General features: G+C 39.9%; 12 protein-coding genes and 1 long non-coding RNA gene across 14 annotated transcripts in view; 5 read left to right on the top strand and 8 right to left on the bottom strand.

Annotated features, from left to right (window-relative positions):
• Window positions 1-4,255: 4,255 nt before the first annotated feature.
• LOC307022304 (E3 SUMO-protein ligase ZBED1-like) lies at window positions 4,256-6,888 on the bottom strand. The gene is made up of 2 exons (XM_079655036.1): window positions 5,465-6,888; window positions 4,256-5,271 (listed from the first exon to the last, which is right to left on the bottom strand). The coding sequence occupies exons 1-2, from the start codon at window positions 6,698-6,700 to the stop codon at window positions 4,741-4,743; spliced, it is 1,767 nt and encodes a 588-aa protein (XP_079511162.1). The 5' UTR covers window positions 6,701-6,888; the 3' UTR covers window positions 4,256-4,740.
• A 15,869-nt stretch (window positions 6,889-22,757) lies between these two features.
• Window positions 22,758-23,946, top strand: LOC307020377. Its single transcript, XR_013802856.1, has 2 exons — window positions 22,758-23,481; window positions 23,559-23,946. It is a non-coding gene; the product is annotated as an uncharacterized lncRNA (long non-coding RNA).
• Window positions 23,947-29,639: 5,693 nt separating this feature from the next.
• LOC307015099 (vitellogenin-2-like) lies at window positions 29,640-38,103 on the bottom strand. Its single transcript, XM_079643492.1, has 34 exons — window positions 38,070-38,103; window positions 37,793-37,813; window positions 37,523-37,674; window positions 37,154-37,405; window positions 36,909-37,070; window positions 36,671-36,819; window positions 36,411-36,561; window positions 36,163-36,320; window positions 35,916-36,081; window positions 35,701-35,826; window positions 35,394-35,612; window positions 35,086-35,303; window positions 34,905-35,002; window positions 34,696-34,820; window positions 34,490-34,591; window positions 34,255-34,374; window positions 33,976-34,162; window positions 33,798-33,891; window positions 33,494-33,679; window positions 33,257-33,407; window positions 32,966-33,179; window positions 32,521-32,879; window positions 32,390-32,434; window positions 32,248-32,316; window positions 31,951-32,157; window positions 31,735-31,877; window positions 31,444-31,582; window positions 31,207-31,336; window positions 30,929-31,112; window positions 30,728-30,822; window positions 30,532-30,626; window positions 30,285-30,450; window positions 29,949-30,110; window positions 29,640-29,861 (listed from the first exon to the last, which is right to left on the bottom strand). Exons 3-34 carry the CDS (start codon window positions 37,619-37,621, stop codon window positions 29,749-29,751), a joined length of 4,884 nt encoding a protein of 1,627 aa, XP_079499618.1. The 5' UTR covers window positions 37,622-37,674; window positions 37,793-37,813; window positions 38,070-38,103; the 3' UTR covers window positions 29,640-29,748.
• Window positions 38,104-43,418: 5,315 nt separating this feature from the next.
• Window positions 43,419-50,119, top strand: ctbs (chitobiase, di-N-acetyl). The gene is made up of 8 exons (XM_079688952.1): window positions 43,419-43,629; window positions 43,777-43,940; window positions 46,157-46,295; window positions 46,532-46,740; window positions 46,857-47,028; window positions 47,128-47,225; window positions 48,489-48,650; window positions 49,563-50,119. The coding sequence occupies exons 1-8, from the start codon at window positions 43,617-43,619 to the stop codon at window positions 49,749-49,751; spliced, it is 1,146 nt and encodes a 381-aa protein (XP_079545078.1). The 5' UTR covers window positions 43,419-43,616; the 3' UTR covers window positions 49,752-50,119.
• Window positions 50,120-50,151: 32 nt separating this feature from the next.
• Window positions 50,152-57,083, bottom strand: spata1 (spermatogenesis associated 1). The gene is made up of 13 exons (XM_079688946.1): window positions 56,272-57,083; window positions 56,091-56,189; window positions 55,826-55,932; window positions 54,999-55,116; window positions 54,672-54,725; window positions 53,521-53,905; window positions 52,816-52,972; window positions 52,660-52,720; window positions 52,233-52,347; window positions 52,025-52,150; window positions 51,546-51,721; window positions 51,055-51,153; window positions 50,152-50,551 (listed from the first exon to the last, which is right to left on the bottom strand). Exons 2-13 carry the CDS (start codon window positions 56,148-56,150, stop codon window positions 50,402-50,404), a joined length of 1,608 nt encoding a protein of 535 aa, XP_079545072.1. The 5' UTR covers window positions 56,151-56,189; window positions 56,272-57,083; the 3' UTR covers window positions 50,152-50,401.
• A 106-nt stretch (window positions 57,084-57,189) lies between these two features.
• On the top strand, window positions 57,190-58,748 carry LOC307043991 (guanine nucleotide-binding protein G(I)/G(S)/G(O) subunit gamma-5). The gene is made up of 3 exons (XM_079688975.1): window positions 57,190-57,389; window positions 57,524-57,683; window positions 58,477-58,748. Exons 1-2 carry the CDS (start codon window positions 57,309-57,311, stop codon window positions 57,647-57,649), a joined length of 207 nt encoding a protein of 68 aa, XP_079545101.1. The 5' UTR covers window positions 57,190-57,308; the 3' UTR covers window positions 57,650-57,683; window positions 58,477-58,748.
• rpf1 (ribosome production factor 1 homolog) lies at window positions 58,539-67,716 on the bottom strand. The gene is made up of 9 exons (XM_079688964.1): window positions 67,391-67,716; window positions 66,872-66,928; window positions 66,650-66,730; window positions 66,462-66,557; window positions 64,567-64,720; window positions 62,589-62,671; window positions 60,980-61,161; window positions 59,631-59,757; window positions 58,539-59,371 (listed from the first exon to the last, which is right to left on the bottom strand). The coding sequence occupies exons 1-9, from the start codon at window positions 67,631-67,633 to the stop codon at window positions 59,330-59,332; spliced, it is 1,065 nt and encodes a 354-aa protein (XP_079545090.1). The 5' UTR covers window positions 67,634-67,716; the 3' UTR covers window positions 58,539-59,329.
• Window positions 67,717-68,751: 1,035 nt separating this feature from the next.
• On the bottom strand, window positions 68,752-72,471 carry LOC307030358 (deoxyribonuclease-2-beta-like). The gene is given in 8 exon segments (XM_079666722.1): window positions 68,752-69,988; window positions 70,504-70,695; window positions 70,782-70,940; window positions 71,041-71,122; window positions 71,206-71,260; window positions 71,262-71,339; window positions 71,437-71,534; window positions 72,284-72,471. Coding segments are annotated over 8 exon segments (1,038 nt in total). The 5' UTR covers window positions 72,296-72,471; the 3' UTR covers window positions 68,752-69,626.
• A 2,457-nt stretch (window positions 72,472-74,928) lies between these two features.
• dnase2b (deoxyribonuclease II beta) lies at window positions 74,929-80,588 on the bottom strand. The gene is made up of 6 exons (XM_079655581.1): window positions 80,015-80,588; window positions 79,601-79,775; window positions 78,341-78,419; window positions 77,896-78,057; window positions 76,732-76,929; window positions 74,929-75,574 (listed from the first exon to the last, which is right to left on the bottom strand). Exons 1-6 carry the CDS (start codon window positions 80,125-80,127, stop codon window positions 75,240-75,242), a joined length of 1,062 nt encoding a protein of 353 aa, XP_079511707.1. The 5' UTR covers window positions 80,128-80,588; the 3' UTR covers window positions 74,929-75,239.
• Window positions 80,589-82,504: 1,916 nt separating this feature from the next.
• On the top strand, window positions 82,505-90,838 carry uox (urate oxidase). Its single transcript, XM_079679999.1, has 8 exons — window positions 82,505-82,662; window positions 83,630-83,842; window positions 84,576-84,692; window positions 85,001-85,079; window positions 85,490-85,676; window positions 85,875-85,998; window positions 90,403-90,486; window positions 90,583-90,838. Exons 1-8 carry the CDS (start codon window positions 82,642-82,644, stop codon window positions 90,655-90,657), a joined length of 900 nt encoding a protein of 299 aa, XP_079536125.1. The 5' UTR covers window positions 82,505-82,641; the 3' UTR covers window positions 90,658-90,838.
• Window positions 90,839-91,874: 1,036 nt separating this feature from the next.
• samd13 (sterile alpha motif domain containing 13) lies at window positions 91,875-94,865 on the bottom strand. The gene is made up of 5 exons (XM_079680014.1): window positions 94,678-94,865; window positions 94,213-94,332; window positions 93,484-93,526; window positions 93,258-93,369; window positions 91,875-93,169 (listed from the first exon to the last, which is right to left on the bottom strand). Exons 2-5 carry the CDS (start codon window positions 94,238-94,240, stop codon window positions 93,026-93,028), a joined length of 327 nt encoding a protein of 108 aa, XP_079536140.1. The 5' UTR covers window positions 94,241-94,332; window positions 94,678-94,865; the 3' UTR covers window positions 91,875-93,025.
• Window positions 94,866-96,095: 1,230 nt separating this feature from the next.
• On the bottom strand, window positions 96,096-108,017 carry prkacba (protein kinase, cAMP-dependent, catalytic, beta a). Of its 2 annotated transcripts, none has more exons than XM_079657792.1 (10): window positions 107,664-108,017; window positions 104,432-104,493; window positions 103,979-104,107; window positions 102,508-102,606; window positions 102,110-102,192; window positions 101,805-101,931; window positions 100,647-100,742; window positions 99,991-100,113; window positions 99,557-99,721; window positions 96,096-99,118 (listed from the first exon to the last, which is right to left on the bottom strand). In XM_079657792.1, exons 1-10 carry the CDS (start codon window positions 107,707-107,709, stop codon window positions 98,993-98,995), a joined length of 1,056 nt encoding a protein of 351 aa, XP_079513918.1. In that variant the 5' UTR covers window positions 107,710-108,017; the 3' UTR covers window positions 96,096-98,992. The 2 variants fall into 2 exon arrangements, with proteins under 2 accessions (XP_079513918.1, XP_079513917.1); XM_079657791.1 differs by lacking the exon at window positions 107,664-108,017 and adding an exon at window positions 106,046-107,602.
• A 2,246-nt stretch (window positions 108,018-110,263) lies between these two features.
• ttll7 (tubulin tyrosine ligase-like family, member 7) overlaps window positions 110,264-129,414 on the top strand; it is a 69,253-nt gene continuing 50,102 nt past the window's right edge. Inside the window, exons 1-7 of the mRNA XM_079650710.1 lie at window positions 110,264-110,493; window positions 116,907-117,287; window positions 117,655-117,786; window positions 120,327-120,448; window positions 123,136-123,203; window positions 123,491-123,649; window positions 127,708-127,924. Of these exons, the coding sequence (XP_079506836.1) occupies window positions 117,263-117,287; window positions 117,655-117,786; window positions 120,327-120,448; window positions 123,136-123,203; window positions 123,491-123,649; window positions 127,708-127,924 (723 nt within the window). The 5' untranslated portion in view covers window positions 110,264-110,493; window positions 116,907-117,262. The remainder of the gene's footprint in view (window positions 110,494-116,906; window positions 117,288-117,654; window positions 117,787-120,326; window positions 120,449-123,135; window positions 123,204-123,490; window positions 123,650-127,707; window positions 127,925-129,414) is intronic.

The following is a 129,414-nucleotide window of genomic DNA, read 5'->3' as shown; positions in this document are numbered from 1 at the left end:
GATATATAAAGCCAGATATGTTGCAAAGGGATATAGAGAGGCGAAGTCCCTCCCCTTCCGGGAGCCTCCATGGGACCCCGGAAGCGGAAAATTATACATTGAAGTCAATGGAGAGAGAAAAGTTATCTTTTGAACCCGTTTGAATTGTGCCACTAATGACACATATGATGTTTGTCATTCTTAACTAACCATTTCCATGTAAAAAAAGTCACAGTTTGTCGTAAAACTGTTGAAATATAAGACTATGAAAAATACGCAACTAGAAAGACTACAAATCCCAAATCGCATTCTGGGTCGCGTAAGTGATGTCATAGGCGATAATGCTCCAAGACTGGTGGTTGCGACTCGCAATTAAAGCAAAGAAGAAGAAGAAGAAGATCTCATAACTGATTCATTCCCTCCAATAAATATAAGAGATTGCTCCATTAAATTCACTTTTACAAGATGCCTGTGTGCTTTGTACCAGGTTGTAATCACAAAAGTGATCATACCAGTTGCTCGTTCTATCGCTTCCCGTCTGGTGAAAGGACCAGGACCAAACATATCAGGTAATATACATGTTTTGCATGGAACATAGTCAAGTTAGCTACATAGCTAGTAGCGAGCACGTTAGTTAGCATTACATTACATTACTTAGCCTTGTCATTTGTATTAGCCTTAACATGAAGTAAACCAAAATGTTAAACAGTAAGAGTAGTCATGATGGTAAGTATTTTGTGAAACATTTGAAGAGTAGCCTACTGCGCCCTCCACCAGGTGCTAAGGGGGCGGGAGGTAGGCTAACACCACATTAGCATCGGGGATCTTTTCTACTTCATGCTATCTGCACAAATGGTTAACATTGAACATTAAAAGATCAGGCAGTTCAGGGAGAGTCAAAGGAAGGCAGGCAGGCAGCTTTGCATGACATTCTTCTAGACGTGTTTCATTGTGATGATAGTGAGAGTGAGTCAATCTGTTTGTTGGAAAGACAGTAGTTGAGTGATTACTGAGAGAAAATTATTAAAAGAGATAATTATTCAGTGTTGTTACTTTAAAGTGTTGTTACTGACCTTTTTCTCTTTTATTTTCTTTACCTCACCTGTAACTGCTGAGACCCTGAGGAACATGCACGCTGGACTGACCTGCTCTGGCAACCTGATTTCCACTGTACGTAATAGTATTTGGTTATGGTATATTATTTATATACATCAAAGGCACAATGCACCCCTCAGAGACACACATGTATTGAGTGTGATATTTTGCATTGGTCATGTGAAATCATCTTTACATACTAGAAAACTGTAGGAGCGGCAACTTGTTTTGAAATTGAATTTTTAATATCCGATAATAAAGTTGATCTGTTTTCTTTATTCTTCTCTCTTCCCAGCTCCATCCATCACCATTCTCTGTTCCTGCAGGTCCTGCTTGCTAATCAATGCTCATATTTTTTTACACAATTACAAATAAATTCAATGTATTGTATGACATAAAGTTGTGCTTCATTCTGAGTCAATAATAAATTCATTCTGCCTTCAACTGCAAAATTATTGTGGACTGCACCGACCACCAGTAAGATGAACCAAGCAAAGTTGACACTCAACATACAGCTGTGCTCTTAAGTTTACATGAAGAATTTGTGAAATATTGGTAATAACAGGTTTAAATGATTATTAGTAATTAATTATATAATTTTCTCATTGTAGACAAGCAGACAGGGAGCCTGATGAGAAAAGCAGAATATGCAGCTGCCATTTTCCACATGGAAAAGAGAAGGGCCAAGTGTATTTGAGTGGACAAAAGAGAAATCCCAAATACGAAAAATAAAATTATACAATTTACAGATATGTATACCAATATATATATATCCTATATACACCATGTATAATGATGGTGTATGATGTAGAAGGAAGTGTGGTAGATAACAAGTAAATATAGAGTTACATACAGATCCATGTTACAGCAAAAGATGGAATAACTAAGAAGCACGCAGTATAATAATAATTACATGCAACAATGAAATAACTGCTCAGCATCTCCACCTCAATCCCAATCTGCTGTGTCCTGTTTTCCTCCCCTCTGCATAACACCCCATCACACATACGAAACACAACGCAGAGTCTGAGGGTGTTAAGAGTATGTTTATTTAAATGTCCTCCTCTCTACTAGCCAACACAGGGAGCATATGCTGGGTGTAGAATTGTTCCAGGAGGAGGATATTTCCATGCCATGTAGGGTCTTTGGGGATGGGGATGATGATCGCCTCCTTCGTGGTCCACAGTAGCAGAGACTCCGGTCTGTGATGTGCAGCTGTTATATAATATACAATACATTTTTGAAAAACATTTGATCAACAAAAAAGGATTCGGTCAGGATCTAGAGTCAGTGTGTAGTTTATTAATTAATCAATGCTCTCTACATTAGGAAAACACATACCGGTGTACCAGAGGGAGTCACACACAGCTGTGCCTAGATAACCAAACAAATTGACAAGATAACCAAAATCCTTGAATCTACACACAGCAAATAAACTTAAATGACACAACGAGATGTAAAAAGGAGATCACACATATAGTCGATATAAAACTGGCCGCTTCAATCTGAAGAGCAACTAAAACAAAACACGGGAGTGTATCTTGTTCTTGTGAACACTAATGTTATCCACAGCATACACAGAGACCACGAAGTTCTTAAGGAGAAAACTAGTTGCTAAAACAAAACACGTTAGTGTACCTTGTTAGCTAATGTTAGCTAGCTGACATTAACGTTAAACATTGCACTCATATTACTCACTGAAACCTTGTAAAGCCGGTCCCGCATGCTGGCTCTTACAGAACCGACTAACTCCCCTTTCGTGTATGTACAGCTCTCAACATGCCCAGACTTGTAGTGATTTTCACCTCGTTTTATACTTTTTTGCCTCATTCTGAAAGAAACAGGGGAAATTTGCTAACGTGACGGCCATCTTTGTGATGGTGACGCGTATTGTGCGAGACCAGAGACCTGTAGTTATCTGAGCGGTTTCACACAAAAAACTTCACAGTTTTACGTCACATTTTTATTTTTTTACTTGCAAAATGTTCTTTTAATTTGACAAACATCATATGTGTCATTCGTGGCACAATTCAAACGGGATCGAAAGATGACTTTTCTCTCTCCATTGACTTCAATGTATAATTTTCCGCTTCCGGGGTCCCATGGGTCGGAAGTAGATGGGCGGGACTTCGCCTCTCTATAAGGAGACATTTTCCCTGACTGCGAACATGACATCAGTAAGAAGCTTGATGCAACTGCCAGCTCAACATGACTTACACCTATGTTAAAACTGCGTATTTACACGCTCCAATTGATTGTGTGCTGTATGTACAGCAACCTGAAGGTTTTGAGGTCAAGCCAGACACAGGTGAAAAGCTAGTCTGCAAGCTGAATAAATCACTGTATGGGTTAAAACAATCTGGAAGAAACTGGAAGAAAATGTTGCATGATCATCTCTGTGGGAACGGTTTTGCACAAAACCCAGCTGATCACTGTGTCTACAGTAAAGGAATAGAAAATGAGAGGATCATTCTGATTATTTGGGTGGATGACTTAGTTATCGCAGCTAATGATATTCACACAATTAATACTGTGAAAGAAATGTTGAGCACAAAATTCAAAATGAAGGATCTTGGGAAACTTAAACATTTCCTAGGCATTGACTTTACTCAGGAAAAAGGAGAAATAAAGATGGGTCAAAAGAAATTCATTACAAAAATACTGGAAAAGTTTGGTATGAATGACTGTGCCAAGTTCGACCCCATGTGAACAGAAACAAAACTTTGATGATGATGGTGAAGCTGTTGATGTAACACAATATCGTGAAATGGTAGGCAGTAGGGATGCAAATTATCGATTAATTCATTAATCATTAGTTGATTGACCTTATCGATCGATTAACGATTAACTGATATAAACGGCTTTTTTCCTGAGAATGTAAATTTCTCACTGTATCGATAGTGTCTTTAACATAAAAAGCTAAATAGCGATAGAATTACTAACAAAGCACTTATATACTAATAAAGGGCTGGCTTTCTAAATGCCAGTTGAGTAGCACTTGAAATGTTTGGCTCTATGAAACCTGATGGACTTATATGATTCTGTTTTCTTAAAGGTTGTATCTTCCTGGTCGAATGCACTTATTGTAAGTCGCTTTGGATAAAAGCGTCAGCTAAATGCAATGTAATGTAATGTAATGTAATGTAAATATTGCTTATTTACTGAATAAAAATGCATGCTATATTGCACAATTGATGTTTTATTGTACCAGTTAGGATAATGTGCAGATAATGGCATTTATGTAGTTTAACAAAATAAATTAAGCACAGAAAATTCAAATACATAAAAAAATAATTGTGCACTGGCTCACCTGTCGCATGTGAAACATTAAGCAAAATAAAATTAATTTTAAATAGAAATCTAAACAATATGGGTAGGCCTAGCCTACACAATATTAAGCCTACAAATTATAATCTGGTTAACTACATATGTAAAACTTGAAACATTAGCAGCAGCATTTATAATCCCCTTTGGTCTGAGAAAGGTAACAGTAAGATAACTAGCCCTGGAAACTTCAAATATATTCTGAACACAACTTAAATCATCCCTGAGGAAGGTGACAGTAACATTAGAGGGCGACCCTTAGAACACTCAAATGAAGATATAGGCTACCTCTCCTGAAACAAAAACATTCCTGTCTCAATGTGTTTTGAATAGGCTCCTGACCTAGACCCCTCTATTTTTGTTCAAGAAAATAAGCATATTAACGTGGTCAGGAGTAAGTCGTGTGCGCAGCCTGTTTACAGTCAGGCCAGCTGCTGAGAATACACGTTCTGATGGGACAGACGTGCCCGGTATGCACAGATATCGTCGTGCCACATTTGCCAGCCTCGGAAATCTTCCTTCATTGACTTTCCACCATTCTGTGGGACTGGAATCAAGGAGTGGTGAGGCATCCTTCAGAAACATGTCCACTTCCTCTTTAATGTCATCGTTGCTGCTGGTGGTATAGTTTTCACCCAGTAGAAGAGTCATAGCAGAAGTGTGTCTCTGAAGTGTAGCTCCCTGGACTGGCACATCATCTCCAGTGGTGGCTTCATTTGTTGATGTGGAGTCCACATGTTCCATAGCCAGTTCAAGCAGTTTGGTATTAGCTGAGATCCTGCTTGCTGGGCTTAGAAATCCCAGGTGCTTATGCCGTGGGTCCAGCATCGTTGCTATCATTGGTGTTGTTGATGTGAGGTCTTCAGACTCAACCTGTTAAAATTAAATAAAGGAGAAAGCTAGCATTAGAGTTTTATTTAATAAGGTTTGACATGACAAGGGTACAACTGCATAAAAACGCAGTTTACACTGTGACAATGTGTTGGTGATAAGTGATTCACCCCATAATCTGTTATATAGCTCAAATGTGATCGAAGAGTTTAATTAATTAATGGCCATAGCTTACCTTCATCCGTTCCCCCAACGAAGTGCGCACTTTAGATTTGAATTCCGCCACTCTGTTGCTGTCTCCATTTGCCATCTTCAGATGCGTGTTAATCAGACTAAATGTGATGGGGTACGTGTTGGATATGGATACCTCCGTCTCTGCTGACATTACAGTAGTTGCACATTGGAGAGCCTCTAGTGCTGGCGCTATGTCCTCCATAAGCTGCCAGAAGTCGTCTCTCAATTCCAGCGTCCTCGCATCTGAAAGCTTGGTCTCTGAGCGGTCTGTTAGCACAGCACACACGGCCCATCGCTGTTCTACGAGTCTGCCAAACATCGCATGTACAGAGTTCCACCTGGTCTTACAGGACTGAATGAGCCGATGAGCTGGTAGCTGCATTTGTCTTTGTTTTGCTTCTAGCGCTTTCGTTGCTGGTGTGCTGTGATTGAAGTGCTTGACCAGCCTGCCAGCAGCTCCAATTACTCGGTTGACACCAGCAGCAGCGAATCCGTCATTGACGGCCAGATTTAAAGTATGAGCAAAGCAACACACTGATTTCCAACTGACTCGTGCGGGGTTGTTTGCTGAAACAATGTTCCGAGCGTTGTCGTGCACACAGGCTACTACACGGCCGGTGAGTCCCCATGACTCCACAGCCTGGTTCAGTTTGGCAGCTAAATTATCAGCTGTATGTCTCTCGGATAAGCTCTCCGTAAGAAGGACTGCCGACTTTACCTGCCAGTCGTTTTCAATATAGTGGCAAGTAATCGTGATGTAGCTTTCTGTAGTCAGTGCTGTCCAACAATCCGTCGTCAGAGCCACATTAGCCGCGGACAAACATGTTTTTAGCTTAGCCTTCTTAATTTCGTAGCGTGCTTCCAAGTTGGAAGTCACGGTCGCTCGCGAAGGGATGTTATATCCTGGCTCCATGAATTGTATCAGCTCCCGAAATCCCTCGGCCTCGGTGGTGCTAATTGGCATTATATCTCTTTCAATCATCCCGCAAATTCTCTGAGTAATGCCGTCTGCTTTTCTTTGGTCGCATACTCGCCTTCCCAGCACAGCAGCAATTGTAGGTTGTGAAGGCGACGGAATGGCTAACGTTACATGCAAGTTGTTCAGGTGGTATCTTAACGAACTTGTAGAGCTGTTGTATTTAAATGTAGCACCGCAAAGTTTGCATTGTGCGTCTTTTTCATCGTTAATTAATCTAAAATGCTCCCACACTCCACTCCGTTTTGACCGCCTCATCATTGTTTGTTTTAGTTTTTTTGCCGCCTCAAGTTTGTGACAGGTCTCGCGAGAATCTCGGGTCACGTTCAAGTACGTCCTGTGGGAAACGGTCTTAGATTACAATGTTCAATTAGTCACAATTAATTTAATTTAATCGAGTAAATTCTTTTCGACAATTAATCGATAGTCGATTAACCGTTAACATCCCTAGTAGGCAGCTTAATATATTTAATGACATCTACACGGCCTGATCTAAGTTGGATAGTCAGTAAACTGTCACAGTATTTTTCAGAGCCAAAAGAACAACACTGGTTAACTGAGGTTACCTACTGTAACCCTAGTTTCTATGAGTAAATGGCGCAGCCCTCTAAGGCTATCGCTATTGGGTAATCCCCCTGCGCCCCCGCGCAGCACTGAAACACTTGTAGTCCACGCCCACCCACAAGGTGGGCCCCACCCTCGGGCCTCCTTCCGGTATAAATAGGAAGGTGGCCCGGCAATCTGCTCCCATACCAAATAACTTTTCTTCAGCTATTCGTAGAGCCAGTGGGGCCCCGCACTTAGAGGGTTGCGCCATTTACTCATAGAAACTGGGGTTACAGTAGGTAACCTCAGTTCTATTTCGTATATGGCTTCGCCCTCTAAGGCTATCGCTATTGGGTTAAGGGCGAAGCATGATGTAGTCTGCGCCCCACTGGGTCCGCCCGGCACTAGAAGCACAGACATACCTGCTCAATAACACCCCCCTGCCTGATGTGCCATGCGTAATGGCTCATCACCGTACCTGGAACATAGCAAAACATGCCTATCTTCCCGACGGGGTGAAGGCTGGGAACAATACATAACGGCCGCTGTGAGAAAGTAGAGACGAAAGTCCCACCTCGTCCTGCGATCGTAGTGGGGGAACAGCAGCTCTCTGCGTGCAGACAGGCAGGAGAGCGCACAGCTGGATCCCTGACGTCACTCACTCTGACCAGGCACTCCGTACAAAGTGTGTCAGAGGAAAAAGGAACATCCCTCCTATAAGAGGGGAAATGGGCCGCTCTCCGCGTGCCAAAAGGCAGGAGAGAGGCGCACAGCTGGCTCCCTTACGTCACTCACCCCGACAGGACACCCAGTACGGGTTGTGTCAGAGAGGAATGGGAGACATCCCTCAAATAAAAATGAATAAACAAACAGGGGGAAGACCAAGATGCAGCCATGCAAATATCTTCCACTGACATTCCTCCGTGCAAAGCCGTGGAGGAGGAAATTCCTCTGGTGGAGTGCGCCTTGATGTTCTCCGGGGGCTCCACCCCAGAGGAGACATATGCCTGTGACACAGCCTCACACAGCCAGTGTGACAGCTGTTGTGCAGACAGAGGTTGCCCGATCGAGCTCTCTCTCTATAGTGCACGAACAGGCGCTGAGAACGGCGCCAGGCCGCCGTGCGCGCCACTAGCTGGACAGCGCGCGCACCGGACAGAGGAGATTTAGAAAAATAGCAGGGGTAAAAACCTCACAAGACACTGTTCCTTGGATGACAGGAGTGTTTCTTGTATCCCATGGAACTGCTGGGGGGAGAGGCTTCTCTGTGAAGTACCGTAATTGTCTTCATGGTGACGAGCCACGCCATCGCCGCCGCTGCCCGTGAGGCAAAAGGGCTGCGAGGGAGTTTCCACACGCTGCCTTTCACTCCGTCTCTCCTCATGAGGCGCGTACATGCCCAGGGGATGAGAGGTGTGTGCATGCTGTCCACACGAGGCGTTATAACGGTGCTCGTGGGTTATGACCGTGTGTAGGAGGCATATCTGGGACAGAGGAATGCCGCGAGTTCTGCAGTTTATAAACCAATAGGTTAAAACGGCAGGCTTCTGCAGCGAATGAACCACCTCTGGAGTGTCCCCCTGTTGGAAGAGACTCAGGGGGATCATCACGTGACCAGCTGACGCCAACGCCGAGCAGCTGCGTCACGGAGAGGGCTGTGTGGGTTGTGACACGCCGGAGGAGAGCTGTCAGTTCCTCCCCTCGCTGCCCGAGAGTCGCGCTCTCATGCTGGCTGAGTTTAACTCCACTCCCAGATAAACGATTGTCTGAGAGGGAAGAGGACAGCTCTTCTTCCAATTTATTATGAAACCCAGGCTTTGACAGATGCGATACGAGATGTACCGTCTGTAAAGCGACTTCCTCCCTGGAGCGAGCCAGCAAATAGCAGGTCGTCCAGAGAAAAACGACACTCTCATCCCTCCTCTGTGTAGTGGCTCCAGCCTTCTCTACACAAATACGAGGAGCCAGGAAATATCCGAACGGCAGACGATTGTCTGGTCTGATATTCCCTGAATGGAAAACGCAGGAATTTCCTGTGTTTCGGGATGATGGGTACGTGGAAGTATGCATCCTTCAGGTGGAAGTGAACCAGTCGTCCTGGTGAAAACATTCCAGCACCTGTTTGATCGTCAGCATGTGGAATACTGACAGATCGAGGATGTCTCATTCCCCCAGTCTTTTTCGGGATTAGAAAAATAACGGGAGTGAAAACCCCTGATTTTCCTCCCTTTGAGGAACCCTGGAAATATCCTCTTTCAACGGGAGTTCCAGCAGCTCGGATTGGAGCGCAAGACATAGCTTCTGGGAGGACAGGAGTGTTTCCTGTATCCCATTGAACTGTGGGGGGGGGGGGGGAGAGGCGAACTGCAGGACGTATCCTCTGCTGATCAGCCTGTTCATTCATCTGTCCATCAGACACACGCGCTGTACTCTGAGAAACACTCTAAGAGCGGGCGCACATGCTCGAGATGTTCTGTGGTCGTCATGGCAACGAGCCATGCCAGGGAGTCTCCACACGCTGCGTTTCACTCCGGCTCTCATCATGAGGCGTGTACACGCTCAGGGGATGAATGGAGGTGTGTGCAGTGCTGTCCACACGAGGCGTTATACTAGCGCTCATGGGTTTATTATGACCGTGTGTAGGAGGCGTATCTCGGACAGAGGAATGCCGCGAGCTCTGCAGGTTATTAACCGAGGTTAAAACCGGCAGGCTTCTGCAGCGAGCCCTGCTGTCTACTTAATCGACAGATTAGTGGCAGCCGGCTTAATTAGCGAGCTCTGCAGGTTATTAACCGATAGGTTAAAACCAGCAGGCTTCTTGCAGCGAGACCTGGCGCCGTGGCGCTGCGGGGGCTGCCGCTGCAGGCACTCAGCCTGGAATACTGCTCAGTCCCCCGTTCTGGCTTCTCTGTGATACCATTGCCCTCGCCGCCACTGTGAGGCGAAAGGGCTGTGAGGAAGCCTCCACACGCTGCGTTTCACTCCGACTCTCATCATGAGGCGCGTACACGCTCAGGGGATGGATGGAGGTGTGTGCAGTGCTGCCCACATGAGAAGTTATAACGGCGCTCATGGGTTTATTAAGGCCGTGTGTATGAGGCGTATTTCGGACAGAGGAATGCCGCGAGCTCTTCAGGTTATTAACCGAGGTTAAAACGGGCAGGCTTCTGCAGCGAGCCCTGCTGGTAATCAACAGATTAGTGGCAGCCGGCTTAATTAGCGAGCTCTGCAGTTAATTAACCGATAGGTTAAAACCAGCAGGATTCTGCAGCGAGGCCTGGCGCCGTGGCGCTGCGGGCGCTTCCGCTGGGGGCACTCAGCCTGGAATACTGCTCATTCCCCCGTTCTGGCTTCTCTGTGATGTGCTGTAATGGTCGTCATGGTGACGAGCCACGCCATTGCCCTCGCCGCCGCTGCCCGTGAGGCGAAAGGGCTGCGAGGAAACCTCCACACGCTGCGTTTCACTCCGGCTGTCATCATGAGGCGTGTACACGCTCAGGGGATGAGTGGAGGTGTGTGCAGTGCTGTCCCCATGAGGCGTTAAACCGGCGCTCATGGGTTATTATGACCGTGTGTAGGAGGCGTATCTCGGACAGGGGAATGCCGCGAGCTCTGCAGGTTTATTAACCGATAGGTTAAAACCAGCAGGCTTCTGCAGGGAGCCCTGCTGTCTACTTAATCAACAGATTAGTGGCAGCCGGCTTAATTACCGGCTCCGCTTCCTCGGAGGCTCTCGCGGAGCAGACCAGGAGCGGGGGAGCTTCACTCCCCTTTGACTCGCCGCCGGGAGACCCTGTCTCTGGGGTGGCGGGGGAGCGGAGACGTGGGACGGAGCCTCTGCAGCCGCCGGGGCGGTTGCTGTGGGCGTCTCTCCGCTTGCGGCTTCCTGTGGCCGGCGTGGACGCCGCGGCTGCTGCGGGCGTTGGTGCCGCTGTGGCAGATCAGCCGACTGGAGCCAGCTGTACATGCTGGCGAATGCCGTCCACCTGTTCCGCGGCCGTCTTCATGGACTCCACCATGGCGTGGAACTGGGGTCCGAACAGCCCGTCCGGGCTGATTGGAGTGTCCAGTAGCACTTTTCTGGCCGTCTCCGTAACAGACGCCGCCGCGCTGTGGTGACGGAGAGGGGGAAAGCATGTTCGGCCGCCAAGCTGGCACCCTGCTCCGACTCTGTCTCCCCCGTCCGGCGGAGAGGAGGGAGAGGAGAACCGAACGGTGAACCGTGGAGGGAGGCGGGGCAGGAGTTGGACTCCTGTCTGGCACTCTGCCCCAGGGACACGAGGCCCCGTCCGCGGGCTCGTAAGCCTGGACGGGCCAATCGTCCTCCTCGGCCACAGCAGCAAGAGTGTCCGCTCTCCGCTTCCTGTCGCCTGAGGGGAGACGAGCGCAGTGCATGCTACCTGCTGGTTTAGAGCCGCGTACGCGTGCTCTGACCCCCGGCAGGATTTGCATACTGCTTTTATCTCTGCAGGTCATAACTCGTTACGAACCCAGAGCCACATGAGGGACAACCACGGAAGCAGTTGTTGCTCATGATGATTCTCAATTGCTGTGCTTCAGTAACTGTGCTGGTTTGCTGAAAAAAAGAGGGAGCAGATTGCCGGGCCACCTTCCTATTTATACCGGAAGGAGGCCCGAGGGTGGGGCCCACCTTGCGGATGGGCCTGGACTACAAGTGTTTCAGTGCTGCGCGGGGGCGCAGGGGGATTACCCAATAGCGATAGCCTTAGAGGGCGAAGCCATATACGAAATAGAACTGCTAAACATGTATTGAGGTACTTAAAGGGCACACTTAATCAGGAGCTATGTTTTAAACAACAAGATGAAAAACTGAAACTTGTTGCATACTGTGATGCGGATTGGGTAACAGACCAAAATGACAAACGGAGTATAACAGGGTACAAAGAAACAGCAAACAGTAGCTTTGTCGACATGTAAGGCAGAGTACATGGCACTGGCTGCCACAGCACAAGAGAGTTTGTATCTTGTTTCGCTAATAGAGCTCCTGCGGATGATGTCACATATGCTGGTCACGTGACGAGAAACGAAGGGGGCAGCCATTTTGGCAGTAATCGCGTCAGTAAATTCATTGGCAGGCACTGGCAGACTGTCGAGGATGGTGGATAACTGCTGTGCACCAGGTTGCACAAATAGGCGTGGGAAGAAGAAAGGTGTATCTTATTATCGCATTCCAAAAGACGCGGAGAGGAGGGAAAAGTGGATCGCAGCGATTAAAAGAGCCAGGAGCCGTCTGAACAAGACTGAAAGATGGGAACCCCCGGCCGTTTGCTTTCGCTTATGCAGTGATCACTTCATATCAGGTGGGTGAAGGAATACAGTACAATGCTACAAAAAGTTTCTGGTCAGTTTAATTTTTACCGAAGTAGAATCTAGCACCCAGTTATTATAGCTAACGGACTCTGTGATGTCCCTTTTTAACTCAACAAGTGTGGCTCTGGTGCAGCCTAGCCAGTTAGCTTGTAGCAAGCTAGTGGTAAACAAACCCGTGTTGAAAATATTCCTCGGGACTCGGGGAGAGCAGCTCTCCCCGAGTCCCGCTGTGCAGTTGCAGTGGGCTCCCAGCACAACACCGTCGTTCCTGACCACCACCCATGGCTTTAGTTGACTTTCATTAAGCCTTTGGGAGTGATTAACCTATATATGAAATTCAAAAATAGATAAATAAAGGTTAAAAACGCCAGCCACTTTGGTTGAGTACGTTCAAAAATACAAACTAGTTTCAGACGCACTGCAGTAGCTATCCAAGCTAATAAACAAACATGCTAACGTGACACTGCCGTAGCTAGACAAGCTAATAAACAAACAATGCTAACGTGACACTGCCTATCAAACTGGAATAATTTAATACTTACCCTTGCAGTGATGATGCCGAAGTTTTTGGATGTAAGACTCCACAGTTGAATGTTGTTTACGAAGCCGGACTGACACCATTTGTAAGCCTCCAAGCTTTTGTAAGCTCTGAGGGAGTCTCCTGAGTACACTGATGGAAAGCTTACAAGATAGCTGTGGATGTCCGCGTAGCGCAAGTCGGGTACATCGTCTTCAGAGCAGGAGGTTATGCTCTTGAAAAGCACACCGGGTGCATTATATGGGTTGCTTATATTTAATCTTTCTAATTTTGTACTATAAAGCCGAATTTCACTTGAATTAAAATGAGATGTATACTCGCACGGTAGGAAAACGCTGGCGCCGGTCGTCATGTTTACTGCCAAAATGGTGGCTGATAACCAAAAGTCACGTGACCGCAGGAGCTCTATAGAGAGCATGGACAGTGAGGGCCTTTCCAAACAAAACACACTAGGAAACTTCACGACCGTCGTCCAAGTAAAGCAGGAATACACAAATCATCACAGTCGGCTGGTGTAAGAAGGAAATGTGATCCGATGTATATTGGACTTCTAATAACAAACATACTTTATGAGCTTTATGATACAATTCAACAAGGTAACTGTCACCACTTCAGAACGATCATCTCACGCACCCAGTGGGAAACGACACTAACTTTCAGCGCAATTTGAAGACAAAACAACATGACACCAAAATGTTTCAAACTGTAAATCATGCAAAGGTGTTATGGGACTCAACTGTCAAACCTAAGGGCATTTTCGGTGGACACTTAAATATCAGAAGCATGACGTCAAAAATGGAACAACTGGAGCAATTATTAACGAACTCAAACCTTGATTATTTATGCCTTTCTGAAACCTGGCTACACCCTTCAATTCCGTCGGATATTGTTAATATCCCAGGATATAACATTTATAGACTAGATCGTAATCAAGGTAAGGGAGGGGGTGTTATGATTTATGTTAAGAAAAGCCTGCAAAGCAAACAAATCGAATTATCCTGTGATACCACTGAATGTGTGGGAATAACTATCTCACTATCTCAGTAAATGTGTTTTGATGTAATTGTTGTATATCAACCACCTACAGCAAAGAGTGTTTTTTATGATAATTTAACTAGTATTCTCAAACAGTGTAATGGTAAAGAAACAATCTTATTGGGTGATTTTAATATTAACTGGTTAGACAAAAAAGGCAGGAAGAAATTCAAGGATATTAGTGATAGATTTCAAATGAGTCAATTAATTAAAAATGCAACAAGAATGACTAAATCATCACAAACATTGTTGGATTTAATTTTAACGAACAAAGAGGATCGCGTCTCGAAAACATACAATCTTGTTACTGGCATGTCCGATCATAACCTTACTCTAGTTGCCAGGAAGCTATCCAAGCTGCGTTACAAAAATCACAATATAACAAAGGGTAAAAAATATATCTCGTACATCCCAAAGCAGGACATGGGAATTCTGGAGAATGAAGTAACGCAAACTGACTGGTTTGATTTGACATATGGTGAAAATTGTAAGGGGGCCTGTGATAATTTGAAACATACCTTAAAACAAACCGTAGCTAAATATACAAATACAATGCCTCAAAAGCGTATTGGCAAACAACTGTTACCATGGTTTAACACTGCTCTATGGGAATTAATGAAAAAAAGGGATGTAGATCTAAAGAAATATTTAAAATCGGGACTAGAAACAGATCGCTTCATATACAAAAGTCTTAGAAATAAAGTTACAGTTCAATTAAGAAAGGCAAGGGCAAATTACTTTTTAGATACTATTCGACAGGCAAAGGGGAATTCTCAAAAACTATGGAAAACCATTGACAAACTTATTGGAAAAGATCACTCAAAAAATTATAATACTGAGTTTATGATAAACGGAACCCTACAACAGGATAGCCTAGCCGTGGCCAACCATTTTAATACTTTCTTTATTGAGTCTGTTTCAGAATTGGCCCACAGTTTCAATGTAACAGAACCGCTTCTTGCATTAGCTGACGATACAAAAGTGCTCAAACTCAACTGTACAAATGAGACTAAAGTGAATAAAATAATTTCCACCTTATCAAATTCTAAGGCTTAAGATCACTGGGGACTAGACACAGTATTTATAAAAAATATACAAAAAGGACTTAGCTAGCTCCATCACCTATATTACAAATCAATCATTAAAAGATAATACATTTCCATCAGCTCTTAAAACTGCTATTGTAACACCAATTTTTAAATGTGGCAACAAGAAAGTAGTAGGCAACTATAGACCCATCAGCATTCTACCTGTTGTGTCCAAAGTAGTTGAAAAAGTAGTCGCAGAACAGCTGGTGTCACACCTAAACTACAACAACCTACTCCATCCTATGCAGTTTGTTTTTAGGACCAATTATTCTACTGAGACTGCATGCTGCTATTTAGTGGAAGGAATCAAGGCTAAGTTAGACAAAGGAGGGATAGTTGGAGCAGTGTTCCTTGACATAGTAAACCATACCAAACTTTTATCAAAACTCAACAATTTCAACCTATCAGTTAGCACAATACAATGGGTCAGGTCTTATTTAGCTGGTCGTTCTCAATGTGTCCGTATAAACGATAAACTGTCAGAAACTAAGCCATGCTCAATCGGAGTGCCACAAGGCTCAATTCTTGGACCGCTGTTGTTCAGCATATATTAATGATCTCCCATCTGTTTGTGAGGATGTGGACGTCCAGATGTATGCTGAATACACGGTGGTTTACACTCATGGGAAAGATGCTGAACAGGTTGCCTCTAAGCTCTCGTTGACGCTGCACAAAGTTGCTCAATGGTTAAATGACTCGTGTCTTACTTTAAACACTAACAAAACAGTGACAATGTATTTCACGAATAAGAAAAAAACAAACATGCATCCACAGCTTCGTGTGAATGGTAAAATAATTGAAAACGTCAATGAGGTCAAATACTTGTGAGTGATCTTGGATGCCAATTTGACTTTTGAAAGCCATATTAGAAGCATGACTAGAAAGCTGAAATATAACATTTTCAAATTTAAACATATTAGGAACTCATTAACCATAGAAGCATCGAAAACCTTTTTGCATGCGATGATACTATCACATTTTCACTACTGTATAACCTGCTGGTCGCAAGCAACTAAGACTGCTATGAGACCACTTGAGGTTCTTTCTAAACAAGCCTTAAAAGTTATGAATAGAAAGTCATTAAAACATCATCATTGCAATATACTGTCCAAATACAAACTTTTCAGTTTTGATAGTCTTGTTCTACTTTCCCGAATTCGATTGGTATTCAGAATTATTCACAATTCTACAACACCACCGTTGAGGGGCTTTTTTCAGTTTCGCCGTGAGCAGAGTTGCAGAAACTCCAGATCTTCATCAAATGCAGATCTAACCATCCCTCTGAGGGAATACTTTTCCAGTTGAACTTAAACCTGTACTGATTTTAACTCGTTTTCCTATGGTGCAGAAAAAAAGATATTAAGCAACCAGTCATGCCAACATTAATTACACTGTAATCTGAGTTTTTTAAATTTGAACTGTATTGTCATACTATATCTTAGATATTGTATTTAAGTATATTTGAAGTGTACTAAGTATTATGTTCGTAACCTGCATTTAAATCAGGCTTTGTAATTATTTGAGTGACCGAGATCATGTGTTTATTGAGCTGTACTTAAATCAAGTTTTAAAATTGTTTGACTGATAGAGATCATGCAATGTTATTATTTGTTTATTGATTGTTATGAACCTGTCTGAGGACCACAGATGGAAATGAGCTATTAGCTATAATCTGGCATATTGCATCTCTTCTCTTTGCTGAGATTAATGTTTTTGTATGCATGGTCCTTCTATAAATAAATACAAACAAACAGGGTCAATATACTCCTGTGAAAATCTTTGAAAATAACCAGGGTGCAATAGGCTAGTTGCACAAGATGGCGTCTATCAACTTCCGGCGACTGGGTGTGATACCGAGTACTTCCGGTCTTCGGTGTGGAGTTGTTTGGGGAGTTAGCGATATACATACGATAGATAGATAGATAGAGAGAGACATAGAGAGAGAGAGAGAGAGAGAGAGAGAGAGAGAGAGAGAGAGATAAAGAGAGAGAGAGAGATTATAAGTTTATAAGGCTATCAGGATGTTGTTATGGCCACTAGTTTGATAAACACTTTTCATTTGGGGAAGCTAATTTAAGAAACAAAACTATGTCTAACATGAACAATATTACATTCTTAGATTTGCCACATACAAGCATTTCCTCGCCTTTTGGAAATTGGTGGAGCCTGCAGCCAACAACAAGATCGTGCGGATCACCAACGCCAAGGCATCCTCTGCCAGCAGCTGGATGCCAGTCGGATTCCTCTCAACCATCAACAACGGTAAGCAGCATACAAGCATGGATGTATATTAATAATTATGCACGCTGCGCACTATACCACCGTTTAACAAGTGCATCACATCACTCACATCAATCACATCACTCACTCACACACACACACATACACACACACACACACACACACACACACACACACACACACACACACACACACACACACACACACACACACACACACACACACACACCAGGAAAATGTGTTACGTGTTACAACTGTACCCGGTCTCCCCTATAACAGTATCTACAGTATGCCTAACACTTATTTGTTTTCACAGAAACTTCCACCCATATATGAGCTGCTGCTGTTCCTCATGCACCTGTCAGTGGGCCTACATCTGAGGGATCTAGCAGAACGGTTTGGCATTCACCGCACCACAGTCAGCAGAATTATTTCCACCTGGACACACTTCATCTACCAACTGCTTGTAAGCAAACGTCTGTGGATCCCACGCGAAGTTGTCAAAGTTCACCTTCCACCAGAGTTTTCAGCTTTCCCTGACACACAAGTGGTGCTTGACTGCACCGAAGTATTCTGCCAGACTCCATCATCTCTCCTGCCGCAGAGTGAGGTGTTTTCTACATACAAGTCGCATGCTACATTCAAAGCCATGATCGGTATGGCACCACATGGTGCCATTACATTTGTGTCTGGCCTGTATGCAGGATCTATGAGTGACCGGGAGATCTTCAAGCTGTCTGGCATCGTGAGCCTGCTCACACCAGACATGGCGATAATGGTCGACAAAGGGTTCTTTGTGGACAATCTGGTTGAGTGTAAAGTGTACCGGCCTGCCTTTCTGCACAAAAAACCCCAAATGAGCAGGGAGGATGTCAGGCAGACTCAATCCATTTGCACGTCTGAGGGTCCATGTGGAGAGGTGCATCAGAAGAGTCAAAGAGAACAAACTATTTGACAAAGCCATACCACTGTCTGTGTGTGGAAGCATTGAGGAGCTCTTCAATGTGGCTTGCTTCCTGGTCAACTACCAGAACGGACCGCTGGTAAAAGCATGGGCAAGCCTGGGAAGCAATTAGTGATGGGAATTATGGCTCTTCGAAGGGAAAATAAGCGAAATAATCACCAGGATAATGATTGACTGTATTGCCAGACCTAATGTCAATAATCTTCTTTGTAAACATGACACAAGGTGGCGCCATATCCATGTCAGTGAATGTACTACTTTGAATTTACCCTCTGTATGTGTTAAGTAAATAAAGTTGTCTTGCCTTGAATGAAATTCACGCAACTCTTTATATTAGATACTGTGTTTTTAAGTGGCGATGGAGATTATTTGTTGACCCTGCTTTAAAGGATAGTTTGCCTTTACAAATGGTGCGCTTTATCACTGCCTGGGTTTTGGTTGAAGTGCATCCAACTGCTGCTGCGTTTGGCTCATTTTCCATTTTCAAAAGAATCGGCTAATGAATATAACTAATATATATATATTATATTTAACTAATGAATTATAACCTCAAAACCAATGCACACAAAAATAACATAGGACAATACATAATATAATAAATCCACAATATGATAACATATTATGTAGTGTGGTACACTGTTTCATTTCATTTCAAACCTTTATTTATTCAGATTGGTCCCTTGAGATCATAGATCTCTTTTACAAGGGAGACCTGCAGCAATTTAAGTTCCACATGAAACATAAAACAACATAAAAACAAACAATAGAGGATATCATACAACATATTTACATACTTATCAACATTTACAAATACCCATAGTTTCAGAAAGCATTTCACTTAGACGTGCTTTAAAAACATTCAGAGAAATAAAATTGCTCAATTTCAATTTTAGCTGTAGACTGTTCCAAGCAAGTGAAGCTGTCTTACCTAAGACAGTCCTTACTCTTGGCACATCTAACAAGACTACATCATGCGATCTCAGACAATAGCTGCTTGCAACTTTCTGCTTTATCAGTGAACAGATGTAATACGGGAGTTTGCCCAAAATAGCTTTATAAATAAATGTGTACCAATGACTGAGCCTCCGTACAGTGAGTGATGGCAAACCTGCCAATGTAGTTTAGTGCATATCACTCCATGTACAAATAAAAATAAAAATGATCTCCTTTCTCCCTAATGGTTTTAGCCACCTCGTAGTCTCTGCAGATACGCTGTATAAGGATATCATCCTCCGCAAAAACGACGAAATCGCACCACTCCATCTCTGTGAGTAGGAGCTGGCCTTGCACCTGCCAATAGTAGCTATGAGACTGCTTCAGTTTTAAATGTGCCACTCTGCATTTTTAAGTAGCTACAGTCCACATAAATCCCCAAACAACTCCACACCGAAGACCGGAAGTACTCGGGCTCACACCCAGCCGCCAGAAGTTGATAGACGCCATCTTGTGCAACTAGCCTATTGCTCTATCCAAGAACCCAGTATGTCGTCAACGATGTAAACATGTCGATATCAAGTATCATTTTGTTCGAACTGTACTGAGTGATAACATGATAAACATTGACTATTGCCCTACAGCTGATATGGTTGCTGATATTTTCACTAAGCCTGCAACAAAGGTAAAAAGTGAGAAATTTGTAAAGTATTTGTTTGGAATGTAAATAACCCCAAAAATGTAAAACACTGTTATTGTGCAAGTGTATAAGGTGTTTAAATTTGAATTCATGTTGAGAAATTGTGCAGTATAAGAGTAAGTGGGGGTGTTGAATTATGAATTGTAATATATTAAATTTGTTACTTAATACTCTTATAATAATCACTTCCTGTATTCCCGTGATAAAAGGGACATGCGCAATAAAACGTGTCACGTCCGGTTGAAGCAAAGCCGACGGTGTATGCGTGTATTTATTCCTCTGTCACGTTAACCTATGTTCACGGTATTCCTGCCCTAAGATCATGGCATCGTTAACAAGGACATCCACTCTTAGAATACAGTCAGCAGCCAATAGGGCTTTTTCATATTGTGCTCTTCCTTGAGAAATAATCTTGCCATGGACATTAACAGTCTGAAAGGATAATTGTTTTGCCTTAACTTTAATTAGTTGCTCATTCTTTCAATATTTGGCTGGCGTCTCAGTCTCAATGAACTATCTAGGACTAGTAGTCCTTATGAAGAAAATAATGATATAAGGTAAAAGTAACTGTTTCTCAATACCTTTACTGTTTTGTGTCCCCCAAGCGCTGCGGTTTGACTCCTTATCATAATCAGCTTTATTTAAAGAGAGTCTTGGTCCATTTTATTTTTAAAAGACATACAACACTCAAATATAAATTAAAAAAGGCAGTTATACCAATGTTTCCACAGAGGTGACTGGTATCGTACAGCACTGAGACACGGATTTGAAAGTAGCATAATGACAGTTATGAGAAAAATTCAATCTACAGATGAATTTGTACATCAGATTTCTCAAGAAAGCATGGAACGTGTTGACTCGTGCATTAAAAAACATTTCACTTGCACTGCACCACCTTGGTTTTCTAAGCAGTAAGCAAACAACCATTAAAAGCAACCTGGAGCTTCTGGAGGCTCACCTTCTTAAACTTGACCCACAATGGGGCCGTATAAAGACGAGTACAATAAGCTCTAAAGCTGTTCACCTTAACCTTATCTCAACACCAACAGAATTTTCTAGCCAACATGTTAGCTTGTGTATATAAGACACGCCGCTGTCTATGTCATCATCATCAGCCATTTCATCTGTAATGATGTGTCCCAGATACTTAGTTTTACAGCAAACAGACAGCACGTGCCTTGACAGATAGAATATAGGAAAACCAAGGTTCTTATCCCCTTTTGCTCTGCAGATCATTACAGCGCTCTTCTTAGCATTGTATTTAACATCAAATTTGACACCATAATCAGAACATATATTTAGCAACTGTTGAAATCCAGCACTGCTAGGAGAAACAATAGCCAAATCATCGGCATACATAAGATGGTTTACAATCACATTACCAATCACACATCCTGTTTTACAGCCACTTAAATCATCTGATAGATCATTCATATAGATATTAAAAGGCATGGTGAGAGGAACTCCATTACCAACACCAAATGGCGCCGAGACTGCATTCCCCCATTTTATCCGCATGCTCTGGTTGGCATACCAATAAGCCAGGAAACTAATTATACTGTTGGGCACACCCCTTTGTCTCAATTTTAAAAACAGTTTATGATAGTTAACTCGGTCAAAAACCTCAATAAAACCAATCAGAACAGTGGAATTCTGTCTTCTATATGTTGTCTTCTCAGTGCCATGCTTAGCCTTGAAGCCAAACTGGTTTTCTGAGGTACATAAAGAACATAATCTATCGAACAAAATTATTTCCAGGACTTTGGAAAACACACTGGCTAGAGCAGGGGTCTGCAACTTTTTTGAGCAAAAGAGCCATTTTACTCCTTTTTTCCCAAACATTTTTTGTCTGGAGCCGCAAAACATATTTCATAGCTTGATAGCTAATAAAGTTGTATTTATTGTTATATCAGACAAAAACTACATTTTTTTGCATTTATTAGGCTATTTATTACATTATATAAAACTGTTAACCTCTAATAAGAAACAACGAACTCCTATAAGGAAAATTACAAATAATACACAGGCCTACTTTAAAATAAATTAAACACAGCACTTGGAGAGTCCTCTGCACATTTGAAGGAAAAAAAATATAATTAAAATGAGCCCACTTTGAAATAAATAAAACATATAGCTGCACCCTAAAAAGAGTTAAAGGTAGGGTAGGTAAGAATGGAGAAACCAGCTCGAGTGCGCTAGAATTTGAAAATACACAACCGTCAAAAAATCTGCCTCTTCCTTCGGACTTCCTTACAGAGCCCCTCCTCCAACACGCACGAACGCGCACATGACCAATGAGGGCACGAGATAAGTTTGTGCACAGATGGAATGGAAGGCTGACAGGCAGGTAGGCCATCCAGTTACTTTAGTCGGGCCGGCTAAAATGATTGGTCGTGCTTTTTATAGCGCCACGACTTCCAGAGATTATTTTTTAAATGTATTTATTGTCAGAGCATTTAATATATACACTGCTATCGGGACGTTAAGAGCATTCCATGAAATATAACAAAAAGTGTTTTCTGAAATAAATGACATACCCCATTGAATTAGGCTTGTTTGAGACAAGCGAGACCTGCGCAGACCTGCGCAATTTCGATCAACGTCTTGCTCGTGCGTTGCATGATGGTTAGTCAGTAGGCTTGTTTGAGACAAGCGAGACCTGCGCAGACCTGCGCAATTTCGATCAACGTCTTGCTAGTGCGTTGCATGATGGTTAGTCATTTTGTCCGACTTGCTCTGGAGGCTCGCTCACATGAGACGTTGAAATCTCGCGGGACAAAGACGCCCGCAGCCTTGAGAGCGAGGCGAGGCGCCGCAGTTCGGTTATGGCTAGAAAGGATCCGTCTAATGTAAATATGACGTCACGTTCTCGTTCTAACTCTCGTTGTAATCGGAGCGGCTCGGCTGTAATCGGAAAGGGTCGGGGTGGGCGGGACGCGGGAAGATCGAGAAGAGACGTCGTTCTAACTCTCGTTGTAATCAGAGCAGTGGTAACCACTCAAAGTCCTCAAGAGGTAGGAAACGACAGCAGTGTGGGACCTTATTGCGGGAAATTACTGAGCACACATACCACCTACAGGATGAGACGTTCATGTGTACAGTGATATCAAGACTAAAGGATCTTTTGGAGGACGTAAAGCAACACACCCCACATGACAGTAGTCTTCCTCTCAACTTCACGCCCCCCAAACACAAAAGGCAGAAGAGGACCATAACACCTCTCAGTACCAGCCATCGTAGACACCCTTTTTCAGGCCGGGTGGGTCATAAAGCTGAGGTCATGAGATCCAACTACAGAGTGGACAGCTTGAACAAGATTTAAAAAGCTAAGTCCCCAGAGTCTAATGCGGGAGGAGCAGGCAGGGGTACGAAGAGGAGGATAGATGCTTTAGGTAAGAACAAAGTATATTTACTTTTGCCATCTCCTCTATATTCACAAAACACAGCCAATCATCCATTCCAATCCTATGTGACATGGAACAGTTCATTTCACTCCAATAGAAATTGGTATAAAAGAGACCATTAGTCTTCTCATTGTGCTTATTGCTGTGGATAGGTGTTAACTATTGTTGTTGTATTGTATCATATCAAAAGTTGTTTTCATCCAAGGCACCACCGCCAGGTGAATGTTGGAAGCTTGGAGATGAATGGAGCTGTAAAGAGGTGGTAAGTAAACAATGTTTTTAATCCATTGCATGTGATTGATGTAGTTATAAAAAGTATATCATAAGCTGTCATTACAGTCTAAATATCTAACAGCAAAAGGAGGAGAGTCTGAGGAGGAGAGGAGATGAGGAGAACAGAGGAGAGGAGACAGCAAAAGGAGGAGAGTATGAGGAGAGGAGAACAGGAGAGGAGAGGATACAGCAAAAGGAGGATAGTCTGAGGAGAAGATGAGGAGAGGAGAACAGAGGAAACAGGGAAAGCAGACTAAAGAGCAGAGTTGAAAGAGAAGTTGAAAGCAGAGCAAACAGTAGCAGGAGAAGTAGAGCAAATGTAAAAGTAACTTTGAAAAGTATCAGCAAGAAGATCAGAGTTGCATAATGTTATTTTGTTTTATTCGTTACTGTTATATTAATGTTGTATGTTAATTTTTGTACATAGGATAATAAAGATGATCTTAACCTTGAACTCGATTCATGACCTCATTTCATTATTAAAACCTTAATATCAAATTACAGACTGGATTCAAATTAGGATCTCCAAATGTGTTGATGTAATGTTTGTGATAAACTGAAGGATAAAGTGTTCCTTTATGTGTTGAGAAAATTCCCCTCCCTCTTAAGCCAAGTAAGGTGTTTAAAAAGCCTCTTGGATCAGCTGGAAAATGCATCATCACAAAGCTGAAAACAGCTGTTTCACTTTACTTTTGAAAGATACGACAGAGACAAAGCTACACATATATGATGATATTATAGAATATGATGCATTGCTGCAGATTAAACTACCCAACGGGATATAAAAGAGGTAAACACATCTACAGCAGTAACATGCAACATACATTTTATTGCACCAGGAGCTATCTTGGGACTTTTACTGCAACAACGTTGACTTGCCTGTGAATACAAAATAAACCATAGTGTTGCTGATCTACAGTGTTGTCATTCTTCTTTCAACAGCAAGACCGCTAACAAGTATTTACATACCTAATATAGTTTAGTTTCTCGCCATCCCAAACGTAAACATTCAGCCACGTGACTGCGCTTCCGAGCCGCTCCGATTACAACCGAGCCGCTCCGATTACAACAAGTGACGTCATATTCACATTAGACGGATCCTTTCTAGCCATAACCAGCCATAACCCCGCAGTTCCTCTCCACGGGCTGCGGAAGCAAAATGCTTGATGGGAAACGACTCGCTGGTATCTCGAGCTGAGCGCTCATTGGTGGTTTTTACCACGTGCTGCTGATGAAACTCTCCAATTGGCTCGGAAAAAAGTTTGTTGTTGTTTTGTGTCAGTTTTACCGCACTTTCATTCACATTTTTCATCATTGTTCCACAATGTTTATCATCTTGAAATTAATATCTATATATTGTATACTATACTTGCACTGCTTACCGTTTTCATACTTTATATATCTTAGCATATTCATACACACTGTTCATACTGCTCACAGGCTGCTGTGTATATTCATACCCCTCACTGTTTATTCATCATTCAATTCATTCTATATTTTATTCTGTAGATTGTGTACATTACTTTTCACTTTACTGCTTGTTGCACTCCTGGTTAGAAGCTAAACTGCATTTCGTTGTCTCAGTACCTGTAATATGTGCAATAACAATAGAGTTGAATCTAATCTTGAGCAGGAACAAATGTATTTACTTTGTACATATCTGACATTAACTATTAAACACATGTGTGCATTCTTTATAAATGCAAACCGAGTCAAGCCGACTCCGGAGGTGGCGGTATGCACCTTAAAGTTGTTTGCAATCCGCCAAAAAACCGAGAGAAGAAGAAGAAGAAGGCGAAGCAGCAGAAGGCGAAGCAGCAGAAGAAGAAGAAGAAGAAGAAGAAGAAGCCGACTCGGAGCTGTCCGACTTCAGGCGAGCTTTTTGAGACCTCCCCCGGCTGCGATCGGCTATTCTCGTCTACTTTCGAGGCGAGCCGCAACGCGTCTCAAACAAGCCTATTTTGTCCGACTTGCTCTGGAGGCTCGCTCACATGAGACGTTGAAATCTCGCGGGACAAAGACGCCCGCAGCCTTGAGAGCGAGGCGCGGCGTGGCGGCGCAGTTCCTCTCCACGGGCTGCGGAGGCGAAATGCTTGATGGGAAACGACTCGCTGGTATCTCGAGCTGAGCGCTCATTGGTGGTTTTTACCCCGTGCTGCTGATGAAACTCTCCAATTGGCTCGGCAAAAGTTGTTGTTTGGTGTCAGTTTTACGTCGCCACTTCCATTCACATTGTTCATCATTGTTCCACAATGTTTATCATCATGAAATTAATATCTATATATGTTATACTATACTTGCACTGCTTACCGTTTTCATACTTTATATATCTTAGCATATTCATACACACTGTTCATACTGCTCACAGGCTGCTGTGTATATTCATACCCCTCACTGTTTATTCATCATTCAATTCATTCTATATTTTATTCTGTAGATTGTGTACATTACTTTTCACTTTACTGCTTGTTGCACTCCTGGTTAGAAGCTAAACTGCATTTCGTTGTCTCAGTACCTGTAATATGTGCAATAACAATAGAGTTGAATCTAATCTTGAGCAGGAACAAATGTATTTACTTTGTACATATCTGACATTAACTATTAAACACATGTGTGCATTCTTTATAAATGCAAACCGAGTCAAGCCGACTCCGGAGGTGGCGGTATGCACCTTAAAGTTGTTTGCAATCCGCCAAAAAACCGAGAGAAGAAGAAGAAGAAGGCGAAGCAGCAGAAGGCGAAGCAGCAGAAGAAGAAGAAGAAGAAGAAGAAGAAGAAGAAGAAGAAGAAGAAGAAGAAGCCGACTCGGAGCTGTCCGACTTCAGGCGAGCTTTTTGAGACCTCCCCCGGCTGCGATCGGCTATTCTCGTCTACTTTCGAGGCGAGCCGCAACGCGTCTCAAACAAGCCTATTTTGTCCGACTTGCTCTGTAGGCTCGCTCACATGAGACGTTGAAATCTCGCGGGACAAAGACGCCCGCAGCCTTGAGAGCGAGGCGCGGCGTGGCGGCGCAGTTCCTCTCCACGGGCTGCGGAGGCGAAATGCTTGATGGGAAACGACTCACTGGTATCTCGAGCTGAGCGCTCATTGGTGGTTTTTACCCCGTGCTGCTGATGAAACTCTCCAATTGGCTCGGCAAAAGTTGTTGTTTGGTGTCAGTTTTACGTCGCCACTTCCATTCACATTGTTCATCATTGTTCCACAATGTTTATCATCATGAAATTAATATCTATATATGTTATACTATACTTGCACTGCTTACCTTTTTTATACTTTATATATCTTAGCATATTCATACACACTGTTCATACTGCTCACAGGCTGCTGTGTATATCTAGTGTATTCATACCCCTCACTGTTTATTCATCATTCACTTCATTCTATCTTTTATTCTGTAGATTATGTACATTACTTTTCACTTTACTGCTTGTTGCACTCCTGGTTAGAAGCTAAACTGCATTTCGTTGTCTCAGTACCTGTAATCTGTGCAATAACAATAGAGTTGAATCTAATCTTGAGCAGGAACAAATGTATTTACTTAGTACATATCTGACATTAACGATTAAACACATGTGTGCATTCTTTATAAATGCAAACCGAGTCAAGCCGACTCCGGAGGTGGCGGTATGCACCTTAAAGTTGTTTGCAATCCGCCAAAAAACCGAAAGAAGAAGAAGGCGAAGCAGCAGAAGAAGAAGAAGAAGAAGAAGAAGAAGAAGAAGAAGAAGAAGAAGAAGAAGAAGAAGAAGAAGAGGCCGACTCGGAGCTGTCCAACTTCAGGCAAGCTTTTTGAGACCTCCCCCGGCTGCGATCGGCTATTCTCGTCTACTTTCGAGGCGAGCTGCAACGCGTCTCAAACAAGCCTTTTATGACTGAAGATCGTCAGCTGTCTTCCTCTCCCGTTTTTCTCCTCGATACGTAAAGGCTGCAGCACCTTTGACAACTTCTCACCACATATCAAACATACCGGTAAACCAGCATTGTTTGCTGTGAAAGCATATAACTCTGTCCACGCAGGATTAAACCCTGTGTTCCTCCGGTACTTTTCTTTGATTTATCCATGGTTCGCTCATCAAGCTAGGGGTCAGGTTATTTGCCTGCAAGAAAAGGCCCTAGTTCGGGACCGGGGCAGGATGTGACGCATATTTTAGTTGACCTAATTAAAACCGTTTTGTTTTTTATTTATGTGTCACAGTATCACCTCAAAATACAAGATACAAAACATTTTCAACCATGCAACAAAATATAAATAGTCCGACAAATACTTTTATTTTATTTCCTTCTTATTTTTGTCTAAGCTCAAGGGAGACAGAGCAGAGGGCTTAAAGGGCCGCATGCGGCTCGAGAGCCGCGGGTTGCCGACCCCTGGGCTAAGCCAACACTTTAAGCCTCTGAGGATCCGCTTTGTGGGTGTAATTGACGCACACAAGTTTGCTGCCGAATAAAGGTCAGAAACAAAGTTTCCAGTTCGAAACAGGATGTATTTTCACTTTTACTGGTTTCCATTTTACTTGCTTCTTTCCATATTCACCACACGATATTACCGTTTACACTTGTAATCCCGTGTTTGTGTGTGTGCTCCGTGTGTGTGTGTGTGTTCTCCTTGTGTGTGTGTACTCCGTGTGTGCGTTCTCCGTGTGTGTGTGTGGTCAAAAACTGTATGGTCTTCCGGCGGAACCTCTCACCACCAAACATAGGTTCCTACCTTTATACCCACAGATGTTAATTGGCTCCTACATTACAATAAGTTAAATAGAAAACACATTTTTACATAAAATATTCCGAGAACCACCAAGGGTTCAAGGTCTGTTCGTGTGCTTTTCTGGTGCTTAACTGGTTCTTCTCTGTTTTTACAAGTGTGTGGTCGCGTTCTATTGACTTTGCTCAACGCTACTGCTTGTTACAATTTGTATTTGACGTACTCGCCATTAACTGTTATTGCTCAGGTTAATCTCGCCCCCTTCTGACGTGAGCGTGGAGTATTGGTTCTTGCCGGGCAGCCGAGTGGGGCCAGCTAAGAACCGGTTTTTGGTAATGAGAGACGGCTCCACTGCGGTGGAAACAGGAAGAACCAGAGCTAAATCAGGCTCTAGCCCGGAACCACGCTGAGCAGGAAGCCAGTTGCAATATTAGATTATAACAAAATAGACATTGAAATGGAATCGTGGTTAGAACGTAGCAGCACTACAGCAGGGAACGGAGAACAAAAGAAAGCCAAAATTGAGCCAACAAAATGCCTTCAATACCAGGAGGCGTATGCTTTGATGGGATTCACGTCAACAAACAGCAACCCGCCTCAGACATTGTGTTTTTTCTGTGGGGAGAAACTAGCCAACAGCTTGATGAAACCAGCCCATATCAGCACACCAGGGAAACTAAAGACAGGGAGGAAAAACACAGGGAGAGGGACCAGACAATACACAAGGAAGAAAACATGACAGGGAGAACCGAACAGGGATCGTGATACCCTCCTTTCAGACGGCGGGTGTAAATATAGTTGCAAGCTTTGGGACGAACTCCCCTCTCTCCAGCAGAAACAGGAAATGCCATAATACGAAACAACGTTTTCAAATCAGCATCTCTTGGATGACAAATATCAAAAATAAAACTCTAAAAATCTTTTATTGCATATATTTTTTGTTAACATATTTTTGTTTTAAAATCTGATGTTAATAAGCCGTTTAGTTTTTAGCAAAAGTCTGTGTAAATATACACAACTTTTACCATTTTCTAGACTAAACATGAGTAAATGATTTTAAACAAATACGAGGTAACCATGAAGTTGTTAAAATCTGTATGATATTAAATAGCTCTTGCTGTGCAGTTTATCAGTGAATGTTTCGACGCAACTGTTTGTAAACAGCTTGTTTCATGACGGACAAACACAGTGTTGGGTCCTGTCAGGTGGAGCAGCAGGTGAAGTCAGGTGCGATGCAGACTCGCTATTTGAGGGCTTGATAACCCACTATCCCTCCACACTCGTTGGTTTGGAACAGCACTTAATGTGGCGGACCCTCTGCGGGAACGCACAAACGGAGGGGTAGTGTGTAGGGGTAGGGTGTAGGGGGCGGTTTGGAATTGGGCCTCTGTATCAATTATCTTTCAGTTTGCTTTATTGAATAAGAACTTTGGACAACACACAGTATAGATGGTTCCGTCATTTATTAATTTAATAAAGTTCAACCAAGGTAATTTAATTAACTTGCATGAATAATACAAAAAAAAGTAAAACATGATATGACTGAAGGCTTTAACATTAAGTGCACTGAGCGGTGCAGCGACAGGCCAGGTGGGCTACTGCTGTTTCCCTCAGGTCAATACTCTTCTCTGACATGCTGCTCAGACTTCCAGACATGTTAAGGTTAGAATCTGCAAAGAGGAGAGTGTAAAGTAGTTAGGCATCATAAAATATAAAAAAATGTGTTGTAAGACAGCTGTGATTTCTTGCAGACTCACCAAGGGGCAGGCAGTGGTATCCAATAGTGACGGGGGTGGTCCTCACTGGAACGCAGCCGGGCAGGCAGCGCAGCACGGGCTCAACAGAGTAGCATTTGGATTCCTGGCCGTAGAGCATCACCTGCTTCTCCAGCTTCACAGATTCAAGCTTGATGTAACACTCTGGAAAATATTAAAAAAGTTAAGCACTGTACATAATAAGGACACAAGAATAATAAAAGGAAAATAAAGATTACAAATGAAGGATAACTCAAATTGTTTTTAAGGTTTGAACTAAACAGATATTGTTGAATTATATACGATAGGCGGAATAGAGGTATTATCATTGAGTTTTACCGGAGGCATCACGGCAGCTCTTTCCAGCCACCACCCAGGAGTGAGCGTAGCTGACTGCGTCCTTGGTCACGCGTTCGTTGGGTGTGCGGAACTCCTGTCTGATTTCTCCGTCAGCCTTTCCACAGAGTCCACAGGTCTGTCCCTTCATCCAGTCCACAACTTTCACCTGGGGAAATAAACAGTTCAGCGTTTCCTCCCTCAACAGTATAGAGATTAATACATCTTAATCTTGATGATCTTTTATCACCTTCAGTACGTTCTGGTCCAGGAAGACCTCCTGGAGACCGTGGCTGGGAGCATGGAGAGCGATGCCCTGATCTCTCTGTCTGATCTGAATTTTGCCTAAAAATGAATGCAAATACATATAAAATTTGATTTTTAACTTTAAAAAAATGTAATAATATTAGTATGACAGTTACATTTGAGTCCATAGAAAAACAAACCTGCGGGATGCTGGTATGGCAGGTTGCTGATGGGGTTTTCTACTCCGTTGACCTTAACCATGATAACGTTGTCCTTAGGGTACAGGTCCACATCACTGTGTGAAGACAATTGAAATACATGTTTCACAGTCATTGCTGGATCTTGCCTTTTTGTACATGGACAGATCCTACACTTTAGATATAAATAAGTGTTGTCCTCACATGTCTGCGATCTTCACATTGATCAGGTTCTGCTCCTGTGCTTGATCCCTCTTCAGCAGAACAATGAATTTAAGTTCTGAGGTGCAATCCTGAGCCAAAACCTGGTTGCAAGAGAGTGGCAGCTCGAGCTTCAATTTCCTGTTGTTGAATGTGATCAGTGTGTCCTTGACTAAGGTGCACTCAGCTGGAGGAGCCGGAAGAAAAGATAAAACAGCAAGTTAGCTTTTCACTGATCAGTCTGGCTATTCAGTAAAACCTGTTCTTCAAAATATTTTCACCTGCGTTAGCCTTGGTGAAAATATAAGAGATCTGCTCAGGCAAGTTGTCCTGGTAGAGTTCCAGCTCAGCAGCGGTGTTTCCAAATGGCAGAGAAAAAGGGAGTGTCACGCCAAGTTTGTAAACTGTCATCTGTAATAAAAAACCAACAAAGCGATTTAGTGTTTTCATACAAACTGGGAGGCAAAATATGATTCAAAAAAGTGTTTTGTGTGAATGATGGGCAATAAAAGTCGAACCTTTGGTGTCTTCATCACAATATTCAGGCTTTTCTCAGAAGCAACAGCCACAGACAGTTTAATCTCATTGGCAATATTTTTGGTGTTGTCCAGGTTTACTCCGTATTCCTTAGCAATGCGGGAGATGTACTCAGAGATCCTATAAGCATAAAGATTATGGTTATTTTCGTGTTTAAGTAAAGAATGTAATGAAGTTGAAATGTTGCATTTCAAATAAAGTTTCCCAGAGTACGTAGGAACTCATTACTCTGTTTTTGAAATGTTTGAAATCTGCATAAATGTGAGACTTACTCCTTTGCGTAGCGCTTCAAGCTCTTTGGAAGTTTCTCCCAGGTAACCTTCACGCTGGCTGCAGGATTTTTACTGACTACACCGGTCTCAGCTGTGATCTCAGCTACGTACTCTTTGCACTCAATGCCCCAGGCAACCTTGGCCTAGGTAGATTAAATGAGTTAAAATCTCATGCATCACACAACTATTGCCTAATCATAAAATCAATGTGTTTACCATCAGCTTGTGTTTGCTCAGCATGACACCATCGGCACAGATTCTGTAGTGGTCCTCCTCAGCAAGGTTGGCAAAAATGAGCTGAAGTCTGGCGGTAGCTCTGTCAACGTAAGCTGCGATCTGGTATCCCTGAACCTTGCGGTCGGCCCTCACAGCGCGGATGAGGATGGTCACAGCAGGAGCGACGGCGTTAGCGAGGTACTTGGCCTTAAAGTGCAAACAAGATATTGATATTAACGAAAGTTTAGATATATCAAACCAAAAACAAGTTTGTAATGGCTTGGTCTGTTGACTTACCTTATTGTAGATGGACTCGAAGCTGTAGGCACTGCTCTTGCTGCTGGCACGAGCGGTGGAGAGGGCATGCTGCAAACAAAGAAACCATTAAGCACAAGACTTGACGTACACAATGTCTCTGTCTCATTAATCTGATAATTACCTGATGGACATGGTTCTTGATAAACCTCATCTCATTCAGTTGTTGCTGCAATAGACAAATAGAATCATTCGTGCACATACTTTTTTTTAAACGTGCTGTATTGTATATGTTCATAGGTAAAGCCAACTTACCTTATACAAGGAGCTGGACTGGCTGGAGGAACTTCTCTGTCTTTTTGATGCCCTGCTGAGTGGAGAGAGAAGGTCCACCATCTTGCTCTTGCGTTCAGAGGAGGAACTGGAGGAAGACTTGGATGAAGACATAGATGAAGCAGATGATGAAAGGCTTGAACGAGAGCTGCTGGAGCTGGATGAAGATGATGACCTTTTCTTCAGACCAGGAACCAAGATTTTCCTCAGTTTCATCAGGACGTTCTTGTCCTCGACAACTTCCTCTTCCTCGCTCATGTTAATCACTTTGATGATCTTTTCTGCTGCTTTTTCTCCAACCTGAATCTCAATTTCAATCTTCTCGATGACTGGTCCGTCAGCTGCAACCAAATTGATAATTACATCTGTTACCTTTTTATAAACTTCTTCAAAATACTGGAATTTTGTTGTTATCCATTTCACTTGCCTGGAGCAACCTCAACGGTGATAGCATGTTTTCCGATCATGGCGTAGAGTGGGCAGTTTCTGATGAAGGCAGCATTGCGAGATTCAATCTCAGTGCATGCCTTGATTCCGAAGGTTTTAGTTTGAGCGCACCGTTTCTTCTCGAAGGCCTTGGCCTTCAGTTGGCTGGCCATTTTACTCGGCAGATCAACGGGAATGATTTCAGATGATGCTGACTGTAAAACAGAGGGCACCAGATTAATTACAGAGTAAATGCTAGTGCTGGAAATGGTGGTCAGTAAATCAATCTCACCATGCTGTAAGCCAGAGAGGATGCCATTTTTGAAATCTTTGAAGAGAAAGTCTCCCTTGACACCTGTGTTGCCAATGCAGCTGGGATCATTGGTGTCATTTTGGCGGCTGCGAGGTCTTCCACGTTTCTTGCAACAGCATAAGTCTCAACACTTTTGGAGAAGAAAATATATAGTTAAAAAAAGTATTATTCAGAACTGGGTGATACTTGTGACTTTAAGCAATGACAAATACTTACATTGCAGAAGCAATCTTGTCGATGCCCTGAACCGGCAGAAGCTCAAGCTTGAAGTTACCCTTAATCATGTCAATTCTTAATTCAACCTTTGCGGGAACGATGGTGTGTACTCTTGCTCTTGAGAGCAGGGCAGCCTGGATTAAATCAGTGTTCACTCCCATAACTGCGTAGGTATGCATGGAAACGCTGCAAGGGACAGAACATATTGATTTTAAGGGTAGTGTTCATGAATACATTTATTTTTCAGAGTAAAAGTGATGAGAAAAGTCTTAATCATTGCTCAAGTAAGCTACACGTGGATTACCTTGGAGTAATGGCAGCCCTGATGTTGATGTCGGACTTCAGAAGCTGGGAAGCATGGAAGTTCGCAGGCAGAGCTGGTAACACACTTGCTGAGACTGGAAGAAAACCAAACATTTTCAGTATCAATATGAATAATTTTTCCAAATCAGCAACAGTTAAGATGAACAACTGCAATTTACATTCAACAGATGCAGCAGCAACGGCAGCAGTATAGAAAGCGAGCTCCATTGGCAGACCAACTGCGGTGGGAATGATGCGACGAACCTCAGCAACCAGCATTGGTTTAGCGTAATGCACAGCGAAACCTCCCAGCAGATAATCCAAAGCCTTCCTGCCAGCAGTCTGAATTGCTGGTCCATTAGCGAGCTGTCAACACAACATTGTCATAAGACATTAGATATTAAGTTCATAATACATTTATTACTAAGCAGTCATGAGTACAGTAAAATATGCATTACCTCGATAACCTGATCAACAATGGCTTTGTTAAGGTTGACAAATGCAATTTCCTGTCCGAAGAACCTCACATAGATGGAGGCTAGGGGCTGGCTGGAAGGCTGAGCCCTCCAATCAGAAAGCTGTGTAAAGGAAAAGGTAAAATTCAACAGAGTATAATACTTCTCTTAATAAAATGTGCAATCATAATTTGTACTTATAAAAAAAAAAAAGTTCAGTGTGATCTGTTAAACGTACAGCCTTCATAACGCGTTTCATCTTGGTCATTCTGTCAGCATTCGCAGGAACATCCTTGATTTTCAGAAGGGCCTCTTGCACTCCCTCAGTTCTCACTCCAACCTGAGAAAAACAGCATTTAAAGCCTTAGTATTTTTACTAAGCACATGCTAGATACATTAGCCTTTTGTTGTGTTAACTAGTGATGTAAGACATATTTGTCATACCTCAAGAACATCAGCATAAGCTCCTGCAAAGTAGGTACGAGCTTTGGCCACAATGGCTCTTGGCAACAGAGTTGCAGCATCATTAACATAGAAGGCGCTGGCAGCAGCACCGATCATCCAGGGGCCTGCAGGGCAAAGGAAGAAAACCATCAAATAACGTATTTTTCTCACATCTCTGACGGCAAATGATTATCCTGTTATCAACTTACTCTGGTAGGTATCTGCATAGAGGGCTTTGCTGTAGCGGTAGCTCAGTCTTTCGAATTTGGGGCTGAGGATCTTCACAGCAACGTTACAGGCGGCAGCACTGCAAGAAAATACAAACATTTATTTGATTATTGGTGCTAACATAACGAAATAATCTACAAAATACATATTTAATGTTCTTACACGGAGGCAAGATCAGGAGCGGTACTCTTGGTCATGGACTTCATGTAAGAGTAGACAAAGCTAGCGATCTGTAGATTTGTTTCTTTGAGGAGAGCATCAGCAAGAGTAGTCACCAGACCCATGGGCAGCTTGCTCTCAAAGAGTACGATAGCAGTGACCATGCGGAGCTCTGGGTGGAGAGTCTTGTCCATGAACAGCTGAACAGCCATTTCTTGGACCTAATCACAAAGATGATGTACGTTATAAATGAAACTGGTTTTCACTGTATTCTTATTAATAATGGAAGGAAGCGGAAAATGTAGTCTCACCATCTTAGGCTCCCTCTTAGCAATGTTCCTCAGGGCCAGAACGGCATCAATGTGAACTCTGAGAGGCAGAGAAGCAGCAGCACTCCCAAAGCCAGGCAGGAGCTTCATGATTGTCTTCAAACTGCCAGGATGTCCAGCGTTACCCAGAACCTTGAGAGTTATGATGAGCTCCTCAATTTCACCTCTGGCAACAGCCTGAATGGCGAGTTCATGGATCGGCTGTGGAAGGGACAGAAAAACATTCATATCACAGATGTTTGAACTCAATTGAAGTTATATATTACACATGGGAAAATACAATACATACCCTAACAAGCTCAGCTGGGCAAGATGGGTTCTCTGCACAGTATTTAGCAACAAGGGTGCCGTATCCAAGCATGGCAATCTCACGCAGGATTGGGTTTCCTTGGATCTTAGCGTTCATAGCCAAGCCCTGAATAGTGGTGTAAATAAAGAAGTGATTATACGTCCCAGTACTCACATCACTACAAATACAAAATAAAAACTTAAACGTTGACCTGCCTCGGCCAGCTTGATGGCTTCGAGGTCTGCTGTGACCATGTGAACAGAGGCCAGCAGGGCTTGAGAAACTTCGGCAATAGTCAGCTCTCCAGCAAGGAACTTCTCCTTGATGAACTTCAGAGTAACATGAGTACCAATGGCAGGGATGGCATTCAGGATCCAGTGTCTGGGAAAAAGAACGATATTAATATATTTTCCACCGCACGTTGTTTTTATTTTGAATGTCTCTTCTCTAAATGATAGTTACCTGTAATCGTCTCTGTTTTTGTATTGAGTCCAGAGGACCTCAATTCTCTCATTTCCGGCCAAACGCAGCAGCTGGATTAGTTCAATGAACTTCAGTGGGGAATCTTCATGCACCTTGGCAACATTGAAGGTAACCAGGTGGTGCAGAACCTCAACAATCTGTCAGAAAAAAATGATTTCCTATCCTCAATTTGTTGCTACAGGATCATTTCAACAACATTTGAAAAGGTGGAATATTTCCTGGAGTACCTGAGCCTCAACATTGCTGATCCTCAAAAGCTGGATGGGAATCTGGAGAAGCTCACTGCCAAACTCGTACTGCAGGGATCCACGGTGAAGATATTCAGCTCTGATGGGCTCCACTGGGGTCTTCGCGGCCTCCAAGAAGGTCAGCTTTTGCCTATAAACATATATAATCACTCCATCAACATGCATTGTGGCTCTTTTCGAGGAGGATAGTGTGGTAAACACTTTAATTGCATTATTTCTTCTTTCATTCAAACGCATACTTTGACTCCATCTGGGCAGCACCATTCAAGATGTTGATGGGTGAGTACTGGATTAGCTCTGTAACGGTTGCCTCCAAGATGTGAGCACCTGTGGCTGATGGCTTCAGGACGTAGTTAAAAGCAGCGGTTCCCTTCAGGGTCTTTGCTCTCTGCATTCAAAAGAAGCACAACGTCATCACACCAGCATTGCACATGAGTGTAGTAGAGAGTATGAAGCCAGTGGGAAAAGTGCACTTACAGCCTCACACTCAGGGCATCTCTCTGTGTATGCCAAGCCGATATCCTTAATGATTCTCTCCTGGCAGTTGTTCAGGTCCTTAGTCTTGGTCAACAGGATGCGCTCGGCCTTTGCGTCCTCACTGATGACGTAGTGGGTCTTGCACACACCCTGTACACCAAGCTAGTGGCAACAAAATCAGTTTATTAGTTTTGGTATTCCTTCCTTTTGTTAGCTTTAACTCTATGAAAATTAGATATCAGTACCTCTTGCAGCTCATAGACATTCTGCGTCTTCTTGATGTTCAGCTGGAAGATGTTGAGGATTCCTCTGTGGACATTCAGCACAGTGGTAGAGATACCAGTTGGTGCAAAGAGTTTGCCGACAACACCGTTGGCATACTCAAACTTGATGGGTGTCAAGAGCTGAACAGCCAGGGCTGAGGTGAGCTTGGTGGCTGGGGTGAAAGAGTCTTTCGGCCAGATGCCACTGTACTCAAATATTTCAGGGTCTTCAAGCTATAAAGGAGTGAGACAGTTTAATACATTGTGAGCATTGGATTGGAAAATCATTTTTCTGGTGCATACGTTATACATAATAATGAAATTGTTCTTTAACATTGAATTGGTTGTTACCTTCAGAATGAAGTTGTCATCAGACAATGCACTGATCATAACTTTACTAAGCACTTTCACTCCAGCCCGTGCTAGACCCTCCTCAGGCAGTCCCCCCATAACAAGGGCTTCATATTTGAAGACGTAGGTCTTCCCTGTGGCCAACTCTGGAACTGTAATGACAGACCAGAAAACCAATTACAGATTGCATTTTTACTTCAAAAGTTAAGAAATAGAGACTTTTTATTTTTATCCAAAGAATCCTAAAAGGAAAAAAAGATCGCAACTTACCAAAGTTCACTTGGTAACCAGCTAGCGAAAAAGAGAAACAATGTTATTTTTGTGTCTATTTTTCTGCTTTACCATTGGTTAAAAAACAACAAGATTACACGTTCTGTAAAAATGTTTGTTTATTTTCTTATTTTTATCCTAATAAAAAAGAATATTAGTGGAGAATTGCTACAATGTACTCATTAGGGCATCTAAACAAAAAGCAACATTTTCAGAAATGACATTCAATTTAAATTTCAATCTTAGTTGATGACATTTTAAATAGACATTTACTCACCGGCAAGAGCCACAGTTAAGGCAAACACAAGGACCTTCATGGTTAGAATGTGAGTTATTGCTAACAGAGGCTTTCTTTTTAAAGGCAGTTTTGCTGATTGTGGGCCAAAATCGAAATGTATCATTAACTAAATATCAGCCTGATTGTCATTAAAGTTGCCTTGCCCTGACCATGAAAAGTAAACAAAGTGAGGGTGACACAAATGGAAAATGTCACGAAACAAGTTGTTTTGACCTGACTGCCTGGAACAAACTGCTTGATGACCAAAATCCGAAGAATCAATTTTAACAGAAAACATTTCAAGCTGTTTTATACTATTTTATGGTATCACACATTTTAATACATACATCGCTATATTTCACTAAAATGTAATTTACATGTTTTTTTATATGTTTTATTAAAGAAATAGCTTAAGTTAAACGTAATCATCCAATGACTTAAAATCACATAAATGATTAATATTGATAAATAAAAGATTATTGTAGAATGCTTTTTTTTAAATGGCTTTGGTTGCATACATGTCAGTCTTGTATAAAATGTCATTGTGCCCTGCAATTTCATCACACTACTATCAGCACGGTCCAGTAACTGTTGACTCTCAAAACAAAAATCCACCATTTGTTTACTCAGCTTGCAAGATAGTATAAATTAATTATACACCCAAATTAAATCAAACTCATGACCAGCCTGTATAGTTAAAACAGGTTATTAATTTGGTTTATTTTCCCGATTTTTTTTACAGGCATTTAGTCTTTTGGAAACATGCATATTAATTAGATATAAGGCATGGCCAGATTGTATTTAAAACAATTACATGTATGGAGTAAATTAAGATGTTCTGCTAATTATTCAGGCCTTAATGTACAGTATCATACATCATAAAACAATACATGTATCTAAAGCGACTGCTTTCTAAATAATTGCGTCAACAAAAAAAAATTGTGTAAATATATTGCATATTTAAATACATTATTTGTATGATTATTGTTTTATCAAATCGTTCTTGTTTTAATAAAATGAATGTATAACAACCTTGAATAACCTTGAAGATTGTATTATGTTTATGTATACTCTAAAATAGAAGGTGGACTAAAGTTCATTAAAAAGAGGTGGGTCAAATTATAAAAATATTCTTTTTAATCGAGACTTTTCAGTATAAAACAGCATAATTTTCATAGGAATATTTATATAAAAGAGCATTGTAAGACCCCTGTTTTGTCAAGTTTTTGGTATGTTTTTCTGTAATTATTAAAAAACTGAAAAACACTTAAAAGTGCAATCTTATTATAATTCTGGTTACAAATCCAGAGAAGTTGTGTCCTACTTGTCTAATGTAGTAAATAGGCCTTCTAGTCTGCATTGATTTGAGAGGAACATTGTTAACAGATGTGGAAGAAGTACTTAGAGCTTGTACTTAAGTAAAAGTGGAAGTGGAAGTTCCAGAGTGTAGGAATACACTGGATATCTGGTAATAAGGATAAGCTAAAGTCTTATTTAAGTGTTGATTATATCGCAAATTATTAAACACAATCTGCAAAGAAACTTAAGGGACATGATTAACCTCTGAATGTAGTGGGGTAGAAGTACAAAGTAGTAAAACATTGAAATGCTCAAGGTAAGTATACGACAACCTCGCAATTGTACTTAAAGGTCACATGTCATGCTTTCCCGGTTATTACCCGTCCCCTTGTGTGTTATGAAGGTTTTTCTGCATGTAAACGGTCTGCAGAGTCAAAACCATAGACTGTATATATAAATGGACGTAGGGTCCGTGACGTCACCCATAGGATTCTGCAGTTGCCGAGAAGCCCTTAGTAGGCGGAGTTGGCCACTAACGGCTCGACAGTGACGTCAGAGTTCAACTCCCGCCTTCTGTCGGGACCTGCTGCCACCGAGCTGAAAGTTCCAGAGCTAGCTGAAGCTACCAAGCTAAGCTAACATGCTCCCCATCTGCAGTGCACACTGCCGTGGCATTTTACGTTTCTAAAGTAAGCGGACATGAAACTATTCAGCAAAACTATAAATAATAATCTAAGTTATTGAGTATTTAGCATAATACTTCAGAATCTTAAAATCCCTTAACGTTTGTATGCAATTGTGCTAAAGTCAACACTGGAATCAAGCAAATATTAATATGTTTGCATGACATTAGTTATTTATATTTTTATATCACTTAATTATACGTTTAATACATTTAAGTCAAGCTAAGGTACATGTGATGGTAGCTAGTTAGTGCTCTTACCTGTGAGGCCTCCTCCAAACAGCATAATAACCAGACTGTATCATTAAAACTAAGTACCAGATCTAGATCCTTGACTTTAGACAAACAATTCAAAAGACAACATGTATTTAAAGACCAATCTTTATTTGAATGTGCCTCTTATCCTGATATATTAGTTATACAGTAATAGCATTGACAATCTAAAAAAACTGAGCAACTCAACAGTCAACTTTATGTTTCTTATTGTCTAAAGCATTTTGTAATTTTCATTTTCCCCCTCTCATATTCAGTGTGGACGGATTGAGACAGCGTGGTGTCCAGAAAGCTGTAGAGACTTCAGGGAGAAACCTCCGTGTGATGGACGTCCTGTCTGTTTGTTTGGCCCGGAGAGGACTGAGGGTCTTTCCTCTGCAAGGAGGACCTGGTCTGATGGAGGAGCCCATGCTGGGCAAAGCTGATACCAACTGCACAGGCCTAGTCTGTCACTTTATTTGACTAAATGTGTTTACTTTAATAGTTTTACACCTTCTGTCCATATGTGCTTTTTATTTAAAACATGTTTGATTAAGTTTTGGTTCACATTTCAATAAATTGTATTTGTATTTGCATTCCTTTCGTCCATTATTCTTACTGAAAATGTTAGATTACACATTCACATCTGACTGAAGATTGGCCCCATTTATTTGTGACGTTGCAAACTCTGCGGTACAAGGCACAAGTGATGTGAAGCTGATAAAGAGAGGCAAATAGAAATAATCAGCGCATGGAGTGTAGATGTGGAAATAGGTGCATTCGATCAGCTGACTGTTTTTACAATAAAAGTAGTTTCTTAGTGTACTGGTCTTAAAATCTCATAGCATCAGCTTTTAATGTTCCTCTTGGATGTTCTTCTTGACCCTCAGAGAAGGAGAACATTTCCTGTCTTTCAGGCATGTCCTTTCCTAACAAAAATTACAGGAAACATAAAACATATTATTGCAGAACAAGTGTGTTATTTGTTTGTGTTTAGGGGCTGTAGATATAATTATTTTGTAATTGTAATGTTTTTTTTTTATTTCAACAGTGAGCTACAAACACAATCAGATTATGAATGAAAAGTATGAAGTTCATCAACATTGAAATATATGTTATTATCAAAATAATATTTAACTGTTATCAAAACGTAGTGCAACTGTAGACGCTTGCTCTGTTGTCTCACTGAAAGAATCACTTTTACCACTTTTCTCACTATGTGTTAAATATCTTTGCCTTCAATACATTAAATTAGAAAGCTGACAAAATCATATTGCTTGTTAACATCTAAATGCAACTTTTTGCACAGAAAAAACCCTCAACTTCACTGCTGTGTAGGGGATCTAGTATTGTTTAATGGAATGTATATCAGTGTATTAAAGTCAATACTTCATTTATTTAAACCAATATCTTTCTTGATTCTTTGTACAGTATGAAAAAAATAATATTTGTACCTGTGCTGAAGTTCGCTGCTGTGAGGAGTCCAGTTCTGTCTCTCACTCTCTAATCTCTGCATCACCTGGACACCTTAAACAAACAGATATATATGTAAAGTACCATGTGTACAAACAATATAACTGATTATCTTCTGTTGAACATGTTGGATTGTGTATTGTCCGAGTCAGGGTCCTTTTTATTTTACTGTAACTTTGGAAGTTGTGTTACCAATGCTTGCTGTTTATTTGATACCCATATGGTAATGCAATTAATAAAAACAACAAGTTTTGGGTTCGTTCTTCAGATGACTGTGATGTTAACGTTTAGGCTCAATAATGAACTCCAGCTCAACCAACCATATTGTAATATCTAAGTAATCATCTTGAAATATGACATTAATAATTGTAATATACACACATCTTATTGTGAATTTGATTCCACATACACTACTTCGACATTAGCTTGTCTACATACTTGAGCATAACCAATTTAAATTAACCTTAGTGATGCATACACTTCCTACCTAAATAATAATAATAATCTCTCTAAGTTACAAGGATGACCTTATTTTATCAACCTCAAACAGAAGCCGTTTGTTGTACATTATTATCCCACTTAACACTTGTCTATTTCGTTTTAACGTTTATATAGTCTATGATTTTAACTTGGAGGCTACTATTAGCATCGTTAGCACCGATGTAGCTACCACTCGCTTACACGCTAACCCAAGCCGTAACATTAATTACGTAGCTTATTAAAATCATTAACACATAAATAAGTACTCGAATTTCACTAACTGCAAAACCGCATTCATGCACCGTTTGTTTCAACCGCAGAGCGAGTCACAATAGTCCGATATATAAGCATGAAGAACAAACAAACACGGCCGGGGGCAAGCCGGTTCCCTGGATGAGCTGAACAGGCAGAGTGCCTGTACCTTCCCAGAGCAGCTAGCAGAGAGACAAGAAGCAAGCAGCAGCAGTCACTTCACAGAGCCGTCACTCAATGTGACCACGCCCTAATTTATGCAAAAACTTTAAGACCTAATATAAATAAAAGGGTCGTGTTAGAAAACAATTCACTCACAGATCCATAATCATGAAGGTGGAATCTAACTATATTCATAATAATATTTATTGCATCCATGGGTAGAAACATGTTTTTTTCTGCTGTAAAGTTGGGCATTTTAACATGGGGGTCTATGGAAATTGCTCCTTTCTGCAGTCAGTCCCTATCGGCCAATATATGAACTGCAGTGTGTGCCACTTCCGTATTGGCGTCCCGGCTCTTCCACAGAGTTTGCCGCTTGGTCAAAACCCTCAAAGTACACCCTGTAGCGAGTAAAACGCTAAAACTGAAAATACCACCCCAAAACGCCTCGTTGGTGAAACGTCATCATGACGTCATCATCCATTTGATTCTTCCGGGTACGTGCTTACGAAAGCACGTACCCGGAACTAAATGGGCCAATCCGTGGAGCCGTGACGTTACGTCCACGGAGCCGTTACGTTAAGCCCCCGCTGATTGGTCTAAATTGACCAATCCACACACACACTGAGTGCAGGCAGCCCTGCTTTTTTTTGCTCCCTGGCTGCTGCAGGCTGATAATAGACAGTTGGGATCGCGCAAAATTCTCTCTGCAGACCTATTCTCACAGCGTTTATCAACCTATAAACCCTTTTCTTACTGAATATCAAGCCACACTTATTGTTTTTATTTCGGCTGTGACTTTGTGTGTGTTCAGGTTGTGTTTGGCTGTGTATGCTAAACAAGGAAATCATGGAGGGAGGGGGGGGAGCTGCAGCGAGCCGTTTAGTGGAGAAAGTGAATACTGCTGAATACACATACTTTACACTTTACAGAGATAGAGATGCTGTATGCGAAACCAATGTGAGTTTGGAAAATTGCACAGTATTTTTCTATTTTAGTATACCTCAACAATGGAATTATGATCAGTGGAAATGGCCATGACATGAAGTTTGTACCATGTCAGCCTCCGTACAGCAGTGATTCATTGAACTCGTGATTTGTTTACAGTTAAAACTCCGGGTGATCTGGGCCGACTTCAACTTCCTCCTGCTGCAAAAATGTTTTACTTTCTCCTGTTTTCATCGTCGATATTCCTGGTCTGCAGAGCCACCGTGTGTCCGTGTGAGAGACCGGAGCTCTGTGAACAGATCCGGGACGAGAGAGACTTTGAGGTAGTTCACGTCTGTCTGTGACATAAGCTGGTGTTCAACATCCACCTGCAGCACATCACTGATAATTCTGCATTTAAATATACTGTTAATCACTTAGATAGGATAGAGTGGCTACAAACCAATAGCACATTACTAAAGAGATAATCAGAGAAAGGCAAATCTGGTCAAAACGAGACTATAGTTGCTTATCGAGAACTGAAATGAGGTGTATTTAATTTAATTGAAGTTAGTTCTAGGTTGGGTACTCGACAGACATTCACTAAGTTTCTAAAAAAAAACTAATTATTATATAAAATAGAGAATACTCTCAAATCCACGAAAAATAGGCGTGTCATCCTACCTAGTGTAGTAATACAATTCTGCATTGATTTGAAGGCCTTGGGTCACATTACATGGATTGAAATACTCAAGTATAAAACAGCTGAATTCTCCTAAGAAAATTTCATAAAATAAGCACTGTAAATCCAACAACAAAGGGGTTCTTCTTATTTGTCAGGTGTAGTAGTAATTTCTGATATGCATTCGGAGTCGCTTTATAAAATAAATCCATCAAAATGTTTATGTAAAATTAATTCAAGACATGTCAGTGATCAAATATAGTTGAGCCAAATGTATTTTAATATGTTTAGCATATTTATTAGAACTCTATTGACATCAACGTATTGCAAAAATGGTACACCAAATAGCTTTAAAAAATCATTTCCACTATCCTTTTTGTTTTGCTTTGCATAGTAAGTATTAAACTGGCATATTCAAGTATGAATTGATCACAGCCTATAATAGACATACATAAAGTAAAAGAAAAAAGAAATAAAATTAGAACTCTTGGTTTTGCTAGGGACTGGATTTTTTTTTTTTTAAATAGCCATTTTATGATAAGGTGCTTTAAAAGTTACATGAAAAAGAGATAGCAGTGAACAGTGTTTTGAGTGAATGGCATGCTATACACAATATTAGCTGAAGTTTCAAATTGGGACTGCTGTTCCTCTTTATCTATGCCTGTCTGTGTTTGTTTAACGTTTGTGTGATATTTGAGAAAGAGTGGACTTCTGTGAGGTGACTCATGCTTAGAAACTCACATATCAAAGTGTTAATTTAAAGACTAATTTTGTAATTGTACAATACTTAATGTTCAATATTTAATAATAATAATAATACATTCGATTTATAAAGTACCTTTAATTGCTAACAGCAATCCCAAGGTTCTACAGGAGGCATAATAAAAACCAACAAAATAAACAAAAGTTTAATCAAAAGCTTTTTAAAAAAGAAAGGTTTTCAAGCCTTTCTTGAAGGCGTCAGTGGTCTGTGGAGTCCTCAGGTGGTCTGGGAGGGAATTCCACAGGCGAGGAGCAGCTGCACAGAAAGCCCGATCTCCCATTGTGCGGAGTTTGGCCCTCGGGGGGCGAAGCCGATGGTTTATATATTATTAAAGACCTTTCTCACAGAAGAACATTATACTTGAGGAATACAGGGTTAATTAATAACCTCAATAACAACTGCATTCCAGTTTTGTGCTAGAGCCCTGATAGTGTCACCAACTGGTATGACTTACTGTGCCTTAGACATTAACTTTTTACTCTTCTAATTATTGTAATTAGTACATTTAGCTATTTTAAATTAAGGCATTTACATTTTGCACAAACCCTAGTCTGCCCTTTATTATTAAAGGAGACTTGTATTTGTTATGTTTTTGAGACCACAAGCAGCAATACTGACCTAACTCGGGTAGAAGGGATGTGATTTTATCTGAAAGTAGCCTATTGGTCAGTCACCAGAAAAATAGCCATTTTCAACACCAACTAGGTTTTATTTAGCTTACTGTCAAGTACCACACATTGCCTGAATTTCACTATAATACAATCCAGACCATGTCAGACTTTAGTTTTAAAAAATCAGCTTGGGCTCTGGTAACCTGTGATAGACAAATTCAGGCTAGACTTAATGAGTCATTTATAATCAACAATCCATACATGAATTGGCAATTCAAAAAAAGGTTGCAGCTATCATAATTCAGGCCGGCCTGTTTCTTATAGTTTGAGAACCTTTACTGTGTTAAGATAAAGAGACTGAAATCACAGTTTCAAACATGTTTCCTTTTTTGAAGATTTATGAATAAACAAACAACAAAATGCTGTAAAAGTGGGACATTAAAGGTATGTAAAAGCAGCAGTTACTCTTCCAGTCATGAGTCTGTGTGGTCTGTGTGTTTTCAGGTGTATGTGTTTGACGTTGGTGGAAAGACATGGAAGTCCTACAACTGGAGTATGGTGACGACAGTGGCAGCGTTTGGAAAATATGATGCTGAACTCATGTGTTACGCTCACTCCAAAGGAGCGCGGCTTGTACTTAAAGGTAGAATTTGGGCTTTTTGCCTTAATTAAAGAGATAGATTGGAAAAGGGGGACAAATTATTTAATTGATACTTGTTAAATTCATCCAGTCAGTGTTATAAGCAACCTCAAACTTAATGTTTGAACCAGTTCCTGACACATTTGGTAATCTTTGATGCTACTTCTTGAACTGTTAAAAGTTCATGGCCATATCGTCCTCATAATGATGTCCATCTTTCTCTTTGTTTGTTTGAAAAGGTGACGTTCACCTACCCTACATTGTGGACCAAGACAACAGGACGGCGTGGATAACAGAGAAAGTGAACCTAGCCAAGAGTCAATTCATGGATGGGATCAACATTGACATCGAGCAGGCCGTGGACGAGGGGTCGTCAGAGTACCGTGCTTTGACATACCTGGTCAAAGGGACCACTGAGGCCTTCCACAGGGAGATCCCAGGTTCCCAGGTGAACACAATGTTTTCAACAAATGTCACCATAAAAACATGTAGTTTGGTTTAACTCTATGCCTTATTCATTTGACCTAGAGGCTTCTTTAAATGAATCTTATTCCTTATCTCAAGGTCTCATTTGATGTTGCCTGGTCACCAAATTGTATCGACAAGCGCTGCTATGATTACGTTGCCATCGCTGAGTCCTGCGACCTGCTGTTTGTGATGTCCTATGATGAACAGAGCCAGATCATGGGGGACTGTATTGCAATGGCAAATGCCCCACTCTCTCAAACACTGAATGGTTTGTTGTCCAGTTTTTACGTTATGAATGAGAATAAATCAGCTTGTCAATGCAGTCAACTACTCATCACCACCTTATGCCTGTTATGTTTCTTTTAAGGTTATGACCAGTTTTTGAGTCTGAAAATCAATCCAAAGAAGCTAGTGATGGGAGTGCCATGGTACGGCTATGACTACCCATGCCTTAACTTTTCCCAGGTGAGATACAGTATGTTCATTTAAAAGATAAATATAAAAAACTTGCGTTATTACATTACATTACATTTAGCTGACGCTTTTATCCAAAGCGACTTACAATAAGTACATGCGACCAGGAAGATACAACCTTGAAGAAAACAGAATCATATAAGTACATCAGGTTTCATAGAGCCAAACATTTCAAGTGCTACTCAACTGGCTATAGATAAGCCAGCCCTTTATTAGTATATAAGTGCTTTGTTAGTAATTCTATCGCTCGAAGTGGAGTCGAAAGAGATGAGTTTTCAGTCTGCGCCGGAAGATGTGTAAGCTATCTGCTGTCCTGATTTCAATGGGGAGCTCATTCCACCATTTTGGAGCCAGGATAGCAAACCCTCGTGTTTTTGCTGATGGGAACTTGGGTCCCCCCTCGCAGCAAGGGTGCAGCGAGTCGTTTATGTCGTCGGGTTATGTTTTAGTTTATTGAGGTCTGGTATAAAATATGATACAAATATCCATGGTACCCAATGGATGAATCACTTTGGTGATAATCTTACTTTTTCACTACAGCCATCGTGAGATCAGAACAGTTGGTTTTAAGTGAAATGTCTTCACAACTTTGGACAGATTTCAGTGACATTCGACAAAGACTTTCATGTCCAAGTATGGTGATGCTTTGACTTTGTATCCAGCACCATCTTCTGGTCGGAAAAATAAATGTGTCGAATACCACTTATGATCAGCCTCATTTAGCATTATAATTGTGAGGAAGTTTTCGTCATTGATGTGGTTTGCACGTTAGCACTAAGCACGGATGTGTATCTTTCATCACAGTGCCGCTGTGGCTGTAGTCCCTTATTCTTGTTTTAGTTTCAACAAATCCCATAAAATACATATAATTACCATGAATTGATTCTACTTCCGAGTAGTGCCTGTGAAGCCAAAGCCTGATATATTTGTTCCTTTCATTGTTGTCCAAAAACTATATAGGGATCATTTGAGTTGTTTGGAGAAAGTAACACGGGTAATAATAATAATACCCAACTTCAAACACCCACATGTACATTACTTAGTGGGGTGGCTTATTAAAACGGTAAAGTTGGATGTAATCACTCAGTTTCCCCTTGAAATAGGCTGTCTCATATTATGAATATAGCGAAAACAATTTTTTTAAGGATTCTACTTCAATCATTTATTTAAACTTATTGTAATGTTTGAGTATATAGAAGTTGTTCTTTCTAAGATGCAAACACAGATATCTCTTAATGTCTTTACCCATACCAGGAGGGAGCTTGTTCATTAATGAAAGTGCCTTTCCGTGGAGCCCCCTGCAGTGATGCAGCAGGAACACAGAAAACATACAAGTGGATCATGACGCAGGTCAACGGCTCTTTGTCCGGCAGGCTCTGGGACGACAAGCAGAAAGCTCCATACTTCAATTACAAGGTGCGTTGTCTTTATTATATATTTTAACTTTGAATTCTTATTTTATTTGCTCAAAGATGTAAAGCTATGTTTGGGTTAGATATTTTAGTAGTTAGCAAAGTAGGTGCCAATTTCATGGTTTGTCTCTCTGTGTGGTCCCGACTCGACTGACTGCTCCTCTTTTATTCCTGATAAGTTACGACTTCACAAGTCAGGCAGGGATTCCAGGCATGGTTCGTCCAGTCTGTTTATCCAGAGGGCTGGCGTCCCACAGTGTCACTTCCCAAACAAAACAAATCACCCCTTAGCCATAAAACATTCCTGGCTTCTTGTTGGCTTTTATACAAATCATTATAAGATGGTGCATCTTATTTATTCTCCATCATCTGTACTTCTAGCTGTGTTTCCGGAGGACCTTAAAGAGTACTTAAAGTTAATAATACAGTATACAATAAATGCAAAATAAAGGCCCTTAAAGTGTTAAACAGACTTAACCTCCATTTTATCAGGTAATACATCATGTAGTTGGTGTTCATTATGTATTGCGTAACACAAAATGTAAATTATAACAAGTATAAAAGACATTTAAATATACTATCCTAACAAGGTTTTTTTATTTATATTTGTATATATCATCAATTATTTTCAATAGGAAACAGGCTTGTGTTTCTAGCCCTCTTTTATAAAAAATATGACTTTGACCTAATATTTGTAATACATTTCTTGTGCTTTGTTACCACTTCATCCATCTGTTTTATTCATACACGGAGTTATCATAAACTGAGACTTTTCAGTTGTGCTTTCTTAAAGTCAATTTATAGTTAATGTAAGTGGAAGTTTAACACATGTTGTTACTCAAAGTCGGGATGAGGATATGGAAACGTTGAAATTAAAACGTATTATGTTAACCTCAGGATTCTTGTTCTCCTTTAGGACCAGGAAGAGCAGGTCCATCAGGTTTGGTATGATGACCCACAGAGCATTTGTCCCAAGGCGGAGGCGGTGAAATCCAAAGGTTTGAGGGGCATTGGCATGTGGAATGGAAACATCTTGGACTACAGCGATGAACCGGTCGCCAGGCAGCAGACCGCAGTGATGTGGAATTCTCTCTTAGGATGCTAAGAAGCTTGGATACACTTGACACGGTTGCAGAAATGTACATCACCCCTCCTGTTTGTTGCTAGGTCAATATAACCCTTTGTGGCAGTAATGGGGTGGGGCTTCCCTCTATTCAGGGATGCATACTTGCACTTCAGAGGTTATTGTGGCTTTTATTGGTGTTGTCATTGAATGTAGTTACACGGCAGACATTCCTCTTTGCAAACTGAAATAACTGATTCTTGGAAGAAAAGAAAAGACAACCAATCTTTTTCAATGTGACACAAACAGTATTTTAGATTTGATGATTTTGAGCTTACTTCAGATTTCTGCACTTTTTCTTGCTTTATGCTTATGATAAATAAAACATGTAAGTTGTTGAAGTTACACAACCAGTTAAAACATTTTTTTACAGCACCTGAGGAAAGTCAAAGTACCAACTTTGTGAAGAAATCCAATCACATCAGACATGAAATAGTAATACACATAATAATAAAAAGCGGGAAAAGTACCAGCCCAAAACTCAGGTAAAAAAAAGAATGACATGTGGAAAGCACAGCTGCTTAAAATAAAACAAATCAGTTTTAGTCCTGAATTGAATGGCATTAAAACAAATCCCAAACAGACTTTAATCTAGCTTGCCTTAAACAGTAGAAACCGTGGTATGTACTGAATCAGATGGAGGTTCGTTGAGCCTGCGGTGTTTCCCGTGTGGTACTTCCAAATCCCAGAGAGGACATGGGGCCGGGATGAGAGGACTGACTCTTCTTCTGGGCCAGCTCAGCCTTCAGGGCCCTCAACTCTGTGGCAGCCTGTTTCCTCAACTATCGGCATTCAGGAAAAAATAAGCTGGTTTGTTATTATTATAATTCAGCAGATTACACAGTAGCTGTTGAATGTAATGAAGAACATTTACTCAAGTACTGAACGCTAAATAGTAAACAACATTTATATGTGTGTTAACAACACTCCTAGATTTCCGAGATCCCAGTCCAGTCAGCAGAGTTAATTCGCTAACGGCTAACTGCAGCTATACAGTTAGCAGCGGTTAGCCTTACTTTAGCAAAAAGGAAGGCTTTCTGTTCATCAGGAATCACAGAGTTCAGGATAACTATAATCCCCCCACTGCTATAAGGCCATCCAACCTGAACAAAACAGCTAATTTAACAGATACATTCAATATGTAGAACACAAATGTGTGCAACAAGGCATATTTTTCAGATATGCTTCTTGAACAACTAGTTAAAACTTCCTTTGTAGTTCAACAGCTATACTTTTGTTCAGGGGTTTTAGAAACATTTAGGTAGACTCATATACAATCAGATACCTTTATCTCTGTTATCAGCTTCATCTTGGCATCCTCTACCTTCCTCTTTAAGTTGTCAATCTCATGGCTCTCCGTCATGATCTGAATGATGAGCTCGTTCTGAAATGAAGGATATAAAAGGCCTTTATTGAGAAGAAGAAAAAAGCTTGAAATTGTGTTTAAGCAAAAATAAAGTGGGTTTTATTGAACTTAACTATTTCTACTTAAAAAGCACAGGCGTTCCATTTGAAAGGCTTGGGTAATAAGCATAACAAACTGTTGGTTTCATGTTAAAAGTAGATTTTATTGCTGTAATAAATGCATATTGGCAATTTTTATTTTAAAATGTCAGTGTTCCCAATTTTTTGGGAAACCAATCAATATTTAGTCTCTACTAAACGACAGTTCAAGACGTATCTCTGAGGAATAACTTTTCCGAATGCATTGCATACCTTTTAGGAATTAGTCTTAACAAACACTACAACATTTAATCAATTTGTCTTCAGGTTTACCTTTATGGAAGATCTGCCCTGTCGTCTCGGCTTCCCTCTGTTATCTCTGGCCTGGAGCTGGTGCAAGAGTTTGTTGTAAAATGTCTCCAATTCCTGTCTTAGGTTTCTCAGATTTTCCTCCAACGGCGCTGTGGCCTTTTTAGTTTCAAAATATTTCTTCTTCCAACTGTCACGGGCTTTACGTTGAAGAAAAATTGCAGCAGAATTTAGTTACTTTTGAAAAAGTTGACATATTAAAAATAATTTGACTAACAATTTGACTTTCTCATATGTCGTCCACAATCTATCAAGTAAGGCTTTAGTGACAGAACATGCCACAGCAATTAAATGTTCACTTTCAAACAGTTATGCAGTTATGGTACACAAGGAACATGTATCTTTATTCTTGATGTCACTGACTGCTGGCAAAATTAAGAACTTGATGGATAATTCCTTGTAAGATGTTATTTCTTTCTTATACAGTTTTTTTTATTGCTCACCTTGGTTCCTGCGGTGTCTGTTTTGAGCCAATAAATCCTTCCCCTTTCTTAGCAACTCCTGCCTTGTCCACTCCAGCTGCTTTCTCTCCTCCCTCACCATCTTTATTTCCTCAATCAGTTCCTCTCCTAACACACAAACATGTCAGTTTGGATCAATACAAAATAAAAAAACATGAATCCTTGGTATGAGGCCAAAGTGACAGCTTACTGTTTGTGTGAAAGACACGATGGATAGGTTTTTTTGGAGTGACTATGGGCAAGTCTAGTCCTTGAGGAGGAGAAGAGAACCCAGGCCGGGACAACACAGCAGGACTTCCTTTCACCTTAAAACAAGCACATCAACATGAGTCTATATCTCAAAGGATTTTAATGGATTAGTCTTTATTCCTGCCCTTTTTCACTTTAAAGACCTCCCACACTTCACTAGACCCACCTGCTGGTTGTGGAATTTGGACTTATCACTACACCAAGACAACTTTCAACAAACTGGACATTTCCTACATGTTTGAAAAGCCCTGTAAAATCAATCAAGAGCAACCTTTCTCAAAGTGTTATACTCAAGAGTATAGCCTGGATAAGACATGCCGAGACTGATGCTGGGAAGAAGCTTGGACATAAGTAATGCAATACTTTACATCACTGCTTTGTTTATTCCTGATGGACTTCAGTGCATGTGCGTCTTTTGATTTCCCCAGCCTGCAAAACAACACACTGTTAGAACAAGCAGCAGCCGAACAAACTGGAATTCACTGCAGAGTACAAGTATGGCTCTCAGTAATGCTGCTCAGTACCCATCTGAGAGAGAAAAGCCTGAATCTCTGTCCTCCAGAGGCTGGACGACTCCTGAGTCTCTGGCTCCTCTGTTCTGTCTCTGGTGCTGTTTCTTCTTTCTGCAGGTTTCTTCATTTTCCTTCACCTCATCTGAATCGGCCTCACAACGCTGTACAGCTGTAGATTTATAGAGACTGAATAGCTGAGTATAGTAATGAGATCATAGGATTAGTTTGAAAAGGGCTTAAAAAAATGCCAATGTTAAGATGTTGGGTGGCAGCTGAATTCCACTAATGTAAAAAGTGCTGGTTACCATATTATAAAATACCAATGTGATGTTCACATTTAACCCGAAAATAACTTTGTAATGTACAGTATAGTTTTGTGTATGCGTTCTTGTGCGTTTGCTGAAATATGCTTTTTAAAGAACATGGGGATGTGCATGTTTTATATATGCAAGACTGAAAAGCCATTTTCTTTTGACATACGGTATACCATAAGGATATGGGTCACAAGATCTGTCCTAAAACATAGTGAATTTCAGCAGGTTTAAGTAACAGAAACCTGCACTTTTTTCCCATAAAGTAACTGCAAAAAACCCCAGATTTGGCCGATTTTAAGAGACATGGCGAACCAAGATGAATGTAAAGTGTGAGGCATCGCAATCGGAAAGTTGGAGAGGACAATGCTTTGAATGCTGCACAGAAAACTTCAGTATATTTTACCGTTATTTTGTGAAACAGGCTGTGGTGCTCTTTGATTGTGATGCTTCTTTGTGCAACATTGCTGCTCTGCCCACTCTAAGTTGGAAGACAGACCCTCTTCATTGTCTCCTTCTGCCTCTGAAGAACTATAGCTTTGCTCCTCATCTACCTCCTCTTCTTCCTCCTCTCCCAGGCTGGGGGTGGGAGGTGGCTGATGGGAACACTGGGGGATGAGGGGGAATTTAACAGGCTCCTTTGTTCCTGCTGGCTGGCTGCAGGTCTTTGGAGGCTGGTAATAGGTCTGCTGGTCCGGCGAGCTGCTGCTGGTGTCTGGGGTGAGAGACTGGGAGCAAACACTGCTGTCGCTCTCCACAGCGGGCAGAAGGTAGAGCTCCGGCTGCGGGGCCTGCCGACAGGTGACAGCAACACATTAGTGCAGACAAACAGGAACATAAAGAGGCAGAGGTACTATTATTGACATCTGTAGATCACAGGATAATATGCAACTACAAGGTTAACAAACAATGACAAATAAAAAATCATTGTTCATAAAAAACAAGGGAAAATTGTGTTGGATGGCATCATCCACTTCACTCACAAAATGACCATTTATATACCAAAAACTCACCCTTTGTTACTTTGAATTATTTCAGAGAACCTTCTTTAAACATGCCAAATAATATGGCAAATAAATAATCAAAACAGTGAGAAATGTTTACAACAACCAAACTACATCAAAACCTATGTTTACCAGCTTACCGCACAACTCGTGCAGTATAATTGCAGTGTCATTTATCCAGCTGTTTGCTAAATACTTTCACTATATTTTTCACTTTTGATATATTTCCACACAAGTAGTCTCATGAGTTGTTGATATGGAAATGGTCATTTTGTGGTTAAAGGTTAAACATGGCAACAACATATCTCTGTAATCCATCCACTGGGATTGGAAGCAGAAGAGAAGAGTTATTTAGACATTTCCATTTTTTTGAAAAATCCAAATACTATTTTCTATCAAACCGAAAATATAAGGGATTTCAATAACAATGTAAGAAAAAAGCTAAATGGTAAGGAAATCCTTTAAATTACATGAACCTGTGTTTAGTCAATACATTATGCATCAGACTATTCCAAAGAAAAACGATGTACATTTGGACATGGATTCTACATACATACGGTGGCGCGAATGTCTTCACTTTAAGATCCCCCTCCTGTTTGCTCTTGACCTGCAGTATTAAAGAATGTTGTTATAGAAGGCGTGATAGTAAAAACGGTTTACACGCGCGCGCACACACACACACACACGCACGCACGCACACACACACAAACACACACACACACACACACACACACACATACACACACTTTACACCCTTTAGCGTCAGCAGCTTGAATAGTAAACTTGTCAATCCAACTGTCTGCCTCGTTTCTCTCCATTGTCTGCTCGGTGAAACACAACCAGCTATATAAAACAACAGTAAAACGCCAGCTGCACTCACCAGAGCCAAACTGCGCCCCACACATTTCAGAAAAGAGAATTTGTCGATGCTCCTCTCAGCGCCAAGAAAAGCTCTCAGCTCTGTCCTCAGAGTTTTCAGGGTGATATCAGGATAAACCCTGACATCACAGTGATGAAAAGGATATTTTAGGTATATGTTATACAACATATAATTATAGGTGCACAAGACATTGAAACAGAACATGAGAAACAGTCAGTAATCTTCAGTGGATTAATGAAACATAATTAAACCCTTGGAGGGAAAGTTGTATGTTTCCTTGAATAGAAAAAATGCTTTCAGGTTCTTCAGTTTCAATATGATTAACAAATCAGTATTTGAAAGCAGTAATGATGCAGGTGAAAGGTAAGTACATTTGAAAACTTTGAGATACTGGGACGTGAAGTATTCTGAGGCTGTATAGATTCATCCAACCAAAATTCAGAGAAAAATATGCTGCTTTTTACTTCACTGTGTTTGTCTAGCAGATGTGGTTACTTTGCAGAATAGGACTATAAAATAGTTAAAACTGCTATAGTTTTTTATATATATAGATACAGTTTACATCAGCATTTCTATATCTGTAACAATCCAACTGTACACCACCTTAACCAGCTGCAACAGACTTTTACATGTCACAACAATAAATAACACTCAAAGATGTGTGTTATTACTCCTTTACCTAAAGTAAATATGTTTTTTTCATGTTCTAATGCAGCATTTGAAGGGAATTTGAACACTTAACGTTGACATTTAAACATAGTCAGTCAACAGTAATATCTTCTGAGTTTGGTTTCTTGCATCAAATGAAACATGTGCAGCAGTTTCACCTGATGAATCCGGCAGATATGAAGCTCTCTATGGCTTCAGCAGGGACTTTATTCAGCGTCACATTCCACTGGTCACCTGGCACATACAGCACATGGAGCTCTAAGAACTAAACACATACAACACATTTCAGTGTATACTTGCATTATGAGCCGTGAAAGTAAAACTGCAATTTGCTTTTATAATTAACTTGTGTTCACTCGAATACATTCACATTCCTGCAGCATACTACGACTTTTTGCAATGATGCACGGATTCCCACCGTACCTTGCAGCTGGCCGGTCTTCGGTCCTCTGGATGTCTCACTGACTCACAGGACAGCTGCATTATCAGTCCAGAGCAGCATGAAGGGAAGCTGATAACTCACTAAATGACGGTAGATTTTTGTTAGGTTTATTCGCAGTAAGCTTTGTTTGTGTCAGCTGTGAAGGCGTGGACTGCTCAGTACCTATCTGGTGGATCAAACACGGTCCCGTGGAGTTTGTTTTATGAGCTTGCCAGTCCTGGTTGCTCTGGTGCTGGTGATGACAACTTGTGCAGAAAGAAGGACCAGAGCCCGTATTGTCCACAAGTTGCTTCGGTTTTGCAGTTATAATTCAGAATTTGGACACATTCGTGCGTTTTTTTTAATATTAAAGAACCGATTTCGAAAGTTGAATAGGTATGGAAGTTATACCATTTTACTTTACATTATTTTTGAATTAATAGCCTACTTAAAAATTGGAAAATTGTATATAAAGACTTGGCGACCCGTCTGTGGTTTAAAGTTATCTTTACCCACACACATATGTTTGTTTTATTTTGTTCTTAATCTAATTGACTGCCTGTATAACTTTTGCATTTAAAGACACCTTTTATAAATAATACCGCACAGGATAACAGGTTTAAATGTAATTTGGGTGTCTGACTGTGATAATGCTTCATCACCACTAGAGGTCGCAATTTCGTTTCATTAAGCTTTAATGCAGCTTTCAAGCACACTGGAGGTCGTCGTAATTATAATTTTTAATGATACAAAATAAAAGTTCCCACCTGCCAAAAAATAGAAGATAGATATTTATTTCAGTTTTGAAGAAACCACAGAGCTTACATACCTCAACAATCGATAATAAAGATGAGGTATAAGACACATTTTGGGCGATAAATTAACCAAAGCTTTAGTAATGTAAAAACTGCGCTTATTTCTTTCATTGCTCTGAATTTATAGCGTAAATAGTTAGGTTGAGTTCCAACTAAACTATAAAAACTCATCTGTACATCTTCGCAATGGCATTTGGTGTAAATTCTATGTTATAACTGTGGGGGGAATAAAGTGAAAATATTATTTCCATTTAAACAACACCCCCTGAAGGCAGCACCGACTGACACTCCTTTAAAGAAAACCGGAAACTCTGCGATGAAGAAGGAGTGGTCAGCAGGCTACATACCAAAAGCGATTTGTTTGTAAAAGTTTCTTAATCGTTCCTAACGCTCACAATCTTTACAATGTCGGGCTCATCGAGCATTGTGGCGATGAAGAAAGTCGTCCAACAGTTACGTCTCGAAGCGGGCATCAACAGAGTAAAGGTGAGTTAACGTCACTCTTTAGTGTTGTTATTTGTTGCTAGTTTCTCTTTCTAACATAGATAATTTCGTTCAACTGTGTAATTTGAATTCTTAGGATTGCTGGTTTATTAACTCTCCGGTGTTGTCTCCCACAGGTGTCCCAGGCCGCCGCGGACCTGCAGCAGTTCTGCCTGCAGCACGCCCAGCAGGACCCTCTGCTCTGCGGCATGGCCACCAGCACCAACCCGTTCAGACCGCAGAAGGTCTGCTCCTTCCTATAGCACCAACCAACACACCTGCAAACCCTCTGCCTCTGTGAGTACTACTGCACTCATTCTGCTCAAAGCTCCGTCATTTTCTCCACACATTAGTCATGTTCAAACAAAAGCAACACGTATAATAGGGACTGTATACAATGTGCTCTTTCAGTACCATCATTACCTACTGAGAAGGTAATGGGAAACGATGAGATTCTTACGAACCAACCACTTTTTTTGTTAAATCACACTCTTTAAGCAAAGGCCTCAACCCTTTATCATGCAATTATTGTTATAATGAAGTCACTTAGGAAAAAGGAAATATCTTTAAGACTGCACATACAATGTCAAAAAGCACATTATTTGCTTCATTGGTTCTGGTTCTTACACCCCATACATTTGGCCTTACTAAGGACACATACATATTGTAGTTGTAATTCTGTCAAATAGTTATACTATTAGTCTTGAAAAGGATTTTATAATGTTTCAACAAACTAAAGTAAAAAATAAATAACGCGGTTAACCCACCTGTAACTGAGATAATGATACCTACATGTTGTATATTTATCAATGTAATAAGTATTGCATTTAAGTAAAAACCTGCACCATTTTACTCATAGCTTTCAAAAGATTGCAATTTACAGCCACATTGTTTGCAGTATCTTAGTCAACTTAAAAAAAAAACATATTTAATTTTCACACAGCTTCTTTTTATGCTCCACTCAATCATCCTGTTAGAGCCCATACACTTTGGGGACAATTGTTGTATCTTGATTGTAGGTGTACAGTACTGCAGTATCTTCAAGTAAAATTCTCATTGGGTCCGACTAATGCATGTGACATTCTTGCAGGTTTTTGGACATTGTGAAGCGTTGTTGGACTTGCGCTGTGGAATGATTCGTCTCAGGAGCGTATGGGAATTTGCAAACAAGAAACTAACCTAAGGTGTTTTTTTTTTTTTAAATGGTTGCCTTTGTAAACTGTGATAAACATTTCCATGTGCTTATATGGCACAATACAAGTCTTAACCTTCTTGCTTGGAAATAACTAACCCAAATCGTGCCTTTTTGAATTGTAAAATGTTCCATAACTGATTTGAGAATAAATAAATGTATTTTCCACATTTTTAAGTTGCAGCAAATGTGTTCAATGTATCTTATTTTCAAATCTCTATGGAACCATCTACCAATTTCCAGACACTGTTTCACTTAATTCACTGCTCATTATGTTATTTACAAAGGGCGTAACAGTATGTCTGCATGCACTACAGGTTGTGACCAGGAAAAGCTCACATTTTCTGAATTTAATTTGGGTCACATTTCATTATGTTTCGAGATACATTTAAAGGACCCATTAATGAGTTTCACACACAGGTCAAATTGTTCAGGTTGGGTCCATGTGGAGGGCTGCATTTATCCTCTGGTTGTCTGCCAATGTGTGAAAGTCTTTACAACAGGCAGCTGTCCCACACTTGGTATGCAGATACAGCTTTATACGGTAAAGGTCCCTTTCAGGACAAGTGTGAATCTAGCATGATGTGATCTCATTAAATCCAGTGATCAAAGCTGCACATCAAAGTAAATGGTTGTCCACAAAGAACCGGATATCCACTATAAAGTCCATTTGTCACAAATGGTAGTAATTTATTGGATAATATACACGGCCGTCCTTTCCTGACCCAAAGCGCTGGATGTTATTTTGCACTTAAATCTGGAATTTCCTTCTGCAGGCATCCATCTCATGGCGCTGGAAACAAAAAAAGGTATTTTTAGCTTTACAGAAAGAGACTGGGACAGTACACCTATTTTACCTCATTTTCAAGTCATTGAAGTTCATTGCAATCCTTTATGAATAACGGAAAACCTGGCAGCACATCAGTCTACCAAATGTATTCAAACATCAATACCATGCAGATGCCACAGAGAAATTTACTAATATTAAAGTGCTGTCTAAGTTTCACTATAACAGCTATTTTTCAAAGACAAAAGAAAAGACAGAGACTAACCTTAAGGACCCACTCATACTCCCCAAACTTTGAGTCAAAGGTGCCTTTCTGGAGAGAGCGGAGTTTGAGAGTGAAGCGAGGGCCGAGCTCTTGAATACCAACCTTCTTCTCATTCTTGAAGATGTACCTTCAGAAATAAAATAATTGTTTAGACACTCTAAATTTAAGATGCACTGGCTTGAACAAATACAAAAAAAAGTAATGTGTTATACAGGGTTCATAGCATACACTTTTTCACCAATTATTTTCCATGACCAAAAACATTACTCTCTCAGCGGTTATTACCCGTCCCCTTGTGTGTTATGAAGGTTTTTATGCATGTAAACGCTCTGCAGAGTCAAAACCTTCAAAGTACACCCTGTAGCGAGTAAAACTCTTAACACAGAAAATGCCTCGTTGGTGAAACGTCATGATCCATTTGATTCTTCCGGGTACGAGGGAACGGAATGGACTGAGCAGTTACGTTAAGCCCCCGCTGATTGGTCCAAATTGACCAATCCACGGACTTCCTCACACAGTGCAGCCAGCTCTGCTGATTTCTCCTCCCTGGCTGCAGGCTGATAACAGACAGTTGGGATCGTGGCGAAAGTCTCTCTGCAGACCCATTCTCACAGCGTTTATCAACCTTTTTCTTACTCAATATCAAGCCACACTTATTGTTTTTACTTCGGCTGTGACTTTGTATGTGCTCAGGGTGAGTTTGGCTGTGTATTGCTAAACAAGGAAATAACACCTCCACGGAGCTCAGCGCGATTCACAACGTCCCGACCAATCAGAGCAATCTGTGCTCACAGGGAGGGTGGGGGCTGGAGCTACAACGAGCCGTTAAAGGCAGAGAGTGAAATTCAGTGAATACACGTAGTTTACAGAGATGCTGTATGAGAAACCAGAGTGATTTTGGAAAATTGCACAATATAAATCTATTCTAGTAGACCTCAACAATGGAATTATGATCAGTGGAAATGGCCATGACATGTCTCCTTTAACATGGAACAGGAAAATAAGATCTGCATATGAAACATGTTGTGCCTATCTAAAACCAATCAAATAGTAGGCTTACTAGCTTCTACACGCTAAAGCAACTAAAACCTCTCACCAGCAAAATACCTAGTCAGTTAAATGCCATTTTACGCTCCATTACTATACGATACAGTATTTATTATCATTATAGTATTACTATTTCGGCAATTAGATAAATTATATATGATGCAACTTGTTACATTTCCATGACTTTTCCAGGGCCTGGAATTAGCATTTTGAATTTCCATGACTTTTCCAGGTTTTTAATGACCGTAAGAACCCTGGTTATATGACTAGGCACACAATCAGCATTACTTAAGATAACTCACCTGTGAAACCTGAAGAAGATGAAGTCTCTCTGGTTGTGGAAGGTGGCGACCTGTCGACCCACAAACTGAGGGTCCTGTGGGAAGAGGGCAGCGAACAGCCGGCCGATGCTGTGGCCCAGACGTGTGGTGAAGTTGTTGAGGATCACCTCCGGGGAGTGTTCAGTTGGATCTTTGCCTCGTCTCTGCCGAGGGAAAATATAAGTGATGAGCAACACTTGCTCTGTATATAAAACTAGAAGTACAGCCTTCGCTTATCAGTCAGGTTGCAGTTCACATCCATTTCTATCCAAAATGGTATCACCTCATTTTATGCTACAAGAACATTTTTTGCAATGAAGTTGAAGAAATTCCCAAAATGTGTTACTGAGATTACACCTTCACAAGAAATGGGAACGACCCCAATGGAAAGGCAGTATAATACATTGAACACGGCAACTCTTTTCCTACAGTCAGTTTTAAAGAGATGCTCATTATTGTCATGGAATTACATTACGGAGCCCTGGAGGGTTCATTGAGAGAGAAATAAATAAAACATGGCCACGTTTTACTTTCTCGTGCGCACAAGTTAATAAAGCGTGGCCTCGTTTTATTTAAATTGAGGGATTCCCCTCCGTGACTCACAGTATCTGCTGCCCACAGCTGTTTTATAGAAGGAAAACCTCCTTCAATTTATGAAATCTCTGCGGCACCAGGAGGCAGCGGGAGGGTTAACTCAGCCTCTGAGAAGAGGAGCGCGCAGTGGCCTGTACTACGAAGCAGGATTTGCTATTTACACTATTCATTCATGAAGTATGACGCTGCGCTGTCAGCACGCGTCTCCATGTTTGTGATTGGTCAAATGTTGCTAACACCGTCCCTTTCAGGTGAACGCGCTCTCAGCCGGACAGAGAAACCCTGGTTGATTTACTGAGTTGATAACCAGCTTCGTAGGACCGCTTATCGCGTTTGTTAGGGTTAGTTAAACCGGGTAATTCGAACATATCCAGGGTCTGTTGAACTGGCTTCGTCGTACAGGGCACTGGAGGCAGTAACGTGTAACTCAGCAGAATCTGAGAAGAGCAGCACCAGCTGCAAAGAGCTGTGCCTTTTACTGTTTACTTCACTGCGTTTCCCTTCATTAGAACAGCTGAATAGAGATCGAGGCTGCTACGTTTAACCACACACACCTATACACACATCGAACTACCAGAGTATTCCCCCTCGTTTTATGAAGGAGATGTCCTGTCACCGGGGCGCATGGTGTGTGTGTGTGTGCGCTCAGCTCCGCTCTGTGGGTGCGTGTTCGGTGTGTTTGTCTGACACCACCGGCATTTGTTTTCAAATGACCACGAACAGTAATTTACACAAATCTGGTTCTCCATAGTTATATGTGTATTCCCAAGTGAAAGAAATTCGTTTAATCTTAATCTCGATGTGCTATAGTCCTGCCGGAGTGCACCGGAACAAACTATACTATCATAAATAAATGGACACACACACACACACACACACACACACGAAAGTAAAACGTGGTCACGTTTTATTTATTTTTCTCTCTATGAACCCTCCAGGGCTCCGTACAAATGTGCCATTTAATCATAACAGAAACAGAAAAAAGACATCCACTTGCCTTCATCTCCTTGCGTAGTCTAACGCTGCTGATCTTGAAGTGTGCAGTTGGCCCATCAGGAAGATGACAAAGAACCAACCCATCTTAAAGTCATGGTTAAGGAAGGTGACATTACAAAAGTGAGCTAGAACTTTGAATAGCTTGCCTAGTTATAATGCCAGTGTAGAGCTATTTCACTTATTTAGATACTTATAAGTTTTACATTCAACACTCAGCCTTCACCTAATATAGTAGTCTCTAGTTATTTTTGCAACTGAAAACTGGCCCTTCAATAGTGTTTTATTTGCAGAGTTTATCGATTTTTTTTATCTTCATGGTCTACTGTACTATTGTTTGGTTTTTTATGCTCCTGCAAAGCAAACATTTCCCAATTTGGGATCAATAAAGTACATCTTATCTTAAAAAATGTTGATCAAAATCACATAGACTTAATTAATAATTTAAATAACAGCAATGAAAGTTCTCATTCATAACACTCCGTTCGATGTCTCACTATGGGATGCAACTGATCCGTGTAAAGGAAAGAATGAATGCGGCCATGTATCGTGAGATTTTGAGTGACAACCTCCTTCCATCAGCAAGGGCATTGAAGATGAAACGTGGCTGGGTCTTTCAGCATGACAATGATCCCAAACACACCGCCCGGGCAACGAAGGAGTGGCTTCGTAAGAAGCATTTCAAGGTCCTGGAGTGGCCTAGCCAGTCTCCAGATCTCAACCCCATAGAAAATCTTTGGAGGGAGTTGAAAGTCTGTGTTGCCCAGCGACAGCCCCAAAACATCACTGCTCTAGAGGAGATCTGCATGGAGGAATGGGCCAAAATACCAGCAACAGTGTGTGAAAACCTTGTGAAGACTTACAGAAAACATTTGACCTCTGTCATTGGCAACAAAGGGTATATAACAAAGTATTGAGATGAACTTTTGGTATTGACCAAATACTTATTTTCCACCATAATTTGCAAATAAATTCTTTAAAAATCATCAGACAATGGGATTTTCTGGATTTTTTTTTCTTCTCATTTTGTCTCTCATAGTTGAGGTATACATAGGATGAAAATTACAGGCCTCTCATCTTTTTAAGTGGGAGAACTTGCACAATTGGTGGCTGACTAAATACTTTTTTGCCCCACTGTATATGGACAGGTCAAAAGAGTTTCGATGCAATGACCAACTCTTTGTATCCTGGGCTAACCCTCATAAGGGCAAGCCTGTTACCAGGCAACGGCTCTCCCACTGGATTTTGGAAGCGATTGCTCTGGCTTATACGAGTCAGGGTTTGCAGGCGCCAACGGGCCTGCGTGCTCATTCTACTCGTGGACTGGCTACATGTTGCTACCATGGCTTTGTTCAAGGGTGTATCCATCCAAGACATTTGTCCAGCAGCGAGCTGGTCCTCAACGCTCACTTTTGTCTGCTTTTACAGGCTAGATGTCTCTGCTCCAAGTGTGGCCCGCGCAGTGCTGGGCCCCGTGTTGAGACAGGGTTGTACCTGTTAAGTTCTGGTTGTTTTGGTGATTTTAGAGTAACATGAAGTGAGATGTCTCACCAGACGGCCTTTCTTGCTAAGGCGAAGCGGTGCTTATTTTTGAATGACGCTGCGACGTAGCGCAAGCTACTTTAAGGGTGGGTGGATTCCCTGACGTAGACGTCAAGATCACCAGCCAATCAGGATTGGCGTAATGAGATTGATGCTTCTGTTTGCATACGCGTTGAGGCGCATCCCATAGTGAGACATCTCACTTCATGTTACTCTGAGAACTGGGGTTACGTAAGTAACCTATAGTTTTCATTTCATATAGCACTGTAAATGTCATGAAATTATGAGCTGTATTGTTTTATCTATGCTTTTTTGTGTGTGAGGACCCCAGGAAGAATAGCCAATGATCATGCTAGTGCTAATGGGGATCCTAATAAAGAATAAGAATACAAAATAAATACTGGATTACAGGGATTAGTATATGCTGCCTTTGAGGATACTGGGCATTTTGCGATCCTCATTGATGACCATGAGGTAGGTGAAGTTCCTGGCGACGCACTGAGGGATGATCTTCTTTAGGGCCAAACCTCTTCTGTAGTACACGTGGGCGTTCGGGACTACTGTGGCCAGCTGCTCACAAAATCTCACCGTCCTCTACAAGAAGAAAACATTAGAGGTATCAAAGTGTTAAACAAAACAGTGTTTGAAAACTGATGACGATTAAGAAAAAGCTTAAGCAGCAAACTCCAATTCCCACCTCAGTAACAAAGCACCTGTCAATTACACACACTGGATGTTAAGACGCCTCAACGCTTCATTATCTGCTGCGTTATGCTAACCCAGTTTATGTACATAGAGCAAACAAAGACAAAGCTTATCATTATTTAGTAACTTTGACAGGTTGAAGCTCCTATATAAAAACTGCCAATAAAGTGGGGCTGAAATAAAGGACATAGTCCAGTTGTATTTGTTGTATATACAGCAACACAATAAGGGGCATAGTCAGGGTTGGGTTGTAACGGAATACATGTAACGGCGTTACGTAATCATAATACAAAAATCAAGTAACTGTATTCAGCTCACGTTACATTTGAAAAACGAGTAATCTGATTACAGTTACTTTCGTAAACCTGAAGTGAATACATTTTGGATTACTTATTGGAATTATTGGTGGAAAGATTTCCTCACAACATTTAATATTCATTACTAAAGGTACAGCCGAATCATCAAAGCGCACAAAACCTATTACCGCCGCAGATGGACCAAAAAAGGGAGAGTTTGAAAAAAATGTGCGGGTCCGCTCAGTGAAACAATAACAACGAAACATGGAGGAACAAAAGTCTGCGTTTAAATCGTGTGTGTGTGTGTGTGTGTGTGGTTAAAACACATCAGCCTGCGGTCGCTCTTTAGCCTTATGATTCTGAAGGTAAACACAGTGAAGGCGGTGCGTGAAAGGCGGTGCGTGAAAGGCACTGCGCGCTCCCCTTCTCAGAGGCTGAGTTAACCCTCCCGCTGCTTCCTGGTGCTGCAGAGATTTCATGAAGTAAAGGTTTTCCTTCTATAAAACAGCTGTGGGCAGCAGATACTGTGAGTGTCACAGACATGAATTCATAGATCAAGGCAGACTGGTGCACAGAGTCTCCTGTTTTGCCAATCCGGTGGTTAAACAAATATAGCTCTAAACCCCTGGCCGAAATGTCCTTAAAATTAAGTCCGAGTTCGACATTTTAATTCATGTCCTGCCAACACTGGCAGGACAGAAGACGACACGCCCGTTCTAAGCCCTGTCCCTCACTCCTCACACCACAAGCTACATCCCCAAAAAGTTTATTATGTTGTTAAATCGTTTCAGATGTTATGTTTCAGTTGTGCTCTTGATAAGCCATTAAAACAGTAAAAACACGTTTCCTTTTGCTTTTTGTGTCTCCTGTAGGCCTATCCCAAAACATACCCATCTGTGATGGAAAAAGGAAGTAATCCAAAAGTAATCTGATTACGTTACTTTTTTAAGACACGTAACTGTAACTGTATTCGGATTACTTTCAGATCCATGTATTCAGTAATCAGTAACTGATTACATTTACAAAGTAACCCTCCCAACACTGGGCATAGTATACAAGTGTTTCCAAATCTACCAGTAGAACATTATAAAAATGTACTTCATCTAGTAATAATGGTATAAGTAATAAGTGACTAGTAATATTCCTTGCAAAAAATATCAGAAGTGCTGCCATTTCATTTTATTGATTTGAAAAAAATGAATTTGAGCTTCAGGCCTAATTTCCTTCAAGAGTATGTTTTTTTGCATTTTGATTTTGTTAAGGGTGACAGGTTCTGGAAACTGAAAAGAGTAAAAAGTAATAGACATGTATGATGCCGGGCAGCAGCAACTCACCCCTCTTGGTCTGTCCGATGTTGTGATGAGCACTTTTGGGTTTGTCAACCCGTTGAAATAGGCAGAAAATTCATCAGTTCCCTCGTCAAATGCAATCTGCATGACAGGAAAACAAACAAATAAATGCATATTCAGTAACAATTTAACCTGAGATAGTTAGAATAAGCTCAGCCAAACCCGCTCCTCACCTCTTCATCTTCTGGGTCGACTGTTGTCTCGTCGTAAACCCTCTGGTTTTCTATCGTCTTTGGGACTTCTTTAGGTGGGGCCTTCATGAGGGACAGAATAAAATATACAATTAGTGCTATTCATGCTCTCACTTTGCTGAATGGTATGATTTAGAGGTAACATAACAAACGTTTGTAATTCATTAAGTAATTGAACAAAATAGAGAGGGTAAACAAACTCACCTTGTCACCTAAAGCTTCCCTTTCTTTTTTCTTCTTTTTCTTCACTTGCAACTTTAGCTGAAATATGAAGAAATAAGATATTAACACTGAAAAAAAAGTACATTAGATTTTCAGTTTAATTATATAAAGCAGACATAAGAAAGAAACGAACACATGAGATTGAAAAGAGCATTTTATACAATTGTTTTATGACATTTGTTGACAATATGTTATTTTTCTGTTAATAGAATAATCATACAAGTAAAGTAAAAGTGTAAGATGTGCACAGTATAAACACATTAACTGACTCACTTTAAGACATGAATGAGGAGAGTCATACGATTAAAAATACCGAAAAAAAAGTTAAATCAACACCACTAAAAGAAGAGGTTTTACCCAGACCTGAACCTTCAGTAATGTAGTAGGCTACTAACAGCAGGGCGTTGTATCAGACTGCATTCGTTCAAACTAGGTAATACCCAATAAAATGGCAGCTATGTGTGATTTACTTGCTCAATGACAACTTAACTGTGTGTTTACCTTGCTTTTCTCCTGCTTGAATTTCATGAACATGTGGTGTCTTCGCTGTTTATTCTTGATTTCGGACACACTGAAGGTGGGGGGGAAGGCAGTCTCGCTCGCCTCCAGCTTCGGCTCCAGCTTCGGCTCCAGCTTCGGCTCCACTGCATTTCGCTCCTTAGTCACACTCTTGTTCTTTGGCTTCTTATACTCATTTTTCTTACCTTTATTGTCATTACTCACGGGAACCTCCGTAATGTCCATCTTGTGTCAGATGTTATGGCTGAGTGTTTCACGTGTGTGGGGCTAGTTTCCTGTTCCTGGCTCACGACTGGGGACCGGAAGTGACTGAGTTGTCGAAAAAGAAATTGCGAGGACACCTAGTGGTGAGGAGGAGTAAGAACAACTCAAAATAATAAATTGATAGAAAAGGTGCACTGGTGTAAAGTAAGTAACTAAGTACATTACTTACTTTTCTTAAGTACAATTTTGACAGACCTGTAATTTACTTGAATTTCAATTTGTTGCTACTTTGTACTTCCACCCCACTACAATTCAGAGGTAAATCATGTACTTTTACTCCACTACGTTTATTTAATATATTTAGTTTCTTTGCAGATGTTGTTTGATGATGTGAAATATAAACTACACTTAAATAAGAAATTAATTACACCTGCATTAACATTCACAAGCTACCCTGCAGTACAAAAGGTGATTAAAATAAGCTGCACCTTTACCAGCTTTGATAAACACATTAATGCAATAATTATAATTATAATATACCATATATATTATTCTGAAAAGGATCAATTTGCACAATGAGTAGGCCTACTTTTAAGTACATTTTGATGCTAATACTTTTTACTTTGACATGAGCAACTTCTTTGAATTCCTACACTCCGTTACCTCTAGTTTAACTAACTGTATGTACACGACTTCTCCCACCCCTGAATAGGTGTACATTCATCTGCCGAAGGGATGATTTATCTGCGCTAACTTTAAATGGTTGATTTTAGTTTTTCTCTTCCCGCGCTGCTGGTACCTGCACATTTAAATGTATATATATTTAAGCTAGTTCACATAATCTGTATAAATAATTCACCTGATCAGAGATTAATTTATGGTGTTTTTTATCTCTATTAATACTGTTACTACATGATTACTCTTATTTTATTTTATTCATATTATACCCGTCTATATTCTCATGTGGACTATCTGTGTTTCTCTCTTATTCTGTTGCTGCTAGAACACCTAGATTTCCCTACATTATAAATCCACACAGCGATTATTAATATGAAACGTTGAATAACTTTGGATATACTACATGTACACATTCATGAATCTTCTTATCTTATTTCAATAAAAACAACTGCAGCAACATGTACTGTAGTTAGAAATGTAATATTGATTTATTCATTAATTTCATCAAAATATATTGTATCGTATTTGCATGGAAATTATTTCTTAGGACATGATTTTAAAAAAAAAGTAAAAACTTTGTATTTTTCATTGATTAAAATACAAAATACAGAATAACATTTTTTTCATGGATAAACATTCACCAAAACCTTGATTTGTACCTTCTAAAATTAGTCTTGTAATGTTATGCTACTTAATACTTTAACTACATTTTAGCAGCCAATATTGTACTTTATACTTTACTACATCCTTTGGGCCCTTTAGTTGGTTACTTTATAGATTCAGAATATTAGATACAACAAAATATAAATCAACTAACAATAAAAGATTAATATTTTTGAAGATAATAAAACATGAATAACACAGGTATATGAATAAAGTTACAGTGCAGTGTAAGATGTGAGTAGTTCAATTAAAAGCAGCGGCAAAAAGAAAAGTCTTAAGCCTGGATTTAAAAGTAGTGAGAGTTGCAGCGGACCGGCAGGTATCTGGTAGTTTGTTCCAGATATTTGGCAATATCCCTAACCAAATTCTCACATTCCTCTACCCCTAGAACACCTGTTTTAAGACTTCCCTCATGAATCTTTGGCCTTTAACCACTTTTCTTTACTTTTAACTTTTGTTATTTTAACTATATGTTAATGTGAATAATTGTTCTACTTTTACTTAAATAAGATTTTGAATGCAGGACTTTTATTTGTACCAGAGTATTTTTACAATTTAGTGTTGCAACTTTTACTTGAGTACAAGATCTGAATACTTCTTCCACCACTGGTGATAACATTCTTGTTTCTTAGTTCTTGGTATTGCAGATATATTTCCATAAAGTGGTGTGCGTTTAAAGATCAGAACGTGGAGTAACAGATGGACATGGTTCCTTATCGTCGAAAGTGGCATTGAAAGCTTTTGCAACTGCAATGTTTTGAAAGCATATTGCTCCTCCACCTCTATTCTTCTGACTCTCATGCCTGTTCAAATCAGCAATGCAGGTCCATCCAATATTAGGAGCCACACACCACTTGGAGTGATCTTGAGTATCATTGTAGACCTTTCCATTGAGTTTAACCTCCTTTACATTGTACACATGATGCGGGATGCGTGTGCTGCAGTTAGACGGCAGCTGATTTGAGCCACCCTTTCCCCAGCCTTTCACGTACAGACTCTCCGGCATATGCTCCACAATAAGGCCAGAATAAAGATCTACAAAATAATTGAAACAAAACAAAATACAATTCTGTTATCAATTAATATTAAGAAATGTAAGAATGGCTCATGTGGTAAACACTTTTTGAACAAAAGTGTGTTATTACTGACTCCTAATTCACTTCTTTTAAACATTCACTTACTTTCATAATGCTGCTACTTTTATTCACCATATAAAAGTAATGTTTACTGATTTCATCTGATAATATCAACAAGTGCTTCCCTATTTTTTTTAATGTTAGTCTACTCATTTTATTTTAACATTCTTATAAATGCACAAAAAAAATCTTATCCTGAACACATTCAGACATGCATGACAAAACTAATCTGCAAACAAAATAAAAAAGCATTGACTCTAGCGAATGTAATGATCAACAGGCAAACAGTATTTCATTGTAAAGAGAAAAACAAATGTTTTCCTTATTTTGCTCTGATAAAAAAACCTTTTAGGTTCATCATCAACTTAACTTGACATTTTAACACTTGAATCCTGATTGAGTGCAAACTCTTACCATCATGAAAACGTGTGTATTTTGCAAAGCTGACGAAAAGTTTTCCTCCCAATGACGTCAGATTTTGCACATGAAAAAAGGGATCTTTTCTAGGGAAACCAGTCTTCAGTGCAACTTCTTGCAGATCCCAGTGAAAGGTTTTCGGGATGAAATGGTCATATGCATTGGGATGAATGTACTTGAGCTGCAATCCTACAAATTCAAATTAGTAAAATGTTTAGCACATGTATTCCTTAAAATATGTTTTATAACAAGTCAGAAATGTAACAGTATCCCACCTATTTTTTCAAATCTACCATAGGAGTAAGTCACGCACAAAAATGTCTGACCATTAACGTTTCCACTTGTTGGCCAGAAGCTTTTATTTTGATATGTTGGAAATTTTGGTGTAGAGTGTGAGAGCCAGACTCCTGTTGCTCTGTCCAACATCACAACACCTTAAGGAAGTAAAACAGAGGAGCAAAAACAGAGCTTTGTCACATTATAATATTTTTCTGTATCTTGAACCACAATGAAGTGGAAGATTGTTGCACTCACCTTTACTGTGTCCATATGATGAAGAAGGTTTAGCTGTTTTTTCTGGTTGATCATTATATAAAATGTATCCAAAACCTTCAGTCTACAACAAAATATATGAGACTGCATCAGTTTGCAAATTAAACACTACTGTGAAAAAGAGACAGACGTCTGCATATACTGAACCTTTCTGACGTAGTAGTCCAAAAGAGGTTTCAGGGTGTTTCCCAGAGTGCCAGATGCCATTGGTACTCTCATCCATGTACAGATAGGACAAACCGTTACCGGAAGGCCCCAGGGGCAACTTGTACAGAATATACCTAATCATGCAGAGAAAATATATTCTATTACATTCTCGGCAGAAACAGAAAAATGTTGGATACTCTAAATTGCCACAACTCAAAAATGTCCACCAACCAGTCCACCTCGTTTCCTTCATCATTTCTGCATGTCACACGTGACTCTGACAGTTGAAAAACAATCCCAACAGTCAATAGCAACGCCATCATTGTTCTCTGAAACATTCAGACATATTTATGAGACCTGTTTTTTCAGATTAAAGTCACAGATAATTACCAAACGCTGGGCCTTAACATTTTGACAAATACTGGTTTATTCACACAAATGTTATTTAGCTTAACTTTGAATATAAGCATAAATATCCAGAGCTTTCAACCTTGTTCAAATTCATGTAGCGACCAAAAGCGTATGAAACAATTCCATATGCTGAACAAGTGTGACTTTAAATGTAACCTTGAATTAAGATTTCTTTGGTCAAAGTACTGTTCTTTTAAGGTAAAACTTTCACATGACAAATCTCTGAGCATGAAAGTCAGGGAGTCAGTAGGTGAATGCAACCTCAAAGCTTTGTTTTAGATATTTCAGTCCCTGGAGTTCTGAATACTATTCTTCAAAGTGCAGTTCTGAGGATGGTGGTGGAAATGTGTAGTACATACAAATTAATAATTTATTTAAAATGTGCTATTTATATACAGGTTGCAACTACAGCAACACCATTGTGGGTGACAATATATAGTAGTATAATTCATTTCAAGGTTCTTCCAACAATTTCAAATGTGGTTTTTGAGTAATGTTGCAAGCTTTAAGAGTTCTGTAAGAGTTTTGTTTTTTAACTATTCATTCATATTCATATTCATTTTCTGATACTTTACACTTCTGTCAGTATGCTAATATACAAAATATCATCCTATGTCTACTTTTATTAATTTAGAATCATTGTTTAACAAATTAACATTTTACTTACATATCCAGCCATCGTCAGCTCTCTTCTGTCAACTGTGCATCTGTTAATCAAAGCTGTTGTTATTATGAATTTACACCCACACCTCTAATTCATCACCTCCTACTTGTTCCTTATCCGGACACTTCATTCGAGATGATTCAATGATTAGTTGCCACGTTACACATTTTTTTATCCACCTGTTTTGATAGAAGTTCTACGCATATCCACATGTAACATATTTTGAAGATTCAAGACACAGTTCTGGGTATTTCCTTGAAAGAATATTCATTATGGAAATAATATAACATGGATGTTGAATTTGAAGCTGGAATTTAGCAGGAACTAAACGCACAAACATGTACACAAAAACAAGCGTTTGTTCACTTTGCCTCTCCCAGATAAACCTGTTTTGTTCATAGTGTATACGAGCATTGTATCCTAGAGGAGGAAAAACAGCAACATTATATTCGATTTTTTATATGTTTGATGATAACACACTTTGTTGTTTCGATGGTACTGCCTGCCTTTTAAGGCCATTGGCTGATTTAGTTTTACATACAAATGTATGACTTTAAATCCCCCATTGATGTACATTTCCCCTCTGTGGGACATTAAAGGTATTCTGATTCCGATCAGTTACACAAGATACAATACCTTCAGGGACTAGAGTTTTATGAGAATCACATGGAGTGTGAAAGTGTCTGAGACTGTGAAGGAGAACCAAATAAAGAACTGAACCATCCTTAATATGAACACATACTTACTGTGTTTGAATTGAAAGTGTTTTTCATGTCAGCGATATTAACTGAACACTTGCCCTAAAGCACAGTATGACTAGGGGTTGAGAAATATCCATCAGCAAAACCAAGTAGCAGATGTACAGAAAATCCAAAACTGAGAAGCAGCTGGGATTAAAATTATGATTTCATATTGCTACCAGTGTAATATTTTCTACAATCAGGAAAGGTGTAAAAATAAAAAAGGGCAGTATTTTTCTTTGTGATAAGAATGTGACACGTTTTCAGAAAACCCTGGAAATAAATGGACAGGTATTAAAAACATGAAATATTATGAACCCAGTAACAAAATGTCTTTGTCCTACTACACATAATGATTCTACCAGTCCACAAGGTGACACTGTTTACCCAAAACTATTGATATTTGGAAGTTATTCACTAAGTGCCTCTTCCTGACAGCTACCCACAGTGATGGCAAAAGCAGTCTTGTTCACCTTCACCATATGGGTAAAATAAAACTAATAATTGTTTTTATTCTTTTTTTTCCAAGAATCCACCAACTTACACTTTATTCTGATACACATACAACTACAGTTTGATTTGCAACTGACGACTGTGCAAGTCCAATGCAGAAGTGTGGGGGTTGAGGGTCTTACTTAAGATAGAGCCAGGGGCGGACTGGGAGGAAAAAGTGGCCTGGGGATTAATTGACAGACGGGCCCACTTAATGCGCAGCATGTATCGGCCGGCCGGCGACGAAAATATGTTTCTTAACAAAAAACCCTATGCATGTAATGTTATTTCAGACCATTATTCATATAGTAATCACATTACCTGAGCCCTTGAGTTGCCTAGAGCAAAATAGCATATATTTAGTGATTTTAATGTTAACAGATCATTGATGCAATAACATTTGGACCCAATTTGCCTGACTTGACACATGGAATAAAACATGGGCGTGGGAAGCATCCTCAATGTGGGTGAGACAATTTAACAGGGTGTGGGCAGGTGGTGGACCTCACCTCCTCTAGGGGGGTCCGGGGGCATGCAAGATTTTTTTTAAATGTTGCAGTTAAATGCATCAATCTGGTGCACTTTGAGAGCAAAATTAGGGACTAAATCTATGGATACATCTCTCAACACCCATATGAAACAGAACTGTAAACAGATTTACTTTTTCTTTCAACATTTATTTGAACAGCAAGTGGAGGCAAAAGGGACTGCACCAAAAAACAATCAACCTGCTAGCTCACTAGCCTAAACTCAGTAACAGAATGTGGGCAACACGTTCTTCTCCACAGCCGCGCGACCTCTGAGTCAGACGTCACTTCCCCCTTTTCTATCCCACGGGTACAGCCACTCCCCCTGAACCCCCCCTCCCTGCCAACCCCCCCTCCCCTATGCAAGCCCCTTCCTCTGAACCCAGGGCTCGCTACAATACTGTATACACAAACTATACAAAAACGCATTTACGCTTTGGAGCTTGTTTATCCATCTGTAAGCAACTGCCAGCTAGGTCTCTCAGTCACTCACTCATGATCGTTCACTGCGCAGTGAACAGCTGCTACGGGCCTGATGTGTGAAAAGTGAAACTATCTGATAGATAGAACATAGGTAGCCTATCAAAACAGCCCAGCCCAGCCCAGTGGGGAGTGGCCGGAACACTGACAAATGTGGACCGGAAGGATTTAGGTAAAGAAAAACAAATAGATTTTTTTGGGCCTTCCGGCCCACGCACAGCACCGGCCCACCGGGAACACTCCCGGTATTCCCAATGGCCAGTCCGCCCCTGGATAGAGCATGAGGTGGGAATAAGGGAGATGCATTATTCAAAGGGGATGACCCATTTCCTAATCTTTGTCCCTTTTCTTTAAAGCTTGCCATTTTTAGAAACATCAGTAATTCATTTAGATTGTAAAGGAAAACACATAAAAGCACTTTCTTTATTGCATCTTGAGTGATTTAACATAGTCACACGATAAGCCCTCATTGTCAGGGAATTAACCAAGACTTGACCTGTTGCTATCATTCTCAAACCACATTCAGGTAAAGACTACATCTAATTGGTGTTAGAATACAGAAACACAAGTCAAACAACTTAATGGGTATTCTGAAATTGATTTGGAATTGGACAACTGCATTTTCTGTTGCTTGCATGTCAGTTGTTTTAACAGTAACACGATTAAACCCATGCGGTGTCAGAATAATCTAGTCCTAATCATCCTATCTTTCTCTCTCAATCAACAGCCCAAGTACCAGTCCACCACCTGTCTGAAGGCCTTGTAAATGAGGGGGTTGAAAGTGCAGACTAGCCCCCCACCTCGCGAAAGCTGAGTCTTCTCCCTGTTCAGATCCCCCAGGCAGGTCAGCTGGTCTTCATAGGCCTGCGACACGCACCACTTTGAGTGGTCGTAGTGGGAATGGAACAGGACTGGCCCAGGAAGCTGAATCCTCTTGATGTTCATGACGTGTTTCGGCAGGGAGCAGTTGGAGGGCAGCTCATGAAGTGATCTCTGCCAGGACTCCACCAGTAGGTCGGCACCCAGAGCCTGAGCCACCCACCCCGTGTAGATGTCTAAAGGATTGCCAATGAAGGGGTTAGTTCAGCTGCATTATGATAGAAAATGACATTAATTAAAAGGTGAGATTGTGTATTATTATGCCCTATGATAGGTTAAATAGTTAAGGATGTATTTGATGTCACTTTATGGAGTAAATCTATTCAACTTTTGGATAAAAATGGAAATATTAAAGGTCCCATGTCATGGCCATTTCTACTGATCATAATTCCATTGTTGAGGTCTACTTGAATAGATTTATATTGTGCAATTTTCCAAACTCACATTGGTTTCTCATACAGCATCTCTGTATAGTATGTGTATTCACACTGTCCTAAACGGCTTGTTGGAGCTCCTGCCCCCCCCCCCCCCCCCCCCAGCCTCCCTGTGAGCCCACTGTGCTCTGATTGGTCAGCTCGCCCACTCTGTTCTGACGAGTCTACCACTGTTACAGCGGAACATCAGTGATTATTTGTTACAATGGCGTTTTTTAGCAACCAGAAAATGACACCAGTAAGGACTAACAGATGAGAATGCTGCATGGGGTCTGGGTGCCATGTTGGCGGGACGTTGCGCGGCTCGCTGCTGCGAGGACCAGACAGTGTGAGCTGGGTTCATTTCCTGCTTGCTGCGTGGGATCTGTGAGACAGCGAGACATCGCGAATGGACGCGGGAAGGGGGGTGGGGGGGGGGGGGTAATAACCGAAAAAGCATGACATGGGACCTTTAAGATAAGATGTGTGATTTTGCTGTGAGGGCGGAGATTTATATTTTAAATGAGCTCTGTGAAGTTCAACTGAAGAAAATATTACCCTTATGCCCGGGGCATGTAATGTTGACATATTATTTGAGGAAAAAAACAAGGCCTTTAAAAATCATCTGAAAGGATAAGTGACTGCTCACAACTGTGCACACACTTTAAAATGTAAAGAGCGTCACATGCTGAAAACGTTGAGGGAGCCGAGAGAACTTTTGGAGGCCTGGGTGCGGTGTGCTCATTCGCTTCATGGGTCTGAGATCATAGTGTGTCTGCAACTGATAATGAGGGACTGCGGCAGACAAGCAAAATGTGCAAACAAAAGAGTAGCAGATAGAGGTTTTTTGTCAAATAAATGTTCCAAAAGACCAAAAACTGCACTTTTGTTGGAATGAATGATGATGAGTGATATCTTACCATCAACAAAGTGTTCAGATTTGACAAAACTGACAAACTGTTCTCCTTTGATAGAGCTAAGATGCTCCACATTTCTATCCGAGGCCAATCTGGGTTTGGAGCCCTCACATAACTGGGCCAACTGCGACAGGTCGGGGGTGAATGCAGCCGGCACGGAGCAGTTATAGAAACGTGGGTAAAGGTACACGATCTGCTTCGCTGGAGAAAGGAGAAAGGAAACAAATGAGAGATGCTGTGTGTTAAAACTAAAGAGTGCACTGTTGGATGGTTCTGTACTATGGACATTATGTATTGAAAACAAAAGAAAATAAATCAGATTCTTGTATGTTTTATCTTATGGGGATTCAATTAAGAATTGTTCTGCTGATATACCATTACCAACTTTAATAAACACTGCTTATACCGAACAGTGTCTACACTTTCTGATAAATAGATGCATTTTAGTGAGAGCACAGCTACATACATGTCTTTCTTTCATTTGTGCTTTAATGTATTTACGTATTTGTTAAATGCTACATGTCCGGATTTTTCCTTACCAATCTTAAATGAAACTTCAGGGGTTGAACATTTAAGTGAGACTATTCTCAAAGGTGGATTTCCTTTAAAGTGCTGCTGGCTATTAAAATGTGTCTTCAGCTGCTAAAACGTTAACTTATTGACTTATGTCCAAGACAGACTAAATACGATACATGACAAAGGACAACACTGGAGACATTAATTGACAACATAACAGTTTATTTTTGTTTTACCATTTTAAAACTTATGCTATGACTACTAAAACTATAAAAAAATATGAATAATTAAATTACATTGTTGAAAAATGTATTCCATATCCGTCATTAAATAATCAGCTTCTTTCCTTTAACTATTTTAAGTTTAACTATTGGATTAACAATGTATCTTACTTCATATATTGGACAGCCAACTGGATAATGCATTTTTTTTTTCATTATCCAGGGATTTTTTAGAATAAAGTAGACCGCCAAAGATCATAGACAAATACTTTGGAGGTTCTGTTGGAGACACATCTAAAGCACTAGCGTAATGCCTGGTCACTGTGTAAATGTTTTCTTTTGTTGAGCAAATAGAGACTTTTGTAAGCTGAAGTCTGGGATGTGTGCAGAGCGGGAGTAAAGCCCTGTTACTTCATGAGCGTTCACTCACCTATACTGAGGAACTGGTCATAGCCGTAAGTCACGCAGAGAGCAGTCTGGCCGTTGACTTTTCCTGAGGAGGGGTAAAGGTAGCCTCTCTCAGGGAACGAGGGGAAATGGGGAATGCTGTGCGAAAGCCAAAAACCTTGAGAATGGTCAAAGAGCAGTACTCCTGCAAAATGCACACAAGTACAACATGTACACATACATGTAAGACATTTCCATCAAGGTCAATGTCAGTGCAGTCGATAACCCAGAGTCAACAGCAGTTATGAGACGGTTGCTCTTTGCCCGTTTCCTCCCCCTGACACCAAAAAACCCTATTTAACTTTTTTGTAAAATCTTAGCATTGCAAAGTTTTAAAGCAGCCTGTAAGTAAACCCATCATTAATTATAATAGACACAAAAAATCAAGGCAAGAAAAAACAAAGATGAATTATGGTAGTGCACTGTACCTTTAGTGTGTCCGTATCCTTTCATGTAATCCAGGATTGGCGGTCCATCATTGTAGAGTGCATACACTGAACTGTTGGACTGGGGAAATGCATACAGTATTTGTCAAGAAAAACACTTCTGATTATTTAGTTTCTTTGTTATTTTCTGTAAACAGTATCTGTTTATTTCCTGAAGAAATTGTTTGACGTATGGGAAACATTATATGCTTTCTCAACTAAAGTTATAGAGGAACATTTCCAGATTTTCGGAAAATAAGGCATCAGTCAGCAGGAGCATGTCTATTTTTTTATCTTCAAACTAATTAATTACTCTTAGCCCCACATGGGAGAAGTTAGCCTTCAGGCCTTCTGGCAGAAAGCTTTCTGACCTTTTTCTAAACGTCACCAAGTACTTGTGTTGCCTAAACCTAAGGAGATTTCTGGCAGAAAGCCCTGAATTTAAAGAGGTAATGATCCACCACTGTCTGTCTGTTTTTTCTTTTGTCTCTCTAATTGTATGTAAGGGTATTGTTAGTTTCCAATATGTATTTTAACACAGACCAAGGAATAACAGTTTTTTTAGGAAACAGGGGGCTTATCTGAGCCAGCAAAGGATTAGCTTAGCATAGCATAAAGACAAGAGCTAACCAATTTCTGATACAGTCTCTACTTGATGACAAGTCTTCAGGAAGTTACTGCTCCTGGCCTAGAAATAGTTTGGCACATAACCCCCTGCAAAAACAACCACATGTTATTTTTCTGTCATTTGTTTTTATGTTCGGGTTAAACAAAAGCTGCAACTTATCAATGAGTGAGGTTCAAGGGTCTTAATTTGTGGATTGTTTTACCTTTGAACAAAGCCATGTAGTTATGTTCAGTCTTTATTCGAAAGTCAACCGTTTGCTGCCAGGGGAATTACTCTCCTCGTCTACAGTAACTGATGGCATGAAAGTGAATTGGCATAATTTCTCAAATGTCCAAAAAACAATGCTTTATCAAAGCATTTTTCATAGTTTATAATCAGTTATTTAAAATGTGTCTAGATTACTTTCCTGATGCCATAATTGATCTTTGAAATCTATAATGTGCAATTACTTACAAAAAATAACCGACATGAGGAAGGACTGAGTAATTTACTTCATCTGTCTGGGGAAGCTTGTTTAATTACCAACTTCAGCTCGGTTCCCCGTAGGGAAAGAAAAAAACTACTCAGCATGCTCTACTTTCCTACACACAGGAATGAGTGAATATCCCACTTGGAGAACAGGGACATGATCTCACCTTGTAGGCCTGTCCCGTGTAAAGCTGCTTCAGTGTGTTTCCTATGGCTCCTTGACTGGTGTTCACCATGTATTTACTCATCTGCCAGCTCCCTACTGAGGAGTCCAGGTACATGTAGTCCACCCCACTGCCAACCTCACCAATCTTATACCTGGGCAGTTTGTAGATGATAAACCTGCAGTGGAAAAAGAGAGAAATATACTTTTTAAAATAGCAAACAATTTAACATACGTTGAACAGTCACACAATTGCAAACCATAGGCCTACAGTATAACATATGTTTAGCTCCAAACTAGGTCTATAGAAGTAAGTAGGAAGCAAAGTACAAACCAAATCTGATTACTCCAAACAACTACATGGATTTTCAAGCAACCTGACTAACAAACTCTGCTGTAATGAATCATATCAACTCACCAATCAACTGGTTCATCAGCTTCATTTCTACAGGAAATGTCAGTACTACTCACTGTGCAACAGACACACAGGATAATGATCTGTAAGCGTGAACTGAGGCACGTGTCCATCATGAAGGCGAGGTGAACACAAAAGGGAATTAGAAATCTTTTGTGGTGTGCTTTATGATTGAGTAACTTTGAGAGTGAAGATACAGCTGCATATAGATGCAAAACAGGAAGTCACAAGATATGGTCACATGATGGGAAGGTTTTTTGGGGCTGTATTAAATAAAATAAAAGGTTTGGAGGCTTTAAATTGCCCTAATATGTGGGAATACCCGTTACACAGATTCCCCTTTTAAAGGGTTATTAAAACAGTTTATCCTTTTTAAACAGTTATTCACATTTCAACTATTTCACCGGTTCCCACCTGGAAGATTCTCAATGCAACCACAGTGACCTTTTTTGTTTTGTTGCAATCGTATCGAATTTGAAACTTACTGAAATGGAAAACATCTGGTCCAAATGTTTCCTTTACCTTGTAATAAAGAAGTGAAATACAAATCTTTTACTGACATTTGCATTCTGTTTTTCTGCCTGTAACTTTTGGCTGACATCAAACTAAATCAAACATGTTGCTGAAAATAAAAAATAAAAAACACAAGGAATAGACAAGACGTTTAAAAACTTTTAGAGATAAGTACTTTTTTGAAGGTTATACAGAAGACTACATTTAAACTAAACAAATAATATATATTCCTACTTCAATATGACCTATACTGTATGTGCAAGAACCGGAAAAAGGTTTTAAAAATCAGGGAACATAGTCACTTCCTCTAAAACAAACAAGCCCATTGACTTTGTGGCAGCATGTCCAGACCACAAAAAAATGGTGTCTTTCTTTGCATCTCTTTTCTCTCTCAATATAGTCTTTGGTCACAAGGGGGTTTAGTTTTTAGAGAAAGTGAATCAAACGTAAAAACACAACTGTTAAAGATAAATATATCCTTTTTGGTCCTCACACATGGGTGAGACACACCTGTACAGAAACTGTATTAGCAGAGCGTATCCAGAGTTTTACAAGTCATTATGTTCACATAAAAAGGGACATCTATTAATGTTATCTGGATTGATTTCTGTATATTTTAAGATATATCAATACCACTCTCTAAAAAGGTCCCATTAACAGTATAAAGTGTAAGTAATCAGTTTTACGTTAATAATAACATATTTGTAAAAAGAAAAGTGAAGGGAAAAATGTAGGCTAAGGCCATATGAATAAAACATATAATAAAGTAATATACATTTGTTGTAGACAGCAATTGGAAATTAATAAGTTCAATGTTAACAGGAATGTGGTAAATGTACGAGTGTGAATAAATAAATACATATATAAACAGAGGTCTAAACAGTAAGTAAAACAGTGAGTATGAAATGTAAAATGACAGCTTAGATGTAAAGTTAGGCACTCAGGAGATCAAGAGATCAAATAAGAACAACTTCTTAGGTTGCCAGGTGGTGAAAAAAAATCCTTGACTGGTTTGGACTGTTTGAACATTTACCTTTTGGAAAAGGTCAATTTTCAGAGAATCAATCAGAGGTCAGGGGTTCAATCCCAGTCAACATGTCGGAGTGTCCTTGGGCAAAAATCCTTACCACAAACTGCACCCGTAGGCATGTTTACAGTAGTGTGAGTCGCTTCGGATAAAAGTGTCAGCTAAATAACATGTAATTTAATAATAAAGTAATACATATCTTAAATATAAAAACTGCATATTGATGGTTTAAAATAAGGTGCCCAACCAATGATCATTTGTTAATGACTGAATAAGGCAGGCTTGATGTTTATCAAACTGAATTTGATACTTCTAAACCATTATAAATGGTATAAAGATTTAGTTTTTTTGGTGTCAAACTGATTTAACACAGAACATTTAGAAACCAAACATTTCTGAAAAATACAGTTTACTGTAAATGGTAAACAAGACAAACAGCCGAGTCATGTAAAAAGCCGCGTTATTAAAAGGATACACAAAGGCAAATAAATTAGATTAAATATGTATCCAAAGACAATACAATATGTGCAAATCATATTGATATTTTGTTTTTAACCATATTATGGAGCTTCCAAACCATCAGCCCAACCATTGGTTCATTTACAGCTAAACATGGTAGACAATCGAGTTATCTAACAAAATAGGCTTACTTATTTATTACGTATTTCAAAATCTGACAACCAGAAATTTGATCTACATATATGTAGTATTACAAATAACTCAACTAAATGCAAAAATGCTTTACACACTGATAGATGAAACCACAGTGAGTTTAGAATACAACACAACAAAAATGTCTGTATTTATTGATAAGAAATGTACTTGTGGTCTTCTCTGCAACTACACGTGTGTGTAATAAAGCAAGAGAGGGTGTGTTGGGTGTATACATCTGCATGCCAAAAATTTGAATTACAGACGTTGCAACGGGTAAGACGGGTTGAACATTACCTGACATGAAACTTTCAATAACAAAAAGAAAAGAGCAAAGGTGGCCCCGCCCTCTCTACAAAATCCTCCTCAATGGGTAGTGACACCTTTTGCTGGAAGAACAGAGGACAGACAGGCAGCAGGTGAAGGAAGGAAAGTTACCATGGCAGCGGCTTCAGATCAGGTAATCATTCATCATTTTTACAGAAATTAAAACAAAGAGATAAGAGGTGTTATACTCTATAAGAGGACACTTTAAATTATTCAGCTCTGGTTATCTCAGGTTTGGGGTGAATGACCATGGAGCGACTGTGGGACAAACCAGTGGACATGTCTCATACATATAAATAAAGTAAAGTCTAAATCACAAACTATTGGTCTAACCTGATGCTGTAAACAAAGAGTATATACATTTTTACAGCCTAAGGCATATTTAAGAATGTATTAATGCAACGCTGAATTAAATATAAGACCAAATTCACCCCACAAAAATTGAAGAAAGAATTGGCATTCATGACTGATAGTTAGGAAAAATTATTTATTGCAAAATGAACTATTTCATTATGTAGCTGTTTGCTAGCAGATACAAATAAAAACATTTAATATATGAGGCATGTCCTGATCTGCACCATGTTAATGCAAGAGGCATTTACAAAATTATTTAAAAAAAAGTTATTTTGCAGTTAGAAATTGCAATGTCTTTTGACGTATAAGCATTTTAAAAGACTTTGAAAATGTATTTGGTTAAGGAACTTTATTGCACATTAAAGTGTTATTTTTAGATTTATGAATTCAATACCTTTTTCTTTCTTTTTTTACTTTTTGAGAATCTGCAGAGACCCTGAGCTAAATCTTAATGTTGGTTAATATTGATTTATTTATTTTAAATGTGTCCCTTTGTGGATACCAGGTTGACACATGAGGCTGCTACATCTAAATGTGTCATTTCTGCTTCATCAAACACTATGTAAAAGTTAAAACTATGTATATTTTGTATTGTGTTATGAACATTACTACATGGCCGTTCCTATATGAAATCTAATTGCACAGGGATGTTAGCAAATGTGACACACTAGTAAATAAAACCCCCTGCAAACACTAATAATTAAACATGCAGTATGAATGGAAACCAAAGTTCTCTGTGTCTGCAGAATGTGGAGTTTGTGCGTACAGGCTACGGCAAGAACAAAGTGAAGGTGCTGGTGATCAGGAGACAGGGCAGCCATCACTACATCATCGAGCTGAAAGCTGACGTGGAGCTCACTCTCAAATCCCGCAAAGATTATCTAACTGGAGACAACTCAGACATCATCCCCACCGACACCATCAAAAACACCGTCCATGGCCTGGCTAAGCTCAAGGGGGTATGGTCCTCCTCCAGACCGTCCACTACACTCTTTCCACTTTCTACTCGTGTCACACTTCTATCACTCCATTAAAAACAACGTCTATCCGTTGTTAGTAACAAAGGGCGGTTGGGACCTGACTCTCCACTCTGTTGAATTGTTTACAAAAACAGTGTTGTTATCATCCCATTTCTCTGTCACTGTTAAGATGTAATTCTTATGAGATAGGAACACGGTTGAATTGTTGCCATACTTTTGACATACAAATCTAAACCCCTTACCTACCTACCTTGGCTATCTTTGTTTTTTGACAAGAAAAGTGAAAATAATCTTGGCAGTGTGCATTCATTTGGGTTGGGGAAAAAAAACCTTTTTTCACATTCAGGAGAAGACAAATATTTATGTATTTGTCAGGCAGTTTTAAACTGAACTAAATGCAGTGACACAAAAGTCTGGGGAGAAATTCAGCAGCCTTCATGTAAACAAACTGTTCTGTTACATATCCTTATTGCTCCTTTTAAAGGTTTATTTGTATATTCAGAAAGCATTTTTTTTAAACTAGGAGACTTCTACTAAAGTCACTATTTTACCTCACTATACTGCCAAAGTGAACCTTGTCCACCGTTGACGCAAACACACACTGATCAAATACAATCAAGGTTTAAAAAACCCTGATCTTCCTTTATGTTAAATATTTAGATATTTTTAGATGCTTTTACTTACAGCATGCTTGTTATGCTCCTCTGTTCAGGTTAAGACCATTGAGCAGTTTTCTCTGGATATCTGTCATCATTTCCTGACCTCCTTCAACCATGTGCTGAAGGCCAGAGTTCACATGGAGGAGGCTCCATGGAGACGGTTGGAAAAGGTAAAGCACAGGGTTCAGTGATCAGTTATAAGATATTTTACTTTTCATGAAGGGAAAAGCACAAGTGGAACCAATGACACTAAAGAACTAAAGTCTTTTTAACCTCAGAGCACACCAAGCATCACTGATGGATGATGGGAAATAATTGTTAATCCGTGGTCATTATAATCAGTTTCAGACATGCTTTTTGGGCATGACATATTGCCATGTGTTTCCATCATTTCTATTTTCTAAAGCAACACAATGAACACCTTAAATAATTTGAACATGATTTTCACCACGTTTGCCGTTGTTGTATGGTTTTTCAGAATGGGGTAGAGCATGCTCATGCATTCATCTTTAGCCCTGAAGCTTGTCGCTTCTGTGATGTTGAACAGAATCTCAATGGTAAGCACAACACCCACTTCACCTTATATAGTTAAAAAAATCCATTTCCTAGTTTTTTTGTGAGGGGCTTCATAAATCTCATGTGACTGAGTTTAAACTTCTAAAGATAAACCATCTTTGTACTTGCCTGGGCTAGGATCAGACGGTGTTATCTTGTCGCACCCTCGATGACTTTACTAGCTAAGAAGTACATGTGAAAAATGATTTGGAGTAATTGGATGCCATGGCCTGATCTGTGTCCAGTTTGAACTAAAGTCTATTTGGTTTAGATGTTTTGGAATTATTATAAACGGATGAGTTTTATGAGATTGGCATTGCTGCATATCACTGATGCTGATGAAGGGCTTCAGTCATATCCAAATGTTACCTGATGTTTATGATAACTGCATACTCACTGACTCTGTGCACAGGCATCCCGGTGGTACACAGCGGGGTGAAGAACATGACGCTGCTGAAAACCACCCAGTCTGGCTTTGAGGGTTTCCACAAAGACCGCTTCACTACTCTGCAAGAGACCAAGGACAGGTGTTTCTGCACCTCTGTCATGGCTAGGTGGCGCTACAGCAAGAGTCAGGATATCAACTTCGATGCTGCATGGTAATTATCTGTGAAGAGAGTTGTGTAGGACACAATTAGGCTTCAATTCACATCTTAGTTGCCTGTAACTTTATCTGTCAAAGAAGAAGAAAACAAATGTTATGAGATCTGAACACAAAATAAAAGGAAAATAAGAAATACTAAAAGTGAATGAATAATAATCTCCTAATGTAATGACTCACATCGCTGTCCTCATAGGAAGTGTGTAAAGGAGACGATCATTGAGAAGTTTGCTGGTCCTTATGATCTTGGAGAGTTCTCCCCCTCTGTGCAGAAGACCCTTTATGAAACACAGGTTCTGGTCCTGGATCGAATTCCTGAGGTAAGTACACATACTCAATTACAAGATTAATATCAAACCCCTAGGTATAATTTGTTTAAAGGTGACATATCATGCAAAATGCACTTTTGTACGTCTTTTATACATGAATATGTGTCCCCCGGTGTTCCAGGGAACTCACCAAGTGTCAGAAAACACAACCCAACGGATCTGATACAGACTGATCCAGATTTGAACCTTTTTAGGACGTCACAGAAGTGGCGCTACGGCTATTGGGCCAACTCCACCAATCAGGTGGAGACAGCCACAGACATTGCCGTTCGAAAGCGCTGGAGACGCTGTAGTACATATGCCAGGCCTGTAGATGGTGCTGTTCTCACAGAATCCGCCCATGCAAAGACAGTGTTAAATTGAGCGAAATGAGGAATGGCTAAAATGCATCTGTTTGGTATTTTGAAAAATAAAAAGTATAAATATGCCTTATATAGGTATGGTCCTACAGTATATTATTCAAATATAGCATGATAGGTCCACTTTAAGAAATAACAAAAGAATTAAGCAGGAATTTAACAGTACATGAACAATCCGTGTATCTACCGTCCAATTGTTTTTCTTTATTTAACACGTAAACGGAAGAGCGTTTGGGAGGCGTTTCTACTTTTTGATTTTTACCTTACTAAATGGTCTAATGGTCATTGGAGCGAAGGGCGGGGCGAAACTCACAAAAGTGATTTCAAAACAAAAGCGGGGATAATATTATAAACAAAGGGAAACAAGGTGAATTTAGCGATCACAACGAAAACGGCCAAGACACATATTGAGCCCAGAAAAGGGATGTTACTAAGGGCTGTAAATATAATAAGCCTCTGTCTAAAATGGACAACATTGTTAAGAGATTTAAACTATACAGCGATTCTGCACTGCGGTCACTCAGCCGCCTCTTGCGTTTGTTTTTTCAAATCAGCTGCTCTTCATTATTCCTGCTATATTTGACGAGTGATACAAATATGTTTTACCACAAGTTCTTAAGAAAACTGACACTGTTGGACTCGGTTCTTTTTGCTTGTGAGTAATCCTCTGTCAGAGTCCCCTCCATAGTAGGCTACATAATGCATGTTTTTCTGCTATCTTTGATGAATGATACAAATATAATTTTACCATAAGTTCTTAATGAAATTGATACTGTTTGACTTTGGATTAGTTTGCCTACTACTTACAATACATTGAAGTACTTTTACTGTGTATTTTTTGAGAAATACTCTGTCAGGGTCCCCAGCTGAAAACAAAATCAAGCCACTTCTGCTAAGTTTGAAGAGGGGATTCTTTTTTGTCATTAGTTATTCGTGAGATTGATCCTGTTGGACTCAGTACTAGTGAAACTACCCCCACAAGTAGGCTACTATGAAGTACTTACTGTGTACTTTTCCAGTACTCCTCTGTCAATGACCTCCTGAGCTGCTATTTTGAATAAACGTTAAAAAAAAAAACCTTTCTTCATGAGACTTATATTGTTGGACAGAGTATTTTAAAAGGATGGTAGACTTGATATCAGCAATATTTCCAGTCAGTACTCCGGCAGCAGCATTTTTACCCCTTGGAAAGTCTATAGTCTGGCCTGGATAGCTGGTCTATCCTTCAGCACACTGACATGCTCTGTCACTCTTGTTGGCCTCTTATGATGCTGCTGTCTTTTAAAATATGATTATTTCTCTGCTCCTATTTCATTCCTCGCAGATTCTTCCATCAGTCCCAGTCATGGCATGTCAGTCAGTAGAGCTTTGAAAAATGTGTCCAATTCAACAAAATGTTTTTTTGTGAGTGAAGGCCAGAGCTAAATTATAGATTGTTTGATTGTGTAATTACAAGCTGAGAGAAAATAAATCCACATCCTCCTATGAAACATATTTTATTTCCTTTTTCAGGTTATACTTACTTACTCGCATTAGAACATTTGCATGTTGAACTACATGATATCTTCCCCAGCCTCAAGGAAATACAATAAAATAAATGGATTCATAATTTAAAAAAATTGATACAAATGTATTAATAATGTTGTGTGCAAACATTTCAAATTTAAATATAAAATGAAAAATAAGTTTACTTTTGAAATAATTTCTCACAAAACCCTTTCTAAATTATAGTGATATAGTATAGTAAATTAAAAGTGTTGGTCAATATACGTTTTTCTGCCTAAAATAGTTGCAATTGAACGTAAATATCAAACGCCACATGCATGGCAATTAACCCATTTTTGCCCGCTATTTAAACTGACTTTGGTTAGTTAATACAAATATTGATATTATATATATATACATACATATATAATTGATGCAGTCTTTCTGAGCACTTTTTTTTTTAAATACTGGAAATGAAGAATATTTTAAATGTTCTGCACAGACAGTGCCTTAACTTACAGCAGTTGAAAAGATTTTTGAAAGGATACATTCTTCATGGGCTTCAATGGCTCTAGTAAAGGGTGTTTTATGGTTGCTTGTATTATCCTCAGATAGTGGTTTGTTTAAATAACTACTGACATTTTAATAAATATTGCAAAAAAGGGCTCCAAAAAAGGCATATACCTGGCCGGCTTAACCAGTGTGTAATTCTTCAAGCACCACAAGATTCATAGTTTATAAAGTACAATTCTGGGCCATTGATTGTGTCATTTCTCCAAACACATACAGTAAAAATGCCTGTTTTGAAGCCTTCAAATGGTACAGGAAATTGACTTTACATTGTATTATACTTAAAGACAGGGCTATTCAGTTAAGAGAAGAGAAAAAAGAAAGCAAATTGTTTTAATGGGTGATGTAATATTAATGACAGACATAATATGAGGTCCTTGGCACTCAGTCTAGAGGGTTCATTTTGTGATCATGGGGGGGCATCACCCTTACAGCATCAGGACAATATCATATGGAGTCAGACACTGGAAGTATGCTGGAGGCGTTGACTGGGCCTGATGGAAGGATGAGGCTGATGAGACTGAAGAATCTGCGAGGTACAAACTAGCGGCGGAGGAATAATTATATATTAAAAGACAGCAGCATCATAAGAGGGCAACAAGAGTGACAGAGTGTGTCAGTGTGCAGTCTACCATCCTCTTAAAATACTCTGTCCAGCAATATCAGTCTCATAAAGAAAGGTTTTTTAACGCTTATTCAAAATAGCAGAGAAACATGCATTCTTTTTCTCAGGATCAATCTCACGAAGAACTAATGGCAACAAAAAAGAATTCCCTCTTCAAACTTAGCAGAAGTGGCTTGATTTTGTTCTCAGCAGGGGACTCTGACAGAGTATTTCTCAAAAAATACACAGTAAAAGTACTTCAATGTATTGTAAGTAGTAGGCTAACTAATCCAAAGTCAAACAGTATAAATTTCATTAAGAACTAATGGTAAAATTATATGTTTATCATTCATCAAAGATAGCAGAAAAACATGCATTATGGAGGGGACTCTGACAGAGGATTACTCACAAAGTACACAGTAAAAGTACTTCATTGTATTTGTGGTAGAAGTCAAACTAGAACCGAGTACAAAAACAGTCAGTTTCCTTAAGAACTTGTGGTAACAAATATTTGTATCACTCGTCAAATATAGCAGGAAAAATAAAGAGCGGCTGATTTGAAAAAGCAAACTCGAGAGACGGCTGAGTGACCGCAGTGCAGAACCGCTGTATAGTTTACATCTCTTAACAATGTTGTCTATTTTAGACAGAGGCTTATTATATTTACAGCCCTTAATAACATTCATTTTCTGGGCTCAATATATGTCTTAGCCGTTTTCGTTGTGATCGCTAAATTCCCCTTGTTTATAATAATCACCGTTCCTTCAGCAGGATACTGTAGTGATTCAAAGTGTGATTTTAGCAAACGAGTGCTTTTGTTTTGAAATCACTTCCGTGAGTTTCGCCCCGCCCCTCGCTCCAGTAAGGTAAAAAGCAAAAAGCAAAAACGCCTCTCAGACGCTCTTCCGTTCACGTGTTTAATAAAGAAAAACAATTGGACGGTAGATACACGGATTATGAACATACCAAATTGTCCGCAATACTCATTTAAAAAGAAAAATGGGCTTCGACTCCTTTTAAACTAAAACATATAATCCAAGGACTTTCAAAGCCCAATAATCACATTCGAGGCCTCAACATGGAAAAGTTTGAGAAAGGTTATTTTGCGACCAGAGTTTCTCGACACAGGTGGTGCATAAGACAATAACTCCAATAAGTGGGTTAAACATTCCTGATTACTTTTGCACACAACATCAGTGACTGTATGGTACACATTCTGTATCATGCATCTACAACAGATAAAGGAATGCATAGTTTAAGCACTTACATTTGTAGATTTGTTTAACATCCAATAAAACAATGTTGAGTTCAATATTATGCCACATGCCCAACAAGCTCATTCAGACAAACTCATGCTGTAAGTGTTCTGTCTTTTAGGTTGATGAAATAGAGATGGTCATGCCCAACCAGCATTACATCACCATAGACATGACGAAAATGGGGATCAACAACAAAGATGAAGTAAGCTCTGTTATACAAAAATATGTTTTAAGCTGAGTTGTTTACTAGTTTTTTTATTATTTACTATTACTTACTGTAATGCTTTTCCCCTCACAGGTTCTTCTTGCCTTGGATAACCCTTCAGGCAGCATCACAGGGACGGTCCGTAGGAAACAGAAAGCCAAGCTGTGAAGGCACCTATAAACCAGGAAATGCTACTGCTCTGATCTACGTATCAATCTAAATAAGCTACTTGATCAAATAATAGTAAAGTCCTGACAACAAAATATTAACTACAACTCAAGATATCCGAACATGATTCTGGCTTTATCTGTAAGTAAATATAATGAAATAAATGACTTTACTAATATTGTTCTTTTGTGAGAAAAGAGCACCATTTATTGCAAATCTTTGATTCAGATGGTCAATCTCCAGTGTTATGTTATACATGTTCATTGGTCATACACAATTTAAACAGCTGTCTATTTGACAATACTGAAAGCACCACAGGTGGGAACATAAAAATTCTATAAACACATACATTTTTTTTTTATAAACAGCCACGAGCCTAGATATGTAGGTGTGCAGGAACAGGGCCTTTAATAAACTTGTGTCTGGGGAAAAAATGTTTTCACTGTGACATGCTAAGGACGTTTTAGTGACTCAGCTGCAGAGATTAGAGCATAAAAAGTGATTTAGGGCAAAACGGATATTCCAGAATGATTTTCTGCAAGTATCAAAGGGTTCGGGTACGACAACATACACAGTTTTCAACTATATATATCTTATATACAAATACTTGTTTTTATAAACCGCCGTATAAACCTCACTTTGCACATACAGTACCAGTCAAAAGTCACAACTATAAAAGAACCTATATGGAATTATCTAGTTACCAAAAAAGTGTTCAAAAAAAAATCCAGAATATGATTTATATTTTGCTGCTTATTGCAGAATGCTGTTAGCCATGCTGGTTAAGTGTGCCTTGAATTCTGAATAAATCACCAACCGTGTCACCAGCAAAGCCCCCCCACACCATCACACTTCCTCCTCCATGCTTCACGGTGGAACCACATGCAGAAACCATCCGCTCGACTTCTCTGCGTCTCACAATGACACAGAGGTTGGAACCAAAAATCAAACATTTGGACCCATCAGACCAAAGTACAGATTTCCACTTTCTAATGTCCAGTCCTTGTGTTTCTTGGCCCAAACAATTCTCTTCTTCTTGTTCTTCATCCTCAGTAGTGGATATTTGCAGCAATTGGACCATGAAGGCCTGATTCATGCAGTCTCCTCTGAACAGTGGATGTGGAGATTGTCTGCTACTTGAGCTCTGTGATCATTTATGTGGGCTCTAATCTGAGGTGCTTTAATGTGCGGTTTCTGAGGCTGGTAACTCTTGTGTATTCATCCTCTGCAGCAGAGGTAACTCTTGCTCTTCATTTCCTGGGGGGGGGGGGGGGGTCCTCATGAGAGCCAGTTTCATCATAGCGGTCGATGGTTTTTGCAACTGCACTTGAGGATAAATTCAAAGTTCTTGACATTTTCCTGATCGACTGGCTTTCATTTATTAAAGTGATGATGGACGGTCGTCTCTCTTTACCGAGTGAAGTCGTTCTTGCCATAATATGGATTACAACAGTAGTCAAATAGGGCTCTCCACTGTGCACTAACCCTACCTCTGCACAACACAACTCATGGTCTCAAACACATTAAGAAGGCAAGTCATTCCACAAATTGACTCTTGACAAGGCACACGTGTTCATTGAAAACCATTCCAGGTGTCTACCTCATGAAGCTGAATGAGAGAAACCAAGAGTGTGCAAAGCTGTCATCAAGGCAAAAGGGGGCTACTTTGATGAATATCAAATAAAAATCATATTCTGGATTTTTAACACTTTTTTGTTAACTAGATAATTCCATATGTGTTCTTTTATGGTTTTGATGCCTTCTGTACTAACCTACAAAGTAGAACAAATTAGAATAAATAAAAAAACTTCATATTGGAAGGTGTGTCCAAACTTTTAACTGGTAGTGTACGTGTGTACACACACACACACACACACACACACACACACACACACACACACACACACACACACACACACACACACACACACACACACACACACACACACACACACACACACACACACACACACACACACACACACACACACACACACACACACACACACACACACACACACACACACACACACACACACACACACACACACACACACACACACACACACACACACACACACACACACACACACCATGTCGGCAAACAATTCCAACCCACATTTCTTTCTTTAAAATTAAACTCACAAACTATAAAATACAAATCTCAAGCAGAAATAACAATGGCTGAAAGGGTAAACAGCTGAGAAAACCAGTTTGTTGGGCTCTGAGCTTATAAAACATACAGCATTCAAATTCTGTTAAGGTGCCACTGTGGCCAGAGGAGTTAAGTGGCAGCTAACCTGGGGTCTCTTGACGCGATGATTGTCACTGAGCTTTGGGGGGGGAGGGGGGGGGGGGGGGGGAGGTGCTAAGAGGCGTTGCTCTTCAGGTGTTGGGTTTGCAGCTGCTTCACATGATACTCATAGATTTTCAGTGCAGGGCCTAGCTTTATCGACAGCCCCGTCAGGACGTCGTTTCGGGTCATCAGCAGCAGAGACTTGCCATCGATTTCCTGTCAGGCGGAGAGAGACATTTTTGACTGACATCCTAGTTTGCTTTAATCATGTGATGAACATTTTGAGCAGGAAGAGCCCCCCAACCTGATCTTGGAAAGCCGTCGCTTGCTCCTCGAACCCTGTTGCTTTGAAGTAGTTGACAACGTCGGCGACCCCCCAGTTTGCAGGGTCCGGCAGCTGTCCATTCTCCACTGGGCTGTGAGGTCACAGTGAAGGTATTCATATTAGTGTGCAAGCATTTTCAACTGTAACAGTTCCTCCAAATACTCAAAAACAATAAACTATTTATTATACTTATTGAAAATTATACCTTTTTGTGTCAACAGAGCCATTTGCCTTGTCTTCCATGCCGGCTGTCAACAAAAATGGAGAAGATATAAAAACAATAGCAATCATCAAATCAAAAGATGCATTATAATATGCACACACTACAATGCAAAGTCAAACATTCATCACAAATTCTCCTTAAATGGTGTCAAAATGTTTTTCCGATAGGAAAATAAAATGGATTTTTTTTTTTAATAAAAATAATCTAAAATCAAAGATAGCGAAGAGCAATTCAAAGCTGTAGAATAAATTAGATTTAGGATCAAACTAATATTTTTTTCGTAAATTGAATTTGGTTATAACCCTGAAAAAAAAATTCACTATAGGCAATTTTCAATAATTTCCAACTATTAAGCGAAAAATAATTATAACATTAAACAGGGATTACAAATTAAATCATTGTCAATCAATAGTAACAGCCCTACAAAACAGGCAATACAACACAAATACAAAACAAAATGTCTATAGATGAATCTACATTTTTAGAGGGAGGCTCATTTAAACGGTACTGCTTGATTAAGATACCAAAGCGTAGGAGGAGGTAAGGTATCAATCAATGTATACATCTTATTTCAATACAAGCTGCTGTTACTCTCAAACAGAAACCATTGTTCCCAGCAGGTGACACTGCTGGGGATTAAGGAAACGTGTTCTCATTGAGCCGATGTGGTTTTAAGTTAAAGCCCTAATGCACAATGCACCAGTCTCTTACAATCTGTTAGGTTGCAGTAATTTCTCATCAGATGTCTTCTCTCGCAGAGTTTAGTGGATTGGCAGCTCAAACACCATCTTTGTTTCTCTTTCGCAGTCTGCCATTCACTAGGTCTCTTCTCTGCAATACAATTAAAATAAAACAGTAAAAAAAACACACGGCACGAGACCAAAACAAAGCTAGCACTGTGTCGATGACTGACATTAGGGAGGGATGCAGTGCTTGGAAAATAAGAAGCTCACGATTAGCTGCAATAAAAATAACGTTACATATAACATACAATTGCCTTAATTGACACGTATATAAATCAAGCAGAAAAGGCTATTCAATTGTCAGAGTTGAGGAACAGTATACAAAAAACGTCTGGATAAAAGACGATATTATTTAATCGCTGCCTCTTCGTATTTCGTATTAAGCTAACAGTTATAGTTAGCTGGGTTTGCTAATACAACACAGAACAGTTACCTTATTTAGGATGATTCCTCTTTGACAAAAACACTGCGTCCGAGCAAGACACGTTCTAAGGAGGACACAAACGTTTTCTATTCACGGGGATATTTTACAAATAAATAAACGGCGATATTCATTTGATAAAATCTAGATCTAATCAACTAAAGGCAACTAGCCCCTCTTCATTGGTTCAGCTTCCTTCGCCCACGACAGCAGAGAATCATGGGAAGTGAAGTTCTTTTTTGTTTCAACGCCAGCGTTTGTATTTGAGCCTGATCAAACTCCTGCTGACTTATTACAATGTACAGTCTATGCTTACTACACATAAACACTGGGGAAAAAAGTATTCAGATTCTGTTCTTGAAAAAATACCAATACCACACTGTAAAAATACTCAATGTGAAGTAAAAGTACTGCATCAAGTACAAGTATTCAAGTACGACGAGGAAAATGTAAGTAAAAGGACTCTCAACAACAACTCTAAAAATACATTACATTATTTTAAAGTAAAAGCAGCGAATATCTTGTGTCAGCAACATAAACAAAATGCTGCATACATTTTCTGTTAAGCCACTCTTTAGTTACTTAAGTATAAGGTTGGATGGTTTCATCTATACCAAATAATTATCTTTTAAAAGTATTTTCCTAAATATTGTTTGTTAAAATCTGAATTTATAAAGTAACTAGTAAATGTAATGGAGTAAAAAGTACAATATTTGCTTGCAAAATATAGTGGAGTAGAAGTTTAAATGACTATAAAATGAAAATACTCGGGTAAAAGAGCCTCACATGTGTATTTAAGTACATAACTTGAGTAAATGTACTTGGCTACTTTCCAGCAAACAAAGCAACATTTCTCAGCACATTGATGACAAACATATCTTTGAGATGTGCTCTGAAGCGAGAAGAGGAGTTTGAATGACGCTGCGACGTAGCGCAAGCTACTTAAAGGGTGGGTGGATTCCCTGACGTAGACGTCAAGATCACCAGCCAATCAGGATTGGCGTAATGAGATTGATGCTTCTGTTTGCATACGCGTTGAGGCGCATCCCATAGTGAGACATCGAACGGAGTGTTATAAATGAGAACTAGAGTTTTTTTTTTCATAAAAAGAATTTATTATAGTGACATATCTTTTGTTACATAAAATCTGCTACAGCAAAGTATATCCCCCTTGCAAACACAAGTAAATATAGGTGGGAAAAAACGTGTCAGCCTTTTAAATGATGTGCACAATATCCCACAAACTAAATACAGACACATTTCAGATTATTGATCCCATACTGGCATGTGTGACTAGCTACAAAGAAGTCATTAACTGATTTCCTTCAGTCAGGAGTGTGAAATGGTTCAGGGAAAAATGCCATCATTTACATCAAATATGACAAACATTATTACACACATGGGATATAAATGACACATAAGAAGAGCTGTAGATTTCCTACATATGTTTTATGGGAGGATTTATACACAGGCAGTTTGGATTGAAACATGCTGAATTCCCAGTTTTCAAAGTTTTTCCAGATAAAAAATGTCAAATTCTGCAATTACATTCTGTTCATCCTTCAAACTTGGAAAATAATGTTGGACACCCTTTAATAAAAGGTAATTTCAAGTCAAATAAAGAAAGGAAAAAAAGAATAAAGACAAATAATAAAATAAGTTAAACTAATAGGCTACAATTTTATATAGGCTTGAGTGGCATCACTGTGTTAAATATTTTCATTTTATTTTGAATAAGGGCAAATAAAAAAAGCATGGTACAAATAAATAATCTATTATATTAACTGTTCATAGCACTTTTCTGAATACAACAGTTGACGTTTTCTTATATATTCTGAGAACTTTGTGAGTTTAAATAATTAAAAATATGTTTTAGAATACATCTCTAATTTAAATATAAAATAGCATAATAAACAGTTGTGCCTTTAAAATGAAATCAGGGCTAAATAAAAAATCACATCATGTGCTCAATATATGAATAAAAGTTCAGGCATAGTCAATTACAATATACATCAGTACCTTAAAAAAAGGATTCAGCCACCAAACCTTTTCACATTTGGTTGTCAAAGATTGTTGAACTAGATTAAATTGCATTGTTCATCTACATACACTTGAGCACCATGTCAAATAATGATCAACGTTTCAGAAGACTTAAGAGATGTTAAATTGAAAGACTGTCAATGATGCATTATTGTTTGCAACAAGAACACAAACAAAAACTTTGATTTCCCCTTCAACCCTGAGTGCCCGACCTGCAGGAATGACCTCAACATCTGACCCCCCCGAGGACATCAGAGGATCGCAGGAGCACTAAGGACTTTTCTGACATCTGGAAGTTTAACAAGTGGACACCTTGGCTTTGTAGGTATTGAACCTTTCACAAACAGATTGTATGATAACCTATTAAAAACACTAAGTCAACCTGTCACGCAGTGAGGAGTTTGCAGAAACTGAAATACATTCCAGCAGCAAGGAAGGAGCAATGTGTCAGAACTCATAGGAAATGAAGAATGGTGCTCAGTATAGACAAATCCCTCATACAACCTAGATTTGTGTTAAAGGGGGGAAATATGTATTAAATATGTTTAGACAACAACTTAAAAAGGAGTGATTTACAATGAAAAGTTACAATTTTCTTCAAAAGCCAGAATCCAGAAATGTCTTTGTATGTTAACGTTCTCTTACTGACCTGACCCAGCCTGAGCAATGTTGCAAGGAAGAATGAGCAAATATTGCTCCATCACAGTGTACAAATTGGTTAAACATGATGCAAAGAGACTACAAGCTATAGTTGAGGTAAATATATGTTCCAACAAAGTGATGCCCAAGATGAATGAATACTTATATAGGTTATGATATTTCAGTTTTCTGTTAACATTTCATGATTAATGGTATAGATTTGCTTTAGTGGGATTATGCTGGGGAATATGTCACTCAGATAAACATTGCCTATCTAATGCTCCAATGTCACAGGCCATGACACAAACACAAGAAAATAACAAGAAAAAGATGGGAAATCTTTCAGGGCACTATACGCTTGTTGTGACACTGCTGTACAAACATAACATGCAAACGTAAAAATACAATTAAAACAAATATGGCAGTAACATAATGTCTTTTGAGTGCTATTTCAAAGCAACATTTGAAAACTAAATTGAAAAGCAACCCAGAATGGACATTTGGGACCAACACTTATTTGCATCTACTACAACATACTCTCAAGAAAATGTTTTACATTTCAGCTATTTAAAGACGCCATGTCCATGCACTTCATACAGTTCTGGCCGTATAAAGGACAGGTGACCTGTTGTGTGGAGTAACTACTCAAATCCCTTCCGTTTTACTCTCTCGTGAAACCAAGTTGTACCTGAAAAATATATAATTCTGTTCCTTTCATATAATACCACTCTATCTAAGATGAAACCAGATACGGATAAAGAAAACCTATAATTGAGTTGAATAAGCACTGACACGTTTCTGCTCCATAATAACACCTGTGACTGTTAACCCATCTCTTCAAGGATTCAATGCCCGAGTGCTGAAACTCTGAAACGTCAAGAAGCCAGCATCAGTGATACTGTTTCTTCAATAAACACTAGTTTCTTTGTTGGAAATGTGGTCATGCTTTAACAACACAAAATCTTATGTCTCATATATGTATCTTTCTAGATGCACAAAATACAAGGATCTAGGTCTTAAGGACACCAGAAGGATGAATATTGTTATGTGTTGAAGTGTCCGTGATTAATCACAAACAGAACCCTGAATCACACTCAGGTATGTAACAGATAACAGGCAAACATCTATTTTAGAAATAAATTTAAAAATCCTTCTATTTTCCCAAAGCTTAAATCACAATATGTGCAATACCAGCTAATACAATCAATCAATCAATCAATCAATCAATCAATCAATCAATCGATCAACCAATCAATCAATCAACCACTCTTTGTGCCATTTGAAAAAGGGCATTCAATTATTTTTGATTTTTATGTTGCTTTTGAATTAATTATTTGAATTGAATCATTAAGGACGGAGGCTATTCAAAAGTGCCAAACGTAAAAAGAGGAAAGCAAAAAGACAGAAGATGAGCACGTGGTCTAGTATTTATGTGTCGCAGCACGAGGGGTGTCTGCATAATGTGCCTGTGTATAGGTTAGTGCTAACTGCACGCAGGATCATGGCAAGAAGGACCTCATTCAGCTGTGTGGGATGAAGGAACGAGGCATTTGTTTTGAACACGTGACGGCCTCAGTTCCACCTTAACCCTCAGGAGAGTGCAAATATCCCGGAGCACGTGAGCCCTGATGGGACTCCTGCCCACTCACTAGAACTCAGCAAACTCTTTTGCACACTTTTCTGTTTGCGAGACACGAATGTCCTCCTCTTCGTAGTCGTCAAAGTTGCTGGTGTCGCCTGGTCCTCTGCACTTTGGCAAGAAGGGGGCTTCAACCTAAGAATGAAAACAAGAAATTGTTTTTTGATCATTATTTTTACCGAGGTCACACTAGGGCTGTTGTTTATTTACTGTGAATAAGATGCAGATGACAGCTTCAAAAGGTAGGAAGTCGCCATGCCGGTAGATCAGAATGAATTATACTTTGGTGCTCAGGGTTTTCCGTTAAATGGAATTGGGGAAGATCTAATAATGTTAAGCATGTCGATACTGACAAGGGTACTCAATGTCTGATTAAGACCTGTGTATTTGTCAAAATGTGTAAACAAACGAGTAAAAGGGATTCATAGTTTAAATTAGACTCGGCCTTCAATTTAAGCTTTACGGTTTGTGTATGATTTTTATATGATTGTTTATCATATTTACTAAAGAACTAAATGATGAACAGTAACAGATGTGTCATCAGAAACATGTAATGTCACAATAAAATCATACCTTTCTCTCGTAGATGGCAATCCAGTCTGTTGCGGCGAACCACTTGTGATTTTTGATGTCATTCACACCATTCTTCAGGTTGCCAAATCTCTTTGTCAGGTCAACCTGGAGGAGGTTTCTCAGCAGATCCTTCAGGTCAGAGCTAAAGTGAGAGGGGAATCGCACCTACAGGAGCAGAAATAGCAGGGCACTTTGGATTAACAAGCACAATCTATATAAAAACATGTGTGAAAGCCGCCTATTTATTATAACATACTTGGTTACATATAAAAAGCAATACTAGAGAAACAAAGGCAAGTTGATACTTGTGGTTTCAAGGCAGCGGCATAATGACAATATTATATTTAAACTTAAGACTGTGTGTGTGTGTGTGTGTGTGTGTGTGTGTGTGTGTGTGTGTGTGTGTGTGTGTGTGTGTGTGTATCTCTGCATACCTTGCCAGACACAATCTTTTCGTAGATCTGGATAGGCTGATCAGCAAAAAAGGGAGGATAACCAGCAGCCATTTCATAGGCGAGAACTCCAAGGGCCCACCAGTCCACAGCTTTGTTGTAGCCCTGGAAGAGTCAGAAACCGAAATAAAAAAAACCCCAATATTTCCAAAAGACTGTAGGCTTGCCTCAACCTTAATGTTGACTAACTATCTTGGATAATGACTGATGATGACAGTCAGAAAGGTTTGAGACATACAGAGCAGTCAGGTATTCACAAAGAGAGACCGTTTTTCCGTTGTGTTGGCTCTACACTTAGCTTTAGTTTGTGGGTTTTTACATTCACATCATATGACTAGTGACTGTATCCCTAAAATCGTCAGCCAATTTGAATACACAAAGTAGTTTGACGCACTAAGGTCTTTTGGATTTTATGGCGGATGTAAATGTATACATCCTAAATCATCACCAGACAGTTGTTTCTGCTCGGCGTAAACTGCAGCTAGCTACAAGTGTTGCTAGTTTCAAATACTAATTTGTGAAGTATGAATACAAAGATAAACTATGTAAAATGTATTGTGCTGGAGTTACTGTTTTATTACTTTCTAAATCTAATGTCATAACATGCATGCAGGCTACATTGGGTATAACCGTTTCACCTTGCTGAGGATGATCTCTGGAGCCAGGTACTCAGGAGTCCCACACAATGTCCAGGTCCTGCCTTTTACTCTTTTGGCAAAGCCAAAGTCTGTGACCTGAACATAGAACGATAAGAGCACGATAAGAAAAGAAACTAAGGACAAAATTAACATATACTACATTTACGTCTATCAGCACAAGCTCACGCCAGATTTTCAGTTTAAAAAAGAAAATCCAAACCAAAGTTTTTCGTTCATAAAGCCCCTGTCACACCGTCCCGAAATTGACACCCAATGGACACACGAATATGGAATTGTGAATTTCGCACGAAGATGGCCCCGAACCACACACGAAGGCAACATTTACATTACATTTAAGACATACAACAAAAGTAACACAAACAATTATGATAAAGTACTATGATACTGTACTGATATTTTCCGACTTTGTTCTTTACTTTATCCGTCTTTATATGTAGAAGATATTAAGTTTTCTCCGTCATGTTGTTTCCATAGCAACAACAACTTCCTGTCAACTCGCCTTCAAAATAATATATTATATCCTTTTCAGTTTCACAGAACACAAATTGGGTTATTCACATAATATGTTTACATGATTTTGTTGTGCAATAAAACAACCAGATGGACACACGATAAAGGAAATGTTCAAATTCGGCTCTGATCGTAGCAACATCGGGCCACTCGTGAGGGCATCTTAAGCCATCTTTGGCATGCCAAAGATTTTGCCACCGCTCCCGAAGTTGCTGCCGGAGCCTGATAAATTCCACCTGCGGTCATACGATGGCTTATGATGCCCTCACGAATGCCTTACGAAGGGCAAAATGCACACACGAAGTCAACACGAAAATGAACCTTCACATGGTCCTTCGGCAATGCTTTGTGATGCCAAAGATTTTGCCACCGCTCCCGAAGTTGCTGCTGGAGCCTGAGAAACTCCACCGGCGGTCATACAGCTTAAGATGCCCTCACGAATGGCCCGATGTTGTTACGATCACAGCCGAATTTGAACATTTCCTTTATCGTGTGTCCATCGGGTGTCAATTTCGGGACAGTGTGACAGGGGCTTAAACCATTTTTTCCACTCAACCCTCAAAGTCACAACAAACATTTGCATTCAGTTTATGTTTTTATTTTACAACGTTTACATGAACTGTTTACCTGGATGTACCCATGTTGATCTATGAGCAGGTTTTCAGGCTTCAGGTCTCTGTAGATGAGGTCTAAGGAGTGAAGGTACTCAAAGGTGAGTACTATCTGAGCTGCATAAAATCTCGCATGGTTTTCACTGTAAAAAGGACAGTCAAGACAGAAATATATATAAACACAGTTCTCTTCTGAGTGAAGGGGCAAACTCAATCATTTACAGATATGGTTTTCACAGCTTTGTCCAGCTATTAGTGTCAGATAAAGTGCTCATGATAACAAATAAAACAAAAATAAAAGCATTAATGTGTGCTCTATACCTGAACCTTCCAATACGTCTGAGGTGTGAGAACATCTCACCACCCGGCACGTATTCCATCACCATGTAGAGGTTCGAGTTGTCCTGTTTATTAAAAAGGAGAACAAAAACTAAGTCCAGGGCAAAACCACTGCTAACATATTAAATTATAAGAGTTCTTCACGTGGGTAAATGAAACACTGTTTACAATGTAAGTATTATGGGGGTGCCCATTCTGTTAAGGTTGTTGTTACATCACATGAAGTTGCCTGGCTATTTGTACTGTAACAGCTTTAGCACTGTGACAGGTGAACACAAAAGGTCTGTTAGATTACTTTTGGATGTCTTGATGAAACATATAAACACAGTGGTAATGTGGTAACCATGTAGTTGGTTGCAGGAGGAGGCGTCTGAATGTACCTTGAAAGCGTACTCCAATCTGACGAGGAAGGGGAAAGACACGGCCTGTAGTATTCTCTTCTCATTTAGTGTGTGTTCTATCTGCTTCAACTTCACCACCTGAAGAGAAAACAAGGCACAATATTATAACTAAGTGTATATTAAGCAAAAGACATTCTAATAATTGAGTGTATTGCATTATTTTCCAGTTCAATCAAAGCAAAATCTAAAGTAAATAAAAGAGAGCTACGCCAAATAAAAAAGTTAATAAACACACATGTTTTGCTAATTTCCACCCAAATATGAAGGATTTATTTTCAATGCATTACATTATCTTGGATTGGACAGTCAGTTTCCCTTGATTTCAGTCAAATGTACAAAGCAACTTGTACAGACTGAAGACGTAATAAACCAGAGATTCAATTCTATTCTTTTTCAGTTTGACTTTTTACACTGCAAGATGGTTAAAAGTGCAATTTTTCTTTCTATTCACTCATTTGTATTGACAATCTTTGTATCTGGTTGGCGTTTAATCTGAACTCAACCTATCATTAAGGAAAAAAAATTCTAGGGCCTTGGTTTAAAAAGGACTGTCAGACATGAACACAATCCAGTTTAACTGCATTACCACACACTTATATAACAGCTGGCTAAGACAATTAATGAAATACCTGCTGTGTCTCAGGCATGTTTTTCTAATTGAATTTGCATAGTGAAACATCTGAATGGAAAACAATGCCGCCCTGAGATACAATACATTCACGTTTAAAAACCTGTAAATTGCATAGCATACTTTGGGAAATGGTCAGCACCTATGTCAAATGAAACTCACTCCCACAACCCATCAGAGACTGCACTGACCTCACCACCTTCAAACTGGCTAGATTTTAATGGGATTTTTACGATATTTAATTGTTCTTTTTTTGTTTTTACTACCTCTGTAAAGCGACTTTGAGCACCTGTAAAAGCGCTTATGAAATAAATGTATTATTATTATTATTACATTATTAGTACCGTAGTAGCAAGTGGGATAAAAAGTCAAAAAACAGAATAATAAATAAATGAAAAAAGACATGTGTTGGTTATAAAGGTTCCCCATACAAAGGGTGAAGAAGAAAACAGAACAAGAAAGCAGACGGTAGTTCAGCTGGAACAGAAAGTCAGACATATTTATCTTTTAATTCCACCATGTGAAATTCAAAGAAGCAGTGCACCGCTACATGAGCAGCCCATAGAGGACACACTTACCTCCTCCCACAACTCTCACATCAGTATTTAAAATCGAAACTCTAATGTGAAGCGCATCTGAGGTTTTCAACGATAACACGCTCTTAGTGCATGAGAGGAAGCGTACCATTTCCTTTTACAAGATGCACAGCATTTACGTAGTTCTAAAATTGCATGCAGGAGTTTGCTTTTCACAGACTATCCAGATTTACAACACTTGTCTTTGAGATTGGTGAACAGTTTTTCTTTAAAGAAATACACTTACTTTCTGTTTGTCCAAGATCTTCATGGCGTAGAACTGATTTGATTCTTTATGTTTGACAAGCATAACTCGCCCGAATGAGCCAGTGCCCAGAGTCTTGAACCTATCGAAGTCATCCAGGCCAGTTGTGCTCTGTGGAAAGATTATCAGTCAAAGTGAAGACAGAAACATTGTGATTTGAATGCTTCCTTTTTTGCTTATCAGTTTCGTGTAATTGCCTCTCTAATCGATCCAACTGGAACAACATTTTGCCTCCGTGAAGCTCAGAGTAAAAACACAAGATGAATGGAGATTTCGTAATCAGTAAGCATTTCAGTCAACAACATTTAAGGCAGGAAGTGGTTAAACAAAGTGTCTAAGTGTCATATTGGTGTTCACTCGTGGAAAAGTCCAGTGAGTTAAATGAAATTAAAGTTTGAATTCTGTAAAGAAAATTATTCACAAGGAACAACTTACCTGTGGTGGACTCTCCCATGTTCTTAAAAAATCTTCTTTGGCTTTAGCTAAGAACTCTTTCACTGTAAAAAGAGACACAAGTGTGACTTATCGACAAGTATTTTGGTTTTCACAGAAGTTCAGTTAACATTTTAAGGGGAAAAAACAAACTGGGGCACTTTACCATGTTTGTGAAAATAAACAAAGGCAGTTCATATTTTCAGGGAAACAAAGGCATTTTAAGGTCAGGCAAATGTCAAGTACTGGGGATGCAGGACTTTACTTAAAAAAACTGGAACAAAATAAAATCTCCTTAAAAAAAGACTTAAAACCACACGTAGGATATTCTAATTCTTAAAGCGATGCAAAGAGCTTTTTTGTGGACTTTACAGAAATGGCCAATTCGTAGACAAGCTATTCTGCATCCCTTTCAGGAGAAGGTGGAAGTAAAGTGGGGAAGGCAGTAATACTGGCAGAGAACAAAATGCAAAATGCAAAACACAACTGAGGCCACAGTGCAGGCAGTAGAAAGAGTGCATTGTGAAAGTCACAGCAGACATGAGATGTCCAAAGTCACAGAGTCACGGCAGGTATCTAATGTCTAGTTGGTGTTGCACTTGGTATGAAGTTGCTAATTTAAACAATACCTGGCATTGAAGGACTATGTGGAAGCTGTATGTTAACCGGCTACCCAAATGACCTCAATCTTTGTAATATTAAGATGAAGGATAATACAAGCCTGGTAGGCCTAAACTGCTGAAAGACTATCCTCTGTGACTAAGGATCGCTCATGGAATAATTAGCATACCAAAAGTCTCTACAGTTCACCAAGGAGTTTGCAGGAACATTCACCCACATGGATGGAAATGATGGAGAAGAGAAAGAGAGGAAGACACATTTATGAAGAGCTTAAAACAAGAACATTTGAGATTCAAGTGGTTTAAATGAAACACAGAACAAAATGACACTGAAGAAGACAATTAACACCTGAATACAATATTCTACATTTTAACAACACCACTATTTGGGTTGGAAAACTTCTATAAAAGTCTATCACTAAACATGAAAAAAATGGCTAAAACTAAGTCATAGAGTTTGAAATCTTATCAATTACATCAGGTATTCCTCAATATGTATACCTCATTTTCTCTTTTAAGTTTCTCTTTCTTGACAGAATTGGAGAGGTTTTTCATTATCATACACTACACATCTGTCACAAAGACTATAACAAAACAGTGATTGAAAGGACATTGTAATAAGCACACGTAAAACACATTTTAAACTTGCAGCACATACAAATGAAAGGACAAAGATGAAGCAAGCGACTGAAGCACCACAAATGGCTTCCCCTACAAAGCTGCTTAATACGGATGTCTCTGGTGAATCAGGAATGTGTGCCTAAAGAACCAACAAACTAATAATCAACCATGTATATTACAAATAAAAACGACTTAATCAAATGTTAACCAATTAACAGACCTGAATAGTTTAGAATAGTTTAGACTCAAACAGCAATTGGGTTATTAAATACGCTTCATCAAAATAGTTTTCCGACATACGAGAACTAGAAAAGCAAGCCGAGACTTGTCTTGCTCGAAGCTGCAGATCTGTGTAAAAGCAACACATCACACTTACTGAACTTATCCCACATGATGGTGAACTCAGAGATATGAGGCACCTCACTCTCTACTCCTTTTTGCTCTTGGCTACTCTTACGACATCTATGGAAAAGGCGGCTTGCGAAGGATTGGTCCTTTCCCTGGGCCATTTGAGACAAATTCCCTGAGGCGCGCGGCACGAAAAGGGCTCACAGGCAAAGACAACTTTTCACCCTCAAGACCAACGAGTGATACGAACTTCCTGTATGTAGCCGAGCGCACTGCAATGCTTGGCTAACCACATAAAGTCGAGCTTCCTGTTCGAGTACTCTGCTTCAGTTTCAGCGGACAACTGTATGTTTACTCTTTTACATGGTGTGGAAAATTCTAATAGGTCTCCAATGTGACGTTGCTTTGACAAAGGTATACAAAGGAGGCGAAGCACACAGGCCAGCCTCCTAAGGTTATGTCAGAAAAATCACACAGCTATGGTGCATTCAGAGTGCTGATAAGGAACAGTAGACCTGTAACACCAACTGAATGACTTAGAGGGAAGTTACCTCAAGGTTATCCTGCTCTCTGGTGGTAAACTTTAACAATGCAGTGCTTCAAGGAGCTCTGCCCTGTGCTTAAAAGTCAACCTTATGAACAAACCCTCACCTAGAAAAAAAAGTTGTTTTACACAAATGTGGGTCTGTTTTGTACTGACAATGTTATTGTACAAAACCCTCAGCCCCTCCCTACATAAACTACAGGTGGCTTGAGGCTGTAAAACTTCTGGACTAATGCCAATGAGAAAGCAGGCCAAGATCAGGGCTCCAGACAGACAGTTTAGTGGATTAGTTTGGTCATTACTGGCAAATGCTCACTAGACACCACAGAGTGCCCTCCGGTTTCTGCTTTCAAATGATTGATGGAGCACTTCAAATTGCAAAATTGATATTGGACAGGTGTAATTTGACTAGGACGGGCGACCTTTCCTCTAAGTTATAGCATCAAGAAAACAAGTTAATGTCACTGTAAGAAAGCAGAAATAGAAGCATAACAATGTAATTTACAGTTAACTTGTTGGTTGAATAGAAAATGTTTTAAGCCATTGTGTAGGCCCTAACCAAAAAAACACTTGTTTATCATTAACATCAATAGCACATTTTAAACACATTAAGCAGCCAACTTGTCTGCCAGTCGTTATACTTGGCATTGATTAGGCCTTATATGTAGCTTAAGTAGCAACCAATGTTTGCTGATGTTATCATGCTCCAGGCAGCTGAAAAAAACAGTTTGGAAATTAAACATGGTGCATTGATAACTTCAGTTGTACAGAGTGAACATTAAGAACATCTTTCATTTTGTTGATTCAATTATTTGTATCTGCATGTGGGAAACCTTCAACAGGATTATTAGGAGGACCTCAATGTCTGCTCGAATTTCACTTTCAAGAACTAGGTAGCTGCATCATCTGTGGCACCAGGTGGAATAAGCAAACAGACACCGTTACGAGGGAGCTAACACACCTTGTAGAGTACGATACCAATAATGGTTATTCTCTGCAGCCCATGTTACTGTACTGACTGCTAACACTGGACACTACTAAAGGCTCCCTGACTTCATGATAGATGGTTAACAAGCTAGCTGGATGGCTTTCAGGTACTCACCGCTTTCTTGCTCGTTGCCTTTCTTGGCAGTTGCTGCGTTTCCCATCGTAGAAAGACAGGGCGATGCACAGCTGTCTAGGAGCGATGATGGTGGCCGTTAGCTAACAGGGTCCTCCGTTAGCTAGCTAACAAATATCAGCTTGTGCTAGCGGGTTGGCTAACAACAACATTAATGTTTTCTCCTTGTGGACCGAACCTCGACGTGCTTTGCTAACCGCCCAGATGATCGTTATTTACAATGTCCTTTGAGGTTCAAGTATTCCTCCGCTGGAATGAAAACATGATCCAGACTTTTCACCTCTGCCTGCTGTCGTCTTGTGCTGCGTTCACGTCATATGGGAATACCCACAGAACCGAATTAATGGATGAAACGCAGCTTTCAAGGGCCGGTTGGAAATCATATACTCATACATCACGTGTACTGTATGACCAGTGATCAATCAGTGGCTAAAATATAAGGTATATTGATATTTGGATTTTAGATTGTTAAGATTTTTATTTAGTTTTTAGTTTGTATTCCACTCATGGCAATTATTATAAAACAAAACTAGTATACTTTGTAAGCTTTTTCTTTAATGGAAAGGAGCAGTGAGAAGAAAGTCTTATTTTACCTGCCCCTTACTTATTATGATGAGCAGTGTAAGAGGTGCACTGCATACTGTATACAATTGTAGATGGACATTGTGGCCATCACATGCAAGGAAGTCACGACTTTCACGATATTTTTGAGTTGTTTGGTCATTTAAAAACATCTTTCATCATTAAAGTTTGACAGGCCATGGATGAATGCAGCTTTGAAATACCACCACTCATAAAGTTATTTCGTTCATTCATTCCATTGTTCATTTCCAAAATAACAAAACCACCCTCCCAGTATCTACCTTATTATAAATATCCCGTTTAATCCTACAGTTAGGAATTGGCATCGAAAAATTGAGTGATGAACATCTTGCAAGTTATGGTTTTTGGCATTTCCCACACGTCTTGAATGCAGCATTTTTGACAGAACGGTTACAAACAACTTTGCGCACACAGGAAGTGATGTAATCCTCAGAGGCAAGTGCTTTTGGAAGAAAACATGCAGACCAGAGCCTATGATGCAGACCATTGACACCGCGCAGTTATGCGGGTGGATTTGAGGACACAAAAGAAAAAACATTTATAAAAAGAAAGTGTATCCTTGTGGTGAGAGGCATTAGCAGTCACTAGGAACTTTTCAATTCTTCTTTTTAAGTTAAATAGTAAGTGACTACATGTTCATCTTACCAAAAATAAACAAAGGCCAACTCTATACAGTAGGTAGTCTTATTGAAACTGACTTATACATGTTTTGTGCACACATGCACTGTCAAATGCAAAATATAAAAAATGACAAACACACAAATTCGTTGAGTCAGGATGCCCATATCCTAAAAATATTTATTGTCTTTGAGTGATCAAATAAATCAATCAATATATTAAAACCGTATATAAAGTATGTCTCTGCACATCTGATATACCCCTGTCTCTTTTTTATCGTTTAATTTGTATACTATTTATCTATTTGTATAGCCTACTGTATCCGTATTATGCATCTATAAGCTATCATTTTAAATAATACATTTTCAACTTCCGTTTATTATTGACTTAAGCTTCAATGCTGCTCAAATTGTGACGAATTGCCAATAAATCTAAAACTTTAAGAAATGCGGACTTCTTTTAAATCCAAGACCGTTTGTGACATAGCTTTAAATTATAAATAACTTTTTAACTTGTGTGTTTTTTCCTGTTTTTTATGCTCGTGTCTTTTTACAGTATGGAGGACTTGCTGTATAAAGTCTGCTAAATATTTATATTGTTGCATCGATTCAGTTGTCTTGTGTCTTATCTGTCGGAGAGAAATCATATATTATTGTATTTTATTTGTATTATCATACCTTTTACCTCCTTGTGTCTCTTAACCTATTCACATTTAATATTTTGCTGCACGTACCTGCAAAGTTTTTAACATCTAATCTGAGGGGAATTTCTTGTTGTTTATTTTTAACTTGTGATGTGTGCCATTTTGAAAAGCACTTTGAGCTACATGTGTTGTATGAAAAGTGCTATATATAAAGCTTTATTATAATTATTATTAAATAAAATAAATGTGTCTTATCTTGCTTAGAAAAAGAAATAAAAAATCTGAAAATATAAGTAGGAAAGCAAGAATCCGGCACAGTTTGAGGAATATGTATGCTTTATTAATCGAACAGGTAACAATAAATGAGTGGCACCCATAGGTGGCACCTTATGACCTCTGAGTAGGACGCACCCATAATCCGCAGGGTTGTTTTTTAGCACCATGGTCAGCGACACGGTTGCTAGGTAGCTTCCCTGTGTTTGCATCAGCTAGTTGTGGCAGACGAGCTGCATCGAAACCTGACCCAAAAGTGTACGAAATATTCCTTGCGGCTTTGGTAAGCCTTTTCTTGCCCCTTATAGCTAGTTACGAGTTGAATATAATATGTGCTGACTTTATTTGTACGTTTTACAGTACACCAAACGTCATGCTATTACCAAATTGAGAATGCAAACTTCAGCACTTCATTCAGCTACCCCCTCTCTTAGGGAACGAATGGTTTAGCCCATGGACTCGCTCCAGCACACAAGAGGAATACAAGATACTGATTTTTTTGTCTGTCAACCAACGTCAGTTTTCAGTAGTAACACATCTTAAACACTGCCATATTGTTTATTATACACTCAGGACAGGGCTGTTTCTTTAAAAGAGGCCCCAGTGTCGCACTTAACGGCGTCTGTGTCGGTTGGATGTGACCAGCAGGGAGCTGCACTGCCTGGAATAAACAAGGTAACGTTAACGGGCTACTTCGCGTTCCCCTCTCCATCCTTTGCTAGGTAGTGCGGCTAGGCTAACTGTAGAGTAGCCCAGGGTCATCATGTTCCTTCTGAATCATTATACTGCATCTCATTCAGGAGTGTTTATTTCATTTCGATGTTACATTAACTGAAAAGGCCCTCGTTCACAGTGCAGTTAAACGTTAACGTTGCGGTAACGCTGCATTCGATGGAAAGCAACATTGCCAGATTGCTTCCTTGTGTGATCCTTCCACCTGACTTACAGTACACTAGTGGCTAGGTGAACGTGTGCTAACGCTTGCTTGCAACTTATTGCATACACCTGCTTACGTTTTGTGACATTACATTTTGTCAAGCAACAACAATATCCCGAAATATCTTGATATCCAAGATATAACATGCGTGTTTAAGAAATACATCTTGCACCAATCTTAAAATACAGACACTATTTATTAAAGGGGATGGCCTACTATCCTTACAGTGGTCTGGGACATACCATATTGCTTGCTTTGCTGTGACAAGCATATGTCTCTCGCTGCTTAGCTTCTTAGCTCAGGCTAGCTTTGCATCTATCTTGGTATGCAATACTTTAGCTGGCGTTTAGCTGTGGATGCTCATACCCTGGTTAATTACACGAGGGAGGTTGTTTGAAGAGCCGTTTGATTTAGAGGTCTGTTTGTAGTATTGTGTGCCACTTAGAAACCACATGCTGATAAAGCACCCTAGAGATGACCCATTCCTAAAGAGCAAGGGGATTACATAATAATAACAGCCTAACATATGCTTGGATGTATGGATGGCATCCTGGACCTATTTTAATCGATAAGGCGAGCGCCATATAGATAGAATATTCTATCTAATATAATAATAATATAATAATAGTAATTATATCTAATATTCTATCTATATTTCGCTGGATAAGGCTAATAAGAAGGATATGATATTTACAATATTTTATTTTCATTCAGGCTACATAACGCATTCTGCAATTGTTATTAAAGTTAAAGTTACTACAGGATTGTAGTGCTTATTCCAGCACAGCACCTACAGCATCAGAGCCAGTTGGTTTTTATTTGATTTATTATCTTTTATCGTTATAATAATAATAATGATAATACATACAAAAACAAACCAAATGGCCTACATGTTGTAGGTGCACTGCTGCAAACAGCACAAAAAACAAAGACTCAACTCAATTCAAAGACAGATTCATTTCGACAGGTTTACATTTTTGAATGACATGCCAAATGCACTACAGTTCATTTAATGTTTGTGTCAGCAGCTGGTTTGTTTGACCTGGTAGGCTTTGCTTGACAGGGGCATTCTCTTTTATCTGGCAATTGTCACACTAGCTTGGGTATACATTTAAACCAAGGTGTTTGATCAACATTTGAAGCCCTTTTTATATGTGTTGTTGCACTGTACACATTTCAAGCATACTTGGTTATAACAATGCATTGCTTTAAAACAAAATTCCCATTGCAATCGTAAGTTATTTGCCCTTCTTTGTCTTACAGAAAACAAGTTCAGGCAAGATTATAATTAATATAAATTATACACAAAAGTGGAATTTTACAATGGGACATTTTGCCAGTATCACTTTAGATTATTTCTGAAAAATTGAAGATTAGCATTCTGTTGTTTGTTGGTGTATTTCAGTATCCCGTGGGCTGACATCTCCCACACTAGCTCCTACTTATCTGGGAAAAGGCAGGAAGCCAGAGATGGGTCAGTGGTTGGAGCTAAGTTTAGATCCACTGGCAATTCTACACCAGATACTTTCCTGTGAGAGTAATCCGCAAACTCAGCTATCATTTTTCACTGGAAAACAAAGTGGTTGTAGCTGCAAAATAGATAATGAAAGGAAATAGTTTCTTGTAAAACATACTGCATTTTTGTGAACATTGGCACTGTGTCTTTAGAGTGTAAGACAATGTATAGTCCAAAGGATTTCTACTATTTAAAAAAAAAAAGCTCTATTTTCTAATTGAAAAGTATTTTGTTTACATTTGCTTTTCAAGGATGTGTAATAGTGCACCATGTCTTCTTCTTAGCTAGTGTCTTTGTCCGTTTGAATGGTGTTACATACCCTGAGGCACTGCTATACTATAGTGGCAAGAATGGCGCATACTGCATGTACAGAAAATAACTTGTGTCTGCAAATCCTGCTGACATAAGGCTAAGTGGTGGTTCCCCAAGCCTTTTTGTATTGATTCTGTATTTGACGACTGCTTTCAAGATGTAGTTTCATGTTAGGCAGGGAGAACATAAAACAAACCCTCCAGGGAAGTACCGCTGGCTGTTGAAGGGACTTGTGTAATAGGTGTGACACCGCTTGTCATAAATAAACAGTCTGCTGTTTTGATAAAGCTTTCTTCCTTGGCACCCTTATTGTAAAGCTATTTTTGCTGTCCTTCTGAAGTTGCTTTTGATATAAAAGGAAGTACCATTGTCTTAAGATAGAGGAATATGATAACAGTGAATATCTAGGAAGAGTTTTGCAATACTTGACTTCCGTATATATTAGTTTCAAAACATCTTTGTGATGTATTTTAAATTCTGCAGGCCGAATAAATATATATGAGAAGGGTGGCGTACAGTAATGAGACACATGTATTAACAACTTGTGCTGGATAATTCGACAAACATGCATAACAACACCCTAAAACACAGACAGGCTTTTGTCATGCCTTTAGGGCTTGTGTGACAGACAGTGATGCAGATGAGCAGCATGAAAAGCTGACTCTCTACAATGAGGCCTTTCTGTGTTGTGTGTGGCAAAGGGGAAGTGCATGAGATCAGCATCATTAGGAGCTGGGCCTATTCAGCTCTTCTCTGCTGTTGTGGCGCTTTGGCTCACTCTGTTGGAGAAGAAACGTCACTGCACCGGAGGATTAACAGTAGATACAGCGTATAGTGGAAGGGATTTAGTAAATATGTAATACTACACTGAAGGATTATTAATGATGATGCTAGCAGCAAAATATATTGCAATTACATTCTTTCAAAAAATTGTTTGAGTTTGTTTTAATGTTGTATTCCCTTACATCTCTAAAAAGTATAAAAAGTTGATAAATCAATTTAGCGAAAATTAATGCTATTAAAAAGTATCAAACGGCATTTTCCAAGGTATTACATTTTGTTGCTTGTTTTCAATAAGTATATACACATTGTCCAAAGAGTTTGTATTCTACAGTCTGCCTGAATGTAATCATTGCGTAGGTGTGTAGTGTGATTCTGTTTATTTTATTTATGGCATCCCGTTGGATTTGACGTCATCTGAACAGGACATCGCACGCTCACTGCTTGATAGCGCGCGAAGGTCCGTTTACGCCGGTTGTTAAACAACATCGTTATGGGGAAATGCAGGTTTGCGTCCAAATGGTTGGAAGATAAGGAGGAAGGACAATCAATACTGTATATAGTCAATGTGAGGTAAAGTGTGTCGCCAATGTAACCGGTTAAAACTCAAAGTGGCGATGAGGTCTTAAAATGTATGGAAATGGTCTTAAAAGGTATTACATTTGACTTCAGGATTCCTGCATATACCCTGTTAAAGAAACTTTTAATAAGGTGCAAACCTAACAGCAGCTACTGTCGCACATGCTTTTGCATAAAACACTATATACTTAACACGAAAGTGACAAATACAATTATTTTTATCTAAATTATTGTCTCTATTTAAATAATATATATTTTCTATTTTATGAACGGTAAGTACAATGAGCAGTGATAGGAGACTAATGGCATGCAACAACATTCACCGAGCTTATTTTACATCTGTGACATTACAACAGGATGTCCTGCTGAAATCCTTCTATCAGTCAGTGACACACTGTAGTCTGTTGTCCGATTACACTGAATTCTCACTTCTATTATGTGAATGCATGTAAAAGGCTCTCTTGCAGCTAATAACTACCACCAAGAGGAATGAGCAAAACAGGAAAGAGCCTCCCTCTGCTGGGTCATTGGCTACCAAATGGGCTCAACTGTGACCTTATATGGCAGTCAGGCAAACAAGCCTAGATAGGAATCTATGTTGACATTTCACTCTACGAACCGCAATGAATTCATTTTTTTCACATCACCAGAGAGTATCTTTGAAAACTACATTTCTATTTGCAAAATGTGCTTCTCTCTCAGTTATTTTCAAAGCTTCATTTTTGGCCATGGTAGTATATTAAATTGTAGCATTTAAGATTTGAAACAATGCGGTTAACATCAACAATAATTCTTAGTGACTTAATAGGAGATAATACAAATAACGTTCCAGTATGTCTACTTTTGTTGACAATACTGATGTTGAAAAAGAAACAAAAAAGAAGATAAAATCTAAATTCTGAAGATTCATAATCTGGCATTTTGCTAAATAATTAGGATTAACATTAGTCAAAGTACATTTTAATGTCAATTTTTCTGTGTGATTGTACAGACAGGGAGATCAAAATAACGTTTCCAACAATACAGAATACAATAATACAAATATGTATAAATATGTATATCCTCTATATATACAATCAACAGACTGTATACACATATGCACACATTAAGATAAAACACAACAATCAATATATACAAAATAACAAAATAACAGTCACTTCAATATGTTAAGGAATGTACATAGTGCAAGATTGTCCATAGCAGCGTAAAAAAGTGTCTGGTGCTGGAATTGAGTACTGCATTACAGCCCTGGTATTTTTTTCAAAGATAACTTGAATTAAGTGTAAAGTCATATGTTTGTTTTGAGTTCAGTGGCATTATATGTGCCCCCCCCCCCCCCCCCCCCCCTTGTTCCGGTGAGATTACATGACAGCGAGGTCCAGTGCTCCTATAGCGACAGTGCTTCCTGCCTCCTGTACACAGAGCCAGCACACCACTGGGATGTGGGGGCAGGTTATCACACAGCCTGCCTCACTTTATCACCCTGACTCTGTGTTGTTGCTCTCCCCCTCTGCGCTGATCTCATTCCAGTCTCTGTCCTCCCCCGGATCAATGTCTCGTGCTTACCACAGACAGACCCAGAGGCTGACAGTGAAGACCACTGTGTGATCAAGTCATGCGATTGGATTGTTTCCCTGTTCCAATTTGTCCAGTGGATGCTGATCGAATCGATAGGGTTGCTTTTTAAGTTAGCCTGTGTATCTGTACATGTGTACGTATGGGTAAGTAAGTAAAACATTTGAAAATAGGAAATGTGCTTTTCAGTTTTCTCACCACTAGAGGCTACTGTTGATCTCTGTATGAAAGGCAGAAGTGGCAACATAAGCAAGTGTGCTGTGCATATAACTGGTATATGGGATTATTAGTTTAGTCAGTTAAACTGCAAAGAAAAGTTAAAGATATAACTGTTATATATTTTCCCTTCTTGTATTTTAACTTTAAGAACTATTAAACTAATAATAATAATAAAGGAAAAATCAAAGCAGGCTAACATACATATACTATACTTGTTTTTCTCTTAACCCTCTCACAACACTTCAGATTGGTCCTCCAGTTGTTGTGGGCTAAATCCACTTGCATTGATAATTTCGCCTCAAATTGAGGCAGCTACTTGCACTATGTGACTTTAAAGGACCATAAGCAGCTGGAATTGTTCCAAGCATGTTTTATGTGTATGGATTCACTGTACAGACTCACAGAGATTCATACCCTGTGTGCAGTTTGAAGTCTCGGGGCCACCTCAATGCTGCTTTGTCTTAGTTCATTTAAAGAATTTGAAGCACCTGGACATGAGAGCACAGGGACAACACGATAACCTGCAAACATAGTCCCTCACTTGTTTTGAGGCAACATTGCTAATAACCATGAGTCACTATGCTGCCCCTACCAGAAATAAACGATGTGACAGGTCATCTCATGCAATGGTTGATTACCCCCAAAAGTGGTTAGACCACACACTCTGACTGCAGCCAAACAATAACAGAATTTGGCTGTTGACTGGTGTTAATTTCCCACACCACTTCATAGCCTGAAGCATCCTTTTAACAAACCACTGTAAAGACGCCATCTGTTTGAATGAAGTGACCTCTCAGCCATACAATGAATCCAAGCTGGCACCAGCATCACACACAGTGAGATTCTGCAAACCCTTCACCTGACAACCACATTAATATTTCACAATTGTTCCACGGAATACCAATTAGTCCAGTGAACGTCACACGGCTTTGGATTATTTCATTAGCAGTACTGCGGTGTCAGAGCTGTACAGAGCTCTCACTGAACTGTTGCGCTGGGTGTCAGGCTGACTGATGTAGCCTGTGATAGGCCTGCTAGCGGCTGCTGCGTTACATCAAAAGCATGTCCAATGCACTTCAGTTCGGTGAGAACATACACACAGACCCTTAGTGTGCACTGTACTCACCCCCTGAGCTTAATACTTAATACTTTTTTTCTTCTCTCCCACAGGCATTCCTATCCATCCCTCTGTCCATCCCCTCCCTCCCTCTCTCCTCTTGGGGCTGTATAGACCCTTGAGAGCCCTCCCCCTCCCACTCTTCCCCACCACTGCTGCCCCCTTTCTTACTCCCCTGCCTTCTGAGATTTTGCTACTGCCCTTTATGTTGCTGAGAGGCGCCAGGGAGATGCTCAGATGATCCATTGGGCCATCTCGAACAACATCGTCTATAGCCCAAGACAGTGAAGACTAACAACAGAGAGTGTGACAGAGCCCTTGGAGGGGCTGCGAGTACCCTGTGAGGCCCACCCGCACACCAAGCCTGGCTGAAAGCTCGGCTTGCCCCCTCATTCCTCCAGACTCTGAGATGCCCTCTCCTCCCAATGAAGGAGGTGAGTCCAAGAAGAGAGGTCCAACTCTCTCAGGACTGACAGAGTTATTCTGTTAGATGGTTACATGTTTTCTGCACACACACACACACCTGACCACCTGCTCATTTACCTGCCTGCCATCATCATCATACTATTCCCCCATGCATAGAAACTACACACACACACACACACACAACATTATGACACATGCAGCTATAGCATATACGCGCAATTTATTTGCACCCCAGCCCCATAAACAAAACTTACTAAATCCCCTGCAGACAGTGTCAAATATGTTACAATTCTCCGGCAACTCGTGCTCCCCTCCCAGTCCGGAGCACAAGCTGTGACTGAATCTAGTGTTGTTGTATGCCGTCTCTTCCTCCAGAGGATCAAGGAGCGTCCCCCGTGAACAGGCCATCTGTGGGCTCCTACCAGAGCAGTGGGAAGAGGAAGGTGCGCACCAAAAAGAAGAAAGGCACCATCTCCGCCAACATCACTGGCACCAAATATGAGATTGGTACAGTAAACTATTTCTAATGATTTTAATAAATGACAGTTTAACAACAATACATATACTGTATCCGTTGAATTAAGATAAAAATGTATCTGAAACAAGTTTGAAAAAAGAGGCGAAACCGAAACAGGACCATGCATCACTGAAATGTCAGTCTACAAAGATAAGACATCTTTTGATCAAAGAGTTTGTCTTAATGGAGCTAGTGCAGGATGAAAAGAGGCTTTCTTTGAGATGGGTGATGAAACCCTTTCATTGATGTATATTATCCTATTGATGTTTCTGTCAGAAAACAAGGTAGTGCTTGAAATGGTTTAGCAGTAGTATTCCTATTGTAGTTCCAGTGGTAGTATACCTTTACCTATTCATTTTGCAGTTAATTACTCACAGTTCTTAGATGTTGTTAGATGTGCTATTAACTTTCATACAAAGTAAAGGATAATTGTCTGGTACTTTTATGTCTGATCTTGCTAAATTGTGTACGCTAAGCCTGTACTCCAAAGCCTTACATTTCAACCTTCTATGTTTATATTTAAAGTTGGGTTGTCTTTCACGTAAGATAAGTGTAGTGTGTGACGCAGTGAATTGTAAATTCATTTTGGAAACAGCTCTCAGTATGACTCAGTCAGTCCATCAAAACACAGCAAATCTAATCACAATGTTATCTCAGCAATAAACAAAAATACACTGTAGATTTCACTCGCAACAATAACATCTAATTTTGCTGTGGTGGATTGTTTGAAGGAGACAGTTTTTATTTAATGTTTTAAATTAAACCTAATAGAGTAGCAGACCTGCAACAGTTCACACAGAGACAGCTCGGCCTTACATACAAACATAAATCTTTATTGAGGTAATTTAACTTGGCAGTGATGTTTTTTGAGAAGGGCAAACAGAAGCAGTAAGCACTCCTCACATGGACAGTATATGCCAGTGTGGCAGCTCCAGCTCTCAGGGGTGAACTACAACCTATGAAACTAAGGAGTCAGCAGCAGCAAGTACAAGTTGAGGGCTGCCTGGATCCTGTAGGTAGATGGGAGTCTAGCTGTGAGTTAGTTCGCTTGCTGTGACGAGACTCTCACAGTGGCCATTCTGAAAGCAGTGTGGAGCTATTAAGAAGGAAAATTAACACTAAGGGCCAGATGGATGGCTCATTTTTGCTGTTACCTTTTACGCAGCTGTATTTTGTTTTGTTTCGGAATTTATAGTATTGCAGGTATGGGTTAAAGGTCAGAGAAAATGCTGTTGGTTTGCTTTACACCCTCTGAGAAGGCAATGAACAATCTGGATCTAAGGATGACTGTTATATGAGACGTGTTAGAAAGGATTGATTACAGCTTGCACTAAGACCCTACTGGTAAATGTAAGCATAGACCCCCTGTTCCAGTTAGCAAAACACTGTTAGCCTCTACTGGCGTTAACAGATGGATGAAGTTGCATCGGAAACACCTTTTTCCCATTCAAGTGCCACCATGCAACATTAGGCAAGCCTTCTCCAGGTTTGTGAAGGCTTTCAAGAAATTAATGAATACCCTGTTTCGTTAGGGCATATGAATATTTCATTACTCACTGAATAATGAATAGTTGTCGGATGAATGTCCAAATGTGCTCGCCACCCATCTCTCATACTATGGGGTTTCCAGTGGGATTTGAATGCATTACAGACAATTAATTCATCTTTTTGAAGAGAAGCATTACGATTGGCTGCTCTGCAACCATTCCATTAATGGTAAATATTACTGTGAGCTTTTTTGATCTATTATCTCCTGGACGGATTCCTCTCTTAATGTCTGCAAAAACAGTAATGAAGCCCAGCAAAGAGTGAAATATTGATCCGTTCACTAGAAATATTTGATGCGTTGGTCAAAGTCACATCCTGGTCTATGAAGGCCTATGAGTGCTATTTTGGGGTCAAAAATAAAGGTCTAAGGAACCAGTGGAGGGGGGTAATATTCAGAGAAAATGAATATAGACTTTCTGAAATTAAAGTTATACAATTGTGACAAGTTAGTGAGAAGGTGCAACAGTATGTGACATGACTATATTCTTGAATCTGTTCATTGCATTGTAAATGCTGATCCACAAAATAAATCCCGTCTTCCAAACTACACTATGTTGTTTTCTTGTGAATTCGTCCAAATCACGACAATGTCTCTTCAAAGTTTGGATGCTTATAATAATGTGCTAATTCTGGGCTGAAAACTCTGTTTCCTTATTGCTAGATCAATCAACAAAGTATAATTTGATTAGGACATCAACTTCAGACATAATAAAAAGCAAGCGGTGGCGTCTGTGGTGAGATATGGTTTATCTAACCATGCAAATTCAAGCGATGTTGGTTCTTGACAAAAAACAAACATTTCCTGATTTCTTTTTAATGTAAATTTACAAATTGAACCCCCAATATTCCTCATTTTATTCCTAAGAATATTATGCCTCTTTGTCTTTGAGGACTTTCTGGTCATGGGTAAAACATGTTTTGAAATTACTGCAAAGTTAATTCTAATATTGTAATACGATCTAATGTGAATGTTTTTCCCCAGTTCGTATAGTCATCAACGAGGTGGACTACATCAAGGCCCGGGAAGATGATGAGACTGCCAACCTCATCTGGAATGACTCGGCCGTGCAGCATGAGAGAATCGCTGAGCTCAGGAACTATCAGGTACACGGCATGTCAAGTCAGCACACATTGTCCGGGAGACTCGTAGTCTTGAGCTAAGATATAACGAGTGAGAATAAGGGTGTCAGTTCCAATTGCTGCACTAAACAGGAAGAAAAACTGGATCTTAACCTTTACAGTACAGGAGCAGCCGAAGACCATGACACTAATCAGCTGGATGAATGTAAAATATATTATATGTTTTCTTAACCAGATTTTCAAAACAAAATCAGATGCCTCTAATTTGTATAGCACTGGTAAGGTGAAGAAGGATTTAACCTTACATGAAAAGATGTAGAGGAAATGAAACCGTAGACCAAAGAGAAAGGTCATAATATAACGAAACAAACATGACAGCTACCGCAACCCTTCCGTGCTTAGAGAATATTATTTGAACCTCTTTTGCTTTAAAGAAAACCAAATCCCTTCTTTAAAAAACACTCATTTGGTTAGAGAGGGACAAACACGACACCACTTTCTGCAGATTCTTCACACAATCACAGCAGTTATTGACATTCTTATAGAAAGCGCAATCCACTTATCAGAGTGATGCCTTTCTCCCAAGCCTTTAAGAAATGTTCACTCAAATGTTATGAAATCTGAACTGTAACAAAATAATTAATTAAAGGTGACCTATCATGCAAAATGCACTTTTGTACGTCTTTTATACATGAACATGTGTCCCCCGGTGTTCCAGGGAACTCACCAAGTGTCAGAAAACACAACCCTCTCTATTTTCCTCCATACCCAAATCTCTAAAAAAGGGGCTGCAACGGATCTGATACAGACTGATCCAGATTTGAACACTTCTATGACGTCACAGAAGTGGCGCTACGGCTATTGGGCCAACTCCACCAATCAGGAGGAGACAGCCACGGACATTGCCGTTCGAAAGCGCTGGAGACGCTGTAGTACATATGCCAGGCCTGTAGATGGTGCTGTTCTCACAGAATCAGCCCATGCAAAGACAGTGTTAAATTGAGCTAAATGAGGAATGGCTAAAATGCATGATCTGTTTGGTATTTTGAAAAATAAAAAGTATAAATATGCCTTATATAAAGTAGGTATGGTCCTACACTATATTATTCAAATATAGCATGATAGGTCCACTTTAAGTTATTGTCAAATTTCAAACTGCAATTAGAGACAAATCATAACATCTGTATCACAGGATCTTTACTTCTATAATGTATGTTTGCACACCAATCTGCCTTAAATGACGTTTTTTTGTAGAAATAAAAGAATAGGTAAAGGAAAATATAATGAAAAAGAAGATTAGACCAGATGAAAGGGGACAGCGTATAGAGACATTTGGGACAGATGGAGCTGCAAGAAGATTAGGTTTAAAGTAATGATAGTAGAATGAAATAAAATAGAATGGAAGGAAATGAAATAGGTGAAGCTGGACGTAAGACTCTGGATGTGTCCATGTGCTTTCCCTTAGACCCTGGGAGGTAAGAGGCCGGCAGTAGATAGAGAAGAGAGGTGGACAGAGAGAGAGGGAACAACAGAGCGTACACAGAAACAGATAGAAAGATTGACAGGTCGACTGACAAGTTGTGAGCAGCAGGGAGTGGGAGGCAGGTTTCACATGTCACTAGTGATGATGACAAGACGGGCCTAAACAACAAAGCTAGCTCTGAGTTCTGTGTACTCGTCTGAAAGTGATCTTACCTCTGTTTGACCCCCCCTGTCCTGCTGACTGAACTTGCCGCCGCTGCTCCCCCTTAGCTCCGAGCGTTAGCCATCCATCTTCCCGATCGCTTATTTGATTAGACCGGGCACTAATGATCGATTAAATCACAGACAGGAAGGAGTATGGCTTGTTAGGACAGGGGCAGCCAGAGTTCAGCAAAGTAGATTGAATATTACAAATACTGTAACAGCTTAACGTGTAGCAATGCGGCTAATGTTTTACCATAGAGCTGGTGATTTGCTGTCAATTGTTTTCACTTGCTCTCTCGCGCTGCTGTGCTGTTTCATGTGATCATTTCTCAGAAGAAAAGTAGAAGTCCCTCAACAATTGGTTTTGATTTCCCCTCACAAGCCACGTCGTCTCGCGGCATTGGCATAATTGTGCAATCTCTTCCGAATCCCTAATTACGTCTGTCTCGTTTGGATAATAATCACAGGATCCTTTTACACTCTGCGTTCTTGTTTTTTTCTCCCTCTGCTTCTCTCTCTCTCTCCCTCTTTTGATTCTTTCCTTTTTTCCGCCCATTTAGTGATGTACTGTGAGAGTTTGCTGTCAAGTTTCAGTTCATACGAGCCTAATTAACGCCCCTGTTCAGGCTCATTTGGTCAAAGAATACAGAAAACCCAGAGTTTTTCCTTTACCCCCCTTTCAGCGCATTCAAAGCAATTCATTCAACTGTCACTGCAGGAGCTTGCGATGCAGAACCAATTACCTCGGCCCCTCGGAGTTGAGATTGATCGTGTTTTTTTTTTCTCGCCTCTTCCCTCCCCAACCTTTAAAGTATAAAAAAAACACGGTAAACTAAATAAGGGTTGAGAAAGGTCTCAGCGTCACCTTTTTGTTTTGAGTCCGTAATTGGGCATAAATGTCAGAACATTGTAAGCTCACTTCAGGTTGCTGCCTTTAATGTGCTCATTTTTATGAAGGGGTGGGGGTGGAATTGAGTGGCGTAATGGCCCTAACAACATTATTATGTCTGCCTGTCCCTTTGCAGAGAATTAACCATTTCCCTGGCATGGGCGAAATCTGCCGGAAAGACTGCCTAGCAAGAAACATGTCCAAGTAAGTTTTCAAATGAGAGTCCTTTGGTTCAGATGTGCAAAAACAAAAGAATGTCAAAGCTCGATTTGTAGCCAGCTGGCACTCTAATAAGTCACAACTGTGTACTTGTAGCGTCATTACATTACATCATTACAAGCCGAACGAGTAAAAGTAACTACTGTAAAAGCATAAAATGAATCTTTACTGTGAATAAAAAATGCACGTTATCGTTCAAAATAAGTGCAAGACTGTAGATGGTTTAAAATGATGCTTTACTCCCACACACACCCCTTTCTTTTCTTCTTCAGAATGATCAAGTCCCAGTCTCAAGAGTACAGCTTCATACCCAAAACCTGGATCTTCCCCGCAGAGTACACTCAGTTCCAGAATTATGTCAAGGAGCTACGCAGGAAACGCAAGCAGAAGACCTTCATCGTCAAACCCGCCAACGGAGCCATGGGTCACGGGTAGGTCACGAAAGCCGAGGCATGAAAGAGAACGAGAGAGACTGATGCAGGAACTAAACAACATACTGAGGGGGCGAAATTAGCACTAGAGAAAATAGAGGACAAGCACAACACAACAAGGCAATAAGAGGTGTGTGACCCTGATGTGGGTGTCAATGGAAATATCATTATGGCTGGGATCAGGTTGAGTAGATGAGATGAGAGGGTGTGGTGAATCACAACAGTTGTTGGCCACACACACACACACACACACACACACACACACACACACACACACACACACACACACACACACACACACACACACACACACACACACACACACACACACACACACACACACACACACACACACACACACACACACACACACACACACACACACACACACACACACACACACACACACGTGATTATTGGATTCCTTTATGAGGCATCATCAGCAGGGACCACTCAGACTAGAAAATGGACCAATGGCCATGGCTGCTGCAGTGGAATCTGTCTCACAATAGCATCTCTTTATCAAAAGACGAGCAGGCTGTGGTACATGAATGCATATTTCATGCTTGAAGCCCCGTGAGGTGAGAGGTTATTTCAGGTTGTGATGTCACATCTCTATGGCATGTTTTCACTATTCTGACTGTTGTCATCGTGAAGTATTTAGAAAATCAGTAAAAAGGCATGGTGACATGGTGATGCCTTGATACTGACTATTTACCAATTTATTAGGTACAGCTATGCACTTTAAAGTTATCAAGTGTTCAACTCAATTGTTCAATCGCTCAACCCAACTGATGTGAAGCTTTTGTCCAAATGTGTGTCAATATGGGTGGAAACAAAAACATTACAAAACAAAGTTTACCAAGAGTTGAATTGGCCGCCCTTTGACAAAGTGTCAACAAAAGTGATCATCTTTAGCCTGGGTGGGCATGGGGGGGTTGTTATTTTAAGTGCCTTTGCTTAGAGAAAAGCCTGTTGAGCTGGTTTGTTCATTTATTACAAAAAAACAAGAAGAAAGAAGAAATCTCTCAGGTGATTTGGGCCTCTGCTCAGACTTTTGATCTGTATAATAGACTAAAACAATTGCTGAAGAACAGAAGTGGTCACTTAAACAAGTATCCTACATCGTTTCTAAAATGAACACATTAACTCTTTCGAATGTTCTATGTATGAGCCATAGCCAACTCATTTGAAAGCCAAAACAGAATTCCACTGAGATGTGATTTGACCTGTGTGGAGGTCAAGCCTGCACAGACATGACTAAAATAAAGTGGAAAATGCCAAGTGTTTTCTGGTTCAAAGTTTGAAGTGTGGTTGGTTTCGCAAATAATTCAGTATCACAAAATTAAGTATAAGACAGGCCAAACTCAATATTAGCATTTGCTACAGTATAACTTAAATAAAGTGGAAAATGCCAAGTGTTTTCTGGTTCAAAGTTTAAAGTGGGGTTGGCTTTGAAAATAATTCAGTATCATACAATTAAGTACAAGACAGGCCAAACTCAATATTAGGATTTGCTACTATTTGTATGTCGCACATAGTTCTCTTAAAAACACTTCAGACTATTTTGAAACTGCCCAGATTTCAAAACATTATGAAGCAAGTATTTTCTTTCATTTCTTATTCTTTAAAAAATGTGATCCCTGTAGTGCATGTGTAAAGAAATAACCTTGGATTGCATATATCACTGGCACCAATAGGTGGGGATATTGAAGTACAAATAGCTTACTGTGCTTCACCTCTCCCTCGAATTCTCTTTGAATTTGTCCTTTCTGGTATAATGTGGGCATTACTTTTAACTCCATGCTGCACTAAGCCCTTATTTATTAAAGAATAAAAGGCAACAAAGGCTGAATCATAGCAATATATTAAGAATATGAAAGATGATGAGTTTAGTTCGACCACTCAACGGCGGGCGGCTCACAAGATTAGATTTTTTTCGCATGGTGTGACGAGGCAGGAAATTAAGTTATATCTCCCCCCTGCAATTTATTTTTCCGTCGGCCAACTAAATGAAGTTATTGTTTGTGTCTGAAGCTCAGCTTGTTATAAGGGAAACAAAATAAAAGCGCGTGCAGGGCTTAAAAAGGCGAGATCCCCTCCGGTGCCAAATTAAATAGGCAGGGGAGAGTGGGCTGTGATTATCTGACACCACAGCTCATCAATCATGTCGTCTTCTCCTCAGCTACTCCTCCTTGACTAACTAACACCGTTAACCCTGTCCTCATCACTCAACTCGCTGCCTCACTGTTAGGAGGGCCCTCACATTGTTGGTCAATGTACCATCAACTGGTCCATGTTATTTTCTGTTCCAAGATATAAGCAGGCCAATGAAATGATCCGTTATAATACGAGAGCATTAAAGTAGAGTGCTGAATTGTGATGAGGAATGATGGATAAACCTGAGAGTAACAACAACATCACACTACAGCAACTGGGACAATTGTATCAAACCTCTGAAGGGAACTGCTGAACAAAAACAATAACCTGAAAGGCAATACCTGATCCCAATCTGGATTCACACTTAGAAGCTCATCAACAATGCTCCAGTGTTTTTGCGTCCACTGAGCGGGTGAATTCTAATGTTAAATAACAACCTCATATACTGCACTGTTCCCAGGATACTGTATGTGCTGGCTGTCATTAAAGAGCATTACAATGTTTGCCCTCCGGGGGCTTGGTGCCACAATATCTTACTACCTCAAAGTGTACTTTTTGAACAATCAACTCTTTACATCTTGGCTAAATATTGTGTGTCTGTGTGTGTGTGTGTGTGTGTGTGTGTGTGTGTGTGTGTGTGTGTGTGTGTGTGTGTGTGTGTGTGTGTGTGTGTGTGTGTGTGTGTGTGTGTGTGTGTGTGTGTGTGTGATGTAGCCTTCCAGGCAGAGCATGTAACTAATTTAGGCCAAGTCTGCCTTAACTATGAATGATGGTGATACAGGTCAGATGCAATGCCTCTGCATAGTGGGAGATTGTTTAGAAACGACCCCTCACCCTCGCTGCACATATACATACTCCCACACACATGTGAACAGACATACGCTCTTACGTTCACAAAGTTTTTAAAATATTGCCCCTCACCCTTGCGTGCACAGCCACATCGCTGCACACAAACTAACACAACTCATTCTTGAGTCCAGCTAGCAATGGCCTGCGTACTATAATGCCTGAGTGCCAGTGACATGAGACCAAAGCAAAAGAATTAGAGTGGAGGTTGAACCGGAGTGCAATGTCTGCTCCTATTAACCTGCACACAGCTGAAAGACCCGGCCAAAGCATTTGATGCACTATGCCATTCAGAGAAGGCAGAGTTTGGCTTCTGGAAATCACAATGTTCTCCAGATTCTAACTGGGTATTTCTCAGACAAACCAGCATTTGTGTAGTACCTGTCTGTTTTTTGCGAATTTATTTTTCAGCTGTTTTATTTAGCCAGGCAATGAACAGAATAACAAAAGTTTGGAATGCTCAAAGTACCTCAGAGCCAAACAGCTTGTCCGGCTCAAACTAGACCTAAGGCGTGCTGAGCGAACTCATTAACATATGTTTTCAGCAAAGTTTCTGTAGCAGGGCAAGGTCACGTCAATACCATCAGGGCACAATGGCTCTGACCCTGTCACTCATAAGGGCTAAACCTCTTCATTGTTATTGCAAGAGTCATTCTATGCAGTAAGGACGTTCTCCTTCTGATTGCATCTATTGCTCATACTGATACTTACTGTCCATTGCTCCAAAAGGTCATCTTGGATTGTGATGACTGAAAGCTTCGCCATTATTGGCAGATAAGGCACCAGAGTTAAATAGCCCCAACTTTTCCAGATGATTAAACATGAAAGATTATGCGGGACCCCATCAAATCTGTATACTGTTTGGCATAGTTTTTGCTTCAACATGTATATAAGACATTGCCAATGTCATCAATCATGTTCATGGTCCTTTCTATGTTGCCATCTATCATTTTTTCAATTATCTTTTTCGTCTGTCTTTGCCATATTTTATTATGCTGCTGACGACACCCCAATTTCCCCCCTGAGGATTAATAAAGTTTCCGTCCATCCAGGATCTCACTTATCCGTAACTGTGAGAAGCTGCCAGCCCACGAGCACTTCATCGTTCAGGAGTACCTGGACAAGCCCTTCCTGATGGAGGGCTACAAGTTTGACCTGCGCATCTACATCCTCGTCACTTCCTGCGACCCGCTCCGTATTTTCCTCTACAACGACGGCCTGGTTCGCATGGGCACAGAGAAGTACCATGCACCCAGTGAGGCCAACCTGGTGAGTCACAGACATAGTACTACTAAAAAAGAATAATTGGTTGTGTAGAATTGTTCAAAAATGAAAATAGAAAGTGCCTCACAGAAGCAGCACATGATCATAAACACTTATCTTAACAGACTAATAACAGGACAAACATCTTTATCTGATTGCTTTTTGTGCAGTCCCATTTGATGAGTTGTAGGAATAAGTACAACCGTTCATGTATACAGTACTTAGTGTGTGGCCATTCAGAAGAGACAGATAGTAGAAGAAGAGCTATAAAGAGTAATCCAAGGCCTGAAAGATTCATTCATGCTGTTGACATTTAAATTCTTAATCAAGAATGTCCACAAAGAAAGTATGCACCTGTATGCACAGAGCCATCTAGCACCAGCATACATAACATTTATATAACCACATTAACAAAAGATGTTTCCATTTTTATAGAGTGATGAAATCATAAAAAATGACGGCTCACATTTGAAGCTTGATTTGAATACATCGAAAAAAGCTTTGAATATAAAACAAAATGACATCCGAAGCGGCCTTAAGTAGAAGTACATTTGCAGAAAAATGTATTTGCCATGCTCGTCGGAGCCATGGCCTTTTGCAACTCAACAAAATCAAATTCGACACACAAACACACTGGGGGACAGAGGTTAGGAAACACAGTGTAATCTCCGTATGATCACACAAACATGCATGTACTCATATACACAGTCAACAGAGCCAACAACTGTTGTGTTCACACACCCAGACACACACACACACACACACACACACACCCAGACACAGACACAGACACACACCCAGACACAGACACAGACACACACACACACACACACACACACACACACACACACACACACACACACACACACACACACACACACACACACACACACACACACACACACACACACACACACACACACACACACACACACACACACACACACACACACACACACACACACACACACACACACACACACACACACACACACACACACAGATTGGGCAAGCAGGCATACTGTATGCACACAGCTGAGCGCAAATGTCCATATGCCAGATGTCTCCAGTAATATCAACCCGTTCATATTTGCCTTGAGGTTCTGCACCTGCTGAAGCACAGTTTGTGGCTGATGATGAGATGTAAAAGCACACACACACAGCTCCCTATCAAGCGTGATGCTTATCTACAATATGAACACACGCTCACATCGACATATGGACCCCCTCCCGCGACACAAATGCGTATTGTCTTACCCAGTCTGTGGCACATGATGGAGTGAGGCGTGCCATGGAGATGCATATTCAATCCCACAGAGAGTGGCTCCTAGACAGCTATCATGGGCTGGAGTGGCCTCCGGTCACGGCGTTATTACCTTGTAGGCTAAGGACAAAGATGTATTGTCTTCAACTGTGAAGGATAGTGTGTAAAGAGAGGGATGTGCATTAGCACATTTTAGCCAGGCTCTGTTTGAACTGTGGGGCTCTGACTTATC

The sequence above is a fragment of the Notothenia rossii genome (genome assembly GCF_949606895.1).
Source record: "Notothenia rossii genome assembly, chromosome: 1".
In the NCBI taxonomy this organism is placed as follows: domain Eukaryota; kingdom Metazoa; phylum Chordata; class Actinopteri; order Perciformes; family Nototheniidae; genus Notothenia; species Notothenia rossii.
This window is presented reverse-complemented; position numbering and strand designations above follow the sequence as displayed.

What these genes read in the sequence shown, in the direction of transcription:
- LOC307022304 (XM_079655036.1), bottom strand. Translation starts at nt 6,700, where the DNA reads ATGATGAGGCGGTCAAAACGGAGTGGAGTGTGGGAGCATTTTAGATTA. An exon ending in CGTTGGGGGAACGGATGAAG is followed by an intron (nt 5,272 to 5,464) that starts GTAAGCTATGGC and finishes TAATTTTAACAG; the next exon opens with GTTGAGTCTGAAGACCTCAC.
- LOC307015099 (XM_079643492.1), bottom strand. Translation starts at nt 37,621, where the DNA reads ATGGGGGGACTGCCTGAGGAGGGTCTAGCACGGGCTGGAGTGAAAGTG. An exon ending in GCTCCTGATCTTGCCTCCGT is followed by an intron (nt 35,003 to 35,085) that starts GTAAGAACATTA and finishes ATTTTCTTGCAG; the next exon opens with TGCTGCCGCCTGTAACGTTG. An exon ending in TGAAACGCGTTATGAAGGCT is followed by an intron (nt 34,375 to 34,489) that starts GTACGTTTAACA and finishes TCCTTTACACAG; the next exon opens with CTTTCTGATTGGAGGGCTCA.
- ctbs (XM_079688952.1), top strand. An exon ending in ACTCTCTCAAACACTGAATG is followed by an intron (nt 47,029 to 47,127) that starts GTTTGTTGTCCA and finishes GTTTCTTTTAAG; the next exon opens with GTTATGACCAGTTTTTGAGT. An exon ending in CTCCATACTTCAATTACAAG is followed by an intron (nt 48,651 to 49,562) that starts GTGCGTTGTCTT and finishes GTTCTCCTTTAG; the next exon opens with GACCAGGAAGAGCAGGTCCA.
- spata1 (XM_079688946.1), bottom strand. Translation starts at nt 56,150, where the DNA reads ATGCAGCTGTCCTGTGAGTCAGTGAGACATCCAGAGGACCGAAGACCG. An exon ending in GGCTTTTCTCTCTCAGATGG is followed by an intron (nt 52,721 to 52,815) that starts GTACTGAGCAGC and finishes GTTGTTTTGCAG; the next exon opens with GCTGGGGAAATCAAAAGACG. An exon ending in AGCTGATAACAGAGATAAAG is followed by an intron (nt 50,552 to 51,054) that starts GTATCTGATTGT and finishes GAATGCCGATAG; the next exon opens with TTGAGGAAACAGGCTGCCAC.
- LOC307043991 (XM_079688975.1), top strand. Translation starts at nt 57,309, where the DNA reads ATGTCGGGCTCATCGAGCATTGTGGCGATGAAGAAAGTCGTCCAACAG. An exon ending in CGGGCATCAACAGAGTAAAG is followed by an intron (nt 57,390 to 57,523) that starts GTGAGTTAACGT and finishes TGTCTCCCACAG; the next exon opens with GTGTCCCAGGCCGCCGCGGA.
- rpf1 (XM_079688964.1), bottom strand. Translation starts at nt 67,633, where the DNA reads ATGGACATTACGGAGGTTCCCGTGAGTAATGACAATAAAGGTAAGAAA. An exon ending in ATCTTCTTCAGGTTTCACAG is followed by an intron (nt 59,758 to 60,979) that starts GTGAGTTATCTT and finishes TTATTTCTGAAG; the next exon opens with GTACATCTTCAAGAATGAGA. An exon ending in AGTATGAGTGGGTCCTTAAG is followed by an intron (nt 59,372 to 59,630) that starts GTTAGTCTCTGT and finishes TTTTGTTTCCAG; the next exon opens with CGCCATGAGATGGATGCCTG.
- dnase2b (XM_079655581.1), bottom strand. Translation starts at nt 80,127, where the DNA reads ATGATGGACACGTGCCTCAGTTCACGCTTACAGATCATTATCCTGTGT. An exon ending in GCTGATGAACCAGTTGATTG is followed by an intron (nt 79,776 to 80,014) that starts GTGAGTTGATAT and finishes TTTCCACTGCAG; the next exon opens with GTTTATCATCTACAAACTGC. An exon ending in ATCTGAACACTTTGTTGATG is followed by an intron (nt 75,575 to 76,731) that starts GTAAGATATCAC and finishes GCAATCCTTTAG; the next exon opens with ACATCTACACGGGGTGGGTG.
- uox (XM_079679999.1), top strand. Translation starts at nt 82,642, where the DNA reads ATGGCAGCGGCTTCAGATCAG. An exon ending in GCCTGGCTAAGCTCAAGGGG is followed by an intron (nt 83,843 to 84,575) that starts GTATGGTCCTCC and finishes TCCTCTGTTCAG; the next exon opens with GTTAAGACCATTGAGCAGTT. An exon ending in TCCTGGATCGAATTCCTGAG is followed by an intron (nt 85,999 to 90,402) that starts GTAAGTACACAT and finishes TCTGTCTTTTAG; the next exon opens with GTTGATGAAATAGAGATGGT.
- samd13 (XM_079680014.1), bottom strand. Translation starts at nt 94,240, where the DNA reads ATGAGAAATTACTGCAACCTAACAGATT. An exon ending in TTACTGCAACCTAACAGATT is followed by an intron (nt 93,527 to 94,212) that starts GTAAGAGACTGG and finishes TTTTGTTGACAG; the next exon opens with CCGGCATGGAAGACAAGGCA. An exon ending in CGACGGCTTTCCAAGATCAG is followed by an intron (nt 93,170 to 93,257) that starts GTTGGGGGGCTC and finishes TCCGCCTGACAG; the next exon opens with GAAATCGATGGCAAGTCTCT.
- prkacba (XM_079657791.1), bottom strand. Translation starts at nt 106,178, where the DNA reads ATGGCCCAGGGAAAGGACCAATCCTTCGCAAGCCGCCTTTTCCATAGA. An exon ending in ATCAACATGGGTACATCCAG is followed by an intron (nt 100,743 to 101,804) that starts GTAAACAGTTCA and finishes TTCTATGTTCAG; the next exon opens with GTCACAGACTTTGGCTTTGC. An exon ending in CAGAGATCATCCTCAGCAAG is followed by an intron (nt 100,114 to 100,646) that starts GTGAAACGGTTA and finishes TGACTCTTCCAG; the next exon opens with GGCTACAACAAAGCTGTGGA.